This window comes from Chionomys nivalis, chromosome 2 (genome assembly GCF_950005125.1).
Source record: "Chionomys nivalis chromosome 2, mChiNiv1.1, whole genome shotgun sequence".
NCBI classification, from domain to species: Eukaryota; Metazoa; Chordata; class Mammalia; order Rodentia; family Cricetidae; genus Chionomys; species Chionomys nivalis.
Genome location: NC_080087.1, coordinates 74,551,357 through 74,689,904, shown reverse-complemented (window position 1 = coordinate 74,689,904; position 138,548 = coordinate 74,551,357). Strand labels below are relative to the sequence as shown.

At 50.3% G+C, this 138,548-nt stretch overlaps 7 protein-coding genes across 21 annotated transcripts; 5 read left to right on the top strand and 2 right to left on the bottom strand.

The window, feature by feature from the left end:
* Nucleotides 1-1,317: 1,317 nt before the first annotated feature.
* Nucleotides 1,318-11,210, bottom strand: Bbc3 (BCL2 binding component 3). 4 transcript variants are annotated; one of them, XM_057762156.1, is made up of 4 exons: nucleotides 11,162-11,210; nucleotides 6,952-7,240; nucleotides 5,510-5,700; nucleotides 1,318-2,312 (listed from the first exon to the last, which is right to left on the bottom strand). In XM_057762156.1, exons 1-4 carry the CDS (start codon nucleotides 11,177-11,179, stop codon nucleotides 2,196-2,198), a joined length of 615 nt encoding a protein of 204 aa, XP_057618139.1. In that variant the 5' UTR covers nucleotides 11,180-11,210; the 3' UTR covers nucleotides 1,318-2,195. The 4 variants fall into 4 exon arrangements, with proteins under 4 accessions (XP_057618139.1, XP_057618140.1, XP_057618138.1 ...); XM_057762157.1 differs by lacking the exon at nucleotides 11,162-11,210 and adding an exon at nucleotides 9,418-9,675; XM_057762155.1 differs by lacking the exon at nucleotides 11,162-11,210 and adding an exon at nucleotides 8,745-8,865.
* A 19,454-nt stretch (nucleotides 11,211-30,664) lies between these two features.
* Nucleotides 30,665-42,387, top strand: Ccdc9 (coiled-coil domain containing 9). Of its 9 annotated transcripts, none has more exons than XM_057763079.1 (15): nucleotides 30,665-30,747; nucleotides 32,736-32,788; nucleotides 32,893-32,997; nucleotides 34,414-34,512; nucleotides 34,655-34,903; nucleotides 35,925-36,008; nucleotides 36,095-36,268; nucleotides 37,017-37,198; nucleotides 38,712-38,758; nucleotides 38,863-38,998; nucleotides 39,206-39,299; nucleotides 39,390-39,765; nucleotides 40,177-40,269; nucleotides 41,091-41,140; nucleotides 41,625-42,387. In XM_057763079.1, the coding sequence occupies exons 2-15, from the start codon at nucleotides 32,786-32,788 to the stop codon at nucleotides 41,640-41,642; spliced, it is 1,710 nt and encodes a 569-aa protein (XP_057619062.1). In that variant the 5' UTR covers nucleotides 30,665-30,747; nucleotides 32,736-32,785; the 3' UTR covers nucleotides 41,643-42,387. The 9 variants fall into 9 exon arrangements, with proteins under 9 accessions (XP_057619062.1, XP_057619060.1, XP_057619059.1 ...); XM_057763077.1 differs by having other exon boundaries at nucleotides 40,177-40,293; XM_057763076.1 differs by lacking the exon at nucleotides 41,625-42,387 and having other exon boundaries at nucleotides 41,091-41,543.
* A 101-nt stretch (nucleotides 42,388-42,488) lies between these two features.
* Inafm1 (InaF motif containing 1) lies at nucleotides 42,489-47,800 on the top strand. Of its 2 annotated transcripts, none has more exons than XM_057762743.1 (2): nucleotides 42,489-43,963; nucleotides 46,633-47,800. In XM_057762743.1, the coding sequence occupies exon 1, from the start codon at nucleotides 42,516-42,518 to the stop codon at nucleotides 42,903-42,905; it is 390 nt and encodes a 129-aa protein (XP_057618726.1). In that variant the 5' UTR covers nucleotides 42,489-42,515; the 3' UTR covers nucleotides 42,906-43,963; nucleotides 46,633-47,800. The 2 variants fall into 2 exon arrangements, with proteins under 2 accessions (XP_057618726.1, XP_057618727.1); XM_057762744.1 differs by lacking the exon at nucleotides 46,633-47,800 and having other exon boundaries at nucleotides 42,489-43,079; nucleotides 43,752-43,777.
* Nucleotides 47,801-59,009: 11,209 nt separating this feature from the next.
* C5ar1 (complement C5a receptor 1) lies at nucleotides 59,010-68,028 on the top strand. Its single transcript, XM_057762306.1, has 2 exons — nucleotides 59,010-59,194; nucleotides 66,163-68,028. The coding sequence occupies exons 1-2, from the start codon at nucleotides 59,192-59,194 to the stop codon at nucleotides 67,213-67,215; spliced, it is 1,056 nt and encodes a 351-aa protein (XP_057618289.1). The 5' UTR covers nucleotides 59,010-59,191; the 3' UTR covers nucleotides 67,216-68,028.
* Nucleotides 68,029-74,701: 6,673 nt separating this feature from the next.
* Nucleotides 74,702-84,038, top strand: C5ar2 (complement C5a receptor 2). The gene is made up of 2 exons (XM_057762284.1): nucleotides 74,702-74,828; nucleotides 82,638-84,038. Exon 2 carries the CDS (start codon nucleotides 82,653-82,655, stop codon nucleotides 83,679-83,681), a length of 1,029 nt encoding a protein of 342 aa, XP_057618267.1. The 5' UTR covers nucleotides 74,702-74,828; nucleotides 82,638-82,652; the 3' UTR covers nucleotides 83,682-84,038.
* A 10,210-nt stretch (nucleotides 84,039-94,248) lies between these two features.
* Dhx34 (DExH-box helicase 34) lies at nucleotides 94,249-118,451 on the top strand. Of its 2 annotated transcripts, XR_009056680.1 has the most exons (19): nucleotides 94,249-94,297; nucleotides 96,157-97,105; nucleotides 97,721-98,032; nucleotides 98,683-98,937; nucleotides 99,749-99,851; nucleotides 101,320-101,537; nucleotides 103,787-103,961; nucleotides 106,783-106,976; nucleotides 107,406-107,507; nucleotides 109,383-109,616; nucleotides 109,819-109,992; nucleotides 110,328-110,445; nucleotides 112,619-112,725; nucleotides 114,288-114,572; nucleotides 115,218-115,394; nucleotides 115,580-115,715; nucleotides 116,056-116,214; nucleotides 116,630-117,082; nucleotides 117,609-118,451. XR_009056680.1 is itself a non-coding variant. In XM_057762043.1 (18 exons), the coding sequence occupies exons 2-17, from the start codon at nucleotides 96,395-96,397 to the stop codon at nucleotides 116,187-116,189; spliced, it is 3,435 nt and encodes a 1,144-aa protein (XP_057618026.1). In that variant the 5' UTR covers nucleotides 94,344-94,449; nucleotides 96,157-96,394; the 3' UTR covers nucleotides 116,190-116,214; nucleotides 116,630-117,214. The 2 variants fall into 2 exon arrangements, 1 of the variants encoding a protein (XP_057618026.1); XM_057762043.1 differs by lacking the exons at nucleotides 94,249-94,297; nucleotides 117,609-118,451 and adding an exon at nucleotides 94,344-94,449 and having other exon boundaries at nucleotides 116,630-117,214.
* A 6,226-nt stretch (nucleotides 118,452-124,677) lies between these two features.
* On the bottom strand, nucleotides 124,678-135,770 carry Meis3 (Meis homeobox 3). Of its 2 annotated transcripts, none has more exons than XM_057762496.1 (13): nucleotides 135,544-135,770; nucleotides 133,553-133,728; nucleotides 133,289-133,448; nucleotides 133,141-133,191; nucleotides 132,329-132,379; nucleotides 132,025-132,174; nucleotides 128,998-129,109; nucleotides 128,679-128,827; nucleotides 127,448-127,524; nucleotides 127,223-127,281; nucleotides 126,581-126,664; nucleotides 125,877-125,946; nucleotides 124,678-125,209 (listed from the first exon to the last, which is right to left on the bottom strand). In XM_057762496.1, the coding sequence occupies exons 1-12, from the start codon at nucleotides 135,553-135,555 to the stop codon at nucleotides 125,897-125,899; spliced, it is 1,131 nt and encodes a 376-aa protein (XP_057618479.1). In that variant the 5' UTR covers nucleotides 135,556-135,770; the 3' UTR covers nucleotides 124,678-125,209; nucleotides 125,877-125,896. The 2 variants fall into 2 exon arrangements, with proteins under 2 accessions (XP_057618479.1, XP_057618480.1); XM_057762497.1 differs by having other exon boundaries at nucleotides 132,025-132,123.
* Between the last annotated feature and the right edge of the window lie 2,778 nt (nucleotides 135,771-138,548).

The window sequence follows — 138,548 nt, the reverse complement described above, 5'->3', positions numbered from 1 at the left end:
CTTCTAACCAACCAATGAGCCTCAGCTCTTGAAACAGAGACTTTTAAATTATAGGCCATTCATCCATTCGTGCAGTAACTCTCAAGACCAACTACATCATTCACCTGGTGGAATAAATAAGGATAGAGCATTAGACCCTTTGCCCGCAAGGACCTTGCCCTATTTTCTGTCATTCTGTTTTTAGTCAGTGTTTCTCTGTGTAGCCCTGGCTGTCCTGTAATTCACTCTGTAGACCAGGCTGGACTTGAACTCAGAGATCCACCTGCCTCTGCCTCCCAGGTGCTAGGATTAAAGGTGTGCGCCACCACCACTGCCCAGCTGGCTGGAGTTTACCCTCTTAAGGCTACAGCAGTGGGTGGCAGCTCTGTAGCTACAGCTTGTTTGGCTCTCAGCCAGCCTTTCTTCTGCTCGGTGCTGGTGATTGAACCCAGGTGTTTGTGCACTGTTGAGTCAGCGCCCCAGCCCCTCACTGGGGATTCTAGGCAGAGGCTCTACCACTGAGCCACACCTCCAGCCTTCCTGCTACTTTCTAAACTATATGTATATGGGTGTTGGGCCTGCAGGTAATGTGCACTATGTGCATACCAGGTATCCGCAGGGCCAGATGTCAAAGCTCTCTTGGAACTTGAGTTACAGATCATGAGCTGCCATGTGGGTGCTGCAAACTGAATGCAGGTCCTCTGGAAGAGCAGCCGGTGCTCTTAACTGCTGATCCATCTCTCCAGCTGCCCCTCCCCTCCCCAGTACTTTTTTTGGTTTTTCAATACAGGGTTTCTCTATTTAACAGTTCTGGTTGTCCTGGAACTCACTCTGTAGACCAGGCTGGCCTCAAACTCAGAGATCCACCTGCCTCTGCCTCCCAAGTGCTGGGATTAAAGGTGTGTGCCACCACCTCCTGACTCCCATTACATTTTTTAAGACTTGATATCTCGGCCGGGCGGTGGTGGCGCACGCCTTTAATCCCAGCACTTGGGAGGCAGAGGCAGGTGGATCTCTGTGAGTTCGAGACCAGCCTGGTCTACAAGAGCTAGTTCCAGGACAGGCTCCAAAACCACAGAGAAACCCTGTCTCGAAAAACTTAAAAAAAAAAAAAAAAAAAAAAAAGACTTGATATCTCTTAGTTGCTCAGGCCTTCTAAGTAGCTACCAGCTTGCTTTTTAGAATGACTACTGCTGAAGAGCTCATGAGTCCCTATCTCTTTTGTATCCTCACAGGTAAGGTTAGCAAAAAAAAGTGTCCACTGTTCAATCTGATTTTATTGAAAAGGAAACATACAAAAATCATGTACAAAAAAAATTAACCAAACATGTACAGAAAATCCATTCCGGTATATCTACAGCAGTGCATGTACAGTATTTTACAGGCTGGGCCGTCCCTCCCCGCTCCCAGACTCCTCCCTCTTCTGAGATTTCCCCCCTCCCTGACTCCCCATCTTCCCCCCCAGCGCTTTGCCCTGGGGACTAAGGCTGAGGTGGCTTCCGCCACTATCTCCCACCCCCCAAATGAATGCCAGTGGTCACGCGTGCTCTCTCTAAACCTATGCGATGGGATGGATGGGGACTGGGGAGGAGGTGGTCCCGGGTAGAGCACAGGATTCACAGTCTGGACCCCTCCTGGACACCCCCTGATGAAGGTGAGGCAGGCATCGTTCACCGCCCGCCGGCGGTTCAGGGAAGATGGCTGGGCACTGGGTTGAGAGGCCGTCACATGCCCCCCATTCTCTGGCTCCAGGAGGCTAGTGGTCAGGTTTGGCTCATATGCTCTTCACAGGCCCCCTCCGCAAGAGGAGGGGGGGAAGCACCAGGGGCCTGAGGCCAGGCCCAAAGTGAAGGCGCACTGGGGACACCCCAAGGGTCCCCCTGCAGCTGGAACGGGCAGCCAGCACCAGCAGCCTTTCCTGAGATGGTGGTGGGCGGCAGAGGCAGGCGGCTCGGTCCCCACCCCCTCGGTCACCATGAGTCCGTCAGCCCTCCCTCCCCTGGCTTTCGGGAGGCCAGGGTCCCCTAAGTCTCCATCAGTGCACCCAGGCTGCCTGGGCTCGAGTGGCTTCCCTTGCACGTCCCTGGGACAAGCAAGGCTGGCAGTCCAGTATGCTACATGGTGCAGAAAAAGTCCCCCGCGCTGGCCAGGGTGTCAGAAGGCGGAGGGGGTCCTGCCCCCCAAGTCCCTGACGTCCCCCGGGCAGGTGTAGGCACCTAGTTGGGCTCCATTTCTGGGGCTCCAGGATCCCTGGGTAAGGGGAGGAGTCCCATGAAGAGATTGTACATGACCCTCCAGGGCGAGGGGCGGTGTCGATGCTGCTCCTCTTGTCTCTGGAGAGAGAGAAGGGGGAATTAGCCTGGACCTGTGGACAGTATGGTGAGGGGGCAAAAGGTGTGGGTTCTGGATCGGTTCCAAGACTGACTGCAACCTTCTTCCCATCTCTCCCAGGACAGCAGCAGAATCATCACAGCATAGAGCCTAGCCCAAAGCAGCCAATGGCTCTGGCTTGCCGGGGCATCCACACCCATACACCTCCTGTTGTTCAGATAAAGTCAATCTGCCAATCACAGGACACTAAGGGGCAGGCTGAATCTCAGCCTGTTCTAGCAGGTGGCTCACGTTCCTAAACCCTAGCACCTTCTTATGAGTCTGGAGGATAACTAAGGTTGTGCTAGATTGCAGGCCCCTTCTGGGGAAAACCAAACCAAAGAAACAAAAGGCTGGTGGGGCACAGAAGGCAGCAATGGGGCCCTTAGCATGTCTAGAACAACCGAGATGAGCGAGGAACAGCCTGCGGTCTTGGCAAGGCTTAGAGCAGGTGCCTCTAGGAGGGCTGGGTTCAGTGAGACCTTGTGGCAGAATAAAAATGTGACCCAGCTTCTAGAATCCTCTGTGATGGCACAGGCCTGTAATCTCAGCTACTCTGGAGGCTGAGACAGGAGGACAGAAAGTTGGGGGCCTGCCTGGGCTACAGCATGAGTTCAAAGCCAGTCTGGACAATTTAGTAAGACTCAGTCTCAAAAGAAAAGAGAAAAGGGCCGGGCGGTGGTGGCGCACGCCTTTAATCCCAGCACTTGGGAGGCAGAGGCAGGTGAATCTCTGTGAGTTCGAGACCAGCCTGGTCTACAAGAGCTAGTTCCAGGACAGGCTCCAAAGCCACAGAAAAACCCTGTCTCGAAAAACCAAAAAAAAAAAAAAAGAAAGAAAGAAAGAAAAGAGAAAAGGAAAGCAAGCTGGGTGTGACGCCTCGCATCTTAAATCCCAGAATTTGGGCGGCAGAGGCAGGCAGACCTCTGAGAGTTTAAGACCAGCTTGGTGGTCTACATAGCGAATTCCAGGACAGCCAAGGCTTCTTAGTGAGACCCTGTCTCAAAAGAAAAGAAAAGAAAAGAAAAGAAAAGAAAAGAAAAGAAAAGAAAAATGGTGCTTTTATTTGGTTCCTCTACTGGGTACATGGCCAAGCAAGTGCACCTGGCTCACCCCCTTGGTTGTAGAGAATACAATCCACTTCACAGATGTCAGATTGATGACCCAGTGGAGTCCATGCCCACAACTAGCTGGGGTGTCCTGAGCCCTCCTCCTCACCCTTGCAGCTGGAAGAGGGTGAAGGTGGTGGATCTCACCTTGTGAGCTCACTAGTGGCTCTATTTAATCATATCTAAGTTAGGGGGAGCTTGGAGCACTCAATGTTCACTCTGGAGATATGAGCACATGGGCCAAGTCAGAGAAGGGAGTCTCTCAGAAAGGACAAAAGTCAATATATTTATGCTAGAAAAGGGCTTCCTGGAAAGAGACTCCTGTCCGTCACTGATGAATTCCAGACACACTTGGGAGGCAGAGGCAGGTGGATCTCTGTGAGTTTGAGGCCAGCCTGGTTCACAGGGTGAAAACTCTGTCTTGAAAAACAAAAACAAAACAAAAATTCCCAAAACTTATTTTTGAGACCTTATCTCATGTAGCTTAGGCTTCTCTGGAACTGTATTATGTAGTTGAGGGTGACCTTGGCCCACAGATACTAAGGCCTCCAACAAAGCTGCCATCATGCTCTGGGCTGCGGAAGGAGCCCACTGCTTAGTGTTTGCTAGGTAAACATGCTACCAACTGAGCTATATCAGCCTCCCATAAACTTTAAAAAAGTTTTATTTAATGTGTGTGTGCCCTTGGAGACCACAAGGAGTCGGATATTCCCCCCAACTAGATTTATAGACAGTTGTGAGCTAGGAGACAAGCCATAGTCCTCTGCAAGAGTGCTCTTAACCACTGAGCGCTTCTTAACACGCACACTAAGTACGTATGCATATACACGTGTGTGTATGTACATATATACACACTTAGTATATATATATATATAATTGTGTGTCGTATGTGTGAACAGCACATGAGAGGTCAAAGAACACTATGCAGGAGTTGACTGTCCTTCCACTATGTGGGTCCTGGGAATTGAACTCAGTTCATCAGTTTGGGTAGCAAGAGCCTTTCTCCTCTGAGCCATCTCAAAGGCTCTTTCCTCTTCATTTTGAGGCAGGGTTTCACTAGGTTGTCCAGTCTGGCTTTGAACTTTCTTTCTCCCTCCCTGAGTAAGTGGGATTACAGGAAGCTGCCACCAGGCCACGCTGCCACCAAGCCAAGCTACTTGACTTCATATGTCCTCAGGGTAACCAATAAAGCGGTTAGAGGACTTTAGAAACCTGCAGTTAGAAGACGCCAAAGCCAGGATGGGAGCTAAAAACAACGCCCCTGACTGTGCAAGTAAGCGGGTGAAAAAAAAATAATGCTGGGAGTGAGCCGCGGCTGGGAGGAGGACCCCTTCACAAGGAGGTTGGGGACAAGAACCAGGAGCAGAGCGAGAGAGGGGTCTGCCTCCATCCAACATCAGTGGGCTCGCGCTCTCTCTCTCTCTCTCTCTCTCTCTCTCTCTCTCTCTCTCTCTCTCTCTCTCTCTCTCTCTCTCTCTCTCTCTCTCTCTCTCTCTCTCTCTCTCTCTCTCTCTCCGCTTTTGCCTTCCTGTTGCAATCAGCAAACAATGCAAGGGCCATGTGCAGAGAGCACAACGCTGGGGATGGGAGGGGGCGAGCGCGGATGACTGGGGGGTTCCATTGGGGACGGGGGGGGGGGCACGGAACAACGAGTGGCGGGCCTGGCCCGGGAGTGCGGGCTCGGAGCAGCCGGCGGGGGGCGCTGCGGGGCGCAGCTCGGCGGGGGCGGGTGGGGCGGGCGCGGCGCGTTGCTGACTCACCGGCTATAAATAGCCTGGGATATAGGAGCCGCCGCGCCGAGCGCCGCCCTCAGTCCCCACGGCCGCGGACTCCGGGCCGCGCCGCAGCTCCGAGCAGCTTTCTCTGACCCGGCCTGGGGCTCCGCTCCCGATCCGGCCCATCCCGGACCCCAGCTTCCATCCGATTCCTCCCACACACACCCCCATCTGCTTGTCCCCGGCGCGACCTCGTGCGCGCTGGGCCAGCAGCTGCGGCACATCTGGTGGGGGCGTGCGGTCCTCCTCCCCACCTGCCCGCCGCCCTGCACTCACCCGCCGCTCGTACTGCGCGTTGAGGTCGTCCGCCATCCGCCGCAGCTGGGCCCCGATCTCCCGGGCCCACTCCTCCTCCTCCCCTCGCACTCCTGGGGCTGCCTGGGTGGGGCCGCCCGCCAGGGCCTCCGGGGCGCTGGGCACGGGCGATTCTAGGTGCTGCTGGGCCGGTGACAGCGAGGGCTGAGGACCTGGGAGAGGGGAAGGGGCGTGGTCATCACCCACCCTGCGGGCCCCTAGGCGTCCAGGAGGCTCCTAGGTAGCTCAGGTCTGCTTTTCTCGCCTTCTCCTCCTCCGACACGCTCTAGAATTCCTTTTTCTTACTCCCTTCCTAAGCCCCAGAAAGGGGTCTTGAGGAAGTGGCTCTGGGGTTACCTGGCTGGCCAGTCCCCTACTAAACCCCATATCAGTGCGGAAGTTCCTCAACTAATCCGACCTGAGTACTCTTCTAAAACGCAGTCAAATCTAGCCTGCTCTATTTGACAGACTGGGAAACTGAGGTCCTACCCAGAGCAGTGGCCAAGGTCACACAGGGACACAGCCACTGACCCCACCCAGTCACTACTCTCAAGTCTCCAGCTCACTCCAGCCCAACCACAGTGAGGCCACACCCCCGGATGTGGCATTGGCCTGGTGACCAGAAGGCCAGACTGGGGCTGCCCAAGAAGACTGGGGGTGGGGTGAGGGTGCCAGGGGTGCTAGATTAAGTCTTTCTGCCCCGCCCCCTCTGGCACTCATCCTTATCTCTCCGTCCGGTCACACCAGGTCCTGGGCCTCGGTTTTCACCATCTCTCAATCTCGTCCTGAAACCCAGGGAAAGTTGTAAAGTTTTTCTCTCTTTAACCCTGGGTTCAGGAGACTGTATGGGGGCGTTGGGGGAGATGGGAAGGGAAACCCAGATGGTCAATCCCCGCAGCCGGGCACCAGAGGGTTAACAGCCCACCAGGCAGGGGACCTTTAACCCTTCCCTCCCTGAGCCTCACCCTCTCCCCGAGGGGGACTTTCCCAACACAATGGCCCCACCCCCTCCCCTTCCTCCCCGGGGACTGCGGGCTAGCCCTGTGAGTGCCAAAGAGACTCAAATAAAAGGGAAAGGCCTTTGAGCCCTCCCCAAGTCCTGAGGTGACGGTCCTCCCACTGGCCACACTCCTTCCTACTGCAATCCTCGCAGGGGGTGGGGGGCGCCCAGGGACCCGGGATGGGGGAGGGGAGCTGAGAAACAGCTGTTGCCCGAGGCCCTGGAAGGGACGTGGGCTACAACTCGGAGAACTGCAGTCAGATTCCAAGAGGGACTTCCCACTCGACCTGGCCCTTCCATCCCTGTCTTCCACTCAGTCTTCCTGCTTCTTGCTACACAAAGACCACACTGGCCACACCCTCCCGGTGGCCCCACTCAGCTCGACTCCCGCTTCAGCTTCCCCGGGTGCGGGGTGGGCACTCACCGTCCGGCCGTGGGCCTCGGGGCCGGCTGCGAGGACCCCCAGACCAGCGGGGGCCCCCCAGGGCGGCGGTGACGGCAGGCGGGGCGGTGGGAGCGCAGAGGTAGGCGGCCGGCAGCAGGGCGGGGGCAGCTGAGGCGGCAGGCAGGCCGGGCTCGCAGAGGCCGCAGGACACGGCGGAGGGTACCAGGCGGCCGAGCGGGAAGGGGCGCGGACCGTCGCGGGCCAGGCCCTCTACGGGCTCCGGAGAGCTGCCCTCCTGACGTGCGCGGGCCATGGCGCTCCCTGGAGCCTGCGGGGCACAGCGGGGAGGTCAGCGGGGCGACTGCAGGGGGGCTGCAGGACCCCACCCTGCAGACACCCCGCCTGGAGGTCACTCACGCCCACGAGGGGGTGACCCCAGGGGCAGCCTGGCCGGAACACATGGTGATGGACGCATGGGGGGGCACAGACTGCGTCTGGAGCTAGAGGCAAGCCCTCCAAGCAAACTGCCTAGGACTCTCAGGGTTTGGGCCAGGGAGAACTTTCCCAACAGAGGGGAGCGCAGCAGGGATGCTGGGGCTCCCTGGACACACAGGACTGACACAGGATCCGTGTGTGTGCCTGTGCGTGTATGTGTGATGGGAACACAACTCAGACATCAGAGAACTCACAGAAGTGTCTAACTTGACCTCCACCCCACCAGACCCAGTGAGGTGGTCCACTCAAAAACACAAGGGGACACTTAGCCATGCACGCACAGACAACCAGAGCCCTCCTCCTGTCTTAGACATATTTACATCAGTCTCACACTGACCCAGTGCTGACAAGCCCGCACTCACCCATCCACAATGCAGCCGTCACACACAGAAACAAAACAGAAGTCTTCAACGTGCTTCTTATGCATACACACAGACACCCCTACTACACCTTAGCGCACACACCCATCATCCCAAAACACACCTGAATGTGCAACCCCCACCCCCACCCCCAACTCTGAGCTCCCGGGATACAACAGTTATACACAGACACATGTCATCACAACCGGATACATCATCCCCCGCCCCCCACCTCGCATGCGGAGCAGCAACACGGGGAGGACCAGACTCAGCTGGGAGAAGCCATCAGTCCAGCCTCTTCTCTCAGCCCCAAAACACCATAGCCAACTGTCAGTCCCAGAACACACGCACACAGACATACACACTCACGCACACACACCAGCAGCACACACCTAAAGCAGAGACAGAAAACACTGGCCTCACGTGACTGGTATAAACACTACAGAGAGAGGGAGAGAAGCCACATGACACATATGAGCCACGGATCACAGTGACAAGCCCCTCAGACCCAACACACACACACCATGCAGAGAGGCTGCCACTGCGCTGACTAAATTATCCCCCAGAGCCATCCATCCTCAGCGAGGAGATAGCCTTGTGCCTCCTTGACACTCAGAAGTCACCCAGGGAGCGATCAAGCACTGGGTGGCACCCTATCCCAAATGCTGGGTGCAGCAGATGAATGTCTTGGAGACATCCAGAGACAACACGCGCGCGCACACACACACACACGCAACACACACTCGGAAGAGTCCCCTGCACACCAACACAGCTCACTCAAGCGACACACAAACACAGCTCAAGTGCCCCCCCCACATCGCCCGCACCACCATCAAAACGACCAGGCAGGCGACAGCTTTCCCCCTAGTCACCCCTCAAGAGCACACGCACACAACTCTGGTATGTGTGGGGTGGCCACCCACACCCCATAAACGGACAGGTGCACCCCACCCCGCAGACACACGGGCAAGGACTCACGCAGACACCCCTCCGGGTGACAAACGCCAACATCTCGGTGTAGGGACACAAACTCGGGAGCCAGACACGAGCACACACACCCAGGCGAGACACCTGCAGATCCACAGCCCCGCACGCGCGGTCCCCGCCACCCCTCCGCTGTCACAGCCCCCCCCACGCCGCCACGTGCGCCCGCCCCGCCCGCCCAGCGCGCGCGGGGCCAATAACCGGCTGTTGCTGGGGCGCAGCCCCCGCCCGCGGGAGCCGCAGCCTCCGCCGCCCCCTGTCGCCGCCCCCGGCGGGCGCGCGCCCTGGGTGTGGCCGATCATCGGTGCCACCCCCCACCCTGACCCTCCCGTAGCGGGACTCGGGAGACCCGAGCGAGCCCGGGACCACGCTCCTCCCCGACCTCACTGGCCACCAGGGGGCGCGGGCGAGCCCGAACCCCATTGTTTGTAAACAAACCCGCCAGACCGCTGTGGCACCTGTGCGCCCAGACCGGGCGCCCCGAGTCCCAGGTGCTTCCTTCCGGCCCAGCCGACCCAGCCTTGATCCCAGTGACGAAAACTGGGGCACGGGCAGCGGGAATGCAAGAAGACAAGTCGCTCTGCCCTTGCATCCCGCCACCTCCTCCAGGGAGCCCTCCCGGCCTGGTCGCTCGTGAGCAACGTCGGGAATCGGGGTGCGTACTCACCCCGGGGGCATGTACACTCCAGAAGAGGACGGCGATTGGGTGGCGGGCCGCTACCTTCTGGAGGGCGCGCCCGCCGAGTGGCTTGCTACTAAGACTCCTAGCTGCTGCTGCTGCTCTAACTGCAGTGGCTGCTGCTGTTGCTGCTACTGACGCGTCCGCTTCTGCGGCCGGATCACCCTGCTGCTTACTCACTGGTGTCGCCTCCCGGGTGCCCCGCTCGCATGTGGCTCCGCGCCGCGTCTCAGGCCGCCCGGCGATTCCCCGGGCCCCGCTTGCTCGGCGGCAGCCCCGCCCCGCCCCGCCTCTCGCTCGCTCCCACGCCCCGCCCCCGCGTGACGCCAGGGCCCCGCCCGCGGCCGGGGACAAGTCGGGGCTTGCAGGCGGGCGCCGCGCCCCCTACCTCCGCGCGGGGGGTTTCCCTGCAGCCGAGGGGCGGGGCAAGGCCTGGTCAGGGCAGGAGGAGCACCGTGGGGACAGCCCAGACCCTGGGTGGCCAGACACACACTTGACACACTGACACACTGACTGGGACCCACACCCAAGGAGTAAGCTCTCAGACTGACCCACGGGCATACTATGGTGCACCGAGTTACTGCTGACTGAGCCACAGGGACACAAAGTCAGATACCTGGCCACAGGCACAGATGCACACGTGGAGCAAGGGCCTGGACTCACATCTCATCACCCCCGCCCCAGATACCCAGATTAAGCCCCCCCCCCCAGCTCACAGGGACACACAGGGACAGTGACAGCCCCACACCGAGTTTCACAAACAATGCTCCAGCCGGCTCAGACTCACAAACCCTGTCCCGAGGTGCCTATGACATTCACACCACACCTCAGAACAGCTTCCTGCAGGTCCCGCCGGACACACACTCCGATCCCAATGGCACCCCCAAACCGACATCCCGAAAGCACACCCACAAGATTGCTCTAGCTGGTTTGGAAGTGACCCTCCAAAACAGACTAAATCGGACACAGAAGAAACTGACCCCTGACCTGTGACAGGTTCCTGTCCTGTTAAGTGGCCGGATGGTGGGATACGCTCATGAACATGCACACCTGGTCCAGCTTCCCACCAGTCTGGCACTGGACCCGCTGGGAGGAGGCAGCCCTGAGCTCCTGGCACTGACATGCCCGGGCAGCCCCCTGCACCCTATTTCATCTTGTCTGCTGTTTCTGTTCCCTTTCCCCTTTCTGTTTCTAGCTGTCATTCCCCCCCCTCCCCCGCTTTATAAAACAGAGTGACCTCTACCGCTCCCGAGCCCTGGACATCATTCTGTCTGGTACCTGACAGTCTGTCCGGGTCTTGCCCAAATCCAGTCAGCTCACCAAGTATATAAACTCACCTGCAGATGCCCAGCACTGGGGTGACTGAGAAAGAATGCCACAGAGACATGTGAGAAAAGACCCTTGTACAAGCCGGGCGGTGGTGGCGCACACCTTTAATCCAGCAAGCACTCGGGAGGCAGAGGCAGGTGGATCTCTGTGAGTTCGAGACCAGCTTGGTCTACAGAGTGAGTTCCCAGGATAACCAGAGCTGTTACACAGAGAAACCCTGTCCTGAAAATCAAAACAAAACAAACATACAAAAAAAAAAGTGCTTATTGCTCCTCCAGGGAACTTGCATTACATTCCCAGCAGCTGCCACCACCTGCATTTGTGTGCACAAATGTCTGTGCAAACATACACATAACTAAGAATGCAATAACCACAACTGGACAACGTACAGACAGTGAGAGACCTGGGAGCATCCAGTCATGCACGTGCTGTTTTCATCCAAGCCCTCTCCTGAAGGCTCAGAAGGCAGAGAGGAGGTAGAGAGATTCTAAGAGCCAGACGCGATGATGACTCCACAGGAACAGTGTCTTCCAGCCACAGCAGGGCTGGTACCACCCGTGCACGCACGCCGCCCAAAAAGTCCCAGCACTGACAGGAAAGTGGGTGCCGAGTGTCACCTCTGTCCGGTTGATATCTGCTTACCTGCTGGAAGAGGGAAGAGCAGTTTCCTTCAGTTGAGTATCACTGGTCAGCACAAAACAGGCTCTATGGGGGTTTCTTTTGTGTTTTTTTTTTTTTAATTTTTTTTTGGTTTTTCGAGACAAGGTTTCTCTATGGTTTTGGAGCCTGTCCTGGAACTAGCTCTTGTAGACCAGGCTGGTCTCGAACTCAAAGAGATCCACCTGCCTCTGCCTCCCGAGTGCTGGGATTAAAGGCATGTGCCCAGCTCTATGGGTTTTTTGTGTGTGCTTTTTTACTTAGTTTAGTCTAGTTTTGTTTATTTGTTCGTTAGTTTTTGTCTTATTCGTATTTTTGGTTGTTTTTTTTTTGTTTTGTTTTGTTTTGTTTTTTTTTTTTGGTTTGGGTATTTCGAGGCAGGGTTTCCATTAGTTTATGGAGCTAGTCTGGCCTTGAACTCACAGAGATCCGCCTGCCTCTTCCTAGAAAGTGCTGGGATTAAAGGCATTTGCCACTGCCACCTGGTGCAGAAACCACAGGTCCATTCCTCCAGCACCTGCTTTTTGAGACAGAAAGAGCCCAAGGCTGGCCTGAAACTGGCGTGTGCTACCACTGTCTGTTGTCTTACTGGTTTTTTGGTTTGTTTTGATTTTCTGTTTTTGGGTTTTGTTTTGTTTTGCTAAGGCAGAGAGAACGAATATGAAGTTGGGTGAGTAAAAAGGTGGGAGGAATTGGGGGAGGGGAAGGATTGATCAAAGCATCTAGCAAGAAAAAAATAAACACATAGAAATAGCTAGATATGGTGGCACATGCCTTTAATCCCAACACTAGGGGCAGTGGCAGGAGGATCTCTGTGAATTTGAAGTCAGCTTCATCTACATAGCATTTCTAGCCTAGACAGCTATATAAAGAAATCCTGTCTCAGAATAATAACAGCCTGTGTGTGTGTTGGGGGGTGGGGGAGAACAATAGCAAAAAGGAACACAGAGAGAGAAAGAGAGGCCAGGTTCTCAGACATGACCTGCCCCATCACCAGGAACTTAGATCTAACAAAATAAGGGTCAAAATCTCAGGAGAGACCTTACTATTTCAAATATCTGAGACTGTTATTGGCTTCTAGACCCCTTCCTTCATTCCTTCCTGCTTCATCCTTTCTTTCTCCCAGGGTTTTTTATTTTGGTCCTGGGAACTAGTGCAGAGCACAGGGCTTAGGGGGATATCACTCCAATCCTTTATCACCAAACCCCCACCCCAGCCCCCAGCTCACCAACCTGTAGTGCAACTCATTGATAAACATTTACAGGCAATAAAAGACAGCTTTTGGGTACAACAATAAGTTTGATTATACATTTTACTGGGTGTGGTGCCCTGAGCCTATCTCCCAGCCCTGGGGTTGCAGAGGAGGCCTGCCTGGGGCCTGCATGTTTCAAAAACAAAGAGAATACTTGCCTAATAGGCATAAGGTCCTGGGGTCTAATCCTAGCATCACACATATACAAAATAACTAAATTAACAAATTAAACTAACTAATTTAAATTAATAAATTAATTAAAACAAAAATCCCACCCAGCTCAGTTGGAGTACTTGGCAAGCATGCATTAAACCCTGGGTTCCATCCTCAGCACAGCATACGACCAGACATGGCATGGTGGTGCAATCCCAGCCCATGCAAGGCTGAGTCAGGATAAGGCCATTAACAGCTGCACAGCGAATTTGAGTCGTGCCTAGGATATATGAGATCCACACCCAACAAACCAGCAAACCATAGTGAAGATGGCTGCATTTCTTTGTTTTCTATTTATTTATTTAAATTTATTTTATGTGCATTGGTGTAAAGGTGTCAGGGCACTCAGTGTTTTTAATTGCTGAACCACCATCTCTCTAACTCCCTCCCCTGTCCTTTTTTTTTTTTTTTGGTTTTTTGAGACAGGGTTTCTCTGTGGTTTTGGAGCCTGTCCTGGAACTAGCTCTTGTAGACCAGGCTGGCCTCGAACTCACAGAGATCCGCCTGCCTCTGCCTCCCGAGTGCTGGGATTAAAGGCAGGCGCCACCACCGCCGGGGCCCCTGTCCTTTTTTTGAGACAGGTTTTCTTTATATTTCCCTGACTGTCCTGGAACTCGCTCTGTAGACCAGGTTGGCCTTGAACTCAGAGATCCGCCTGCCTCTGCCTCCAGAGTGCTGGGATTAAAGGCGTGCGCCACCCGTGTCAGCTGCAGAGGTGGATTTCTCACAGTAGGTCAGGCTTAGAGGCACCAGCACAGCCCTGCTTTCAGCTTATTAAATGAGATGTTCCTCGGAAGTCATTAAACACAGCGAATGACACGAAGGCCTAATCAGTATTTGCTGTTGTCATTAGTGGGACTAATTAGGAACAGTGTTTGCTCTGGGCCTCTCAGTGAAGTAACTGGGAAGGGGACAGGCTCTTGTCTTCTGCCTGTTGTGCAGCTTGGGTCACATCCAGTGACCTCAGGCTACCAACACACGACCCAGCAGCAACCAGCCGGGCTGGAATTAAGTATGAAAGGGATGGGAATCTGTGGGTGGAGATGCTGTGTAGAGCCAGGCTTCAGCATCTCTCAAAGGCACCTCTAAAGTCAACCCTCCTGTCACCCCAAACCCGAAGGTCAAGAGCCATTATTAAATAAAGGATAGTAGTAAAGGTTAGCCTACTGGTCCAGGCCTGACATCCCAACTACTCTGGAGGGTGAAGCAGGAGAATGGAAAAATCAGCGGCTTAGCTTACTGATTAAGTCACAAAATTAAAAAGTGAAATGAGGGGCTAGAGAGATGGCTCTGCAGTTAAGAGCCCTGGCTGCTCTTCCCTAGGACCTGGGTTCAATTCCCTAGGACCAGGGCAGTCCACAACTACAACTGTCTGCAACTCCAACTCCAAGGGATCCAACACCCCCACACAGAATACAATAAAATAAAAATAATGAAATTTAACCATTTAACCAAAAAAGTAAAATGAGGGCTAGAGATTAAAACTCAGCTGGGACCATCAAGATGGATTCTCAGAGGTGGGTGGTGATGACGGATGCCTTTAAGTTTTTTTTGTTTTTTTATTGAGACAGGGGTTCTCTTAGTAGCACTGGATGTCCTGGAATTCACTTTGTGGACCAGGCTGGCCTTGAACTCACAGAGAGCTAGGATTAAAGTGTGCACAACCACCACCAGGCATCATCACCTTATTTTTTAAAGCAAGGTCTCTCTCACACTGAACCTGAAGCTCAGGCATTGGCTATGCTAGCTGGTTAGTGAGCCTGGGTCCTCTTGTCTCTGCCTCTCAACGCCTGAGTTCAGACCCACACCACAAAGGCAAAGGCATTGGCTACGCTAGCTGGTTAGTGAGTCTGGGGTCCTCTTGTCTCTGCCTCTCAACGCCTGAGTTACAGACCCACACCAAAATGCCTAGCTTTATTCAGGTGCTGAGACTGAACTTGGGTCGTCAACCTCATGTGGCAAAGACTTTACCCACTGAACCATCTCCCCAGCTAGGAAGGGCTGTGTTTTGAGACCCCTTTAATCTAGGGCAGTGACTGTGAATTGCAACCCCTTTGGGGGTTGAATGACCCTTTCACAGGGGTTACCTAAGACCATCAGAAAACACAAATGTTTACATTACGATTCATAACAGTATCAAAATTGGATTATGGGTTTTTTTTGGTTTGTTTTTTTTTTTTTTTTGAGCAGGGTTTCTTTGTAGCTTTGGAGCCTGTCTTGTAGACTAGGCTGGCCTCGAACTCACAAAGATCCGCCTGCCTCTGCTTCCCAAGTGCTGGGATTAAAGATGTGCGCCACCACTGCCTGGCATCAAAATTGCATTATAAAGTATCAATAAAGATCATTTTATGGTTGGGAGTTACCGCAATATGAGAAACTGCATAGATGCGTCACAGCAGTGGGAAGGTTGAGAGCCACTGCTCTAGGGCAACAGAGATTGTATAGACTCCACCTTCATTTTCATGTTGATATTGTCTTCAGACATTCTGGCAGGACTCCCTGCCTAAGCTCCTGAAACCATCTTTGGGGAGGCTCTGAAGCTTGAAGGAGTCACAGATGAGAGATAGAGGTGAGGTGCCCACGTAGCCGACTGATAGTCCAACATCATGGAAGTGGAGGGAACCCAAGAGGCCAAATGGGAAGAAATGAGGGGTGGGGATAGTTTGGTCATGAGGGGTGGGGATAGAGTGGCCATGAGGGGTGGGGATAGAGTGGCCATGAGGGGTGGGGATAGAGTGGCCATGAAGGGTGGGGATAAAGTGGTCGAGCAGAGAGTCATTCTAGACCCAGATTTCTTCTCCTCAGCTCCATGGACATTTAGGCCTAAATAAGTTTTGTTGTTGGCCATTTTAGCATACTGAGTAACTTCTGATCTCTTTGCCCACAGGATGCCACAGTACCTTTCCAAACAAGGCAGAATGTTCCCTGGAGTGAGTGGAGGTGTGGCTCAGTGGTAGAGCCCCTACCAGAAATCCCCAGTGAGGGGCTGGGGTGTGGCTCAGTGGTAGAGCCCCTGCCTAGAATCCCCAGTGAGTTAAACTGAAAGGCTACTGTAGCCTCTGTAATTCCAACGCTATGGAGGCTGAGGCAGGAAGCTCAGATGTTAGGCTGACCTCCCTTTTTGTTCCATTGGGGACTGAACTTAGGGCTGTGGGTAGACTAGTCTAGACAGACATTGTTTTGCTCAGTTATACCCCCAGTCTTTATTAAAACTTTTTATTCATTAGGTTTTCATTTTCTGAGACAGGGTCTCACTTTGGATTCTCAGGACTGGAGTTACAGACAGTTGTGAGGTGAGCTGCAAAGTGGGTACAAGGAATTGAACCTGCTCCTCTGGAAGAGCATCCAAGTGCTTTTTTAATTTATTTTTTAATGTGACAGGGTTTTTCTGTATGACAACCCTGGCTGTCCTGGAACTTGCTTTGTAGGCCTGTAGATCAGGCTGGCTTCGAACTGATAGAGATCTGTAGGCATAGTTTTCCTGTGCCGTAGCCATTCTCAAATAATCACTCAGAGACTTAATATGAATTATAAATGCTCAGCTGATAGCTCAGGCTTGTTACTAGCTAACTCTTATATTTAAATAACCCATATTTCTCATCTATGCTTTGCCACGAGGCTCATGCCTTGTTACCCCATTTTCTCCTCGGTCTCCTCCTATCTCCTTTGACTCCGCCCTTTTCCCATCACTCTCTTAGTTTGGTTGTCCTGCCTGCCTACCGGCCAATCAGCCTTTTCTCAGAGATTCTCCAGCCTCTGCCTCCTGAGTGCTGGGACAAGGGTGTTCACCGCCACAGCTGGCATGCAGTACTCTTAACTGCTAAACTTAGCTCCAGCTTCCCATGCATAGATTTTTATTTTTTATTTTATTTATTTTTTTATTATTATTATTATTATTATTATTTTTTTTTTTTTGGTTTTTTCGAGACAGGGTTTCTCTGTGGTTTTGGAGCCTGTCCTGGAACTAGCTCTTGTAGACCAGGCTGGTCTCGAACTCACAGAGATCCGCCTGTCTCTGCCTCCCGAGTGCTGGGATTAAAGGCGTGCGCCACCACCGCCCGGCTATTTTTTTTTTTTTTTTTTTTTTTGGTTTTTCGAGACAGGGTTTCTCTGTGGCTTTGGAGCCTGTCCTGGAACTAGCTCTGTAGACTAGGCTGGTCTCGAACTCACAGAGATCCACCTGCCTCTGCCTCCCAAGTGCTGGGATTAAAGGCGTGCGCCACCACTGCCCGGCAGATTTTTAAATTTATTTATTTTTTTCTTTGAGAAAGAGTCTTACTGTGTAGTCCAGGCTGGCCAGGAACTCGAGACCTCTTTCTACCCCAATCTCCCAAATGCTATGTTTCCAACTGTGTTCCACCACACCCGCCGTGTTTCTCATTCTGAATGTTAAAGCTCCTTCAAGGGCCTTCTGCATAGTGCAGTGGATAAGGCCCCAGACTGTGAAGTCAGCTTCCCAAAACACTCAATGAAGTATTTCTGCCTCTCTTTGTCTCTCTTTCCCCATCTGTCCCAAAACTGAACAAAGGTCTGGGTGGACTTTGGAGTGCTTGCAACATGTTGAGACTGAGGATTGTTCCAGGAGTCACACTTTCCCAGTGAGATGCTGGCTCCAAAATTCAGATGTCAGTGCTGAGGACCCAACTCTGTTGTCGTGTCTACTAAGCATTTACGAGGCACTGAGTTCAGTCTCAAGTACCCTGTATGACTGGATGTGGTGGTGCCGGCCTGTAGTCCCAGAACCTGGAAACAGAGGAAGGAGGGTCAGAAGTTCAAGGTCATCTGGGATTATGTAGCAAGTCTTAGACAACTCTGTCTCAAGAAAAAAAAATATTTTAAATGAAATAAATAAACAGATGTCAGCCCCGTGTGGCGGTTCATCCCTGTCATCCCAGCACTCGAGAGGCTGAGACAGGAGAATTGCTGTAAGTTAGAGGCCAGCCTTGGGTTACATGAGACCGTTTCAAGAATAAAGTTAAACAAGTCGGACGTGATGATGAAGGTGTTTAATCCCAACACTCAGGGGGCAGAGGTGGGCAGATCTCTGTGCGTTAAAGGGCAACCTGGTTTACATAGTGAGGTTCAGGTCTGGCAGGAGTATATTGTGAGCCTGTCTCACAAAAACTATATATATATATATATATATATATATATATATATATATATATATATATATATATATATGAATAAAATAAGCAGTTGTTAGCTCAGTGTGGTGCACACTTGTCATCCCAGTACTTGAAAGACTACAGCTGGAGGATTGTTGTGAGTTGGAGGCGAGCCTGGGCTCCATAGTAAGAGCTTGTCTAAAATATAAGGGTGGAAAAAAAATTAAAGCAGGAAACTGCAGCTCAGGAGTTGGGAAGGACTTAACTTTCCACCTAAGGACCCTGGTCCGGATGGGGAGTGACATCCTGGGTCCCCAAGTGGGGCCAGGATGCAGGGGGCGGCGGGGCGTCCCAGCGTCCGCAGGGTCCGAGCTGTGCGTGTGAAGGTTACAGCTCAGCGCGGGGCGGGGGCCGCGCTGTTGCTGGGGTCTGCGGGGCCTGCCTGCCTGTGCCCTGCCTCCATCTCGGCCAGCCAGTGAGCGGTACCCGCCGCCGTTGCCAGGGGAAACTCGCCGCCCCGTTACCCAGCAACAAGCCTGGCCCAACCAGGCGCGAGGAGCCCCCAGGCCCCGCCCGCCGCTGCCCATCGCGTGCCCAATGCCAGGCGGGCAGAGCCGACCCGGCTCCCGGAGACGGCGAGAGCGCTCATTGGTCGCCGCCAAAGTCCTCCCGGATCTGGGGGAGCCCTCGGTGCTGGGTAGGAGTGTGGGGGAGCCGGGCCCCGGGGAGCTGCGGGCTGCTCGGGGCCGGTTGGGGTGAGTCTTCTGCTCTCCATGCTGTCCTGCACCTTTACAGAGCAAGGATGTGCAGTTAAGATGGAGTGGGGACGGCAGATGTGCAAAGTTACTCCCCCCCAAAACTGCTGGAGAGTCCCATGGAGTTGGTCTTAGGAAAACAGTCACCAAGTATGCCCCTTCCATAAAGAGACCTTTGCGTGGTGACCCCACGGAGGCAGGGAGTGACTCAACCCATGCTCTTAAGAGAATTCAGAGTCCAGGCCATGGAAAATAAGTTGGAAGATTTTCCAGAAAAGAAACCCATTTGTGGCCTCACACAAACACTGGTACACAAGGTATGGTAATGCTGGCCTGTCATCCCAGCACTCCAGAGGCTGAGGCAGGAGGATTGCCAGGAGTTTGAGGCCACCCTGGAACACATAACAAAACTCTTTCTCAAAAACAGGCAAGAACACTCTCCCCCCAAACACACACAATGAACTCAGCTATGTCCATAAAAACAGGACATTGACCTGCGGTGTGGTGGTGCATACTTTTATTCCAACCCTCGGCAAGATGAGGCAGAGGCAGGAGGAGTCTCTGTACGTTCAAAGCCAGCATGGTCTGCATTGAGAGTTACAGGATGGCCTGAGCTGCATATTGAGATCCCTTCTCAAAACCCAAAACAAACAAGACAGAAAAAAAAAAAAGCAAGGACACGAGCCAGAAATGGTGGTGCACCCCTTTATCCCAGCTTATCCTGGTATCTGGAAGGAGGGGGCAGGAGGATCAGAGATTTAAGGCCAGCATGGGTTAAGTGGGAAGTTTAAGCATACCTTGGGCTACAAAACAAGTATACAATCCTTTCTTCCCAGGGAGTACTAGCTCCAGGAAACAAGGCCTTGAGTCCCCTCGAAAAGGCTGCCAGGCTGGGGATGAGGTTCAGTTTGTAAAGAGCTTGCCAGGTGTCCATGAAGTCCTGTGGTCCATCCACAGCACCCTGTAAAGTGGAGGATAGTGGTCCATCCCTGCAATACCAAATATAGGGAGGTAGAGACAGCACAGTCATGAGTTCAAGGCTACATAATAAGTTTTAGGGGCCAGCCTGGACTACATGAGACCCTGTCAGGAAAAATTAGAGCAGGGTGAGGGGGAGCCAGGTATGTCTGAACGATCCTTTGAAAATAAGGACCCATGTCTCACTCTACAGGACATAGAGACTCAGGCGGTTGCGAAGCAGACCCTATGATGCCAGTTAGCTCACATGGTATCTAGTTCCATCCATTTGATCACGTGCCCATCCTCAAAGTCTGCCTTTTTGCTCTCTCCCATGAGCACTTGTTCCAAGGGTCCATCTTGTTGATCTCCCAGAAGCAGGGTTTCTGCCCTCACAGCTTTGTATATTCCTTAGCACCCAATCCATCCTGACCTAGGGTTCCAGACCTCAGAACATCACACACCCTGAGCAGGCTCTACCCCCAAACATGGGTGAGAGAGAGCAAATCCAACCCTTAAAGTGGATGTGGGGAGTATCTTGGCGTAATCAAGACCTTAGAACTGAACAGATGTGATGGCTCATGCCTGCCGTTCCAATATCCAGGAGGCTGAGGCAGGAGGATTGCTAAGAGTGCCAGGTCACATTGGTCTACAGAGTAAGACTCTATTTTCTTTCTTATTTATTTATTTTTTTGTTTTTCGAGACAGGGTTTCTCTGTAGCTTTGGAGCCTTCCTGGAACTAGCTCTTGTAGTCCAGGCTGGCCTCGAACTCACAGAGATCCGCCTGCCTCTGTCTCCCGAGTGCTGGGTTTAAAGGTGTGCACCACCACCACCCGGCAAGACTCTATTTTCATAAGAACACAAATAAGCAGAACACACGGATACAGGCCTATATTCCCTGCTACTTGGGAAGCTGAGGCAGGAGGATAGAAAGTTTATAGTGTGCATGGACTACAGAATGACTTCAAGGCCAGACTTAGTGACAATTCTATCCTTAGGGGGCAACTGTGTCTCACAAAAAGGGGGGGTGTGGATGTGGATGTAGCTCATTGGTGGATACCTTGCCTAGCATGGGTAAAGCCCCAGCACTGTCAAATAAATAAATAAATGAACAAATAAATACAAAGCAAACCCCACATCAAACACAAAGCAAATGAGTGAGCATTAAGAAAAAGAAGATCCCGGGGTCTGCTAGCCCCGATACAGGGCTGGAAGCCCAGTCTCCAGGGACCCTAATATGCGTTCTTAAGTCACTTTAGAGAGACCCAGATTCCTCAGTCCCCACCCCAGGGACAGCCAAGGCGCCGAGCCTTGAGCTCCGGACCCCAGCTTCGGTCCTCCGCGGAGCCCAGGTGCGGTCCACCCCATCCCTGGTACCTGGGGGGAGGGGGCGGGGACTAGGATTACTCAGCCTCCAGAATGAGGCGATGACATCATCCTGGGGGGGGTGACTAATGGCCTCACTGGGGGGAGGCGGGGAAGTTTACCCGGTAACAGCGGCAGCCGCTTGGCTCCGCCCCCAGGAAGTGCAGGAAGGAGGAGGAACTGCACACAAATACACAAACACACGTCCTCCCTGCATCTCTCTCCCAGCATCCCACGTGCACTTAGCTTCCAGGGACCAGGGCAAGGATGATGTGTGTGTTTGTGTGAGTGACAGTTTCTCTAGGTGTGTGGCCAGTGTGTCAGGAAGTTGTGTAAGGGGGTTAGTGTGTCAGTGTGATGGTTCCTGTCAGCATGCTAAGGATGGAATTTGTCAGGCTGTTGTGACAAAATAGTTGTGAGTCCTTGAGCTACTATGGGATGCCCTCATGTGACAAGTGTGCAGCTATAGCCAGCGGGGCCAGCATATATGTGTCGATATGATGCTACTAGTGTGGGGTTGTGTTTGCGTAACACTGGAATTGTATCCCAGCCACGTGTGTGTGGAAGGTTGTGGACATGTTGTATCCCTGTACCGATGTTAGTGTGGTTGTGTGTCCCTCTGATGGTGTCCATCATGCAAAGCACCAGTAGGACTGTGCGTGTGTGTCATAGTGATGAGGCGTGTTTACGTGCGTGTGTGTCATAGTGATGAGGCGTGTTTACATGCTACACATTACCACCAAGTATATATGTTATCTATACAATGCCACGTGTCATTGATTATGTCACTATGGTTACACCTGAAGGTTGGGGGGTTTGTCCCTGGAACTGTGTACACATTAGTGAGATCGTGTAGATTATTATGTCTCACTCTTGTGTATGGTTGTGATAATGCGGGTGGGGGCTTATGACTGTGTCACTGTTACTTGTGAAAAGGCCATTGTGTGTCAGTGAAGAGGTGTGTATGGACTATGCATTGCTCTACTGACCTCAGAATGCTGTTTAGTGCTGAGTATCCCAGGCCGTGCATGTCTGTGTTTTGGGGATTGTGCATGCCTGTAGTGTGTGTGATTGTGTATATATGCATGTATGGTATATGTTTGTGTATATGAGCATGTGTGCGTTGTGTATGTGCATGTGTATAAGTGAATTGTGTATGCACTTGTGCGTTTATATGCATGTGCATGTTCCTGTGTGTGCATGTTTGTATATGTGTGTATATGCATATCTGTGTTGTCTGTGTGTGCACGTGTGAATGTGTATTTATGTACGAATGCGTATACATGTGCAGTGCATGTTTGTGTGAATGTGCGTGCGTGCATGTGTGTGTGTGTCTGTATGGTCTCCGTGTGTGTGCTACCGTGGAGATGAACACCGCGTGGCCGCGGGACAGTCAGTAGAGGCGCGCGCCACCGAGCCTGTGTCAGCGGCTTCCTGGGTGTGGGAAGGTGCGCGTGTCTCCAGGCCTCCTGCCCGAGAACAGCGGCGCTGCTCGCTGATTGGCTGCGGCCTCGCCAGTCAGAAGCTCCGGAATCCTGCGGTAATTTGGTAACTTGGTAACTGGCCCGCGCCGCCGCGGGGCTGGGGGGCTGGGCGGGCCCACAATGCGCCCCATCCCGCAGGGCCTGGTCCCTCCTGTCTCCAATGTGATAACAGCCCGTCCTGCCTCAGTATCCCTGCCACTCTGTCGGTCCCTGTCGCCGGGGATCTCTCCCTAGTTCTGTCTCCCACGTCCCGCCTTTTTGCTATGTTTGCTTTTCCTTGAGCTTGCCTCTGTCTCCCCGACCTCTACCTCAGTTTCCCTGTCTTTGTCGCTCCCACAAGTCTCTCCCATACGCATCCATCTCTCCTCTCCTCCTTTTCTTCCTTCCCTTCCCTCTTGCTCTCCATCCATCGCTAGGCTCAGAATTCACTTTCTTTTTTATTGTGTAGAGACAGCCAGCGGGTACCTTTTCCCACCTTTCTCCCTCCCCTCCCCGCATGCCCAGGCTTCTGGCAGCAGGTCCTATACAAGGCAGACTTCAGGAAGGACTTCCCGCCCTGGTTCCAAACCAGAGCGTTATCGCTCCGGCCAGGCGGCCCCGTGGCTTCCGGAGGCGCCCGGGCGGGATGAGCTCACTGCAAGTTGGCTAGGATTTCATCAGCTTCCTCTGCCTGAATTGCCCCCCGCGCTGGTCCTGCGCCGCGAATCCATCGTGCGCCTGCTGCCACCTAGCGGCGTACGGTGGAAGCACAAGGGCCTCCTGACCGCGCAGGGGAACCTGAGTCCTCACAACCACCTTGGGACTTAGACTTGGTTCTGCCTGCTGCGTCTAGAACCCAGAACTTCTACCATTGAAATGCACTACTGGCCCTGAATTGACTATGTGGTGTGGTTGAGGTTTTGTGTGTGTGTGTGTATTTAGGACTTCACACATTCATACATCTGGATAAACCCTCATACACTTAGTTATGTCCCCAGCCCATTAAACATAAAAATTTTTTAAAAAGTAAAATTGTAAAGGTTGGAGAGATGGCTCAGTGGGTAAGAGTACTGACTGATCGATCTTTCAGGGTTGGCTTCCTAGGATCCTCAAAGAGGCTCATTTATAACTTTAGTCCTGGGGATCTGACTCCCTCTTCTGGCCTATTCAGGCACTGCACACAAGACATCTGTGCAGGCAAAACCAGACATAAAATAATAAAACGCTTTCTAAAACCTAAAAAAAGTTTTGTGTATGTATGTATGTCTCTGTGCATATGGCCACTTGAGGTAGTTGTATCCCCTGGAACTGGAGGTACAGGCCATGGTGAGCTGCTCTTTGTGGGTGCTGGGAACCACCGTGAACTCACCGCGTAGCTCAGGAGGCCTTGAATTTGCCATCATCCTACCTCAGTTGCTTCCACCTTAGTCCTACATTTATGTGTGTGGTCACACAATCACACTTGTGAATGTTAAGATGTGGGGGGGTCAAGAACAATTTCTAGGTTTTCCACCTCCCACTACATGTGTTCCAGGGCTCCAACTCAAGTCACCAGTCTTGGCGACAAGCACTCATGGAGCAACTTTGCTGGTCCTCTGCCTAACTTTTTCATCAGGGTCTTTTCAAGAATCTAGAGATCACCTCCAGGAACTACCTGTCTTTGCCTTTCTAGTTTGGGGATTAGAGATGTGTGATGTAATATTTGGCTTTTACCAGGGTCCTGGGGTGGGGAGGGGGAAATCCTAACTTTACTGATTGATCCATCTTCTAGGCCCCTAATTTTTGTTTTGGTTTGTTTTTTGAGACAGGGTTTCTATGTGTAACAGCCTTGGCTATCCTGGAACTTGCCTTGAATTTACAGAGATCCACCTGCTTCTGTCTTCAGAGTGCTGTGATTAAAGGTGTGGGCTATCACCACCCAGCCAGACCCACCCCCTTGTTTTTTTTATTTTTATTTACTTATTTTAAGATTTATTTATTGTGTATCTAGCATTCTGCCTGCTTGCATACCCACAGGCCAGAACGGAGCACCAGATCTCATTACAGATGGTTGTGAGCCACCGTGTGGTTGCTGGGAATTGAACTCAGGACCTTTTAGAAAAGCAGGCAAAGCTCTTAACCACTGAGCCATCTCTCCAGCTCTTTTTTCTTTTCTTTTCTTCCTTTCTTATTTATTTATTTATTTATTATGTATACAATATATTCTGTCTGTATGACTGAAGGCCAGAAGAGGGCGCCAGACCTCTTTACAGATGGTTGTGAGCCACCATGTGGTTGCTGGGCATTGAACTCAGGACCTTTGGAAGAGCAGGCAATGCTCTTAACCACTGAGCCATCTCTCCAGCCCTTTTTTCTTTTCTTTTCTTTTCTTTCTTTTTTTTTTTTAAGAGTTAGTGTAGGGATGGCTCTGAGGTTAAAAGCATTGCCTGCTCTACCAAAGGTCCTGAGTTCAATTCCCAGCAACCGCATGGTGGCTCACAACCATCTGTAATGGGGTCTGGTGCCTTCTTCTGTCAAGCAGGCATACATGCAGACAGAATATTGTATAAATAAATAAATAAATAAATATTTAAAAAAAAAGAGTTAGTGTAAGGGGGTGGAGGGAGAGAGTGAAAGAGCAGCGAAAGGCCATGTGAGAGTGGGAATATGAAAGAGGCAGGCAGAGAGACGGGAGAAACAAGGAAGAAAGGTAAGAGCCAGACCCTATGTTTAATTCTAGTGTTTGAGACAGGGTCTCACGTAACTCAGGCTGGCCTTGAACTTGTTACATAGACAAAAGCCTATCTTGAAGCTCAGCACCTCCTGTCTCTGAGCTGGGACCATGCCAGTCTTAATGATTAGCTGAATGAAGGCATCGCCCCCTGGTGGTGAGTGAGAAGCAACACTTGCAAGGTTCTCAAGTTCCCGATACATCTTGTCAACCTGTTGGCAACTCTGTAAACAACTAAGCCTTCCACAAAGAATTCTCTGATTGTTCCAGAACATTTTGTGTGTATGGTGTGTGTGAGTGTGTGTGTCTCTGCAGTATTGGGGATTGAACGTAGGTCATGAACTCTTAGTACTAAGTTACATCTCGGCCCTCTTTTTTACTTTTTTCTTTTCTTTTTTTTAAAATAGCAGGGCATCCTTGAAATTTCAATCCTCCTGGCTCAGCCTCAGTGTCTGGGATCAGAGTACTACCCTGCCCTGCTATACTTTGTGACTTTTTATTTCTTTGTTTGGTTTTTCTAGACAGGGTTTCTCTGTGGTTTTGGAGCCTGTCCTTGGACTAGCTCTTGTACACCAGACTGGCCTCGAACTCACAGAGATCTGCCTGCCTCCCAAGTGCTGGGATTACAGGTGTGCACCACCACCGCCTGGCTTGTTTTTAGTTTTTGAGACAGGACTTCTCTGTATAACAGTCCTAGCAGTCCTGGAACTTAATTTGTAGACCAGGCTGGCCTTGAACTCACAGAGATTTGCCTGCCTCTGCCTCCCTAGTGCTGGGATTAAAGGTGTGCACCACCACTGCCTGGCTGTTTTCATTTTCATTTTCTTTTCTTTTTAAATTTATTTACTTATGTGAGTGCTTTACCTGCACGTGTGCATGCATGACAGAAGAGGGCATCAGATCTCATTATATTGTGAGCCACCATGTGGTTGCTGGGAATTGAACCCCGATCCTCGGAAAGAGTAGTCAGTGCTCTTAACCACTATGCCATCTCTCCAGCCCACTTTGTGACTTTTTTTTTTTTTTTTTTTTTTTTTGGTTTTTCGAGACAGGGTTTCTCTGTGGTTTTGGAGCCTGTCCTGGAACTAGCTCTTGTAGACCAGGCTGGTCTCGAACTCACAGAGATCCACCTGCCTCTGCCTCCCAAGTGCTGGGATTAAAGGCGTGCGCCACCACCGCCCGGCACTTTGTGACTTTTTTATATATAACATTTTCCTTTCCCCTTTTAAATTGGTGTCAATTCCTGGCTCCTGGTAATCTGTCTGGGTCTGTGTTGGGTCATTTTACTGTCAAGTAAATGATCCAGAAATTTGTATGCTTGGAAGTAATAATGGTGTTCACCCATCAAGAATTTGCCTTTGATTTGTTTTTTATCTTTTTTTATTTTTATTTTATTTTATTTTTATTTATTTATTTATTTTTTGGTTATTCGAGACAGGGTTTCTCTGTGGTTTGGAGCCTGTCCTGGAACTAGCTCTGTAGACCAGGCTGGTCTCGAACTCACAGAGATCCGCCTGCCTCTGCCTCCCGAGTGCTGGGATTAAAGGCGTGCGCCACCACCGCCCGGCTATTTTTATTTTTTTATTGAGGCAGGGTCTCACTATGTAGCCCTGGCTGGCCTGAAACTCTCTGTGTAGACCAAGCTGGCCTTGAACTCACAGAAATCTACTTGCTTCTGCCTCCTGTGTGTTGGGATTATAGGTAATTGCCACTAAGCCCTGCCTATTGTGTTCTTTGGAGCAGATTTACAGATCATTTACTGCAAAACATGTGTCTCTAATAAAAACATTGCATTTTTCAGGTATTTAGTAGAGAAAAATGTGAATATTCGTGACACAAAGACAGTGACCCCCATGTTGGTGATACCTTTAATCCCAGAACTCGGAAGGCAGGGGCAGGCAGCTCTCTGAGTTTGAACCCAGCCTGGTCCACAGAGCAAGTTTCAGGACAGACACAGTGAAAGCCTGTCTCAGAAAAATGCTATGTCAGTTACTCTGTTCTGATCATTATACACTGTTTATTAGTATCAAAATATTATAGTTTGCTACAACTGTGCACAACCATGTGTCAACTAAAAAAAAAAAAACAAAAAACCAATCATTCGGCTGGGCATGGTCGCCCCACCCAATAATCCTAGCTAGCCGGGCAGTGGTGGCGTACATGTTTAATCTCAGCACTCCGGAGGCAGAGGCAGGTAGATCTTTGTGAGTTTGAGGCCAGCCTGGTCTGCAGAGTGAGTTCCAGGACAGTCTCCAAAGCTACACAGAGAAACCCTGTCTCGAAAACAAAAACAAAAGCAAAGCAAAACAAAACAACAATAACAAAATCCCAGCATGCAGAAGGCAGAGGCAGGTGAATCTCCCAATAGATTTGAGGACAGCCTGGCTTACAATAGAGAGTTCCAGTTCCACTGACTGTGCTACACTGTGGAGACTACATGTCACAATTAATTAGAATGTTTTATATCCCCTCTTCAAATGACTTGGTGGGTGTCTCCTGGCACCTGTTTAATCCCTATAATTTATGTGGTCGCAGATAACAGCAGATAACAAATTTCTTCTTCTTCTTCTTCTTCTTCTTCTTCTTCTTCTTCTTCTTCTTCTTCTTCTTCTTCTTCTTCTTCTTCTTCTTCTTCTTCTTCTTCTTCTTCTTTTTGAATTTTCGAGACAGGGTTTCTCCATAGCTTTTGGTTCCTGTCCTGGAACTAGCTCTTGTAGACCAGGTTGGCCTCGAACTCACAGAGATCTGCCTGCCTCTGCCTCCCAAGTGCTGGAATTAAAGGCGTGCCGAGTGCTGGAATTAAAGGCGTGCACCACCTCTGCCCGGTTTTGGTTTTTTTTTTTTTTTGAGACAGAGTATCTCTGTAGCTTTGGAGCCTGTCCTGGAACTCACTCTGTAGACCAGGCTGGCCTCAAATTTATAGAGATCCACCTGCCTCTGCCTCTGCCTCCTGAGTGCAGGGATGAAAGGCTGTGCCACCACTGCCCAGCTGAGATAACCAATTTCTGCAGGTTACTCTCTGGGCTCCACATATATGTCACAGCATGCATGTTCCTGTCCCTTCCCAAAACTGGACCAGCAAAAAAGTTGGGCTGGTGGAATAGTTCACAGCTGTAAACCCCAGCATTCATGAGACAGAGCCTGGAGAATCACCTGGGCTTTGGGACAGCTTAGATACACAGGAAGAGCCTGTCTCAAAAAACTTCAAAAAGGGTACATATTAGCTTAGTGGTCAAGAGTGCTTAATACTTTTGCAGAGAGACCAGGTTTAGCTCCCAGCACCTACATAGAGGCTCACAATTGCACGAAATTCCAGTTTTTAGGGACCATCTGCCCTTTGGTCTCTGAAGGCTTCAGGCAGTCATGCCATACACAGGATTACATGCAGGCAAAAACCCCATACACATAAGATACACACACATACACACACACAAAATATATAAATTAATATGTGTTAATTTGAGACAGGGTCTCATAAACGTAGTTATGGCTGTCTTGGAACTTACTGTGTAGACCACACTGACCTTGAACTCCGAGATTGATCTGTGTAGGCCTTTCTGAGTGCTGGGATTAAAGGCATGTGCCACCACTGCCTGAGCTGGCATATTTTTCTTTTGTTTTTTCTTTTTTTTTTTTTTTTTTTTTTTTTGGTTTTTCGAGACAGGGTTTCTCTGTGGTTTTGGAGCCTGTCCTGGAACTAGCTCTTGTAGACCAGGCTGGTCTCGAACTCACAGAGACCCGCCTGCCTCTGCCTCCCGAGTGCTGGGATTAAAGGTGTGCGCCACCACCGCCCGGCTCTTTTGTTTTTTCGAGACAGGGTTTCTCTGTAGCTTTGGAGCCTGTCCTGGAACTAGCTCTTATAGACCAGGCAGGCCTTGAACTCACAGAGATCCATCTGCCTCTGCCTCCTGAGTGCTGGGATCAAAGGCGTGCGCCACCACCGCCCAGTTAGCATATTTTTTCATTTTAAAGCAAACAACAAAGATGTAGCTATGTGACAGAACCTGGGCACAAGCCTGCGTCTTCTACACCACACACACACACACACACACACACACACACACACCTGTCTCTGTGGAAGTTCAGTGAAGCACTGTTGGCAATTCCTGCTAACTGAAACTGAAATAATCCTAGCGTCCATGAGACCCAGTTGGACGAATTGTGGCCATCCCCAGATGGAATACCTCACAGCAGTTTAAGATGGCCAATTTGGTGGTCATAGCCCCTGCAGGTCTGGAATCCTACCTCAGTACTGAAGGGGCTGAAGCAGGAGAACCAGGAGTTTAGAGCCAATCTCACGTGAGATCGTAAAAACAAAAGAAAACACTAGTACTTCAAGTGCCAGCAAGTTGCTTAACAGGTAAAGGAGCTGGTGCACCTGATAGTCCAGGGGTCACACTGAAGTCATCATGATTGGCAGCAAGTGCGTTTTATTAATTAATTAATTAATTAATTAATTTATTGAATTAGGGTCTGCATAGTCCTGGCTGGTCTGGAACTATATATTCCTATATGTATATATATACATATACATATATACATACATACATACATACATACATATATATATATATATATATATATATATATATTTCACTGTTCTTGGCTTTGAGGCAATTCTCCTGCCTCAGCCTCCCAAGTGCTAAAATTAGAGACCTGCCACCATGCCCTGCTTTGGTTATACAGTTGTTTCCTAAAAATTTTAAATATATTTTTATGAATTGGTTACAGTTTCTTTTTTTTTTTTTTTGGTTTTTCGAGACAAGGTTTCTCTGTGGTTTTTTTTTTTTTTTTTTTTTTTTTTTTTTTGGTTTTTCGAGACAGGGTTTCTCTGTGGTTTTGGAGCCTGTCCTGGAACTAGCTCTTGTAGACCAGGCTGGTCTCGAACTCACAGAGATCCGCCTGCCTCTGCCTCCCGAGTGCTGGGATTAAAGGCGTGCGCCACCACCGCCTGGCTTGGTTACAGTTTCTAAAACTAAGGTTTTATTGGCAAGATGTAAATTGGTTTAATTTACGTTTCCAGGGGTTACTGTATGATGTCTGGCTTTTACTTATAAAATAGAGAATCAGTGGCTAAATGGTCTGAGCGAAAAAGGAGGAGTACAGAGATTAAGGGCTACAGGTCCATTTCCTGAGGCGACGGGTAAGTGGTGGCGCACGCCTTTAATCCCAGCACTTGGGAGGCAGAGGCAGGTGGATCTCTGTGAGTTCGAGACCAGCCTGGTCTACAAGAGCTAGTTCCAGGACAGGCTCCAAAACCACAGAGAAACCCTGTCTCGAAAAACCAAAAAAAAAAAAAAAGAAACACGCTCCGGGCACGTTCTGCAGAGCCTGAGGGGGTGCGGCCCCTTTAAGGCATCCGGAAATGGGCTGTCCGGACCGGAAGTGTCCCTCTTTATTTCCTCTTTTCACGTGGAGCGGACCAGAAGTGACGTGTGAGGCCCGGGAGCTGCGGACGAGAAGGCGGACGGAGTCGGAGTCGCAGACGCCGCGGGGTCTCCGGGACAGGTGACCGGGGGAGGGGGCCGGGAGCGCGCCCGGAGAGGGCGGGGCCTGTTCGCCCACGTGAGGAGAGCGGGAGCGCGCGCGGGCGGGGAGGCGAGCGGCCGGCGGGGGCGGGGTCAGGCTACTCTGCGGGGGGCGGGGACATGACTCCCACATGGGTCTCCGGAGGGGCGCTGTGGGGTGGGCCGTGAGCATGTGGGCAGGGCCGGCGGGGCGGGTGCGGGCGGGCCCTGAGCCCGGGTGGCTGCCATGGCAGGGCGGGGCTTCAGACTTGGGTCCGGGCTGGGGCGGGGCCGGAGTCTTGGCTTGAGTACTAGTGGGCGGGCCCGGGACGTTGGGAGGGGATGCTGGGGGCGGGGCAAACTTGTGGGGCGGGGATAAAGGGCGGAATGGTGGGGGGGAGATGCCGGGGGAGATGGGGCGGGGCTAGAGCATTGTCGGGGCCGAAGGGGGTGGGGTTTGGATTGTGGGCGGGAAAACAGGGTCATGACCAAAACGGAACGGGGCGGGATAAAGGAAGGGGGCGGAGCGTCTGGAGGCAGAGTCAGGGTGTTTCAAAGGTCAGGGTCTAGTTTGTTCGGAGTGTCACGGGGGCGTGTCCATGAGAGCTAGGGGCGGAGCCAAGGTTTTGAGGGGCGTGGGGTAAGGGGCAGGGTTTGGGCATTGGTTGGGTGAAGAGGCGGTGACTGAACTGGAGTTTGTCCTGAGTGTGGCTGAGAAGCTGGGGCGGGCCAGAGAGTTGCTCTCCGTAGGGGGCGGGTTTTCGCGTTGATGGTTATGTTAGGGCGTAGTATTTAGGGGGTGGGAACAGGGTTTGGGGCGGAGACGCCCTGGGCAAGCCAGTAAAGTTTCTTGGTTTTGGAAGTCGGTCCTGATCATTGCTCAGAAGCTAGGGGAGGGTCCAACTGCCTTAAACTGGGTAGAGGCGGGACCAAAATGTCAGGGATTTTGCGGGTGGAGTTGGGGTGCTGTGCGGGGTGTGGCGGAGGGGAGGGAAGAACGGTGGGGCTGGAGCCAAAACGTTTTTTCTTATACATAAATACACCCGAAGCTGGAGGATGGGGCGGGACTCAGAGGCGTGGCCAGAATGTTTCCCGGCACGTGAGGAGCAGGGTTAAGTTGGAGGCGGAGCCAGCTTGATTGTATAATTTTTTAAATGGGAGGGGCCAGAAGTCTTGTGGGAAAGGTGAGGCCTGAAGTTTTATCCCGGTCGAGGCGGGACCAGTGAGTTTTGTGGAGGTTAGGGGCGCGGGTGCGCTGGCAGTTTTTTTCTTGTAAGCATCTGTAGAATTTCTGTCTTCTGGATTGAGTATCACTATGGAGGTCAAGTCCGGTCTAGGAAGCCCGCGGAAGTGAATCCTGGGCCTTCTTGCAGAATCTTTCTTGGCTTGGTAGGAGATGACAAGTGCCTTTTCAGAATGCTGGGGCCTGGGCTGCGTCAGTCTTAGGGGAGCCAGGGATCAAAGTTCTCGGAGAGTTGGAACTGTTTTTCATTATGTTTTATTTACTTTGTGCATGTATGTGTGATCACACGGAGGTCAGAGTACAACTGGTGGGAATCTGTGCTCTCCTTCCATTTTATGGGTCCTGGGAATTGACCTCGGGTTCTCAGGCTTGGCGGCAAGCACTTTTTATCCCCCAAGCCATCCCGCTGGCCCTACTAGAAGTTACTTTTGCTGTTTGTAGCCGACCTTCTGAGATCCCGGTCCTGGCTAAAATTATAGGCTATGGAACCTGGACTGACATCTTTGTTTGGAGGAATTAGTATTAGGTACAAGGGTGGAGCCAGACTTTTCCCAAGGTGGGTCTGACTAATTGCATGGGTGGATCTAAAACTGAAGGGCAGGGTTTCTATTTCTTCAGGGAAGAGGCGAGGCTAGTCTTGAGAATTCCCTTGAAGAAGTACAAGTGTATTTTTCTGTGAGTCAGTGTTTTCAGAACCCTCAGTAAAGGAGAGGAGCCAGCGTTTTAGAACTGTTCTCTTCCCCCAGGACCCCCAAGTGGTGCATCCCTTTTCTGTGAGGAGATCACAGCTGATGAGATGGTGAGCTGCAGAATGGAGGAAGGGAGTGGGGAAGGTGGGATCCTGGGTAAAATGCCCTTGGCAGGAAGATCATTCTTTCCCCCTCAACTATCTCCCCACCACAGGCTACCACACTGGATTTGAAGTCAAAGGAGGAGAAAGACGCTGAGTTGGACAAGAGGATCGAGGCTCTGCGTCGCAAGAATGAGGCTCTCATCCGGCGCTACCAGGTGCCCTAGCCCTGCCCTGGGAGACCCCATCCCCTCTCCCCCCGCAGTGAGTTTTTCCCACCTCTCCCTTCAAGCTTTCTCATGTTTCCCCTTCACTCACAGGACAAAAGTCAAAGGCCTTAGTCTGGCCTTCCTTCCTCCATCCCATCATTCATTCATTCATTCATTTATTCACATTCTGTTCATCGAAGTCTCCAGATTTCTAGCTCCATGTGGTGTGGTGCTGGGGATGTATTCCCTAGACCTGCTCTTAGTCCAAGGTAGGGATGGGGGCATTAACCTGAGGACATTAGGGAGAGCTTTCTGCTAGAGGGGATGCTGAGAACTGAAGGATGCCTAGACATTAGCTAATTGGGAAGGAGGTGGGTTATGTTTCTCACAAGACAAACAGCTTGGGCAATTGTTTGCATGTGGAGAGGGCTTGGAAAGTTGGTGGAGAATTGATTTAGGAGTCAATCAGAGGCCACTCATGTAGGTTGGAAAATGCTTAAGAGCATTAGGGAGCCATGGAGGATGTTGAATGGAGTGAGACCTGGTCAGAATAGCTCTTCACATGGTGCTAGATGAGAGGGAAAGGGATTCCAGGTAGTAGGGAAAGCTGGGGCAGGGCCTAGTTGGAGAGGACAGGCCTGGCTCAGGGCTGGGTTTTTTTTTTTTTTTTTTTTTTTTGGTTTTTCAAGACAGGGTTTCTCTGTGGTTTTGGAGCCTGTCCTGGAACTAGCTCTGTAGACCAGGCTGGTCTCGAACTCACAGAGATCCGCCTGCCTCTGCCTCCCAAGTGCTGGGATTAAAGGTGTATGTCACCACCGCCCGGCAGGGCTGGGTTGTTGAAAGACTCTCATTGACCAAGGGCAGTTGGGGCTACAATGGGAGGGGGAGGGAGGGTCCAGAGCAGGGCCCAAGAGGAAGCAGTGGGGCTCTCTTTATGAAGGGACCTGGGAGGAGGGTGGTGCTCATTGACTCATTCTTCATGCATTCATTTATTAAAAAAAATAATTGTTTGATTGTTGGCCAGGCAGCTCTGTAGGCTGGGAAGTGAAGTGTGTGTGTGGGTGCATCAGCGAACAGTCTAACAGATATCCCCATGTTTTACCAAGCAGGGGACAAGAACAGAGAGAGTGGCAAGTAGGTGGTAAGGAGTTCCAGGGTTGCTCTAGTAGAGGAGCAGCTGGTATAGAAAACCTGGGGTCAGAGCCCAGGGCACAACCGAGCCCTGGGGAATAGCAGGAAAACCAGAGTGCGTGCAGGAGAGGGCCCCCATGGTGGGGCGGGATTTGGCTCTTACAGATGGGCTTACAGTGGGGGCTTTTCCGGAGAGAAGCCTGAGTCGGAAGCACAGGAGACTGTAGAAGACTGTGGGAGTCCAGCTGGTGGACAGGACCCTAACACTCCATTGCCCTGGATATTTGCTCCTAGGAGATTGAGGAAGACCGGAAAAAAGCTGAATCGGAGGGTGTGGCAGTGACAGCTCCCCGGAAAAGCCGTTCCATGGAGAAGGAGAATGTGGCGGTGGAGGTGGAGAGTCCAGCATGTCTGAATTCTCAGGATGGGGACGAGGGAGAGGGCTGAGGCCTGGGACCCAGAACTGCCTGCTCTGGACCTGGGTTGCCCCAGTCTACCTTTCCTTTGGCTGATTTCCCCTCCTTCCCCTTTTCAGGAGAAGAGCCTGGGTCCCTCTCGGAGGACTCCTGGGACCCCCCGACCCTCAGGAGCCAACAGAGGAGGCCGGACCCACCCCCAGCAGGGAGGCCGGGCAGGAGTAAGCCGGGCATCCCGAGGCTGGGAGAATGGTGCTGGGGAGCAACTTCGAGGAGGAACTGGAGGCCGGGGCCGGAGAGGCCGGGGCCGGGGATCCCCTCATCTCCTAGGGGTAGGAGACAGCTCAACCTCTGATCGCAAGTCCAAGGTAGGCACCAAGCAGGCCATGAAGCTTGGGCCAAGGTTTCTGTTCCCTGGTTTTCATTCATTCATTTTTCTGGTCTTGGGCCTTGTGTATATTAGATGAGTGCTTTAGCATTGAACTATATCCTCAGCCCCTAGCTTTTACTCCGAGACAGGATCTCATCAACTAGGTTGCTCAGGTTGGCCTTGGACTTGGTGTTGGGAAAACAGACAGGGTTTCTTTGTAGCTTTAGAGCCTATCCTAGAACTAGCTCTGTAGACCAGGCTGGCCTCAAACTCACAGAGATCCGCCTGCCTCTCTGTGTGGATTGTTTCCACAAGGTGAACAGTGGGACACTGACAGAGAAAACACATTTCCTTTCATTTTTGTTGGGAAGCACTTGGCCATCCCATCAGCATGGAGGCTGGAAAACGAGAGTCCTGTCTACTTGGATTTCTTTGTAAACCCTGTTAGTGTTTACATGGGCTGGGTAAAGATGCACCACTTGTATGGTGACTGAGGTATGCCAGGGTCTCCTACATCCAAATAAGTTCCAGGCCAGACACCACTTGTCACCTGCTTGTCCTTGGAGAGTTTGGGCTGCCCTGTGTTTTTGGCACAGCTAGTTATATGGTTCTTTCTGACAGTCATGTCTGCTGTAATGGGGAGCGGGCTGCGTCCCGCTGCCTGGCTAGCTTAACCCCTGACATAACCACATGGAAATTGTATTAATTAAATTACTGCCTGGCCATTAGCTCTAGCCTCTTTTTGACTAACTCTCACATCTTGATTAACCCATTTCCAATAATCTGTATTTCACCATGAGGTCTTGGCTTACCGGGAAAGATTCAGCATGTCCGACCTGGCTGTTGGACCCATGGCGGCTCTCTCTGCCTGCCTTCTTCCCAGCATCCTGTTCTATCTACTCCGCCCACCTAATTTTCTGCCCTATCAAAATGCTAAGGCAGTCTCTTTATTTAACCAATGAAAGTAACACATAGACAGAAGAGCCTCCTACACCACATGTCACATCTTGTCTCCCCAGGAGTGGGAGGAGCGGCGCAGGCAGAACATTGAGAAGATGAATGAGGAGATGGAGAAGATTGCTGAGTACGAGCGCAACCAGCGGGTCAGCACTGGGCAGCCTGGGGGTGGGCTGAGTGGATAGGCACCCGTGCCTCCTTGCCTGCCCACCTGCCCACTCTTCTGCTACAGGAAGGAGTACTGGAGCCCAACCCAGTACGCAACTTCCTGGATGATCCCCGGCGTCGGGGTGGACCCCTGGAGGAGCCTGAGAGGGATCGCCGGGAGGGCAGCCGCCGGCACGGCCGCAACTGGGGAGGTTCTGACTTCGACAGGGTACGCTCTGGTTTGGAACATGAGAGACAGGTAGGTGCTGCTGCAGCTTCTCAAGAATTGTGCTTTGAGCTGGTGGGGAAGGACAGAGCAGGTGCTGTTTTCTGTGTGGAGTTGTTAGCCCTTGCTTGATTTGGGGGCTTTTGACATAGGGACTCGGGCTGGTTTGGATCTCACTATGTAGTTCAAGCATTTGGGTTACCATGCCTTTTTCTCTTTTGGTTTTTCAAGACAGGGTTTCTCTGTGTAGTTTTGGAGCCTGTCCTGGAACTTGCTCTGTAGACCAGGCTGGCCTCAAACTCACAGAGATCTGCCTGCCTCTGCTCCCTAGTGCTGGGATTAAAGGCCTGCGCCACCACCGCCCAGCTTATACTTAGTGTTACAGTGACTTTGGGGCAGTCACCCTGGCCTGAGACCTGGTCTGAAACCAAAAATAAATAGATAGAGCCGGGCGGTGGTGGCGCACGCCTTTAATTCCAGCACTCGGGAGGCAGAGACAGGCGGATCTCTGTGAGTTCGAGGCCAGCCTGGTTTATAAGAGCTAGTTCCAGGACAGGCTCCAAAACCACAGAGAAACCCTGTCTCGAAAAACCAAATAAATAAAATAAATAAATAGATAGATAGATAGGACATAGAGCCTTTCTGAGAAGGCCACCTCAGTCACCCACTTGCTTGCTGCTTGTCAGTTCTGCCCTGTGTGCCCTGAACAGTGGCTCTGTTTGTGTCTGGGGCGAGAGGGTGTGGAGGGGATCTAGGGTCTGATTGCCTGTGATGCCTGCAGGGCCGCAGGTCTGGCCTGGGCTGTGGGGGCGACATGACAATGTCCATGACGGGCCGAGAGCGGTCAGAGTACCTGCGCTGGAAGCAGGAGAGGGAGAAGATTGACCAAGAGCGCCTACAGCGACACCGCAAGCCGACTGGGCAGTGGCGGCGCGAATGGGATGCCGAGAAGACGGATGGCATGTGAGTTGGTCTTCCTGCTGCTGAGTCTCGGTGTATGCGAGCCTGGCTTCCTTTTCTCCCTTTGGTACTGGGGATTGAACCTATGGCCTTTGGCATGTCGGGGCATTCTAGACAGGTGCTGTACCTTAGAGCCACACCCCAGCTCTTCAGTAGTAGATTTTAGAGGTGCTCTACCACTGAGCAACGCCCCCAGCCCTTCACTGGTGGATTCTAGAGGGGCTCTACCACTGAGCCACACTCCCCAGCCCCTCACTAGTGGATTCCTGAGGTGCTCTACCACTGAACTGTCTCCATAGCTCCCATTCCCCACCTTTAAAAAATTTAAAAACATTTATGTGTATTGAGTGTTTTGTCTGCATGTATGTTTGTACAAAATGTGCACGCCTGGTGCCCATGAATGCTAGAGGAGGGTGTCCGATCCCCTGGAACTGGAGTTACAGAGGGTTGTGAGCTACTATGTTGGCATGGGAAATGAACCTGGGTCCTCTGGAAGAGCAGCCAGAGCGGACAGAGCCATCTCTTCTGCCCTTTCACCTTCTTTTTCCTTTTCGAGACAGTGTTACCTGGGGTGCTTTGATCTTTCAGTCTTCCTGCTTGTTGGATCCTGGAGTTACAGACAGTTGTGAACTGCCATGTGGACACTGGGTCCTCTGAGTCTCTCTATATAGAGAGGACAGCTCCTCAGTTCTATCATGTAGGCCTGGGTGTGCAGATCCAATGGTCATGAAATTGAGCCTCACAGAATGCCCAGGAAAAAACTTTTTTTTGGTATAGGAAACACTTTGTCACTTGCTTACAGGCCTCCTGGGCTGTGTTAACCTAAGCTAGCATAGAACTTCCTCAGCCACTCAGGCTCTGTATCTCCCTGCACAGCCAGCAAAGGGGAAGGGATAGGAAAAACCCACAACTGCCGATCCCGAGTGGCTGGGTGACCTGGACTCATTCAGAACCTTCTGCTTACCTATAGATTAGAGTTGTTGGTAATTACAGAGTTTCCTTGTTTACTTTTTGTTTGAGACAAGACCTCATATAACCAAGGCTGATCTTGAATTTCCTATGGAATCAAGGACAGTCTGACCCTGAGTCTTCTGCCTCCATCTCTTCAATACTAGGATCCCAGATATGTGGCACCATGCCTGACCCACAGTTATGTCCTTGCTCTGTATTGAACATGTACTTGAGTGTTCGTTCTGGGGTGCAAACTGAGGGCAGCAACCCCAAGGGACTTGCCTGTCTTGTGCTGCTCCACTTACAAGGTGCCGATGTCAATGGGAGGAGTGAACCATCTCTCTAGCCCCCATGTTTTTATTTCAGAGGCTATATTTGTTTCTTTGTCTGGTTTTGAAACTAGGAAGCTGGGTTTGCCTCTCGTCCCTCATTCTGTCTGATCCCATTCTAACCAGTGGCCCCTTTGGGGTCTCTTTAGTTTGATCTGGCCCTGCCTCCATCTCCCGTTTTCTCTTGCCTCTCCCTAGTCTCCTCAGCTATTGCTTGCTCTGCTCTCTTTTCCTAGGTTCAAGGATGAGCCAGCTCCTACCCGCGAACTGTCCCACCGCTATGGTGAGTAGTGTCTTGGAAGAGGTTAGGGTTAAGCAGTGGGGTTTGAGTGTGGCATGTACTGTGTCCCCATCCCCTAAGTTCTTGGATCTGGGCTTCTATTGTAGATGACCAAACTTGGGCAAGGCCCCCTAAGCCCCCCACTTTTGGAGAGTTCCTTTCTCAGCACAAAGCAGAAGTCAAGAGCCGCAGGAGGAGAAAGAACAGCCGACCCCAGGCCAAGGTGGCCCCTCATGCCTATAGGTGGGGTGCCCCTCCCATGGGAAATTCTTTCTTGTTGTGTTTGGGTGTGTGGAGTCCTTCTCTCTGGCTTGAGTTTGAGGACACACTGATCTGTCTCGGCTGTTTGTGTCTGCTGTCCTCTTTGCCCTCTGTGCAGCAGAACAGATGTTTCTGAGAGAAGTCTGTCCCCTCACCTAGGCCCTAACCCCTGTGCTCTCTCCTCCCCAGTGACCATGATAATCGCTGGGAGACAAAAGAGGAAGCTGTGTCCTCAGCCCCTGAGTCCTCTCAATCCTTGTCCCTGGAGGAGACACCCACACAGGTAAGGCAGAACAGGGAGAAGGTAGGATGTGTGTATGGGCGGGGTGGGGGTTCAGCCCCAAGCCTTTCCCTGATCTGCCTGTGTTCTCAGCAACCTCCGGAGACCCCAGCCCCAGCCCACCGGCCTCCTGAGGAGGATGGTGAGGAAGATGAGGGGGAGGAGGAGGGAGAAGAGGAGAGGGAAGATGATGATGAGGATGAAGAATGGGAGGACGTGAGTGAAGATATCACGGAGGAGGAGGAGGAGGAAGAAGAGGAGTTTGAGGAGGAGGAAGAGTGTCCTAAGGAGCAGGAGGCCCCAGCTGTTCCTGATCACCAGCCTGGAGAGGCTGAGCCAGCTCGGAAGCCCACCTGTGAGCAGGCGGACCCTGCACCTGCCAGGCCCCAGGAGTCATTGTCCCCAGTCCCTGTTGAACCTCCCAGCCCCTTCTCGCCCACTGGGGACCACCAGCCCGTGTCTGACTGGGGTGAGGAGATGGAATTGAATTCTCCCAGCACCGCCCACTCTCCTGGTGCCCACTCTGCTGGTGAGGCCTGGCCTTTTGGGAATGCGTGAAACCAGCTGTGTGTGTGTGTGTGTGTGTTTATGTGCGTGCGCACGTGTGCACATGTGCGTTCATGCTCCTGTGAGCTCACGGGTGTGGCTGTGCTCACACCTCCCTCAAACCCTGTGGCAGGGAAGGGGCAGTTGGTGGTTACTCCATGCCTTAGCCCATTTCCTAGAGCCTGCTCTTGCTGGTTCAGAGCCTCTCTCCAATAAAAAGTTCATTTCCTTAAATGACACACCCCCACTGTGTCCTTGAGCCCCCTCCCTTGTTTCCCTCACGCTGGGAGGTGTTTGGAAAAGGAGGGGCTTGACTGAGCCTCCCCTTCTCCAGGAGGTGACCAGCCAGCCCTTGCCTCCTTGGAGAGTGGGCCAACCTTGACAAGAGCCCCGAAGTCTGAAGAAGAGGGGCCTGAGGCATCTCCAGGTGGGGTGCATGAAGCTGGTGGAGGTGGGTGGTCTGCTTGCATTTCTGGGGGCTGGGAAGGGCTTGGGGACAAAGTGGGTGGGGCCTGTGGGGTGATGGCGGGGGTGCGGGGGACGGACACGGGACAGGTCATGAGGTGTGTCAGGTGCTGTTCCATGCCTAAGTCGGTGCAGAGGGTGGGCTGTAAGGCTCCAGCCGACAGGGCCGGGAAGCTGGAATCGGGAAGCTCATTAAGGTAAAGGATGGAGGCTAGGTTTAGGGAGGGAGTTGAAGGCGGCATTCAAAATCTGAACGTACCCAGAGGGAAGAGGCTGATTCCCTACAATCTTGAGCTTGAGACTACTTTTGTAAAAGCAAAAAGTAGGAACGAACGGGGCCAACTGTTAGACTTACTGAGGTCAGGGTTAGCATTTTGGAGCAGACCTGAGTGGAATTTTGGACCCCGCAGAGTAGAAGCAAGAGTCTGATCTTGGCGCCTTAACGTGGTGGACCAGGTTTCTTGCCTGTGTTCCTCTTCCCCTTCCTCTGCAGCGGGATAGGGTGTGGAGCAGAGCCCAGGAACCGACAGTCAAATGAATGGTGGGGATAGAGACCGAGGGACCGGGCTAGAAAACAGTTTGTGGTCCTAGGAAGATGACGGTTATTTCATTATACCAGCGCTTCCCAGTAGTCGACGGGGTTAGGTTAGAAGGGGCTCTGCTTCGTGGGCTTCCTGAGATTTGAGTACACTGGAGGTCAAGCTACAGACGGGTTTGACTGAGGTGCAGGACAGGGCGGATCGGGCAGGCTGGTCTTCCATTTACCACTTTTTATTTCCTCAGAGGTAGGCCCCGAGGGCCAGGAGACAGCGGAGATCACAGACTTCCAGAGGGTGCGTTTCTGCAAGGTGGTGGCGGCCGCTCCGCCGCCGGGGGCTGCCCGCTGACAGCTCCAGCAAACAGGGGTCTTGGCGCTCTGCACTAACCTTCAGCCACTTCGCTCCTTTGCTTCTGCTACACTACGGCCAGGACAGGGTTAAACGTAGGGGTGGGAGGAGCCAGGTCAACGACGACGGTCGGGATCCGGGGAGTCTGCTAAATTCTCTGAGGACCAGTCTAGGCAACCCGAATGCCTATGATACCTGGCTGGTGGAGGCCACCGAGTCAGCCCTTGTGAGGCTGGCTGTGCAGGACTCTGCAGCTAGGGCCTGAGGCTCTCTGGAGGACTTGAATTAAAGGCGTGCTCTCGCCAACCTTTGAACTGTGCTGCTGGCGGGACAGGCTGGGCTGCTGTGCTTGGCGGGCTTTGCTGTGGCGGAAGAGGCGGGACGAGGGTGTCCTCCGCCATCCTGACACCTCTCCCCTCCCACCCCGCAGGCCATCCCTCAATCCTGAAGACGCTGCTGGGAGGGGCGGCAGCGCAGGTTTGCCTGGCTCCCGAGCTGGCTGCTTTCGTCCCTGCAGCCCACTCTGTGCCCTGCGCCTCTAGGGAGCGGGAGAAGTTACACTGGTGCGGAGTTACTGGGGTAGGGGCCAGCTGGGGCGAGGGCCGGAGCTGGATCCTCCAAACTGGTGCAGGCGGCCCAGTGCTGTGAAGCAGGGAGGGGCGGGGCTCAGGCTCGGTGGGCGGGGCTAGCGCTCTTTAGGCGTCCTTCTCCAACAGACTGGGAACCTGACCTCCGACAGGCGGAGGGTGATTTGTGTGTGGGAGTTGCAATGATGCAAGAAGGGAGGGTTCCTCCGGGCGGTTGTGGCGCACGTCTTTAATCTCAGCACTCGGGAGGCAGAGGCAGGCGGATCTCTGAGTTCGAGGCCAGCCTGGGCTACAGAGCTAGTTCCAGGACAGGCTCCAAAACCACAGAGAAACCCTGTCTCGAAAAACCAAAAAAAGAAAAAAAAAAGCTACAGAGAAACCCTGTCTCGAAAAACCAAAAATAAAAAGAGGGGGAGGTTTCCGACGAGCTGGGAGGAGCCCAGAGTGGGGAAAAGGAGTCTCAGGGTGCTTGGAGAATAAGTGGGTGTGGCTGTGAGGGGTGTGGCTAAGATATTTTCTTGATAGTGGTTGGCCAGAGGCGGTAGGGGCGTGTCTAGGGTGTGGGCAGACTTGATGGGGGCCGGGGTGATTTAGAGCAGGTGGGAAGCTCTTATGGGGGGGTGTGGTCCTGGAAGGGGCGTGGTTTGCGTGATGTGGTCTAGGGCGGGGCCAGTACCTCCGTGGGGCGGTACGGGGGTGGGGGCGGGGCCAGCGCGGGTGGAGTGGGTAGCGAGATGCGGGGCTCGAGCTGTGTGGGCGGCGGTGGCGAGAGCCCGGGTAGCGCCGGGTTGAGCGAGGCTCCTCGCGGCCGATGGCTGCGCCTTGCTCCGGTCTGCGCCTACTTCCTATGTGTGTCCTTGGCCGCCGTGCTGCTTGCGGTGTACTACGGGCTTATCTGGGTACCCACGCGGCCGCCCGCCGGCCCGGCCGACCCCCTGCCCAGTGCGCCTGCCGCTCCTTGTGCCCGTGCAGCGCCACCCGCCCCACCTCCTGCCGCCTCCTGCTTGCTCGGAGCCTCCGGCGGGCCAAGACTGCAGCCGCCGGGACTGCCACGGAGCCGCCGCCACAGCCGCCGCCCAGCGCCCGGAGCGACTTCCGAGACCGTGCACCGAGCGCCTGGATAGCCTGGCCCGCCCCCACTGCGGCCTTCGCCAGCTCCCTCCGCACCACTGGGTCTCGCCTGCGGCCTCATCTCCCCTGGCCGTGGTCCTGATCCAGCCCGACTTCCACCCACCACGTTCCTCCCTGGGACTCACCGTTCATCTGCAATAAACTCCAGCCTCAGCTGCACTTCCCTGGTTTGTGGTCGTCTGCAGCGCGCGCTGGTCCCCTCTCTAACCCTGTAGTCTCGCAGCCTTGGAGGCTTTTCTCTTCATTGCTAACATGTAAATTTTGGGTTGAAGTGGGGGGAAAAAGCTGCTTGCCAGTTTCAGGGCTGTTGAAGGTCAGATACTGTTAAGGCCTTATCAGTTTTTGGTGTGTCAAGGACCTAGGGCCTTGTCAGAGGAGACAATCATGGGAACTGCTGTTGGAATAGTTTGCCGTGGCAGGAATAGAAGCTGTCGCTTGTGCTCTTAGGCCCTGGCCAGTGATGCTGTAGCTTTTTTCCTGGGGTCAGAGAGATGAACCCGGGGTTTGGGCGGTGACAGTACACATTTGCTGCTTTGGGAAGTGTAGAGTATATAACTGAACCAAAAAAATCAGGTGGGTACAGCCTCTGGTCTACACTGCTGCTGGTGCCTTGACTGAGAAGCTGGTATAGCTTCTGATAAAGAAGTCAGGCGATTGAGTCCATTTTCCCTTACCTGTTACTGCAGCCTGGCCTTAGGCAGGTTGGGATACCCTGCTGCAAGAAGGGGTTTTCCTGTATGACCTTCTTTCCCCTTGAGCTGGACAGCATCCCAGGAACTGAGCCTTGTGTCAGCTGGGAGCATGTCATCTGCCCTACTGGTTCCCTTCTGTTCCACCAGCATTCCCCACAGGACGATGTACAGCCATGTACTTAACCTCTCTGGTCTTGTAAGATGAAGATAGCCCAATTTTGCTCAGAGAATTAAACTCGTGATCCACTCTTGAGGACAGTGTTGTGGCTTGCGCCCATCTCCACCTCGTCCTTCAGCCCACTCAGAGTCACCACTTACATTTCCGTGGGTAGCCTGTCAGCCCAAAGTGCCACACACCAGTAAGTCATGAGTTGGGAGGAGAGGCCCTCCTTTTTGTCCCTCTGTGCTTCCTTTTCTGCTTTCCAATTTCTTCTTCCAACTCCATGGTCCTCAGTCTTTCTTCTTATCTCCCTCCACTGTCTTCTCCCTGCTTTTCCTTTTTTTCTGTCTCCAGAGGGTCTCCATTTATTGTCATTGTGCTTTTGTGTCTCGTGACTTAACCCTTGGATGTGAGGCAAGGTCTCACTGCCATAGCTCTGGCTGCCCTTGTGTTCTCAGCAATTCTCCTTTTAAATTCTGGAATTACAGATGTGTGCCACTATGTCCAGCTAGTGGATTTTGAATTCTGACCAGCTCTGATGACTTTAAACATTTTTTTTTGGTGTGTGTGTGTGTGTGTGTGGATGTGGACATGGTGATAAATAACTTGTGCCAAGCTATCAAGCTATTTGTGTTTTTTTTTTTTAAATCCCTTCCTGTGTGTTCATACATTTGCTGCAAAAAGATTACCATGTCTGATGGAGGACATGGACAGTGCCTGCCTCAGGCCCCTCGGGGTTTGCATGTTAGGTGCAGAATGGCCTCTCTAAAATTGGATCAACCTTGAGTTCTGAAATGCATCTGTCCCTGAAGACCTCAGCTAAGGGACTGGTGATGTGCAGTTTGGCACACTGTCAAATCTAGATTTATCTTAATTACTAGTTCAACATTTATTTAATGGTTTTGAAAAAAAAAAAACCTAATTTTCCTTTTTTTCCCTCCTCATACAGCCCAAGTTGTTCTTGAAGTTGCTGTGTAGCAGAGGGGTGACTTAACGAACACATGTCTACTCACCCCAAACAGGGCACTGTCAAGTGAATTTTGGGGGAGGGGCCTCAAGTACAGGAGAGTGTGGGTGACTCAAAGGCAGCTACCCCACTGAAAAGCCCATTCTGGCCAGTGACTGACAGTTCACGGAAGGGGCGTTCTGGAGCTGAGCAGGCCAGTCTCATGTTGCCACTCTTTGAACCCAATTCACATGCTGGTCAAAGTCATTCAGATTTTCCAGAGCTGCTCATGCCTTCAAGGTCATACCATGGGCCTCGGAGAGGCCCTTAGGACCCGTATCTTCCCAAGACCCCCGTGGAATCACCCTCTTGCTATTTATTAGTGATCGTGTGTGCACAACTTGTGGAGGTTAGAGGATGACTTTTAGCAAGTTTTTTTCTCCTGACACTATGGTACCCAGGCATTGAACTCAGGCCCTCGGGTTTATGCCACAGACATCGTGACTCAGCGAGCTATGTCCTGGATCTGTATAAATGCCATGACGTCATGGTCACTCCATGGTGTGGTTGAGGGGAAGGTTTTTTAGATAGGTGGGGGGAGAACGTAGCCAGAGGCCTCTGGAAGAATCCAGAGCAGAGAGAAAGCAGAAGACTGAACATGGCCAGGCCAGAGCAGGGCAAAGAGATGGGGTCGGGGAGGAGAACAGGAGAGGAAGACAGTTCAGACAGGAGAGAGGGAGCATAATCAAAATAGGGCTCTAAGGAGAGTCAGTAGCTGGGGGAAGGAAGCTCAGGAGCAGGAGTTTAGGGTAGGGAGGAGGTGAGAAGATCAGAGTTGGGATGCTAGCATGAACTCTGAAACGTGGAGCAGGCATTTGTGGTAGACCTGGAGACCAACATGTGCTTTGGTATGCCAGTAGGCACCACCGATACCAATTTGTCCCTTTTGCTAGTGATAAGGAAAATGATTTGTTTTGGTAGAGGGAAACCTGCTTCTTAAGTTCCTGAGGAATGCTGGCCTTTGTCTAACCACCAGAATTTAGGGAAGTAGAGTTTCATTTTGAGCTGGCAGGATCATTTTTCTTTCTCTCTTTTATTCTTTCTTTTATTACATTTATTTATTTATTTTATATGCATTGGTGTTTTGCTTGCATGTGTGTCTGTGTGAAGGTGTCAGTTCTGCTGGAACTGGAGTTACAGACAGTTGTGAGCTGTCTTGTGGTTGCTGGGAATTGAATCCGGGACCTCTGGGAGAGCAGCCAGTGCTCTCAACCACTGAGCCACTCTCCAGCCCCAGGCTCATCTTTCTTAAGTCTCCTATAGTTCTCTGGCTGGTGAATTGAGCATCAGATGTTGCTCTTCTCATGCCACGTTCTCTCATCAGTAGCAATCATTCCTCTGTCTCCGATGTCCATGGGGACATGTGTCCCTAATGTCCCATAGCAGCCAGCCTCACAGGGTCTGCTTTCCCTCAAGTCATCTCAGCTTATGCAGCCTTTGTCTTGAAGAGGGATGGATAGCTCCTCCATTGCTCAGTTTTTTTTTTCTGCCTCCTCAGCAGCCAGACTGAGTCCATACGCCCCCACGTCTCACAGTCTCACAAGCTAGCGGTGACGGGCTCTCATTGCATGTTTAAAAGTCTTTGCCAGTTTGAGCAGTTTGGGTGCAGAGTGTTCCCTGCCTGTTGTCCCCTTGGATCGTCCATCCTTGTGTGTTGAATCCCAGATTCTGTTTCTCTTTATTAAACGTCGGACTCGGGCCAGCTCCTGTTACTCCCCCTGCCCTCTTCCCCATTCTTGTTTCTTTCTATGGGTTCCCAGTTCCAGCAGCCCTAAGCACCCATCTCACCTGTACACTTTTGCCTCTCTAGCCAGAAAACATGGCAACCCAGCTCCTTCATCTCATCCTGTCTCTTGTATCAGGTTTACTCTGAAGTATCAGAGGCTAGCCCACCTGACAAGTCAGAGGCTAACGTGGAGGATGCTGGGTGCATCACACAGGAATGGTCACACAATGGCCAAGCCTGTCCTACGTATGCTACTCTTGGGAACTGCAGGGTGTTTCAAGTTCCTTCAGCCACGTTCAGTGACTTCATCCTGAGACAGTGGACCCCACTCATCCGGTCAGGACTCCACTTCATACCACGTTACGAAAACAGCCACCATGGGATTTTCCGCCTTGGTTCCGTAGTAGCCTGTCAACCATCTGGAATCAGAAGACCACCACTCGGCAAGGAGACACACCGCCACCCCATGCTGTAAAGAATGGGAGCTATGTCTAGGTGGAGAAGTGAGTGGCCTTGTCTCATCCTGTGCGGGTTAATCCGATGGGCAGGACAGACTGACTTACAGAGGAGACTTTGTCTGGAAAGCAAAGGCAAACAACAAAGCAGGGCTGCCATAACTTGGTGCTCGCCTAGCATGCACACAGCACACAGCCACAGTGTTCATTTCCGTCCTCAACTTGATGAGATCTGGAGTTGCCTAAGAGACAAGCCTCTGGGCATATATGTGGGGGATCATCTAGATGACCTGAGGTGGGAAGACCCTCACACTGTAGGTGACACCATCCCATGGCATGGGATCCTGGACTGAATATGAAGGAGAAGGCAAGCTGAACGCCTCATTCATCTCAACAACCTGAACGGGAACAAGGTGTGATCAGCTGCCTCAACTCCTGCTGCCCCATGGGCTGTTCTCTAGTTAACCCTTCCTTCTTTAAGTTGCCCAAGTGCTGGGATTAAAGGCATGACCACGCCCGACTTTGTCCTTGTTTTTTGAGACAGGGTTTCTCTGTGAAGCCCTGGCTGTCCTGGAGCTAGCTCTGTAGACTGTAAAGATTTGTCACTCATTTTTGTTTAATAAAATGCTGATTGGCCAGTACCCAGGCAGGAAGTATAGGTGTGGCAACCAGGCTAAGAGGATTCTGGGAAGAGGAAAGGCAGAGAGTTGTTTACTAGACAGATATAGAGGAAGCAAGATGAGAAAGCCTTACTGAGAAAAGGTACCATGCCACATAGCTAAATAAAGATAAGAATTACGGAATTTAAGTTGTAAGAGTTACTTAATAATAAACCTGAACTAATAGGTCAAACAGTTTATAATTAATATAAGCCTCTGTGTGTTTCTTTGGGACTGAATGGCCATGGGACCAGGCGGGACAGAAACTTCTGTCTACAGTAGACCAGGCTGTGCCTCGAACTCACAGAGATCTACCCACCTCTGCCTCTGTAGTGCTGGGATCAAAGGCATGTGCCACCACCATCCAGCATACACTGCTGAGTTTTGAGACCATCTTAGATTATGTAAGACCCTGTCTCAAAACTCAGACCAAGACAGAACAAAATTACAGTCTTTCAACTTCTGCATTGTTGAAGTTGTTCACCAGAGATGTTTATAAACCACTTGAATAATTTAAAAAAGGGAAAAATGCCATCTTAATTGCTAGACATTCTGTCTCATCTTAATTGCAATAAGTAAACATGAAAATGATACCAGAAAAATCTTCCTCCTGCAAAGAGGACGCTATTTAAGGCTAGCAGAATCTTTCTGGGAAAGGCTGTAGCCGTGCTGCTTAAATCTGGATTGGAAAACTGGGTGCCAGTGGCGCACACCTTTAATCCCAGCACTCTATAAGCAGAGACAGGCAGATCTCTGGTCTATAGAGTGAGTTCCAGGACAGCCGGAGCCACACAGATCAGCCCTGTGTTGGGGGGGAATAAAACCTCATTGGGAGCCTCCAGGGTATGAACATTTATCTCCTCCAAAATGGTGTCCAGAAGCTAGTTATGGCAGCAGACGCCCGTGGCCCTACTTGCAAGGCAGGTACATCAGAATCCCTGTAAGTTCAAGGCCATCTTGGGCTGTATAGTGAAACTCCACATGGCCCATCCTAGTTTGCTTTCTATTGCTGTGACAAACACCACAAATTCAATCAACTTGAGGAAGAAAAGGTTTCTTTGATTTATGAGTCCCAATCACAGTTCCCTCACTGAGGGAAGTCAATCAATTCAGGTGACTCACAATTGCCTGTAGTTCCAGTTCCAGGAGATCTGGCGCCCTCTTCTGGCTTCTGTGGGCACTGCACAACTTGTCATATACACACAAGGAGAGGCGTACATAAATATACATAACTGAAAAATAAATACTTAAAAATATTTTTTTTGAAGAGAGGGTTTCTCTTTGTAGCCCTGTCTGTCCTGGAACTCTCTGTAGACCAGGCTTGCCTCAAACTCACAGAGATTCACCTGTCTCTGCCTCCCAAGTACTGGGATTAAAGGTGTGCACCACCACTACCCAGCCATAAATCTGTTATTAAAAAGTTACCCACATGATGGAAGGAGAGAACTGACAATCTTCAGTGTCCTCTATGCATGGTGTGGCATGTGTGTAGTTATATGCACACAAACACACATGCTAAATAAATGTGGAAAAATATTTTCATACCTTCAAAGGTTGGCCATGCTGGGTCCTGCATGTAATAGAGGTACCTAGGAGGCTGATATAAAATGATCATTAGTTTGAACTACACACTGAGTTCCAGGACAACTTGGACTACATAGCAACGCATGTCTCAAAAAAATCCAATTATTAAAAATTGTTTTGTTTTGTTTAAGACAGGGTCTTACTATGTAACCCTGGAATTCAATATGTTGACCAGGCTGGCCTCAAACTCAGAGATCTGCCTGCCTTTGCCTTCTGAGTGATGGGTTTAAAGGTTTGTGCCTCCAAGCCTGACAAAAAAATTATAATGGTAAAGTTTATGTAGTATATATTTTATGATGACTTTAAGAATAAATCCCAGCACTCAGGAGGTGGAGGCAGGTGGATCTCTGTAAGGTCAATCTGGGCTACAGAGCAAGTCCAGAACAAGCAGGGCTACACAGAGAAACCCTGCCTTGAAAACCGACTCCATGGGAGGCCTTACCCTTTCTGTGTGGTGATGGAAGAGGAGTGGATGGGGGACAGGGTGGAAGGAAGGTGGGGGAGGGAACAGGAGGAGAGGAAGGAGGGGAAACTGGGTGGTATGTAAAATAAATAAAAAGTTTAATAAAAAGGACTTTGTGTAGAGAGACCCTGTCTCAAAACAAACAAACAAAAACACAAAAATCCATAAAGTATTCTGTGAGTTGAGGGAAATAGCTGAGTTTGTAGCATTTGGGCCTAGCAAGTGCAAGAGCCTGTGTTTGAGTCACAGAATAAAGCCACATAAAAAACAAGGTGTGGTGGCACATGCAGGGAGGCAGAGGCAGAGGCAGAGGGATGCCTGTGGTCTGTGCTAGCCAGTCTAGGTGAGTCAGTGAGCCCCTGACTAGGTGGAAGCCTACAAAACAACAACATGCGATCAGCTCCTGAGGAATGACAGCTCAGGTTGTGTCTGGCCTTTATAAACACCAGCCTGCTCTACAAGAGCGAGTTCCAGGACCGCCAGGGCTATACAGAGAAATCCTGTCTTGAAAAAAAATCACATTAAAATCATGCATCTATGTGGAAAATGCTCCTGCACACTTGCATGCATGTGCGTGCACACACACAGAATTTCTTGGCGAGATAAAGGTGGTGCCCCCTCTCTCTATAGTGGGATGACAGAGATTCGACCTCAGACCCTGGTTAAAATGATCAGAGTGTCTCCACGCCTGAGGATGCACATACCCCTGCTTGTGTGCCCTCACACACACGTCCTCCTCCACAGCAGGCGTGGAAACAAAGTCTGAGAAATCAGACATAAATGAGTTCGTGAGGATACCAGCTTTCCCATGTGTGCTCTGGGAGCCTGTATGAATATTAATAACCCAACCAGCTTGTTCTAGAAGGAATGTATCTTGGAATTATCCTCAGAGCGAAAGGTTCTAGAAGCCTCGAGGGGATTGCGAAACCAGTGCCATGCCCCAGGACCGTGTCCTTCCAAGAGGAGCCCGCTACTCCATCTGTCCGTCTCCCAGGGCCGTGCGTTGCTTTGGTGTTCTCACTGAAGGCCCCACTGTGTATTCACCATTTTCTGTTGCCTTAGCAATAGGATGCCCTCCTGAGGATGAGAAAACAGATGAATGCAGCGAATTAAACCCTGGTGGGCCAGCCAGCCAAAGTAGTCCACACCATTAATCCCAAGTGTCTCTGTACACGGGCCTGCAGAGGCCACATAGTGAGACCCTGCCTGAAAAAAAAAATCAGCTGGGTGTGGTAACCCCCTGGTCTACAGAGTGAGTTCCAGGACAGCCAAGGATCCTGTTACACAGAGAAACCTTGTCTCAAAAAACCAAATAAAATAAAAATAATTTGCAAGCCGGGCGGTGGTGGCGCACGCCTTTAATCCCAGCACTCGGGAGGCAGAGGCAGGCGGATCTCTGTGAGTTCGAGACCAGCCTGGTCTACAAGAGCTAGTTCCAGGACAGGCTCCAAAAACCACAGAGAAACCCTGTCTCGAAAAACCAAAAAAAAAAAAAAAAAAAAAAAAAAAAAAAAATTTGCATTTACTTTCCAATTCTAAGAAAAAGAAAAGAAAAAAGGAGGGAGTTCACAGAAAATAAATCTTTTTAAACGTTTTAAATTATCAAACACCCGGGCGGTGGTGGTACAATGCCTTTAATCCCAGCACTCAGGAGGCAGAGGCAGGCTGATCTATATGAGTTTGAGGCCAGCCTGGTCTACAAGAGCTAGTTCCAGGACAGGCTCCAAAGCCACAGAGAAACCCTGTCTCCAAAACAAAACAAAATTTGTTAACGGGCTGGAGAGATGGCTCAGCGGTTAAGAGCACTGACTCCTCTTCCAGAGGTCCTGAGTTCAATTCCCAACAACCACATGGTTACTCACCACCACCTTTAATGAGATCTGGCGCCCTCTTCTGGCCTGCACACATACATGCAGAGAGAACACTATATAATAAATAAATATTAAAAAAATAAATTATCAAACATCAAGTTTGTTGTTTAAAAAGACAAAAGTGATCTGGAGAGATGATTTACTGGTTAGGAGCTCTAGCTACCTTTCCAGAGCACTTGGGTTCAATTCCCAGCACCCCCACAACTGTCTGTGGTTCCAGTTCCAGGGGATCTGGTGCCCTCTTCTGGTCTTCACTGGCACTGCATGAATGTGGTCCGCACACCTACATGCAGGCAAAATGCTGATACACATAATAAATATAGTTTTAAAAACAAACAGTGAGTCAATATATGAAACTTAAAATTTCTTCATCTTAGCCAGGCGGTGGTGGCACACACCTTTAATCCCAGCACTTGGGAGGCAGAGGCAGGCGGATCTTTGTGAGTTCAAGGCCAGCCTGGTCTACAAGAGCTAGTTCCAGGACAGGCTCCAAAGCAACAGAGAAACCCTGTCTCGAAAAAAAAAAACAAAAACAAAAACAAAAAAATTTCTTTATCTCTTTTTGGTGGGGGGTTTGAGACAGGGTCTCGTGTAGCTCTGGCTGTCCTTGAACTCACTATGTAGCTTTGGCTTTTTTTACATTTTTTAAAAAATTTATTATGTATACACATGCCAGAAGAGGGCACTCATTACAGATGGTTGTGAGCCACCATGTAGCTGCCGGGAATTGAACTCAGGACCTCTGAAAGAGCAGTCAGTGCTCTTAACCTCTGAGCCATCTCTCCAGCCACACACCCCCATTTTTTTTTTTTTTTTGAGACAGTGTTTCTCTGCATAGCAGCCCTAGCTGTCCTGGACCTTGCTCTGTAGACCAGGCTGGCCTCCAACTCACAGAGATCCGCCTGCCTCTGTCTCCCGAGTGCTGGAATTGAAGGTGTACACTACCACCATCTGGCCGAACATATTGGTTTTTATCATTTGGTTCCTCCCAACCCCAGACCTCTTTATCTTCTTGGGTGTGTGTTAAACAGCTCTAGTGAGGGTGAGAGACTAGGGGCTTGTGGTGTGGAGCAGTTGCTTAGCATACAGGAAGCCCAGGGCTCCATGTCTCTCTGGCACCACAGAAACCTGATATTGTAGCCGACTTCTGTAACTCAGGGAGAGGCAGAAGGATGGAAGTTCAAGGCTATCCTCAGCTATATGGGGATTTTGAGGCTGAAAGCACAAATTAGGGAATATAAATTCCTTCTTTCTGAAGACAAGCTCTCGGCCTCTGTTGCAGATTTTCGGCAGAATGCAAACCTAGCCTCAATGAGGTGCGGCTGTAGGCAAACAGTAGAGTGCTTGTCTAGCATGCCTAAGGTAGGAGCTGGGGTTTGCTTCTCAGTGCCACAACACACACACACACACACACACACACACACAAAGCACAAAGGGTGCTGGAGACTTGGCTGGACAGGTTAAGAGCCCTGAAGATTGGGTTTAAATCCTATTTCCCATATGGAGGCTCACAACTGTCTGTAACTCCAGTTCTATGAGATTCGACAATGTCTTCTTATCTCCTTTGGTTGTAGGCATGCATGTATTATATAGAGATAGGTGCGGGCAAAGAACTCACACACACAATAAAAATATATATAAATATAAATATTATATATAAATATATATATTGGTTTTTCGAGACAGGGTTTCTCTATAGCTTTGGAGCCTGTCCTGGAACTAGCTCTTGTAGACCAGGCTGGCCTCGAACTCACAGAGATCCGCCTGCCTCTGCCTCCCGAGGGCAAGGATTGGAGGTGTGCACCCTCTTCCAATCCTAGCCCTTGAGAGGTAGAAGCAGGGGCAGAGGCAGGTGGATCTCTGTGAGTTCAAGGCCAGCCTGGTCTTCAGAGTGAGTCCCAGGACAACCAGACTGGTTACACAGAGAAATCCTTTATCTGAAAAACAAAAACAAAAAATTAAATATTTAAATGTATAGATATTTAAAGCAAAACCCCAAATCATTAACTTGGGTGAGCGCTGAAGCCGTGTGATGTAGTATGCAGCCACAAGAGGGCGCGAGCTGCACATTGAGAATCAGAGGAACGTTTTTAACCAGGTCGCCTAGCTGGAGTCTTAGCCTTCCCCAGCTGAAATCAGTGCGCTGCCCTGCAGGTGCTTTGAGTTTTTGCCTTTAGGTTTCTTCTTACTGTCTCTGAGACATGCTATCAAGCGAAAGCTGCGAAAGCTGGACGACCTAAGATGACCTAGGATCCATTTACCCTGCTCAGGTTAGGTGCGTCAGAGTCCAGGATTTTCTGGCGACAATAACAAGAACATGCCTTGGAATGGCCCCTCCACTTTGGAGAACAGTTTGGTCCATGGAATGGCTTGAATCGGTAACTCCCTGCCCACCAAAAAAGACCTCACCCCAAACTACCTATAAGGTGTGGATGTATTGTTATTTGAAAAGGGGGGCTTTGTTGGTAAAAGTCCGTAGAAGAGACAGGAGGGCACTTGGGAGGAGAAGGCTTTGTGGGGCTGGAGGCAGAAGTTGGAGTGGTGTAGCCAGTGGCCACCAGAAACTGGAAGAGGTCTAGAAAGACCCTTCTAGGAGGGTAGAAGGGGAGGAGGAGAGGAGAAGGGGAGGGGTGAGGAGAACTTGAGGGAATGGGATAGTTGAGATGGAGGAAGGACAGAGTTGAGAACAAGGAAAGAAATATCATGATTGAGGGAGCCATTACAGAGTTAGCAGAAACCTGGCTCTAGAGAAATCCCCAGGAATCTACAAGGATGACCCCACATAAGACCCTAAGCAATAAAGGAGAGGGTGCCTGAACTGGCCCTGCCCTGTAGTCAGACTGATGAATATCTCAAATTTCACCATGGAACCTTCATCCAGCAACTGATGGAAACAGAGGCAGAGACCCGCATCGAAGCACTCTACCGAGCTCCCAAAGTCCAGTTGAAGAGTGGGAGGTGTGAGAATATGAACAAAGAGGTCAAGACCATGAAGGGTTCACCCACTGAAACAGTCTACCTGAGCTAATGGGAGCTCACCAACTCCAGCTGGACTGGGAAGGAACAAGTCCCAGGATCAAACTAGTCCCTCTGAATGTGGGTGACACATTCAGTTGCATGGCTGGGGCAGACTGAGGGGCCACTGGTAGTGGCACCAGGATTTATCTCTACTGCTTTTACTGGCTTTTTTGGAACCTATTTTCTTTGAATGGATACCTTGCTCAGCCTAGATATAGTAGGGAGGAGGACCTTGGACCTTTCCCAAAGCAATGTGCCTTACCCTCTCTGAGAAGTGGGTGGGGGGTGAGAGGGGGTTGTGGAGGAAATAGGAGGAGGGTAGGGAGTGGGAACTTGGATTAGTATGTATAATGAAGAAAAGATAGTTTGTTTTCTTTTTAAAAAATAGGAAAAAAGAAAGAAGACCCTTCTAGAATATTCTGCAGAGCTGTTCTGGGTCACTATGACTTTCAAACATGGATTCTGGAAGAATGATACTGTAACTTTTTTCTTTTTTCTAAATATTTATTTATGAACATGGGTGCTCTGGTTGCAAGTATGCCTGTGTGACAGAAGAGAGAATCAGACACAAGGTGTCGCCAGATCCCATGTGGTTGCCGGGAACTGAATTGGCTGGAAGAGCTACCAGTGCTCTTTTTGTTGTTGTTGTTGTTTTTTGAGACAGGGTTTCTCTGTGGTTTTGGAGCCTGTCCTGGAACTAGCTCTTGTAGACCAGGCTGGCTTCGAACTCACAGAGATCCACCTGCCTCTGCCTCCCGAGTGCTGGGATTAAAGGTGTGCGCCACCACCTCCTAGCCCAGTGCTACTAGCTGCTGAGCCATCTCTCCAGCCCTGAGACTATAACTTTTCAAGTCTCATAAACCATAAGCCTCTGATTGGTGGCTATAGCCAATACAGGAAGCTAATACAGTCCACTTTTATTTAATTGGTTACTTTTATTGGTTAATTTTTTTAAGGTTACATTTTGTTTTTGAGGCAGCATTTCTCTGTATAGAGCTGGCTCTTCTGGAACTTGCTCTATATATAGACCAGGCTGGCCTCAAACTCACTCCACCTGCCTCTGCTGGGATTAAAGGCATGTGCCACCATCACCCAGCGAGCCTCCTGTTTCTTTAGATATCACATATACAGTGTTTCTGCCTCTGCTGGAATTAAAGGCATGTGACACCATCAACCATCCTTTCTCTCTCTCTCTCTCTCTCTCTCTCTCTCTCTCTCTCTCTCTCTCTCCTTCTCTTTTTCTCTCTCTCTCCCTCTCTCTGTAAATCACATATACAGTGCATGTCAGAAGAGGGCACCAGATCTCATTATAGATGGTTGTGAGACACCATGGAGTTGCTAGGAATTGGAGTCAGGACCTGGAAGAGCAGGCAGCACTCTCAACCCCTGAGCCATCTCTCCAGCCTCCTGTTTTTAGGCAGAGCAGACACAAGAACCTCTTGCAAGCCCACCAGACCGGCGGCGGAAGGCCACCTGTGTCTCAGCACTGCCCCAGAAGCCACCATGGCCACAGCCTGGAACCTCACTCAGCGAAGAATGATGGCTGCTACCCTACGATGGGCTTTCAGTTTCCAGCAGCTGCGGACAAGCTGGTGGTTGGGTTCAGCTGCTTCTCTTGGAGAACTGGGGCCACAGCTACCTGCTCAGCTCACGCACTTCTGCAGGGGACGGGCTTTCCAGGGAGGGCACTGGGAGCCATAGATGAGAGAAAGCTCACCCTTCCCACACCATTGGGTCACAAGTCTCTTCAGCTTCTCTGGTTTTCATCATGTAAACTGAAAGTCCTCAGCCCTACCCAAGAAAAAGGGGTCAACGAGATGGTTCTGTGGGTGAAGTGCTTGCCCTTAAACCTGTTGCCCTGAGCTCAATTCCTGTGACCAACCAGGTAGAAGGAAAGGATTGCACTTTTCCCTCTGACCTACACACACACACACATACACACACACACACACACATACACACACACACACACGTACAAAACAAATCAATAAATTTACCGCATGTGTGTTTGTTTGTTTATTTATTTTATTTTATTTTTCGAGACAGGGTTTTTCGTAGTAGCCTGGGCTGTTCTGGGACTTGCTCTGTAGACCAAGCTGGCCTCTAACTCACAGAGATCCACCTGCCTCTGCCTCCCGAGTGCTAGGATTAAAGACGTGTACCATCACTTGACTGTCTTATTTTTTTTTTTTTTTTATTTTTTTGGATGCTGCCTCATGTTCGGATTTGCTTCAAACTGTCTGTATCAGGATGAACTTGAGCTATGGAGTCTCTTGTGCCCTCCTCCCAAGTGCTGAGATTATAAACGCAGCTTATAGACATAGCCCCACCTCGAACTGCTTCCCTTCGTCTCTGAGATCCACAGAGTGTGCGCCTCCTGTAGTCCATCTCCCTGACACCCACGGGAGTTCCAGGGCCCAGTGCTCTCTCATGGCCGATGTCTCAGGTCCACAGGGCGGGGTGTGGGAGGAGAAGAGAGATGATTTCAGATTTCAAGCAAATAGAAAACAAAACAACACAGCATTAGTTAAGGCAGTAAAATGTGCTGGGCAGTGGTGCTCAAGCTTTTAATCCCAGAACTTGGGAGGCAGAGGCAGGTGGATCTCTGTGAGTTCGAGGCCAGCCTGGTCTACAAGAGCTAGTTCCAGGACACCTAGGACTGTTACACAGAGAAAGCTTATCTCAAACAAACAAGCAACAACAACAACAAAACAAAAAACAAGAAAAAAAGAAAATGGACAGTAAGATGTTTCTTCTCTTTTGCTTTATTTTTAATTTAATTTAATTTTTTTTTTATTTCCAGACAGGCTCTCATTTTGTAGCCCTTTATAGACCTTGAACTCAGGATTGATCGGATTAATGGCGTGTACCACACCTGTGACATTAGTTTGGTTTGTGTGTGTCCTTGCCATGCAGTTCAGGTGCCCTGGAATCTTTGATCCTCCTGCTTCAGGCTAAATTCAGTCTAAATGGCAGGATTATAGGAGTGAGTGTAAAGCAGGGGTTCTCAACCTGTGGGTCACTGCTCCTTCGGGGGTCACGTAACAGACGCATATCAGATATTTACATTATGATTCATAACAGTAGAAAATTACAGTTATGAAGTAGCAATGAAAATATTTTATGGTTGGGGGGTCACCACACCATGGGGACTGTATTACAGGGTCTCAGGACTGGGAAGGTCGAGAACCCCTGCTCTACCGGGCCTCCTGAAGTCTAGTCTGGCCTGGAACTTACTACACAGTGAAGATGACCTTGACCTTCACACTCTCTCTCCTTGGCCTGCTGAGTGCTGAGGTAGAATGATCCACTGCATCAGATTTGATGTGGTGCTGGGAGTGGAACCCAGGGCCTCATGCATGCTAGGCAAGCATTTCACCAGCCGAGCTGTGATCCTGGCGTCCCGTGCTTTGGTTCTTAATATTTGAGATGAGGTCTTATTCTGCAGCCCAGGGTGATTTTCTGTTGCAGCCTCCTCCTGAGTGCTAGGGCTACGTTGTGTGTTAGACCCACCTCCCTCACAAGAACTGGGTCTTCACTACAGCCCTGTGTGCGCTTTAGTTATAAAGGCTAGCCGGGCGGTGGTGGCGCACGCCTTTAATCCCAGCACTCGGGAGGCAGAGACAGGTGGATCTCTGTGAGTTCGAGGCCAGCCTGGTCTACAAGAGCTAGTTCCAGGACAGGAACCAAAAAAGCTACAGAGAAACCCTGTCTCGAAAAAAAAAAAAAAAGGCTAACCTAGTTGGGAGCTGAGGACCTGAGTTTATTTGTTCATTTTTAAAAATAATTATTTATTTATTTATTTATTTATTTTGTTTGTTTCTTGAGACAGGGTTTCTCTGTAGCTTTGGAGCCTGTCCTGTAGATCAGGCTGGCCTCGAACTCACAGAGATCTGCCAGCCTCTGCCTCCCGAGTTCTGGGATTAAAGGCGTGTGCCACCCTCACCCAGCTATTTTGTTTATTTTTATTTTATGTGCATTGGTGTTTTTCCTGCATGTGTGTCCGACCTTGGAATTACAGACAGTTGTGAAGAGCAGTCTGTGCTCTTAAACACTAAATGATCTCTCCAGCCCCAAGGATCTGAGTTCAATTCCCAGCACACACGGTGGCTCACAACCATCTATAGTGGGATCTGATGTCCTCTTCTGGCATAAAGGTGTATATGCAGATAGAGCATTCATAAATAAAAATTTTTTTTTTCAAAGAGGCTGGAGCTGTGGTTCCCATCCCTATTTTCTGGAAACCCCAGGAACCCCAAGATTTCCTTTAGTTGAAGTAAAGCTCTCCTCAGATGGGGGAACCAAGGCCAGTAAAGGCAGCTGCGTCCACAAAGGAGAAGAGGCCCTGGAAATTGCCTTTCCCCCTTCCGGGGCCAGAGACTTCCTCCTTTTTCCATGCCAGACTTTTCTCCTCTGCTTGGGTGGCCCTGGGTGGTGCTGAGAGTTTTCTGGGTGAGCACCGGTGGAGGGAGCCCCAACTAGAATGGCCAGTGTGTGACCAATGAGCACCTCAGAGGGACAAGACAGTCATTTCCTCTCAGCTGCCGGCATCTCTTCTTGAGGCTTTAAAAGGCACAGCCCAGGCGACAGGAGGGACCTTCAGGCAGCCATCGTGGTCACCACAGAACGCGGGAGGAGCCGGGACATGGTGAGTGGGTTCCTCCCCCCTCACTCTCCCTGTCTAACTCTGTCTGCCTTTGCTTGTCAAGCTCTCTTCATCTACCCTCTCCCAACTGCATCCCAAGCTCTTATGCTGAGGATGGGATACTGCCAGGGACTAAGGACTTAAGAGCATCACCGCAGCCTCACTGGGCTGTAGACCCGAGAAGGTTCTTCAGGACAGAAAACCCTGGCATCGGCTCTCCTAAATGAAGGGTTCTAGGAGTTGGGCGTGGTAGCTTGCACCTGTAATCTGAGCCCTCAAGAGGCTGAGGCAGGGCGCTGCAGTTCGAGCCCAGCCTGGGCTACATAGCGAGTTCAGGCTCCAGTAGCTACACTGTGAGATACTGTGTTAAAAGACAAACAGGTAGGAGATAACAGTTTAGGGGTACGAGCGCTTGGTGGAGTGCTGCCAGGCCTGGGTCTCCTTACCGGCACCCTGTAAAGCTGGGTGTGGTGGCACCCTTTGCTCTCGGGAGGTGGATGCATAGGAGTTGGAAGTTCAGTCTTACATAGTAATTTTGAGGTTAGTCTGGGCTACATGAGACTCCCGTCTCAGAAAAGCAACAACAAAAATACAGTTTTACAAACCACCCATTGTGGTGGTGCACACCTGCTATCCCAGCACTCAGGAGACAGGGGCAGGTGAAGCTCTCTGAGTTCGAGGCCAGCCTGGTCTACAGAGTGAGTTCCAGGACACCCAGGGCTACAGAATGAGAGAAACAAAAAGCCAAGTCTTAACAGAAGTTTGTTGTTTTTTTTTTTTTGTTTGTTTGTTTTTCGAGACAGGGTTTCTCTGTGGTTTTGGAGCCTGTCCTGGAACTAGCTCTTGTAGACCAGGCTGGTCTCGAACTCACAGAGATCCACCTGCCTCTGCCTCCCGAGTGCTGGGATTAAAGGCACGCACCACCACTGCCCGGCTTAACAGAAGTTTGGAAGAAAGGTCACGACTGGAGATGTTAGAAGGGACTGACATCTAGAGTCCATGGCCCTCTAAGCGGGTCCCTTTTGTATGCCTGGGTCCTGAGGTTGGGGTATGGTGCTAGAAGAGTTGCGATTTGGCACCTCTGTAACAGAGGATATGACCTTGCTTCATCCACACAAAAGAGGAAGTGCAAAACTCGATGACCAGGGAAGTTGCGAGCTTTCTTCATCCCTGAGTCCCCAGGTCATCCTCTGGTTCTGCCTGAGCAACTGGGGTTTCCAGAACAGGAAGGGCTATGACTTACTGGTTTTTTCCTTTCTACACGATGTTCCAGAGCACAAAATTGCTCTATTGATTCTTGACCAGTAAAGTCCCTGATTTAAGCTAGGGTGTTGCTCTGGATTCTTAGGCCAGTGTTCTAAGGCTAAGCCACACCCAAGGTCCTCACTGGGGGATTCTAGGCAGGGGCTCTTCCACTGAGCCACACCCCAGCCCCTCATTGAGGGATTCTAGGCAGGAGCTCTACCTCTGAGCCACACCCCCAGTCCTTCACTGGGGATTCTAGGCAGGGGCTCTACCCTGGAGTTGGATTTCAGTCCTTAATCTGTTAAGACAAGATGTCACTAGCTCAAGACAGTCTCAATCACATCATTTTCCTTCCTCAGCCTTCCCAGTGCTGGGATTATAGGCATGTACCACCACGCTCCCTCCTATACATAATTTTTCTTGCTTCTTTTGAATGAATAATTTTTAATTAGGCATTTATTGAGGGTTTACTGCATGCCAGTCATTTTTCTAGCACTGCTGATTTATTACATAAGTAAACAATCACTATGGGGAGAGATACATAATATCCATGTATTTTGAGAGCACCACAATCTTTTTTATCAGGCATGTGCTATCACATTGGAAATGTCATTCCCTCTCAACAGAGATTTAGGCTCTTTTTTGTGTTTTTGTTTCTCTTTCTGTTTTTGTTTTTGTTTTTTTTTTTTATCTTTTTCAGAAAGAGTCTCACTACATAACCTTGGCTGTCCTGGAACTCTCTATGTAGATGAGGCTAGACTCAAATTCCCAGATGCTTGGGTTAAAGGTGTGCACCACCACACCAGTGCCCCATTCTTTAGGTAATACAGCCTTTCAAAGGAAGGCTTTTGGGATTCCTCCCCTATCTCTGCTTTTGCTAATAGAGATGATTTGGGAGGTTTCCTAGCTTATCTAGAGCCTCATGTTTCTTCATCTGTGGAGTAAGAATGGCCACAGTAGTGGATGCTGGTCAGTGGCACATAGCCTGTGATCCTAGCACTTGGGAGATAGAGGCAGGCGAATGAGGAAATCAAGAACAGCCTGGGCTATACGAGGCCTTGTCTCAAAAAGAAAAAGAAAAGAAAAAAGGAAAAAAACTGTTTAAACTTAGGACCGAGAATCATAAATGCTGTGCCCCCATGTTGATGAGTCGCCCATTGTTTCCAGTAACTAAGCTCATATACCCAAACAGTTCCCAGTGCTCACACTCAGGCCCCCTAGATGCTCAGTGCCGACCCACGCAGCAGCCATCAGCCAACGCTTCCTCTCTAAGTTCAATTAAAATCACATTGAAGAGATCAGTTCCTCTGCTATTCCTGCGCCTTCTCCAAAGCTCAGTGCCCACACGTAGTGGTGGCTGACATCTTGAATCTCACAGACAAGAGCATCTCCATCTCGTGGAAACACTTCTCAGAGAGGGAGCCCATCTTCTTCTGGATGTTTTCTGGACTACTCTTAAATGTTCCCTTCCCATCCTGCCGCCAGCTCGCATCACAGTTTGTTGCTCTCTTTCTGCATGGAGAGGGGATGTTTCCTGAGGCAAGAGCAGGTATAACTGGCTGATTAAAACCTGCTTGAAAAAGAACTAGTCTTGTTAGCTTCCCAAGAATTGCAGATTGGTTAGCACACATCTCTTCTTAGGCTGCCAGTAAACCCCCAAATAACTCCAATTCAGGGAGACTTGAGTCCCTTAAGCAAAATAGAGTATTTGCATAGGACTTACACAATCCTCTACCCCCATCTTCTCCAGACCCTTACTAATACCTTTGTGACCTAGATTTGTGAAAATCGTCCCTTAAGAAACAGAACAAGAAAAAAGTCTGCACACGCATATTACAAACGCCTCTCTTTCCTCACAGGATGTTTTTTGTTTATGCACACACACACACACACATACATATATAAGTATGAATGTATATATATAATGTATGTATGCATGCATGTGTGTGTATATCTATTACACACACACGCACACACACACACATATATTGGTGGGTGACACTAGAGCTTGAACCTGGGTCTTGTACATGCTAGACAAATATACTACCACTAAGCTACATCCCTAACTCTGTGCTATTATTACTCATTATTGTTAGTTTGAAACAGACTCTCCTATAGCCCAGGCTGAACCTAGAACTCACTATGCAGGCAAGGATGGCTTTGCCTTCCTGTCCTCTGCCCCACCTTCCTCCTCTGGAATATCCATGTGTAGACTTTGTCTTGTCGTATTCCTTAAGCAACTATTTTTATATCATTTATTTTTTCATTTTTATAAGATTTGTTTTTATTTACGTGTACACTGGTATGTGTTTGCGGCACATGCGAGGGTGCTCTCAGAGGGCAGGAGATGGTGTTTGACCCCTGGAGCAGGAGTTACAGCAGTTGTGAGAGTTCCTGTGAGACCCCGGCAGGTGCTGGGAAGTGAAATCAGGGCCTCTGCAAAAACATCCAATGCTCCTCATTGCTGAACCATCTTTCCCTACCCTTCTTTTTCTTTTTTCTCCCAATTAGTTTTCTCTGTTTTTTTTTCAAATATTGTTGACCTTATGATTAGCTGTGTCCACAGACATGGGACGCTGTATGGAGAGGACACGGGAGCTTGTATAGCACTGTTCTGGAGGAGGCAGAGTGTTCCACCTCCCTGAATCACTTAAGTCACAGGAACAGCTCTCTTATCCCTGAGTGCCAGTTCCTTCCTCAGGGGTAACTATTAAAGTGTGTGAAGCTAGTCTGTGCGTACAGACGCGAGTGAGTGCGCGCGCGTGTGCACACACACACACAGAGTTCATTGTTCTTTTTATAGGTAATATACTTTGTGCATTGCCCACTCTTATTTCTTATTTTTAAAATTTTTCCTTAGATATCAGAGATCTTTCTGTATCAGCTTATTAACAACTTCCTCATTCTTTTTAACAGTGACGTAGTACTTTGTTGCCTAGATGCCATCACTGGCTTGCACAACCCTTTGGTTAAGTACTTTGGATAGTTCCAAACTAACTAACTTCTCTCTCTCTCTCTCTCTCTCTCTCTCTCTCTCTCTCTCTCTCTCTCTCTCTCTCTCTCTGTGTGTCTCTCTCCCATTCTCCCTCCCTCCCTCCCTCCCTCCCTCTCCCTTTCTTTCTTTCTTTCTTTCTTTCTTTCTTTCTTTCTTTCTTTCTTTCTTTCTTTCTTTCTTTCTTTCTTTCCTCTTTTTGTTTGTTTTATGTTTTGAGACAGTATTTGGGTAGCCCAGGCTGGCCTCAAACTCAAGATCCTCTTGCCTGAGCTTCTCAGGTGCTGGGAACATAGGTGTCTGCCACACTCAGCCAGTCTCCCCCTTTGTGGGGACCCTGTCAAGGCCAAAGCTGTCCAGAGATGTTTGTATCTGGAAGCTCCAGGAAACCACAGAGCTTAGATCAGCATCTTTTTCTCTGAGGACAGGGTGAGATCATGCCAGGAAGGGAGGTGGCCAGCCATCAAGTGTGAGAGATGGGGTTTAGAGAGATCCGCATCAGAGGTCTGAGTCGTTGCAGCAAGGATGGCGAGATAATGAGGGACGCCAGGGGATGGCTCCAAAGCCAGTATCCAGAGGACTCATCCTCATCCTCAGCTGGTACAAGCGCTAGTGACTGCTCCTCTCTTATACTAACTAAAATGTTGGACCATCTCTCCCTCCCTCTCTCCCTCACTTCCTTCCTAAGACAGAATCTCACTGGCTCTGGCAGTACGGGAACTCACCATGTAAAACATGCTGGCCTTAAACTCACAGAAATCCATCTGGCTCTGTCTCCTGAGTGCTGAGATTAAAAATAAGTGTCATGCCAGGTAGTGGTGGTGGTGCACTCCCTTAATCCCAGCACTCAGGAGGTAGAGGCAGGTGGATCACTGTGAGTTTGAGGCCAGCCTGGTCTACAGAGTGAGCTCCAGGACAGCCAGACTCAAAGAACAGACCAAAAGCATGTGTCGTCATATCTGGCATCCGTCTATCATTTTAATCAAAGAGAAAATTTCATAAAACTTTTTCTTGAGGCAGTCTCATGTAGCCCAGGCTGGCATTGCCTTACCCACAGTCCCAGGCTCACTCCTCCCCGGTGATATTGGGTTTCATGTAATACGGGCTAGCATTGAATGCTTCCCCATCTTGTGTCCAGGTCCTGAATGCCATGAGCCACCAAGCCTGATTTGAGAGAAGATCTTTTAAAGCTGTGGTCCTCAGCCTTCCTAATGCTGCAATGCTTTTCATTCAGTTCCTCATGTTGTGGTGACTCCAACCATAAAATTATTTTCATTGTTACTCCATAACTGTAATTTTGCTACTGTTATAAATCATAATGTAAATATCTGTGTTTTCCAATGACCTTAGGAGACCCCTGTGAAAGGGTCGTTCAACCCCGGAAGCGATCCGCATGTTGAGAACTCGCTGTTTTAAAGGAAAACCACAAACCCACAAGACATCCATCATTGTTCTCAAAGGCCACATTGTCCAACATACTTACACATCATGGTCACACTGTCACTCTGTGTTAACACTGACACCCTGTAGGAATCCACCCGCTGGGCATGCCAACCACAGAGTGAAGCTTCACTTCCAATAATGAGGTGTTTTGAAATAGATAACATTGTCCTTTCTTTATTTCAACTTTGGATATTGGTCCAAATTCAGGGCACACATCTGTAATCCCAGCACATGGGAGGTGGAGGCAGGAGGATCTGTAGTTTAAGGTTATCTTCAGCTACATAGTGAGTTTAAGTTTTGAAACCAGCCTGGGGTATAGCAGACTCTGTCAAAAAACCAAACAATAAAGGAACAACAACAACAACAGCAACAAAATCATTTGTTTGTGTGTGTTCGTATGAGAGAGATAATGTCTGGCCACATAGTTCATGCTGAGCTTGAATGCATGACAATCCTCACACACATTTTGATTCTTTAAAATATTTCACTGGTTCTGGAGAGATGGCTCAACAGTCAAGAGTAGTTGCCAGAGGACTGGAGTTCAGTCCCCAGCTCCTATTTAGAGTAGCTCACAACTACCTGTATTTCCAGGGGGTCCAATGCCCTCCTCTGACCTCCCAGGGCACCTGCAATAACATGCGTGCACATGGGCGCACGCGCATATGCGCGCACATACACACACACACACTCAAACATATAATTAAAAAAATGACATCAATGGTGAGATGGCTTAGCAGGTAAGCCTGGAGAGCTGACTTCTATCCCGGAACCCGCATAAAGGTTGAGGGAGGGAGCAGGCCCCACAAAGCTGTTGTCTGGCTTCCATGTGTATGCTACCACATGCACATGGACACACACATAGACAATAATAAATTAAAAACATCTCATTGGTCAGGTACAGTGACGTACGCCTTTAATCCCATCTCTTGGGAGGCAGAGGCAGGTGGATCTCTGTGAGTGTGAGGCAAGCCTGGTCTACATAGTGAGGCCCTGTCTCAACTCTGTCTCCACTCCCTCATTATCATATTGAAGTTGGGGTTTGGTATGCCTTTCCTGTACACTCATCACTTGGGCACCTGGCATGATTTCAGCCTAAGCTACAGAGTGCGTTTAAAACCAGCTTGGATAATTGACAGAGACCCTGTGTCAAAATAAAAACTACAAATGGCTGGTTAGATAGACTTTCAGTGTCCTCATGGGAGGGCTGAGACTCAGAAAGACGGGGCAGTGCCCCAGTTCCCGGGGCGTGTGTGCTAACTCACGCACTGTCTACGTCTTTGATTCTTCTTAGGACCCGATGAACAAGAACATCACTGAGGACAACTATGAGTACCCTTGGACCCTGGACCCCAATGAGCCTGTGGACGGCCCTGTGAAGCAGCAGTTGTATTCTGGGGATATTGTAGGCCTGATCATCTACTCGGCTGTGTTCCTGGTGGGAGTTCCTGGGAATACCCTGGTAGTGTGGGTGACGGCCTTCGAAGCCAAACGTACCATCAATGCCATCTGGTTTCTGAATCTGGCGGTGGCCGACCTCCTGTCATGCTTGGCTCTGCCTGTCCTGTTCATTGCCGTTATAAAGTACGGGGACTGGCCCTTCAGCCCCCAGGCCTGCTCAATCCTACCCTCACTCATTCTGCTCAACATGTACGCCAGTATCCTGCTGTTGGCCACCATTAGTGCTGACCGTTTCCTGTTGGTCTTCAACCCCATCTGGTGTCAGAAGGTCCGAGGGCCTGGCCTGGCGTGGATGGCCTGCGGAGTGGCCTGGGTCTTAGCTCTGCTCCTCACCATCCCATCCTTCATATTCCGTCAGGTGTACCAAGACCCCTACTCAACCAAGTTGTTATGTGGTGTCAACTACGGTAAGGGTGGCTTCCACAAGGAGAGGGCTGTGGCCCTGCTGCGGCTGATCGTGGGTTTCGTGTTGCCTCTGCTCACACTCAGTATGTGCTACACGTTCCTTCTTCTACGGACCTGGAGTCGCAGGGCCACGCGCTCCACCAAGACGCTCAAGGTTGTGGTGGCCGTGGTTGCCTGTTTCTTTGTCTTCTGGCTGCCCTACCAAGTAACAGGGATCATGATAGCTTGGCTGCACCCATCCTCGCCCACCTTCAGGAATGTGGAGAAGCTGAACGCCCTGTGCGTATCCTTGGCCTACATCAACTGCTGCGTCAACCCTATCATCTATGTTGTGGCTGGCCGGGGCTTCCAGGGGCGGCTTCGCAGGTCACTTCCCAGTATCATCCGCAATGCGCTCTCGGAGGACTCTGTAGCCAGGGACAGCAAGTCTTTCACTCGGTCCACGATGGATACCTCAACCCAGAAGAGTCAGGCAGTGTAGAGTAGATGCCGCCACTACCCCTGCTGTTCCTTCTCCAGCCCTTCTCTCTCTTGTTTCCTCCTCCTTTTTATCTTCTGCTTCCTTCTCTTTTTCCTTTTCCTCCTCCCCCTTACTCTCCCCCTTTTCCATTTTATGAGACTCTCTCTAAGTTGCCCTGGCTAGCCTTAAACTCAGGATCTTCCTGGATGCTGGGATTATAAGCATAAATTCCTTTAAAGAAAAATATCATACTGATTAAGGTATTACTTGGCTTTCATTTTTTTTCCCCTCCAACATAGGGTTTCTCTGTAGTTTAGGAGCCTATCCTGGAACTCACTCTGTAGATCAGGCTGGCCTCAAACTCACAGAGATCCGCCTTTCTCTGCCTCCCAAGTGCTGGGATTAAGGGTGTGTACCTCCAATACCTGGTCATGTTATTTATTATTATTCTTTTTTTTATGATCCTGGGGATTAAAGTCGGGGCTCACAAATGCCACTCAAGTAAATTACCACTGAGCTATATAGCCCTAGACTCCAAGGAACCAGTAACCACCACCTACCCTCCCTTCCTTCCTTCCTTCCTTCCTTCCTTCCTTCCTTCCTTCTTTCTTTCTTTCTTTCTTTCTTTCTTTCTTTCTTTCTTTCTTTCTTCTTTTCTTTGATACAAGGTCTCATGTCGCCAGGTGTTGTGATTCTAGGCCTGTGTTACTGTGTCCAAGCCATCCCTTATCTCTACAGTGTTGTCTCTTCACCAATGGTGTTAGGTGGAAGCCAAGCTTTGTAAAGACAGCTGTGTGTGTCTTGCATGATAAAGACTTTGAAAAAGGTATTAAAAATGTGTTATTTAATCGTTTGAAGCATTTATTTATTTATTTATTTAATAGGGGGTGGTCCTGGGCACATGCCACGTCTTATAATTTATTTAAATTGGTGGGAAGAAGGAATGCCATACAACAGGGTTCACATGGGAGGTTTATTGGAAGAGGAGAGAGAAGGGGCAGAAAAGGAACTTGCTCTCACTGGCTGCAGTTGAGGATGTATCCTGTCAGGACCCCAAGGGCAGGCCAGTTCAATGCCTGAATATTAACACCGTGTCGTATGTGTGGAGGTCAGAGGACAAGGTGTTTGAATTGGTTCTCTCATTTCAACCATGATTGTCCCGGGAATTGAACCCAGGTCATTAGATTTGTGAGCAAGTGCTTTTTGCTGCAGAGTTACATGGTCAGCCGTAAATGTACTCTTTTATAACGTGTAATCTCTGTTTAGATTACAAGTGCGCTTGAGTGTGTGTGTGTGTTGGTTAGAACGAGGCAATTGGGTGAATGGTTTTGAATTATCTGGTCAGCACACTAAAAAAGAGAAAAAGAGAGAGTCAATAAGAGAAAACCTGGGTGTGGGGGTGCAAGTCTCATGAGCCAGAACTGGCTGTGAGAAACCAGCCTGGATGACCCAGGGAGACTTGTCTCACCAAGTCCACACAAGCAATAAATAATGAAAAATTCTGGAGTTTGGCTCTGCTAGGTCATCCTTCTTCCTGGTGGAAATGACCGCTGGTTTCTACCCATGTGCTGGTGACACTTTCTATATGGTGACAGAGATGTCACCAGGACTTTTTTTTTTTTTTTTGAGGCAGGGTTTTCTGTGTAGCTGGCCTGGAACTCAGGGATCCACCTGTCTCTGTCTCCCGAGTGCTGGGATTAAAGGCATGAGCCACCACATCCGACTTTATTCTATTTTTTGGATGGCCACTGTGGGTTGAAACTTGTTTTTGAGACAGGCTCTCATTCAGGCTGGTCTCAGGCTGGCTATATAGCTGAGTCTGGTCTTTTTCTTTTTTTTTTTTTTTTTGCTTTTTTAGAGACAGGGTTTCTCTGTGGTTTTGGAGCCTGTCCTGGAACTAGCTCTTGTAGCCCAGGCTGGTCTCGAACTCACAGAGATTCACCTGCCTTTGCCTCTGAGTCTGGTCTTGAACTTGTGATCCTCCTGCCTCCACCTGCCACAGGGCGGGATTAAAGGTGTGTCCCCAACCCCACAAGACTTGTCTCACTCTTGTGATTTTCTCACTCCTGACCTCTCCACCTGCTCACCCCTGTCCCAGTTGTCTTTCTACAAACCTCTTCCTCTCCAGCTTCTCCATTCCAGGAAAAGACACACTGGCCACCTGCTCACCCACGCCCTTTTGGCCTACCCAGTGGAGACCCAAACTTTCCTCCTACCACACACCCGGTTGCTCCAGGTCCTCTGTCTTCTCCCTCTTGGGTCCACGGCTCACCTCTCCCCTGGTCTCCTCTTTTCAGGGAGTCCCCTGTGACCACTCCCACTCTGCTTCCCACCCCCAGTCTTCATTCCTGGACACTTTTGAGCTTCCTGGTTTAGAGCATAAGTAGTAGTGGCTCAGCTCCTTCCCAGTTCCATCCAGAAGATGCTGTTTTAAGAGCTGTGCCTGCGCAAGGGTGGGGGCCTAGGAAGATGGATCAGCAATTAAGAGCACGCATTTCTTTAGAGCAGTGATTCTCAACCTATAGGTCATGACCCCTCTTACAAACCTCTATCTCCAAAAATATTTTTAATTTATTTATTTTTACTTTATGTGCATTGGTGTTTTGCCATAGGTGTTAAGTCGCTTGGAATTGGAGTTGCAGACAGTTGTGAGCTGACATGTGGGTGCTGGGAATTGAACCCAGGACTTCTGGAGGACCAGTCAGTGTTCTTAACCATTGAGCCATCTTCCTAGTCCCCTCCAAAAATATTTACACCATAGTTCATAACACTAAAAAATTAGTTATGAACTGGGCAGTGGTGGCATATGCATTCAGTCCTAGCACTTGGGAGGCAGAGGCAGGTGGATTTCTGTGAGTTCGAGGCCAGCCTGATCTACAAGAGCTAGTTCTAGGACAGGCACCAAAACTACAGAGAAACCTTGTCTTGAAAAACCAAAAAAATTTACAGTTATGAAGTAGCAATAAGAATAATTTTATGTTTGGGAGTCACCACAACAAGGGACTGTATTAAAAGGTCACAGCATTCATTAAGAAGTTCCCAGTATCACATAGTGTCTCCTAATGGTCTGTAATGGCCTCCATGCACACCAAGCACATGTGTGGTGTACAATCATACGTGGAGCCAAAACGCCCATACATATAACATAAAAATAAATACTTAAAAAGAGAGCTGGATCCAGGGCAGGATGTATTTCACCAGGCAGAATGCTTGCCTAGCATGCATGGAGCCTGGGGCTCAGTTGCCAACACTGAATAATCCCTTCCCCCACTGAATGGTGGCAGGGCGTGGTGGTACACACCTTTAATTCCAGCACACCAGCCACAGAGGCAGGCAGATTTCTGGGAGTCTGTGGCCAACCTGGTCTCATAGTGAGTTGCAGGTCAACTAGGGATACATAGGTCTCAAAACAAAACAACAGGGCCGGGCGGTGGTGGCGCACGCCTTTAATCCCAGCACTCGGGAGGCAGAGGCAGGCGGATCTCTGTGAGTTCGAGACCAGCCTGGTCTACAAGAGCTAGTTCCAGGACAGGCTCCAAAACCACAGAGAAACCCTGTCTCGAAAAACCAAAAAAAAAAAAAAAAAAAAAAAAAACCAACACACACACACCTGCATGATGGCGCACACCAGTAATCTGAATACTTAGAAGGTAGAAACTGGAGGCTCAGTTGTTCAAGGTCTTTCTCTACTACACAGTGAGTTTGTGGCTAGCCTCGGTTACATGAGACCCTCCTGTCTGTCTCAAATGAAAACCAAAAAAAAAAAAAAAAAAAAAGCCCAGCCAGGCATGGTGACACACAGGCATGGTGACACACAGGCGTTTTAATCAGAGCACTTGGAAGACAGAGACTGGTGGATTTCCGTGAGTTTTATTTTCAAAAACAAAATAAAACAAAAAGAAGGGCTGGAGAGATGGGTCAGTGCTTCAAGAGCACTGGCTGCTCTTCCAGGGACCCCAAGTTAGGTTCCCAGCACCCACGTGGTGGCTCACAACTGTTTTAACTCCAGTTCCAGGGGATTTGATGCCCTTTTCTGGCTTCCACAGGCATGCATGTAGTTTACAGATATATACATAGACAAAACGCTCATGAACCATAGGGTAAAAATAAATTAATCTAAAAAACCCCTCCCAAAAGGTCTAGACACACAACAGGTCATGGTCACAGAGGGAATCCAGGTGGTAACCCCAGGCAACTGGGGGTTAACCATCCCTGACCCAAACAGAAGTTGGCAGAGTGTCCAGGGGATTGCCAAACATGTGGTCTGTGGAATCTGCTCTGTCAACAGGGCTTGGAAGAGGAAGTGACCAGGAAAGGAAGTGGGCTGAGAGCTTGGTGGACTCTATTGTATATTCTCTCCTCCCCCAGTCCCATCCTTCTGCACACTTCGGTTCTGCATACCCATCTGTTCTTCAGATGCAGGGCTGCAAAGTCTGGGGCCTTCCCTTGTTCTGGTGACCTCTGGGAGCCTCAGAGGAAGCCATTGCCCTGTATTAGAGTCTTCTGGGATGAAACATGAGGCACCGGGAGAGGGCACAGTGAGCAAAGTGCTTGCCGTTCAAGGACATGAGTTCCAGCCCCAGAGTCTGAGTACAAAGGTAGGCACAGGTGTGCACTTGTAGCCTCGGCACAGGGGAGGTGGAGCTCTAGGGCTTGCAGCTGGCCTAGGCTGATCCCATGGAGAGCCCCTGTCTCAAAAGCCAAGGTGGGAAGAAAGGAGGGGCCTAGAAAGGTCGTTCAAAGGTGTGTGCCACCATACCCAGTAGCAAGCGCTCTAAACAGCTGTAGCTCCGCCTTCTGTGTATATATTTTATTAATCTATCTAAGATAACATTTTGATATGTGATCAGCATAAAAATATCCTTGAGGGGCTGGAGAAATGGCTCAGAGGGTAAGGCTCTTCCAGAGGTCCTGAGTTCAAGTCCCAGTAACCACATGGTGGCTCACAACCATCTCTAATGAGATCTTGTGGCTTTGTTCTAGTATTTGTGCAGGTATACTGTATACATAATAAAGAAAATCTTTAAAAAAAAATCCTTGAGTCTGAGGGCATGGCTCTGTGTAGAGCACCTGCCTAGAATCCCCCAGTGAGGGCTGAAGTGTGGCTCAGTGGTAGAGCTCCTGCCTAGAATCCCCCAGTGTATTGATTACTTTCCTAGGCTGTAATAATATCATGACCAAAAGCAATTTATGGAAGAAAGGGTTAATTTGCCTGGTGGTTCTAGAGGGTTAATCAATAAAACGAGAAGCCATGGTAGCCAGCAGCTGGAGCAGTAAGCTGGTGATCACATTTTCACCCTCAGAATATAGAGAAAGGATTCAGAAAGTGAGGTAAGAATATAAAAACCCCCAGAGCCCACCCTCAGTGACCCACTTCCTCTGTGAGGCTCCACTTTCTAAAGTTCCATAACCTACTCAAGCAGCACCAACAACTGGTCAAAGCTTATGTGTAACTTTCCTTATTCAGTTAATAACAGGCAGTAAGGAGCTTGGGGTTCAGTGGTAGAGACAAAGAATTTGAGGACCTAGTGGAGGAAATATATATAGATATATATGAAACCACCAAGTGTTTTCAGTTATACCCTTAAAATCCAGGACCTCAACTTATTATGGAGGGGCTCTACCACTGAGCCACACCCCAGCCCCTCACTGGGGGATTCTAAGCAAATGCCCTAACGTTGAGCCAGACTTCAAGACTTCTATCATCTTGGCACATTTATTGACCAGGTAAGTTCCCGTGAAATTCTACTGGAGGTGTAGGGAACACAGTGGCCTTTCAGGATGAGAGAGGCCTCGATCAGATCACAGAGTTTGCAGCTCTTGACCCAGAAGCAGCTTCCTCTAGCAACATGACTTAACATTCCAAAAACCAACAGAAGAATTCATGACCACATCCCCTTAAGGCCTTAAGCATGGCTAGGAGAGAAATATGACCATCGAAAACTGCTGAGTGAAGAGATTCCAACGTTAGGGTTGAGGCCATTTCTTTTTTTTTTGTTGTTTTTGTTTTTTTCAAGATAGAATTTCCCTGTGTAGCCTTGGCTGTCCTGGAACTTGCTCTGTAGACCAGGTTGACCTTGAACTCACAGATCCAACACGGATCCTCTGCCTCCCGAATGGTGGACCTAAAGACCTGAGCCACTACCGCGTGGTGAGGCTTAGCCTCTTAAGCCTGTATCATGTGTGTGGGTGTGTCTTTAAAGATAGGGGAAGTCGAGGCAGGCAAATCTATAAGTTTGAGGTCATCACAGATCCTGTCTCAAAACAAGACAAAACCAAAAACAGCCACTAGGGTCAACTTTTTTTTTTTGTTACTGCTTTTTTCTTTTTTAAGTCTGCATGCACACAGGCCTGAGAATTACAGTTTGCATATGAAGGTCAGAGAACAGCCTAATCCTAGACCTTCAACTTCTGCTTTGTTTGGGACAGTCTCTTGTTGCTTGCAGTGGCAGAGGTCAGGCTAGCTAGCTAGGCCCACATGTTTCCAGGGATTCTCCTGTCTCCCCTGACTATCTCTCTCTATGAATGCTGGAGTTACATGCATGTAATCCTGCACTTGACTTTTATGTGGGTTAGAAATTCAACCTTAGAGCCGGGCGGTGGTGGAGCACCCCTTTAATCCCAGCACTTGGGAGGCAGAGGCAGGCGGATCTCTGTGAGTTCGAGATCAGCCTGGTCTATAAGAGCTAGTTCCAGGACAGGCTCCAAAACCACAGAGAAACCCTGTCTCGAAAAAGCAAAAAAAAAAAAAAAAAAAAAAAAAAAAAAATTCAACCTTAGGTCCACATGCGTGTGTGACAAGCATGTTCCCACCCACCCATCTCTGGCTCTGTCTGTGTTCTGCAACAGCGCCTTGTTGTGTACACTAGACTGGTCTCCAGCTTGAGATTTTCCTTGCCTCTGCATCCAGAGTGCTGGAATGACAAGTGTGTTCTCTCACATCTGCTATGTCTGCATACCTACAGGTGAAAACCCGAGGCCCAGAGAGGGACAGGACTTGCAATTTTAGGTTTCATGGAAGCTTCAGGGCCTGGGCTTGACTTCTTGATCTTTCTGAGTAGGGTTAACACTGGGCTATCTTCCTCAGAACGTTTGAGGAAGGAAAAATCTTTAAGAGTCTGTAGCTCAGGCAGGAGAGGCAGAGAGGACAGCAGGATGTCAGGAGAGGGTCAGCTGGCAGCTAGTGTTTACTGTGGAACCTTAGGGGACCTTCAGGGCAGAGGGTGGGTGAGAGGTAGTTTCAAAGATAGCCCTCTAGGCCTTGTGGTTCACAGTCCACACAGATCTGGCTTCCAGGAAACTGGTGACGGTGAGACTAAGGGAGGAGACACTGTCCAGCTCTCCATACTTTAAGCTTTTCCAACCTTTCCGTCTGTGGTTTAATCTGTGACTCACTGGAGGAAGAAGAGACAAATATTCCCCTGAGGCTGAGAGGAGGCCACGCCCATTTTTCCTGGTTTAGGTTTAATAGGGCCCAGGGAAACGGGTAGGAGTGCTGAGACTCACCAGCTACCGCTGAGACCGGCCAGCTCCTGTCCCTGGTGGAGAGACCCTGGGCCTCCCAGCAGCTGCTGTGGTCTGACATTGCGCTTGTAAGCTGCATTTGGCTAATTTGAGACCAGTTGGAAGAGAAGGTAAGGAAGGAGGCATGAGGGAGGGTGAGAGAGGTGGAGAGTTTCATGATTTTGGCTTCCTAGAAGCATTCACTTTAAAACCTTGATCAGAATTAGAATTCCAGATGAATATTTGATTTTTTTCTGAGACACGCTCTCATGTTGCGCAGGCTGACCTCAGACTCACTCGTGTGACTGAGGATGATCTTGAAGGCGCGATTGTCCTGCCTCACCTGAGTGTCAGGAGAGCAGGCGTGCGCTGTGGTACTCAGTTGATGCGGGGCTTGGGTTGGTACAGCAGCGTTCTACCACACCCTCAGCCCTCCAGATAGGAATTATCCTCGCGGCTCGGGAAAACACGTCAGGGCCCCAGATACGTGCTGCTAGCTAGGTCAGCACAGTAAAAGATAGGTAACTGTGCCGTCCCGTTCTGCAGTGCCGGATACCCTGACCTTCAGGGATCCCCAGGTTGGAGCCAGTCCTCCTAAAGTCAGTGTGCCTGGCGAGCAAGCCCTCGCCATACTCCCTGTTCCTGCTTCCTTGGACAGCAAGGGTCACTTTTGGCCAAAGATGAATTTACACAGGTACACGTGGAGGTGTGCACAGGTGGTAACTAGACAGCTCGGGGCTTCTGGTAAACTGAGCACATTCCGTAAGAGTGTTACCTGAGTCCGTTTCCAGCGCCAGAATATTGCCAGTCTGATTCTTATTTCTAACACAGAGGCACTCTCCTCACATTTTTGTATTATTTTTTTCTTTATAAGTATTTTATTGTTGGGCGGTGGTGGCGCACGCCTTTAATCCCAGCACTCGGGAGGCAGAGGCAGGCGGATCTCTGTGAGTTCGAGGCCAGCCTGGTCTACAAGAGCTAGTTCCAGGACAGGCTCCCAAGCTACAGAGAAACCCTGTCTCGAAAAACCAAAAAAAAAGTTATTTTTATGATTTTTATTGTATTATTTTTTCTTTAAAATTATTGTAGGATTCTCAGATATTTTCTTTAAAATTTTTAAATAATGATTTGTTCGTGTGTAGCCAGGTGGGTCTCTGTAAGTCTGAGACCAGCCTGGTCTACAGAGTGAGTTCCAGGGCAGCCAGGGGGTACACAAAGAAACCCTGTCTTGGAAAAAAAAAAGTTTGCGTGTATAGCAGCTCAAGTGTGTGCCTTCCTTTCTTTCCGAATTGCACTTATTTATTCACTGCATTGCACATGGTCATGTGTGCCACAACCAGCATATAGAGCCAGAGGACAGCCTACAGAACTCAGCTGCGGCCTTCTGCCACGTGTGCCCCAGGAATCGAACTCAGGCTCTTTATCCACTCAGCCGTCTCTCTCACCCTAAGCTGCTCCTTTACCTCGTTAATTTATTCTTTCACTCACCAAATACCATATGAACTCTAGGAGTTTTCTAGATGCCAGAAACACACTGGAGCAAGCCTACTCTGGGTGGAGCTCACACTGGGTGGAGCCCAGGTTCTGGGAAATTGGGATAATTATAATGCCCATGTCTAAGATGGTCAGGACAGTCATTTCTGAAACATAATACATGCACAGTGAACATCAGCACTCTCTTTCTCTTTTCTGGATACAGGATCTCCTGTGACCCAGTTGGCCTCAAACTCAAATGCTGTGGTTATGGGAATATGCCATCCAGTCCAGTTTATGTGGTGCCGGGAAACACTCTTCCAGCTGACTCGTGCCCTTAGCCTTACTTTCTGATTTCCAGAAACAGGGTCTCATGGTATAACCTAAGCTGGCGTGGAACTTTGTATGTAGACCAGACTGGCCTCACACTCATGGTAATCCTCCTGCCTCAGTCTTCTAAGTGCTGAGATTTCAGGAAAGCATCCCATACCCAGGTTTTCCCATTTTATTGCATTTTTGCATATAAAATAACATGTTACATTATTACATTATATATATTATATATATATATATATATATATATATATATATATATATATATATATATTTGCTCAGATTCACCCCCACTGACCTCTCTTATCAGCTCCAGGGAATCTGACTCCCTCTTCTGGTGCCCACAGGTGTCATATACTTAAACAGACACACGCGGTATTCATGAATAAAAATTAAAAACATAAGTCATGTGTGGTAGACAAGCTTTTAACCCCAGAACTCAGGAAGCCAAGGTAGGTAGATCTCTGTCAGTTTGAGGTCAGTCAGTTTACATAGTAAATTCCAGGCCAGTCAGAGGTACACAGTAAGGCCTTGTCTCAAAAACAAAAAAAACAAAAAACAAAAAATCAACAAAGTAGCAATTTGTGGGTCAAGATGACTCAGTAGGTAAACGTACTGGCTGCGAAGCCTACCAACCCGTGTTTGATTCTAGGACTCCACTTGGTGAGTGGAGAATCCTGACTCGCTCAAAGTGTCTTCTGACCTTCACTGTGAGCTGTACCACGCAAGCATGCTTGTGCAAGCTTGTGTACACACAAAAGCACACACACAAATAAGTAAATACATGTTACTTATGTAAAAGCCATGGTAATACTATTTTATGTATAGTGTATGGAATCAAACATACAGCTGATTTATTGTAAAAGACAACAATATAGTTGGGCAGTGGTGCACACCCTTAATCCCAGCACTTGAGAGGCAGAGGTAGGCAGATCTCTGTGAGTTCAAGGCCACCCTGGTCTACAGAGCTAAGGAGGCTACAATGAGAAACTCTGTCTCAAAACAAAATAAAACAAGACAGCAATGCCACTGGGTACAGAGCGCCCGTTTGTAATCTGAGCATCAGAGGGCGGATACCAAGGTCTCTTGTGCTTCCTGGCCCATTTGTTGATCCAGTCGACAAACTTGAGGCTCAGCAAGACACTCTGTCTCAGGAAAGTGGAAGGGCTGAGAAGACAGCTCTGTCTTGTCAGTGGCAGAGCACTGAGTGAGGTGAGAGAGAGAGAGAGGGAGAGAGAGAGAGAGAGAGAGAAGGAGAGAGAGAGAGTGAGAGAGTCCTGGGAATCATCCGTTTCTGTTTACAGACTAAATTCCACAGGCTGATAGTATCTGAGTACTGAAACTGTCCTGGAATGTTATCAGTAATGGCTGTGCTAGGTGGAGCCACAGAAGGGAAGAGAGGCTGTGTATGTACGTGATGACAGCAGCCTATGCACGTAGACACAGACACACGCACAAACACGGATACACACGCACAGACACATGCAGACACAGACAGATAGACAAAACAGACAGACACAGACACACACACGCAGACACAGATACGCACAGACACACGCACAAACACAGACACACGCAGACACAGACACACAAACAGATACACACATAGAAACACACACATACAAACAGATACACACACAAACACAGACACACAAACAGGCACACAGATAGACACACACAGACAGAGACACAAACACAGACACACACACACAGAAAGACACACACAGACAGAGAGACACAAACACAGACACACACACACACTTGATGCTTGCTGTGGACCAGCACTGTGGCAGTCATTTCCTCCAGAGCAGATCTATTGAGTACATTGAATATTCCCAGCGCTCTGTAAGGTGGGTTATTTGATTATTCCCTTTTACAGACTGAAGCACAGAGAGGTTAGGCTACCTGCTGAAGGTCTCAGAGCTGTTGAACCTTTGAGTGTTTTGTTCTTTTGTTATGTTTTTGTATTGCTTACTTTGTTTTGTTTTTTTGAGACAGGGTCTGACCTTATAGCACACACAGGTTAGCCTTAAACATGGCATTCCTCCTGCCTCAGCCTCTAGTGCTGGGTGGCAGGTGAGTTTTTAAAAGTTAGGTACAGTTTGCTTTGAAGAATGGAAAAATACTCAGAAAAATGGCTTGGCCTCATAAGCTGCCTGGGTACCTGGCCAAACTGGAAGTGTCCCAACTTCCGCTGTGTCTTTCCTGTTTTGACAGTGTTGGTTGAGGTTCTGGGCAGTGCCAGACAATCCATAATAGTGAGCTGGGCGCTTCAGGTTCTGGCCACTCTGAATGGGGTTCAGTGGCCCCTCCCACCTAGGCCTTGTCTTCCCCAGTGCACTCTGTAACATTTCTGTGTTTCTTTTTCTTTTTTTCTCTTTTTTTCTTTCTTTCTTTCTTTTTTCTTTTTTTTTTCTCTATGAGACAGGGTTTCTCTGTGTAGCCCTGGCTGTCCTGGAACCCACTCTGTAGACCACACTGGACTTGAACTCACTGAGATCCACCTGCCTCTGCCTCCTGAGTGCTGGGATTAAAGGTGTGCGCCACCACCACCCGGCTGCGTCTGTGTTTCTGCATTAATGCTGAGATCCTTCCAAACTGGTGACGTGGGTCCCAGAGGAGGATATAGACAGAACCAGTCGTGGCTGCTATCCAAAGTCATATAGTTGGTTCAGGGCCTCAGAGTGTATGTGGCCACCTAGTTTCATATGTGGAGACAGTAATATTTTGGGACTTGGGCTTAGGGCCTCAGTCAACTGTAGATCAGTTTAAGAAGACCATCTCAGACGGAGATACAATGTTGAAAGAGGTTTGGGCTTATGCCTGGAACATACACAAAATGCTCAGTGAATGGCGCCTTCTGATGAGCTAAACTATTGTTGTTGGGCCTGGTCATTTTGTTGCTGTTTTTGAATTTTAATATGATTTTTAACTTTTTATTTTGTGTGTGTGTGTCTGTGCACCTGAGTTCATGTACCCACAGAGTCCTGGAAAGGGTGTCAGCCCCTGGAACTAGAGCTACAGATAACTGTGAGCTTGCTGCTCTTGCAGAAGACCCTAGATTTGGTTCTCAGCAAACCTCGTGGTGGCTCACAACTGTCTGGAACTGTCTAGGGGATCCAATGTCTTCTTTTGACCTCCTTGGACACCAGGCATGCATGTGGTGCACATACACACGTAGAAAAACACTGATGCACATCAAATAAATAAATCTAAAAACTCAAACAAACGACAATAAACCGCCGGGCGGTGGTGTCGCACACCTTTAATCCCAGCACTTGGGAGGCAGAGGCAGGTGGATCTCTGTGAGTCCGAGGCCAGCCTGGTCTACAAGAGCTAGTTCCAGGACAGGTTCCAAAGCCACAGAGAAACCCTGTCTCGAAAAACAAAAACAAAACAAAACAAAACAAAACAAAAATTAAAATGGGGGGTTAGGATAGGAGCTGGAGAGATTTGTGAGCTGCTACAGAACCTGGTTCCTCTACAATAGCAACAAATGCTCTTAACCGTGGAGCCATCTCTCCAGCTCCTCCCACTTTAACACAGCGACTCATTAGAATGTCGGCTAGGGTGGCTTTGAACTGCCTGCACCTCCCAAGAGCTACAGAAAGGCAAGACTAACAGTGCTCTACTGAGATAGCATTTTGTTATGTGAACCCTAATTGGCCTAATAATCGTTGTGTAGCCAAGTCGGCTTGGAACGCATGGCAATCCTCCTGCCTCGCACCCTGCGTGCTGAGATTACAGATGCATGTCATCATGCTTGACTTGTTCTCACTTCTCCCTTTTCTTTCTCGCCGACTCCGCTCCAGCCTCACAACCTTGCTATTCCTTGAACACAGCCGTCATGCTTTCTTTCATTCTATGTCCTCATCATCTCCCTCAATCCTTTTAGTTTCTGCGTAAATGCTGCCTTCCTTTACCACTGGAGCCTCCTTCTCTGGGATTGTTTTCTCCCCACAGCAAGGTTTTTTTTTTTTTTTTTTAAAGGCAGGGTCTTGTGAAGCCCAGGCTAGTTTGTAACCATACAGTCAAGGCTGGCCTTGATATGTCCTCCTCATTCAACTATTATCTCTTGGAAAATACTGCAAATTTCTTGTTTGCGTCCTGACTCCTTGGTTTTCCCCATTGGAATATCAGCTGCAAGGAGACAGATTTTGGCCTGTGCCTCAGTCCTTGGACAGACACCCAGAACAACAACAAAAATGCTTGGGAGTTGGGTGTAGTAGTGCACCCTTAAAATCTAAGCACTCAGGAATTAGAAGCAGAAGGACCAGGAGTTCATAGTCATCTTTGGCTACCCAGCATATGTGGAACTAGCCTGAGCTACATCAAAAACAAAGCAAAACAGAAAGTACCCATTCTGTTCTTCCTAAGTGTTCCCAATGTTAATATCATTGAAATAATTGCTCCAGATGGATTTTGTTGTTATTTTAAAGAATTTATTACTGGCTTTATTCACTGAGCTCATAAGCATGCTATCACGCCTTGCTCGCTCTTTCTTTTTTTCTTCCTTTTTCCTTCCCTCCTTCCTTCTTTCCTTTCTTTTTTGAGACAGGGTTTCTCTGTGTAGCCCTGGCTGGAACTCATTTTGTAGACCAGGTTGGCCTTGCATTCACTGAGATTCATCTGCCTCTGCCTCCCAAGTGCTGGGATTAAAGGCACATGCTGCCACTGCCTTGCTGCTGCTTCTTCTTCTTCTTCTTCTTCTTCTTCTTCTTCTTCTTCTTCTTCTTCTTCTTCTTCTTCTTCTTCTTCTTCTTCTTCTTTTTCTTCTTCTGTTTTTCTTGCTGAGTTTTAATTTTTGAATTCTAAGAGCTTGGTGTTCTAAGGCATTAGCATTCAGGATCTATATGTTCTAATCTGCCATGGGATTCTAAAACTGCACCTTAGCCTCCAAGACAGGCATGAACTAGGATTCTAGTATTTCAAGGAACCGTTTAGGTTTCCATCAATCACATGCCTGGTGAGGGGCTGGAGGTGTATCTCAGTGGTAGAGCCCCTGCCTGGCACCTGTGTGGGACCTGGCTTCAATCCCAGCACTTTGTGGTGTATAAAAGGTTATGTACTGGAATTTCAAGGTGTATACAAGTCTCAGCATTTTTGGAATTCTAGTTCTCTTACTTGCTGGAATCTCAGTTTGCTGTTCTCATATTCTGAAATCTTACATGCTAATGAGATAATTCTTTCTCTCTTAATAGTTTCTTTTCCTGCGATAAAATAATTCACAGCTGGATGTGGTGGCACACTTTTTTTTTTTATCCCAGTCCTTGGGAAGACAGTTGGAGTTCTGTGAGTTTGGGGCTATTCTGGTCTACATAAAATACTATGCAAAGGCTACTTAAAGGAGAAGGTATTTATTCTGACTCACAGTGTCAATATCTGGTCCACTCTGGAGGGAAAGTCAAGGCAACAGGAGCTTGAAGTAGCTGACCACATCAAAACCAGTCAAGAAGCACCAGTGAGCTAGGCTGTGCCGGAGGTGCACGCCTTTAATTCCAGTACTTGGGAGGCAGAGGCAGGCGGATCTCTGTGAGTTCGAGACCAACCTGGTCTACAGAGCAAGTTCCAGAACAGCCAGAGCTATACAGAGAAACCCTGTCTCAAACAAAACAAAAGAAAAAAGAAACACTTGAGAAGAATGTGTGCCACTTCCCAGAACACTTTTCCCTTTCATTTAAAAATCCCTATTTTTTTTTTTTGTGTGTGTGTACATGTATGTGGAGGTTAGACGATAACCTGGAGAGTCAGTTCTCCTCTTTCACCATGTGGGTCTCAGGGACTGAACTCAGGTCATCAGGCTTGGTGGCAGCACCTTCTCTCGCTGAACCATCTTTCTGGCCCCCTTTCTCCATTTATACAGTCCAGGATCCCAGGTGGTCCTTTCCACAATTAACATGGTCTTCCCATATCAGTTAGCACAACAAAGACTGACCCCATCTCCTAGATGCTTCCAGAATCTGTCGGGTTGCCAGTTGATAGTAAGTATCACAGAATGCAGGCACCCTGGAGTTCAGGGACCCTAACATCACAGTACTGGACTCTCTAGTATGGTGTCGCTGGGCCAGCCCGGCCCAGAACAGCAAGGCTCTTGAAGTTTTCCTACTGACTTGTTGCCTGTCTGTCTCCTGCAGGTATCTGGAGCCAGGATGATGAACCATACCACCAGCTACCAATATGATTATGAATATGATTACGATCTTTACCACGACCTTCCGGACGTTCCCGTAGACTGCCCAGACGGCGAATGCTTATCTAGTGATGTCTACCTCATAGCCTTGGTTCTTCTGTATGCAGCCATCTTCCTGGTGGGTGTGCCAGGCAACATCTTGGTGGCTTGGGTGACCTGGAAAGAATCCTGCCACAGGCTTGGGGCCTCTTGGTTCCTGCACCTGGCCGTGGCTGACTTGCTTTGCTGTGTGTCTCTGCCCTTCCTGGCTGTGCCCATCTCCCAAAAGGGTCACTGGCCATATGGGTCAGCAGGCTGCTGGCTGTTGCCCTCGGTCACCGTCCTGTCTATGTACGCCAGTGTGCTGCTTCTGACTGCCCTCAGTGCTGACCTCTTCCTACTGGCTTTCAGGCCCTTCTGGAAGACTGCTGATCACCGGACACTCGGGGTGCGGGTGGCCCAGGTCTCTTCCTGGATGCTGGCCCTGGTGCTAACGGTGCCCTCTGCTGTTTACCGTAGGCTGCATCAGGAGCATTTCCCTCCACGGCTTCTGTGCGGCATAGACTATGGGCACTCTGTCGCTGCAGAGGCTACCATCACCGCTGTTCGATTTCTCTTTGGCTTCTTGGGACCATTGGTGTTCATGGCCAGTTGCCACGGCATCCTCCAATGGCAACTGACCCGACGTCACTGGCCACTGGGCACAGCTGTTGTGGTTGGCTTTTTCATCTGCTGGACCCCTTACCACATCCTGAAGGTCATAATTGCAGTGACTGCGCCGTTCTCCTTGCTCCTTGCCCGGGTCTTGGAGGCTGAGCCTCTGGTTTCAGGCCTGGCCCTTGCTCACAGTGCTCTCAATCCCATAATGTTTTTGTATTTTGGAAGGAAACAACTCCGCCAGTCACTCCAGGCTGCATGCCACTGGGCCCTGAGGGATCCACAGGATGAGGAAAGTGTGGCGAGCAAGGTATCCACCAGCCATGAGGTGATGTCTGAGATGGCCGTGTAGGCAAGAGGAATTTGAATTTCCTAGGCCGTTTCACAATCGTGCAGCTTCAGGCACAGCTGGATCCAGGAGCTCCGCGACAGCTTTTGTTCTTTATTTAATAAACATTCACTGTGCACTGGCTTGTGCCAAGCCCTGATCTACAGGTGCTGGGTGTGGCAGTGGCCTGAACCAATTCTTGCCTCCAGGAACCAGCACTTTGTAGAGGAAGACAGACAGGAAGAAGCAGAAGGCTGTGGAATATGTCAAGGGTGAGATGTTTCATAGACCCTAAGGAGGGCCCCAGCACCTACACAAAAGTTGGGTATGGCAGCATGCCTATAAACCCAGCACTGAGGGCATAGACGGTTCCTGGGGGGGGGGGGGTCCTCTGCCCAGCCTGTCTAGGCCAACGAGAAGCTCCAGTGAGAGATCCGTCTCAAGAAATAGAGTGAAGCAGGCATGGTGGTGATACCTTTAATGATAACGTTTGGGGGGCAGAGGCAGGTGGATCTCTGTGAGTTTTAGGCTACCCTGATCTACATAGTGAGTTCCAGGTGAGGATATCCAACCTTGACTGTAGGCTAACTCCCCATACACACAAGGTGGGGCAGCCTAGGTCAGCACGGCTAGCACCTTGAGAAAAAGGTTATGACTGAGCCAAAATCTGAATAATGGAGAGAAGATCCACGTTTAAATCTGGGTAGCTATTCCAAGCAGGCAGAGCAAGTGCAAAAGCCTTGCCCCTGGGTGCCTCCTCCAAGAAGCCTTCCCTGACTTGCATCCTGCCCAGGGACAAGGGCTCCTCCTATCTTACAGTCTCTTTTAAGACAAATGCCCATATTAATTATAAATTCCCCAAAGGTGAGAGCTGGACTTACTCCATCTTTTAAATTGTTGTCTTATGTTTAGTTGTTTACTATGTGTCAGGAACGGGTGGGGTAATGTGGTTGGAGGACGACTCCTTCCATCACGTTGGTACTGAGGATTGAACTCAGGTCGTCAGGCTTGGCTGCAAGCACCTTCAGCTGCTGAGCCATCTCACTAACCCCAACCTCCTCAGTCTTATCTCATCCCATGATTTAGAAATTATTGGATTTTCTCTGTCTCAATTCTAATTTTCTCAACTAGTTTGTGGGCTCCTTGATGTTGCCAGTGCCTTTTTGTGTTAGTTTGTTTTGAAGATCTTTAAGCAATTTTATTTTAAAAATGTCATAGAGACATATATTGTACATTGAACAGATCCCCACCCTTACCCAAGGTTTGCAGGATTTTAACACCTATGGTATACTGTATCCACAAACTCTCCTCCACAAATCCTTGGGTTTTGCCTTTGGTTATCTTTTTTTTAAATTTTTTTTTTTGAGATAGGGTCTCATATAGCCCAGGTTGGCTTTGAACTTGATATGTAGCTAAGGATGACCTTCAACATTTCCTGAGTGCTGGGATTACAGTCCTGCACCATCACACCTGATTTATGTGGTACTGAGGATCAAACCCAGGGCTTCATGCATGCTAGGCAAGTACTCTACCAACTGAGCCACATCCTTGGTTTCGCACCGGAGATTCCAGGCAGATGCCCCAGTATTCAGCCATGCTTCCAACACGCTTCCCCTTCACTGGAAGATTCTAGGCAGACGTCCTTGTACTGAGCTCCACCCCCAGACCTCCTTGAACAATATAGACAGCTGTCTGCAAAGTTCAAAGAATTTCTGGTTAATTTACTGGGACAGGGGAGCCTTTTCAGCAGGACTTTTCCATTTTTTATAAGACACACTTATATTCTTTGGTCTTAAGAAATGAAGGAGAACTTTCGTGACAGCTTCCAAATGTATTTCTGTGCATTTATACATAAAATCTCTTGATGTTAAAGATACTGGCTGTTGCTTATTGTAAATTTTCTCTAGTCCAGACTGTTACGTAATAATTTCTCCAAATTGAAACAAGAAATAATCCTTAAGAGTCAGGGAATAAACAACTCACAAGTCTCAGGGTGTTCCTGAAACTGAGTACACATACCAGGTCCCATTTTTTCCAAGTTTTCTAGTCTTCTTGCTACTGTGATAAAGCACTCTGGCCAAAAGCAATTCAGAGGTGGAAAAGTTTATATGGATTACACTTTCAGAACATAATCCATGATTGACAGAGGTCAGGGCAGGAATTTGAATACAAGAACCACGGAGAAAGATTATCTGTTTGCTAGCTGTTTGGTCGTGCTCAGACGGCTTTCTGATACAGCCCAGGGTCAACTGCCCAAGGATAGACTACAGTGGACTCAGCTCTCTCACATTGATCAAGACCATCTCTCGCAGACACGCCACGGACCAATCTGAAGGAGGCAATTCTTCAGCTGAGGTTCCCTGTAGGCCGATGAACTAGGACAACAACTTATATAAACAGTGAGGGCTGCTGAGAAGAGATCTCTCTGACCTGGGTCTCTGCCTGTGAGCTGTGCAGAAGGCCTCAGGGCTCTTGCCTTCACAAACCATCACTCATGCTTGGCCGTCCTCCTGTGATGCAGGTTCACCGAGTTGGACTTTAGTGGTGCCCTTACTTTGGGCTGTCGTCAGTTCCCCATCTGGAGTGAGATGTTTGCTCATGTCTCCTCAGCTATAGTGCCACACCATATGATTTCTGTTTATGTGTATGGACGTGTTGGTGTGTAAAGTCTTCGTGCAGGCACAGGTGTGTACAGAGGAGGGCGGAGGTTCACAGTGGGTGTCCTCCTCTAGCGTCCTTTACCTTACAAATAAAAAATAAATCTTGGGGTTGGGGATTTAGCTCTGTGGTAGAGTGCTTGCCTATTTGGTCCTCAACTCCAGAAAAAAAATACAAAATAACAAATGAAAAAATATTTTAAAAATTTTATTTTATGTACATTGGTGTTATATATATGAGGGTGTCAGATCTCCTGGAGTTACAGACAGTTGTGAGCTGCTATGAGGGTGCTGGAAATTGAACCTGGGTGTTTTGGAAGGGCAATGGGTGCTTTTAACTATTGAGCCATCTCTCCACCGCCCCCCCAAATAATTTTTTATGTTTATTTATCAGTGTGTGTGTGTGTGTGATATTGCCACCCACACTGTAGTATGTAAAGGACAACTTCCAGGAGCTGGTTCTTTTCTGCCATTCTGTGGGTCTCAGGAACTGAACTCAGGTCATCAGGTTTACCTGAAGTTCTTGAGAGCCATCTTGCCAGCGCTCTGTCTTATTTTTTGACCATCTCTCCATGAACTTGGGGCTCACTGATTCAGCTAGATTGTTTGAAAGCCAAGCTCTGGGAATCCTGTCTGCCTTCTCAGTGCTGGATCTGCAGATGTGTGAGATGGTGCCTGGTTTCTCACATGCGTGTTGGAGACATGTCCTGTTTGTGTGGCAAATATCTTAGCCCAGAACCGTCTTGTAGCCCCTATTTGTGTGTTTTGTAAATCTGTTTTCTGAGACACTGCTGCTGTCTCTCTAGCCAAGACTGGCCTGCAGGCTCCTAGCAGGCCTCCTTCCCCAACCTCTCACATAAGTATAGGTGTCAATGTTCACACCTGTCACATCCTGCTTCTGCTAATTTCTTTTTTTTTTTTTTTGAAGATTTTAAAGGTACTTTATTTTTTCTTCAATATGCCATATTTTGGTGAATACATGATTCTTTGACTTGGGATCACTTATAGGTTGGTTTTGAAACAATTCCTTGACTATTGCACCAGTTGACATGACTACTGATCTCTCCATTCCTTAGGGGTGACTCTGCCAACAGGTGACAGGTTCCATTCTACTCCAGTTTGCGTTGCTGTATATGTCCATGCAGAAATACAGAAGAGGCCTCCAGCTGCTAATATAGCATTTCCATATTTGTCATGGAAACTAGGTGTCTGCTTCTGGTGGCTGTAAGAACAATGATTTCCTTTCCAGTGAAATCACAACTCGGTGACTTTCCAACAACTGCTTGTCATGAGCAGGTGCTGGCAGTGGGTGGGGGCTTCCTACTTAGCTACAGGTTTGCCATTGAGTTCCTTTAATTTTCTTTTTTAAAAAAAATGTAGCTTGCTGGGTGGTGGTGGTACATGTCTTTAAACCCAGCTCCTGGAAGAAGGAGACAGGTGAAATCCTGTGAGTTCTAGGTCAGACTGGTCTACGGAGTGAGTTCCAGGACAGCCAGGGCTACACAAAGAAAGGATTTCTCAAAACAAAACAAAACAAAACAAAACAAAAAAATAGTTCTTTGTAAGACTAAAAAAATGCTTAGTTTTTTATGTTTTCTTTTGATGATTATGTTGATTTGGCTCCTGTAATGGAAAAATTAAAAATGCTGCAGGATCCCTGGAGGCAGCAGGCAGCGGAAATTCTGCAGGTCCCCAAGTGGTGGCAACGGCCTGTGTGGCCACAGGTAGCAGGCTCTGAGAGCAGCCAGTCCCAGGCAGGGATGGCTGCAGGTCCCCGAGTAGTGGCTGGTTCAGGGCAGGGAGACATGCGGCGGTGGGCAAGAGACAGAGACATGGATAGGCACGCCATGCCGAGTGAGGTTGGATATTTATTTAGTGGGTTCTAGAGGGGGAAGGGAGAAGGGGAGAAGAGGAGAGAGAGAAGAGAAAGAAGGAGAGAAGAGAGAGAGAAGGGAGAGACAGAAAGGGGAAGGGGAGAAGTGGGGAGAGGCAGAAGATGTCTCTTTGAAAGGGAGACAGAAAAGAGAGAGAACTCAGGCCAGAATCTGAAGATCAGCCTGCCTCAGCAGACAGGGGAGGGAGTGAGAGTGGCTTGTCTCTTAAAGAGACAACAGATCGTTACAGCTCCTATATGAGTTGTTTTCCTTTTTTTTTTTTTTTTTTTTTTTTTTTTTTTTTTTTTTACTTTGTGGTGTGTGTGTGTGTGTGTGTGCCCTTGGAAACCAGAAGAGAGTGTCAATCTCCTGGAGCTGGAATTACAGGTGGTTATAAACTGCCTGATGTGGACACTGGCCTCCTGTTTTCCAAATGTTTGATACTAATATCTAAATTCTCTAAATTCTCTCTCAACATTCACCCCCATCTGGTCTGGTAGTTTGAAAGATATGTGCCCCACAGGCACATGTACCTGAACACCTGATCCCCAGTTGATGATGCTGTTTGGGGAGTCTTGCTGGAGGAAGTCCATCAGTGGCAGCAGCTTGAGAGTCCATAGACTTGCTCCACTTCCAGTTAGCTCTATTTGCCGCTGAAAGTGTGACCTCCCTGCTCTGGCTGCCTGCTGCCATGCCTCTCCCGCCATCATGGACACCTTGTTAGAAACTGAAGCTAAAATGAACTCTTCCATAGTTGCTTTGGGTTGTGGTGTTTTTCTCACAGCAACAGAAAGTCACAAATACAGTACTTTACATGGAAATACAAAACCCAAGATGCTCCAAAATCCAAAACTTTTTTGTTTTTTTGAAACAAGGCCTCATGTAGACCAGGGTGTCCTAAAACTTGATATGGAACTGAAGGCAACCTTGAATTTCTAACGCTTTGTTTCCACCTCCCACGTGTTGAGATTACAGGAGTAAGCTGTCATGTCCATTGCCTTTTTTTTTTTTTTTTTTGTGGGTTCCTCTGTGTAGCCTCTGCTGTCCTGGAACTCTCACTGTAGAGTAGGCTGGCCTCGAACTCACAGAGATCCACCTGCTTCTGCCTCCCAAGGGCTGGGACTAAAGGTGTGTACCACCACAGCCTCATTTGTCCATTGTCTTAATTATTTCTTTTGCTGGGAAGAGACACCATGACAAGGCAACTCTTACAAAAGAAAGATTTAGTTGTGGGCTTGCTTACAGTTTTTAAAGGGTTAGCTCGTAATCAAGGCAGAAAGCAGGCAGGCATGGTGTTGGAGTAGTGGATGAGAGCTTTACATCCTGATTGACAGGCAGCAGGGAGAGAGACAGACAGACAGACTAGGAGGCTTGGTGTGGGTTTTTAAAAGGTCAAGTCCTACCCCCAGTGGCTTACCTCCTCCAACAAAGTCATACCTTCTAATCCTTCCCAAACAGTTTTGCTGTGGAATAATCCTTTTGTACACTATGATGATATGTTGCTCTCACTGTTAATAAAAAATTGATTGGCCAATAGCTAGGCAGGATTTTGGGGGCAGAGAGAATACTGGGAAGGAGGAGGGTGGAGTCAGAGGAGTTGAGAGCCAGACATGGAAGAAGCAACATGGGAAATTCATAGATGAGGTAACAGAGCCTTGGGGTAGCAATAGATTAATAGAAATTGGTTAATGTAAATTGTAAGATCTGGCTGGGGGCAAGCCTAAGCTAACAACTGAACATTAATAATTAATATTAAGCTTCTGTGTGGTTATTTGGGGAGCAGCTGGCTGGACAGAATTGAGCGGTAATCTAGATAGAATACTCCAACTATAGAGTTTCAAGCAGATATCTGGCATTATAGGGATCCCAGTGGATTGATTGTCAGTCAGTCCACCATACCTAGTTTATGCAGTGCTGGAGTTGGAAGCCAGAGCCTTGTGCAGTAGCTACCAACTGAGCTGCACCCTCAGGTCCTGAACCTGTTTGAATGCATACTAGAAGAACAAATGAAAAACCCCACAACAGACCTCTTATGACAGGTCTCAAATACAGACTTGAGGGTGTGTGGTGACTCATGCCTACGATTAGAACACTCAAGAGGTAGATGCAGGAGGATCAAAAATTCAAGGTCATCTTCAGCTACTTAGTGAGTTTGTGCCCCCAAAACAAAACCTGAAACTAGCAAGATGGCTCTCCAGTTTGCACTGGCTCTTCTTCCCGAGGAACTGGGTTTAATTCCCAGCACCCACAGAGTAACTTCAGTATCAGGAGATACAATGCCCTCCTCTGGCCCCCTTGGGCACTGCACACATATGGTGCACATGGGCAAACACTCATACTTTTTTTTTTTTTTTTTAATATTTGTGTGTATGTCTGCAGGCCAGAAGAGGGCACCAGACCTCATTATAGATGGTTGTGAGCCACCATGTGGTTGCCGGGAATTGAACTCAGGACCTTTGGAAGAGCAGGCAATGCTCTTAAGCACTGAGCCATCTCTCCAGCCCCCAACACTCATACTTGTAAAATAAATCTTTCAAACAAACCCCAAATCTAAACCAAAAGCAAACCAACGAAACAGCAACAAAACCCATAGCCCCCTCAAACTATGGTGTAAAAGTTACCTTTAAGCTTGTGGTGGTTTGAATGAAAATAGCCTGCATAGGCTCATATATTTGAACACTTGGTCCATGGGTGGTGAAACTGTTCGGGAAGAATTAGGTGTGGTTTTATTGGAGGAGGTGTGCTGCTGGGGATGGATTTGAGGTTTCAACAGCCTACACTATCCCCAGTTAGTTCTCTCTCTCTCTCTCTCTCTCTCTCTCTCTCTCTCTCTCTCTCTCTCTCTCTCTCGTGCTCTCTCTCTCTTGTGCTCTCTCTCTCTCCCTCCTGCTTTCAAATCAGATGTAAGCTCTCAGCTACTGCTCCAGTGCCATGCCCTCCTGCCTGCTGCCATGCTTCCTGCCATGATGTCTATGGACTCGCCCTCTGAACCTGTAAGTGAGTCCCTGATTAAAGGCTTTCTTTTATAAGTTGCCCCGGTCATAGTATCTCATCATGGCAAAAGAAAAATAACTAAATAACTAGGATCTACATATAAAATGGTGAATTCTGTGTTTAGTCCTGCGTCATATCTCTAAGGTATCTCAGTATCTTATTCTATCTATCTGTCTATCTATCTGTCTATCTATCTGTCTATCTATCTGTCTATCTATCTATCTATCTATCTATCTATCTATCTATCTATCTATCTATCTATCTATCTGTAATGTAAGATTTCAGAATTTGAAAGAAATCTGAAATACTTCTGATCCCAAGCATTTTGGAGCAAGGATACGCAACAGCTATGGAGCCGTGTTTCCCATCTTTTTCATCTCAGGGGTCACACTTCCAGTTGCTCAGGCTCAAATCTCTACCATCTCCTCTCCCATCTCACTGGCCCAGCTGACATCACATCTCACTGCTCTGGGGTCCCTACCCTGGTGTTCTTTTTCTCATCTTGGTTTCTGGGATAGCTGTTCTTGATTGTCAACTTAGCTACATCTGAGTAAACTATAATCTAGAAACGGAAGGCATACCTGTGAGATAATACTTTGATTGGTTTGAAGTGGGTGGATCCACTTCTGGTCTACCTTCAAGGTAGGAAGACACATGCCTTTACTCTAGATCTTTCTTTCTTTCTTTCTATCTATCTGTCTGTCTGTCTGTCTGTCTGTCTGTCTGTCTATCCATCCATTATCTATCTATCTGTCTGTCTGTCTGTCTGTCTATCTATCCATCCATTATCTATCTATCTGTCTGTCTGTCTGTCTGTCTGTCTGTCTGTCTATCTATCCATCCATTATCTATCTATCTATCTACCTATCTATCTATTGTTTTTATAGACAGTGTTTCTTTATGCAGCTCTGGCTCTCCTGGAACATGCTCTGTATACCAGTCTGGCCTCAGACTCTGAGATCTGCCTACCTCTGCCTCCTGAGTCCTGGGATTAAAGGTGTGCACACCACAGCCCAGCCTCGATTTGGATCTTGAAGAGGGAAGACTCATACCTTTAATCTGGATTCTGAGGCAGGAAGACACACCATTAATCTGGACAATACCTTCTCTTGGAAGAAGGAAGCTTTTGATCTTTGCCTCTTTATTCTAGTCTTGCTCGCAAGTCCATTCCTTCACTGGCATTAGAGCCTACTTCTTCAGGATTCCAGAATCTACTGAAGACCAGCTGAGACATCCAGCCTTGTGACCTGAGAAGCTTCTGGATTCTTGGACTTTCCAATCATAGGCAGCCATTGTTGGATTAGCTAAACCCTAGCCTGTATGCCATTGTAATAAATCCCCTTCTATATACTATAGAGAGATTCAAAAAACAAAGAAACAAACAAACAAAAAAAAAAGCAAGAGATTCATCCTATAAGTTCTCCTACTCTAGAGAACCCCAGTACAGTTCCCTACTGTCTGTTTCTCATATGGGCGCAAGATCCTATCCAAAGTCCTTTCTCTGCTCAGACTCCTTCCATGGCTCCCCTCCCCCTCACTTCACAAGTCCTTGCCATGGTTTCTACAGCCCTTCCTCCCCCTTTCCCTGTCTCACTGCCAGCTTGTTTCCTCTCCTCCATCCGGTCACAGGAGCCTCCCTCTTCAGTGCCCCTTGTTTGTTTGCCTGGTTTACAAGAGTCCTTGGAATCTGTCCTCAGCACCAAATAGAACCGCAAGTACAAGTCTGGATGACCAGAATTTAGGAGGTGGAGGCAGGAGGTCATCTTCAGCTACATAGGGAAGGCTAGCTTAGACTACATGAGAACCTGTCTCAAAAAATACATAAACTTTCTTTTTCACTGCTTGCTCAGTAAATGGTAGATCTTTACTTATATACTTTCAGATTTTCCTTCTTTATCCTTAGGCTAGCACTACCCTTGGGAGCACAAAAGTCTTAGGGTATGGGGTTGCTTCTATGCATGGTGGAGAAAAATACTAAGCAAAATTGTCTGCTATTTGGAGAAACACAGACAGGTTCAGAGGGTGTGAAGGGATGCTGCTTATAGAAGCAAGGTCAGACAGAGGCAATCGCTTCAGTAAAATAATATTTGAACGGAAAAAGTGAGCTGCATGGAGAAGCCTGAAGGGGAAGTATTAGCAGAAAAGGAAGCAGAAAATGCAAAAACTGAGCTATACCCCAGCTGGGTTTATATTTATATAGTTTTTCCAAACAGGGTTTCTCTGTGTAGCCCTGACTGTCTGGGAATTCACTCTATAGACCAGGCTGCCCTTGAACTTAGAGATTCACTTGTCTCTGCCTCCTGGGTGCTGGGTTTAAAGCTGTGGACCACCACAGCCTTTCTAGGTTTATATATATATATACTTTCCAGTGGGTTTTTTTTTTTTTGGCAATAAGTTTGAAAGAACAGATTATTCTTAAGTTATGAATGGGGAAACTGAGGTTCAGTTCCCCAGTAACTGGTACTGAGTAGTTTTTCTGGAGTCTTTCCTCACCCATTTAGTCATTAATTCAACATTTGTGGCTCTGTAACAGGCTTTGATGAACACAAAGTTGGCCCCTGACTTTAGGGTGCTAGGGTCAGATCTGACTACTTATTAGTGAGTTATATTTGTAGAGTGATCACATGAATGTCTTATTAACTTAATTTTTGAGACAGTCTCAGTATGTGGTCCTGGATGACCTGGAACCTGCTATGTAGTCCAGGCTTGCCTTCAGCTCACAGTGATCCTCCTGCCTTTGCCTCCCAAGTGCTGGCACTAAAGGAGTGCACCACCACGCTCCGCCACAGGACTGTTTTAATAGTGCATAAACTCCCTTGCTAGTCCCAAACTTTGGCTTTCCCGAAATCCTGGGGTGCAGGCAGCTGTTGGGAGGGCAGGACCAGGACCAGGCACTTACCTGTAGCCCCTTTTTCGGCCTCTAGAGGGCGCCAAATCGCCCAAGAAGCGGCTCGAAGGGGGCATGAGCGCGTTGTACGCAGGCGCAGCATGTATTGGCCCGCCCCCTACTCCGTATTGGCTCCTTTGTTCAGAGGGGCAAGCTCGCGCTGCAGCGATCTGCGCAGGCGCAGACCACTCGGGACCGGAAGTTGAGGAGTCCGCTGCTGTTTCTGAGGTAAGGGGCGGGGCATGCGCGCGGGGCAACTGCGTGGCGGCGGTGCCTTGTGCGGGTCTTGTGTAGGGCTGGTTCCGAGCGAGTCGATGTAAGAGACGCCCCGGTATAATGAAGGAATATGCCAGGAAGCCGGGGCCCAGGGAGCTCTGACGGTGCGCGGTCCTGAGTGAGAAGCTGGAGAACTGAGAGGCCCGGAACTGGGAGGAGCTGGGGCACAGATAGACCAAAAGTCTGGGAACTGGAGAGGAAAAGGGGCCCAGGGTGATGGGGTGCCTCGGAGAGCCGCGCGGCTCTGAAGGGCGCCGGGGACAGATTGGGAGGAACGACTGGGTGGTGATGAGAACCACACTTAGGGAAAAACGGAGTTTGAACAACCCTCCCAAGTTAAGAGAGTCGTTCTGAAAAATGACGAAAAGGAAGAAATGAACCCCAAATTCACATTTCTCTTGATGCTTATTTATCTTAGTAAAATAGAGTGGGGCGGGGCGGTGGTGGCGCACGCCTTTAGTTCCAGCACTCGGGAGGCAGAGTCAGGCGGATCTCTGTGAGTTCGAGGCCAGCCTTGGTCTAAGAGCTAATTCCAGGACAGACTCTAAGAACTACAGAGAAACCCTGTCTCAAAAAAGAAAAAAAAAAAAAAAAAGGAAAGAAGAAAAAAAGAAGAATGCACCCGCTGTGGTATTGCTGGCCTCTAATCCTAACAGTCAGGAGGCAGAGGCAGTTGAATCTCAGAGTTCAAGGCCAGCCTTGTCTCCAAGGCAAGTTCCAGGGCAATTGCACAGACAGCCATATAGCTTTACTATGATATTTTTTCAGCTGAGAGAAAACAAGATCCCGACTTTAAACAGAATGGCATTTTGTGGGATGCTGGTGTAACTCAGCAGTAGAGCACTTGCCTAGTATGTGTGAGGCTTTGGATTCCGTCTCAGCACCGAGGCAAGAAGTGGAGGGCTGACAGGAGCTAACTCTGAAATACTAATGTTACCTGGTATCTGCCAGCCCCTCTTACAGTGGCCATCCGTGTATGCCCATTGTGTCTGTATGTAGGTTATTGTCTAAGGTACATGTCTGGGAAAGACTGACGCCCTGAGCTACTCTGAATGGGTTCAGGTGTATCCCAACTTGTCTAGGTAGAACAGATTAAAAAAGGAGAGGTTCTTTCTCTTAGCAACCAAGTGTAAATTCCAGAGCAGGGACCTGAAAGGGTCACGTGCCCATTCTGACAATCACTGATTAAAGGGGGAGAAAGAGTGCCATGGCTGGCCAGGCCTTTGTGATTTGCCCAACCCACCAGAGACGTGTGGATGTGATGGGGCTGTTCTCTGAAGGAAGTTGAAAACTTACCAGACAAAAGATGGCATTGTGCCAGGCAGGCAAAATCAATCCCTAGCACTATAGACACGTACTTTCAATTTCAAATTCAGTTTCAATTCAAGAAATTCAATTTTGAAGGACTTCATTCAGTATTGTGAAGCCCAACGGACACCAGATGAAAAGCCTGTTCCCTATTTTCATTATTTCTGTTATTCCTTCTTACAAGATTCTCTTATTGATTGACCATGTGACCTACATGTAGCGGCATTCATAACCTCCCCTTCTTAGTCCAGTGCTTTAAGAGAAGCAGGCTTTTAATTGATGTTCCTTTTCCTTTTTTTTTCTCTTGAGTTTTCAAGACAGGACTTTTATGTAACAGTCCCGGCTATCCTGGAACTAGCTCTGTAGACAAGGCTGGCATCGGACTCACGAGATCCACCTGCCTCTGCCTCCCGAGTGCAGGGATTAAAGGTGCTCACTACCACTGCCCAGCATTTAGTTGATGTTCTAAAAATGAATGGATGTCTTCTCTTTTCTTCACTAAGCATCTAGGACCTCGAAGTCCAAGATGAACCCTTGTCCCCTTCAGAGATCATTGCAGAAGTCATGAGGTGCCTTGTGTGTCCCCAGCTCCTCCAGGCCCCTGGCTACCCACCCTGCCATCCACTTTGCTCCTGTACAAGGAAAAGGGAGTTTACTTTTTGAGAGAAGCAGTTCCTGCTTGCTGGAGATGGAACATGGGGTGTAGGTGAGACTGCTTGTGACAGCACTGTGATAGGGACCATGCCTCCTCCCAGGAGAACGGACGAGAGGGATCGCCAGGACCGACACCACCATCGAGCTCCCAGGGAAGAAGAAGCCCTGGAGAAATGGGACTGGAACTGTCCTGAGACTCGCCGCCTCTTGGAAGACATATTCTTCTGTGATGAGGATTACATCCGTCGTGGTTCTGAGGAATGCCAGAAATTCTGGGCTTTCTTTGAACGGCTGCAGAGATTCCAGCACCTCAAGGCCTCCAGGAAAGAGGAGAAGGACCCTGGCCGTCCCACACATGGCATCCCTGCTCTAGTTGACCTACCTCGCACTTATGACCCACGCTACCGCATCAACCTCTCCATCCTTGGCCCAGACACTCGGCGTTGTCAGGGGCTGGGCAGGTTGCTCCCCCCCGAGAGAGTGTCTGAGTTCCGTCGGGCACTGCTTCACTACCTGGACTTCGTGCAGAAGCAGGCTTTTGGGCGACTTGCCAAACTGCAGCGTGAGCGGGCAGCTCTTCCCATTGCCCAATATGGGAACCGCATCCTGCAGACACTCAAGGAAAACCAGGTGGTGGTGGTGGCCGGTGACACGGGCTGTGGCAAATCTACTCAGGTCCCCCAGTACTTACTAGCTGCTGGCTTCAGCCATGTAGCATGCACTCAGCCTCGGAGAATTGCCTGTATCTCACTGGCCAAGCGGGTTGGCTTCGAGAGCCTCAGTCAGTATGGCTCCCAGGTGAGAGACACAGCAGGGTCCCAGTTTTTCCCTTGAGACACTGGGGAATGATTTGATAGTCATCATGGCGATGTACATTAAAGTTATCACTTAGGCACTGACCCAGAGATCTTCTAACTTCAGCCCAGTTTGTACAGTGTCCAAATGACAGAGGTGCTAGCATTCATTACCTGGTCTAGCATCTTAACAGCCAGACAGATGGAAGCATCTTATTTCCTAGCAGCCATTAGAAAATTCTGATTAAAGACAGTTGGGGTTTTGTTTTGCCTTTTTTGTGGGAGTGCTGGGGGTTGAACTAGGGTCTCCTTCATGTCAAACAGTTGTTCTGTCTCTGGGCTGCCTCCCTAGCCTGTAACTCTCCATTATCAGGAAGTGCACCACACACTGCATGAGCATAACCACACACAGTCTCCTGCATCCAGGGGGAGGAAATCTGGTCTCTAGGGTGGCCCTGTGTGCCTAGGTCAGTGTCCTCATAGCAGAACTGTCATTCCACCCCAAGCCCACAGACATGGCTTGGTCTCGGACTGCCATGTGGAGCAGGGAGGAGCTCTGGTGCCCTAACTCTCTGTTGTGTCCTCTCCTGACCTCACACCCTCCTCCCTCCCACCCCAGGTTGGCTACCAGATCCGCTTTGAAAGCACACGCTCGGCAGCCACCAAGATCGTGTTCCTGACGGTGGGGCTGCTCCTACGCCAGATCCAGCGGGAGCCCACCCTGCCCCAGTACCAGGTCCTGATCGTGGACGAGGTCCATGAGCGGCACCTGCACAATGACTTCTTGCTGGGCGTCCTGCGTGGCCTGCTGCCCAGGCGGCCTGACCTCAAGGTCATTCTCATGTCGGCCACCATCAACATCTCTCTCTTCTCTAGCTACTTCAGCCGTGCTCCGGTGGTGCAGGTGCCTGGGAGACTCTTCCCCATCACGGTGAGCCCTGGCTTCCCTGCCTCTGCTTCCCACTACCCTGTGCCATCTCTGCAGCCGACAGACCCCCTCGTTAAAGCATCTGGTCCCCGAGCGTTCCGACCTGCTGAGGTCTGCTATGGGAGAAGCATATTTTGTCTTGTAGGACATCCAGCCCTTCCAGGTGGAAGAGCGCTCTGCTCCGTGTGGTCCTTCAGGCACTCAAGTTCCTCCTTTCTTTCTTGCGGCAGGGACTGTCATCATAGAACCTTTAACTGCATCCCTCCCTCCATGTATGTGTCAGATGTGTTCCCTTCCCCCTGTTGGTGCAGCAGATGTTGCCATTGCGTAGTCAAGCCCTCGGGCAGGACTTCGTTGTTGCTGGGAGTTCGTGGATCTGCATGCCACTGAGGATGCTTCCTCATGTGCTGGGTGGGGTCCTCACAGGCCCAACTCTTTTTCTTGTTCAGGATATGGTTCTGTAAGAGCATATGTGCTGTTCAGTTAATACACCTTTGTGATCAGCACCTCGCTGCTCTTTGATCTCACCATCTCCTACAAAAATTACCCCCCTGGAGTGTGCCACCTGCCAACCTGTGTCCCCCTGTGAGCCTGTGGTCCCTTCCCCGTTGCTGCTCTAGAATGATTGCATATTCCTGTCCTGACTCTCATAGGTAGTGTACCAGCCGCAGGAGGCAGAGCAGACAGCGTCCAAGTCAGAGAAGCTGGACCCACGGCCTTTCCTGAGAGTGCTGGAGGCCATCGACAATAAGTATCCCCCTGAGGAGAGGGGGGACCTCCTTGTCTTCCTCAGCGGCATGGCAGAGATCAGCACAGTGCTGGATGCTGCCCAGGCCTATGCCAGCCTCACTCAGCGCTGGGTGGTGCTGCCCCTGCACAGTGCTCTCTCTGTGGCCGACCAGGACAAGGTACTACATGTAGCCTGCAAGACAGGGCTGCCAGGAATCTCTAGGCCAGGAACCAAGTGTGGCTATGCATAGCACTGGCTATATCCCCGGCCCCAGGTCAGTGGGCTTATATGGGGTTACAGCCATCAAATGGCCGAACAGCCTGTAAATCCAGGATATTTGGCTCTGGAGATCTTAACCAGGAGTCAGCAGGTTTTCTATGAAAGGCCAGAGGATTTTGCTTTCAGGTTTGTAGGCCATAGGCTCTCTCTTTGAGTTACAAAGATATGTGGCAGGCTGGATGTGGCCATGGCTGTTGCTCTTAGCCGTTATGCCTAGCACCAAGAGAAGGGCTTCTGCAAAAGGGACTTGGGTGACAGCCTGAAGAAGTCAGGAGAGATGGGACTGACAGGTGTTGGGGGGATGGACCACCAGGCCCTTGAAGACTCAGTGTGGTGCCCAGACTTTGTCACAAGTACACTGGGTAGCCATAGGAAAGTTTTGAACAATGTGCGTGTGTGGGTGTGGGTGGGGGGGTAGCTAGAGTGTGTTTGACTGGAGGCCAGAGAGCAGCTCTGTGGGCTGAGGGTGGAGATGGAGAGGCCTGAACTAAAGGAAAGGGCCAGGGCTTAGGGATGGAGAAGGAAAGTTTAAGATGTTCAGGGTCTGCGGAGCTGAGGGAGGGAGGCCTCGGATGGCTCAGGCGAAGTGTAGAGGCACCAGGGAGGGTGCTGAGGCTGTTTTAGGCTGGGGTAAAGTATTCCTGGAATACCCAGAAGGCCATTGAGCAAGCAGGTCCATCAGGGCTGAGTTAGTTCCTCCCTTGCCCCAGGTGTTTGACGTGGCCCCAGCTGGAGTACGGAAGTGCATCCTGTCCACCAACATTGCTGAGACCTCGGTCACCATCGACGGGATCCGCTTTGTGGTGGATTCTGGTAAGGAAAGTGCTCAGTGCCCATGTACCACCACCATGAGGACCCGGGAGAAACGTAGGCATAGTGAGAGAGGCACAGATGTGGCCACAGAGCCCCAGACCACTGCAGGGCAGAGGTGGTGTTGAGCTGTGGGGCCCAGGCAACACCTCAGTGTCCCTCGGACATTCCAAGCTTACATCTGTCTGCCCCAGGGCCTTTGTACTTGCTGCTCTCCCTGCTGAGATCTGTCTCTCTCCTCTTGTTTCATGGCTTGCACAAATGTTCACACCTAGTAATCTCCCCTTCTTCCATTGTTGTGGGGACCAGAACTCTATTTTAAACCTGTGACTCTGTTTATATATGTCCTCCCACTGGGATGTCACTGGAAAGTCAGACTGGCATAGTTGCTAAGAAATGACAGAGCTGACCATTGGGTTCTTAGCGTTGACCCTTCTGTAAGATGGAAATAGTAATGACTCCATCCTTAGGTTGCAAGGGGGAGTGAGTTGGTCCTCTTTGGTGTGTGGGCACCTGGTGCACTGTGAATGTCCAGGAGCCTTAGCAGTTGGTGGTGGCATGGTAGGTAAAACATCCCATAATGTCATGTGCCATGAAGATATTGTTTAAATGTCGTCAGTTTAAAATTTATTTATTGATTGATTGTGTATACAATATTCTGTCTGCGTATATGCTTGCAGGCCAGAAAAGGGCACCAGATCTCATTACAGATGGTTGTGAGCCACCATGTGGTTGCTGGGAGTTGAACTCAGGACCTTTGGAAGAGCAGGCAATGCTCTTAACCATTGAGCCATCTCTCCAGCCCAAATGTCGTCAGTTTAGACATGGTATGTTCTTGATTTTGAGGCCATAGAATGTGGGAAAATCAGCGGATGCTGTGTAGCAGTGCACTTGGTCCTGGGAGACCAGGGCTTTTGTTTGCTTGCGACTGTCTCCCCAGAACCTGTGAGGGTGCTTGTGCCTGTGCATAGTAGGTGCTTACTTAATCAGGGTGTGTGGGATGACTGACCATCCGGAGGAGCAAAGATCAGAGAGAAAAGGTAAAAAGGGGCGTGTGTGTTAGCCACCCTTCTACCTAACAGACCCTGCCTCATGGCTTCTGCAGAGATGTGCCCTGGCTCATGGCTTCTGTCGATGGTCTGGTAACCCTGCTACTTTGGGCCTGTGATAGACACAGCAAGACAGCTCGCTCAGGGCCAGGAAGCAAATCCCCTTCACATCGCAGTGACCCGAAGCACATGTCCTTCAGTCCCACCTCTCGAAAGGCTAGGGATCGGTGTGTGCCGGGCACACTCTGTCCACCCGCTAGCAGGGCATAGATGAGGAAATGAACGCATAAGTGAACAGAATATTCTCTCAGGCCTGTGGTGGGGTGGCATGTGTGGATTGAGCGGGTGTCTAGCACTTCTCTGTACTGTTGTGCACACTCAAGTGTCCTCCTCAGCACCACTTTTACCCCCTCTTCACCCAGGGAAGGTGAAGGAGATGAGCTATGACCCTCAGGCCAAACTGCAGCGGCTGCAGGAATTCTGGATCAGCCAGGCCAGCGCCGAGCAGCGCAAGGGCCGAGCGGGCCGCACAGGCCCAGGTGTCTGCTACCGCCTCTATGCCGAGTCTGACTACGATGCCTTCGCTCCATACCCAGTCCCGGAAATTCGCAGAGTGGCCCTGGACGCACTGGTGCTTCAGGTGAGGCCTCCTGACCTCGGCTGCCAGGGAGGAGTTGGGAGAGTTTTGACCCAGTCAGGGTTGGAGAATTGCTCCTCAGATCCAAGGGCACAGATAGGGCTTTGACTGGAAGCAGAACTCAGTGCAGAGTGGCTTTTGACAGCACTTTTTAACTCACGACCTTTTGTTTCATAGGGTAGCTTTGGTTTAGTTTCTGGACAGGGACCCTTATGGGATGGCTAACAGGCCTCTCTTATTTTTGCTCTCTTGGTGGATCTCTGCACTCCTGGCTGGTCTGGAATTTGCTATGTAGCCCAGGCTTTTCTTTCTTTTTTCTTTCCTTCTTTTTCTTTTCTTTTTTTTCCTTAGTGGGGTGTGTGTGGCATGAGGCAGGGTTTCTCTCTTCTGTAACCCTGACTGTCCTAGAACTCAGTACTTAGACCAGGCTGGCCTTTACTCACAGAGATCTGCCTGCCACTGCCTCACAAGTACTGGGATTAAAGGCGTGCGCCACCACCATCTGGCCCAGTGCTAGGTTTTATATCAAGATCCGATGTCTAGCTGTTCTCACTCCAGGGTCCTCTCCTGTGAAAGACCCGGTGAAGATGAGTGGTGGCCTGTCATTCCAACATTCGGGAGACAAAGGCAAGAGGACAGCTGCAATTTAAAGGCCAGCCTAGAAGAGCTGGGTGTGGCCACACACACCTTTAATCCCAGCAGATCTCTGTGAGTTTGAGGTCAGCCTGGTCTACAAAGTGAGTTCCAGTATAGCCAGGGCTACATGGTGAAAATCTGTGCTGAAAAACCAAAACTAAAACAACAACAACAAAATCCAGCACTGCTCAGTCACCTGCCAGTCACTTTGGGAAGGCCGGGAAGCAGAGTCTGTGTGCCTGTCACCCCAGCACGGCGGACACTGAGCAGGAGGGTGCAGAGTGGCAGCAGGACCGAGGCTCAGCTCGGCTGGACAGCACCTGCCTGGCATGAGCAGACCCAGCATGGGGACCGCACCTGTCCCCCAGCACTCTGGAGGTGGAGGCGGAAGAGGGTCGTCAGGTTCATCTTAGGCTACATAGTGAGTTCAAGCCAGGCTGATCTAAGATGTAAGTTCCTGTCATGAAATGAAACGTGGAGAGAGCTGGCCCTTGAGCCCAGACATAGAACACATTCTAGCCCGTGTGAGGCCCTGGGTTCACTGTTGAAGATTGAACGAAAAAGAGGAAAGAGAGCAAGTGACGCAGCCGCACATGTCTGCCTTGGTTCCCATGCTGCCCGGGTGTGTCAGGAAGTGGCACAAGCTGTGCCCTTCCTACTGGCGTACACTCTGGCATCCTCTGTTCTGACTCAGGTTTTAAAGGGATTTTGATTGTGACACAACTCAGATCCCTTGGCCCACTGGTGACTTATCCACTGCCAGCTAAAGTGACAGCGGCTTGCCAGGGACGATGGTACATGCCTGGAGTCCCAGCATCCGGAGGCTGGATTAGGAGGCCATACAAGGAGACCCTGTCTCAAAATCAAAAACACAACCTCAAAAGCACTGACCTGAGCAGTGTGGGAAATCTAAAGCAAAAGGCACACTCCTCACTTTTGGTTGCTTTTTAAATTTCAGTTTTTCAGTGTGTGTATGTTTTGAGGTAGGGTCTCACTCGCTAGCATAGGCTGGCCTTGAACTCAGAACCCTGCTGCCTCAGCCTCTTGAGTACTGGATGACACTGTCGTGTTTACTCATTAGATGATCTTCTCGACGGCACCGGGCCATGGTGGGAGGAAGATGGGCTGGTAGGTGAGCAGGTGGACGGCAGAATCTCCAAGGCCCAGATGGTCCAGGCAGGCGCTCCAAACCTTGTCACACGGCCTTTCGTCTGCTTGTACGCCAGGATGCGCCTGGTGATGGTGTGTTTGGTTACATTCTCCCACACTGCTGCAGGTGTGTCACTGTCCCTCAGAGCCACTGCCCAGCTGAGGAGTCCAGTAGCCTGGTAGCTCGAGTCTGCCCAGCTTCCCTCACCCGGAGGGTGTGGAGGGTGCTCCAGCTGCAGGGTGCCTTGTCCCAGGGACTTTTTCAGATGGGCTCAGTGTAGTCACGTGCTCACTGGAAGTTAGTTGCTCGCTCTCAGGGGCTGAGGGTTGCGGTTCCTTCTGTGTAGATTTGCAAGGGAGATAGGCCTCAGCATTAGACATTCTGGAGTTTGAGGAGTTTGACACCCTGTAGTCCCTGAGCCACAGTGGCCCCTGGGTCCCCCAAGGATATTTGCTTCTCATTTCAGATGAAGAGTATGAGTGTGGGGGATCCACGGACCTTCCCCTTCATTGAGCCCCCTCCACCTGCCAGCCTGGAAACCGCTATCCTGTATCTCCGAGACCAGGGGGCGCTGGACAGCTCAGAGGCCCTCACCCCCATTGGGTCTCTGCTGGCCCAGCTGCCTGTAGATGTTGTGATTGGTAAGGACCCCTCCAGCAGAGCTCACGGATCTGCTCCTTTCAGTGACCATAGGAAGTACAGGCCTTCCCTGGGCACTCCCTCCCAGCAGTGTGCACAGGGACCTGTCACTCAAGGGAGACTGACAGTGGGTGGAGATGTGGAGGTGAGAGTGTGAGTGGTGTGGCTGGAAAGGGCAGTGCATTCCCAGCGTCAGCCAGAAGTAGCGCGTGTAACCTCAGACTCGGCAAAGGCAGATGGGAGAATCCATTTTCGATAATTCATTTTGCTTAAACAAGCACGCCCAAAACATGCTTACAACATGTAATTGGTATAAAATTATCACAGTATTTATGTTGTTTCTTCCTGTAAATCTTGGAAATCCAATGTGCATTTCTTATTCCAGCACACGTGTTTGGATAAGCCACATCTCAAGTGCTTAGTAGCCACATGTGGCCAGTGGCAGCCATATTGAACAGATGTGCAGAGGCCCTGTGGTGGGAACCTTCGGGTGTGATGGAGGAAGCCTGTGTGGCTAGCAGGGAAAGAGTGGAGATGAGAATCAGGGAGGAGAGGCCTTAGAAGGCTAAGAAAAGGAAAACAGTGTCCAGTCCAGGTGTGTGTACGCTGGCAAGTACTGACCACAGCTCTGCAGCCCCCTTCCTTCCCCTCCATTCTCAGTCCAGTCGTCCCTGCCTTGTAGTTTAAAACAATTGAAAGGTATGTAGCAGAGAAACAAAAAATGCATGAAACCCCAGCTTTGTGGTGTTGGAGGCCTTTAGCCTTTGAGTGTCATTCCACTAGAGGCCCGCTGGCCGGTATGACACAGTAAACTGCTCCCCGGCTTTCAACAGCTGGGGTGTCCCTGCCACAGTGTTAGCCCCATGGTTAAATGCCATGAGCCAGGAGTATTGTAGAAGCCGGTGGAGGACAGGTCTGCTCTTGAGGGGACACAGCAGCACTGCCTGGGAGGGCACCAGGTAGCTGTGGCAGGCAGGGACAGTGGATGGTGCTGTGTCTGGCCTGGGGTCACGAGAGGCTGGGTGAAGGGAGAACTGGTTGGTGGGGCGGGAAGTGAGTCAGAAGGGCTCGGTCTGGGGGCCCCTGCAGCCGTGTCACCTCCAGTTCCACATTGTTGAAGTCTTCAGTGACCTGGAGCAGATACAGCGAGCCTGTTTCTACCCGTTACCAAGTAGGGGCCTTTGCCCTGAGGGATCAGGCTCATGAACTCTGTCTGACCAGTGACACGCGTGTTAGTATGTGCTGTCTTAGGGCAGTTAACCCGTGGCAGGTGCTCATGCTGGGGGTGTCTGATTGAGCAAGTGCTGCTGAAAAGGTAGGCCTTTTGCCCCGCTCATCCTGAGGCGGGTCCCTCTTGTTTGTACAGCCTACCCCTGCTCTGTCCTGGCGGCCCTGTTTTATCACAGGATGTGCCAAGGAGGCTGTCTCTTCCTCTTGCGCATTCTGAGTCATTCCAGTACCTCAGTTCTCCTGACTCACCATATTCTCTTTCCACCACAGCCCATATTTTGCCACCTCATCAGGGCTACCCACTCACCACTGCCCAAATCTGTGGCCGAGGCGAACTTTCACATCCCCAGCAGAGCAGCCCTGAGAGGCTGGGTGCTGTGATCTCTGAGGCCTCCGGTGCCTAAGCAGATGGCTAGTGTCTGTCTAGAGGGAGTCAGACTAGAGTAAAGGAATCAGAGCTGAGGGATAAAGGGTGTTCCTGGGGCTTTTGCCATGCCAGGGGAGCTCCCAGCTCTCCCCCATTTCCTCTGATCTTCTTTAGGATAGGTGAGGAAGCAGGCTCAGTTGGGGAACCGACATGGTGCCCCAGGGTGTAGAACAGCTGCCATCAGGGAAGCTGTGGAGCTTGGCTTCATGTTCCACATCGTCTCCTAAAGTGATACCTGGGGGAAAGCAAGCCTGCGCAGAGCCGAGGGCGTGAGGCCCAGGTGACCCACAACAAACTGGTTCTAAGTATCCACAGTGAAAGACAGATGGTCTCGGTCCCTAGAAACCCAGTGTTGATTCACAGACACGAAACAGGTGAATGATAGAGACCTCGTGCAGGCCCGGGCCCTGCCTAGCTAGCTACAGCCTTGCTTCAGTGCCTCTCATTCCTCGTTCCGTGGGGCCAGTGACAGATATTGGAGGACAGTGAGGCTGAGTAGGCATTTGTTGGGGCAGGCGGTCAGAGCCTGAGCTCTACACAGGTCTTCAGAGGCAGGGGATTCCCTGCTCCTCCTGATGGGCCTGGATTACAGGCATGGGTTTCTACAGTGCTCCCACCACACTGAGTTCCGTGCCCATCGCTTTTCTCCCCATGGCCTTCCCTGCTCTCCTTCAACCCCCCATTCTTCCTCTACTTCTGACTTCTTTCTCCTCTTTGTCCTTGAGCTAAATGATGATGGCAGTCAGTTTTATTCTGCTATAGGCACAGTTGGTACCAGAGCAGACCAGAGCAGACAGGGCAGGCCACATGCAGTTCTCACTCAGGGAGGAGAGTTGTGGCCATAGAGAGCTAAGGACAAGCCAGGGAGGGCTGGTGGAAGTACACAGGTGGCTCAGAGTTGTGGCCAGCACTCAACAGGGCCCCGTGGGCCTAAGGAGGTAGAAACACTGGTCACCTCCAGCAGAGAGATGGGGCGATGGAGGCTCTTGCCCAAGGTTACATGATCAAAGATCTCAGCTTGTGCGTTTGAATCTGTCCATCTGGGTCCTGAGGCTCTTTGTGAGCAAGGGGAAAGGAGGTTCAGTCAGGGCCCCAGAATCTCCCCAGAGTAGAAAGGTTGCTTTCTTAGGGTCTGGGAGGTTTAGCTCTGCCCCTGCCACCCACAGGGAAGATGTTGATCCTGGGTTCCATGTTCAGCCTGGCAGAGCCTGTGCTGACCATTGCTGCTGCCCTCAGCGTCCAGTCACCATTCACCCGCAGTGCCCAGAGCAGCCTGGACTGTGCCACAGCCCGGCGGCCACTGGAGAGTGACCAGGGTGACCCCTTCACGCTCTTCAATGTCTTCAATGCCTGGGTGCAGGTGAGGCTGGCCTGGGTGGGCTGGGTGCGTCTGTCATTCTACACAGCTCATGTATCTGAGCCCTGGATCTACCTAAGGAATTCCTTGTCCCTGCCATTCATGTCTTGGGGCCAAGGGACAGTCAGGGTCCAGCCCAGGATCAATGGGGAGCTTGGAATTGCCAAAGCCTGTCTGGGGAAAAAAAACCAGCCTTGCTGGGGGACGTTGTGTATCCTGCCCACCATTCCTGAGCTCTCATCAGTGGCAGTTCAGAGTCATGACTCGGGGCACCTAACCCAGCATGCTGTCTGGGTGCTCTTCTGGGGGTATAGTGCTGAGGCTGAGTCCTGGGGGAGGCTCCTAGCCTGTCCTTACTTTAGGGCCTCCCGTACTGGGGCTCCCTCTCAAGCTAACCAGGCCCTGACTCTGAGGTGTTTGCCCCTCAACCAGGTGAAGTCTGAGCGGAGTGGGGACTCTCGCAAGTGGTGCCGCCGCCGGGGTGTGGAGGAGCATCGGCTGTATGAGATGGCCAACCTGCGGCGCCAGTTCAAGGTGAGGACCAGACTCCTCTTGGTGACCAGGGCCTCACAACGTCACTGTCCAAGCAGACAAGCAGGACGGTGGAAAAATGTGAACCTTGAAGAAGGTTCCTTGGGAAGGTGCATGGATCACCGTGTGTGGCATCCTGATGGGGAAGCCCCCCTTGGCCCCAGGGAGCACCTTCAGCTCAGGCTGAGTGCTGGGGACTGTAACGTGACAGGACGGCCAGTGTGTCTGGAGCTCAACATCATGCAGCGTGTCCCAGCTCTGCCACATTCTGACAGTGTGGCTGCAGGCATGCTGTCCCTTGGGTGGGCCTTAGCTTCCCATGGAAACTGGAACGTGAAAGTAGTGACAATCTTGCAACCTCCATGAATCCCAGTGAGCAAATATACATAGCTCACTAGATGGCTGCCTGACAGGCATGCGGGTGGCTGTGTGGACAGGGTGTCACTGTGGTCCCTGGAGATGAGTAAAGACAGAGCAAGTGCTCTCCATCATGAACTTGGACCCCATGTGGCTTCTGTCTCTCCATTGCTGGCAGGAAACTCAGATACACTGGGCTTTGCCGTGGTCCGGCGGCATCTGTAGAGTAGACATAACAGGCGATCCTGGGGTCGTCTATGACCCTGACTGCAGGGCGCCAGTTGGGGCTCAGAAACCTTTCCAGAATCCCCATGTTGGGCCCAGTCATTCCCTCCCCATGTCTGCAGCTTTTGGAGCTGTGATTCTACCCTTGTTACCCCCAGGCACTGTGAGAGGCCGATGTGATGTGTGTCAGGACATAGGCACACTTGCATGTGCACATACAGCATCCATGTTCTCAGACACAGTGGGGAGCAGGCCTGTGAGATGGCATCCTTTGAGGACTGTTGATGAAACTGTCGCCAGCGTGTGGGCGAAGGGAGACTCAGGTCTTTCCAGCTCCCACTGAATTCTGGAGTAATAAGGTCCAGGTTGATGGGATTTTTTCCCCCCAGGCAGGATTTCACCATGTAACAGCCCTGGCTGTCCTGGCCTCAAACTCACAGAGATCCACTTGCCTCTGCTTCCCAAGTGCTGGTATTGAAGGTGTGTGCCACCACTGTCTGGCTCTTTTTTTTTTCTTTTTGTATTTTTGTGGTGTTAAATCTTGAACCCAGGGTCTTGTTCATGCTAGGTAAGTACTCTATTACTGAACAGAAACTCCAATCCCACTTTTCTTCATAGGGCCTTGTTATGTAGCCTTGACTGGCCTTAAAGTCATGATCCTTCTGCCTCAGCCTCTTGAGTGCTGGTATTATAGGTATGCATGGCCATGATCCTTCTGCCTCAGCCTCTTGAGTGCTGGTATTTCAGGTTTGCATGGCCATGTCTGGCTTGAGATTTGGTATTCCTGACAGTTTCCTCAGGTACAACTTGGCTCTGAGAGGAATCTTCTGGGGTCAGAGGATGTATGGCCCACTCTAGACCTCAAGTGAACCTGGAGGCAGCTCTGGGAGCAGCTGCTATGACCCTACTGTGAACTACCTGTGCCCAACCAGGTGTCCCAGCGGACCACCTGTGCCCGACCAGGTGTCCCAGCGGACCACCTGTGCCCGACCAGGTGTCCCAGTGGACCATCTGTGCCCGAACAGGTGTCCCAGTGGACCACTTGTGCCCGAACAGGTGTCCCAGTGAACCACCCGTGCTTGCGCAGTTTTTGGGCTGTGTTACCAGTTCTAAGGTAACTAGTAACAGCTGTTTCCAGGGCACAGAACTCAAGACTTGGGCAAAAGATTCCCATCCATCTCTTCAGGGAAACTGGGGCACCCTCATTTTGCAGTGGGAAAACACTGACTCTATGAGCCTATGTCAGCCCAGAGCTCACTAATTGTGCCCATTCTCCTGTGCCCTTCCTGTCCACAGGAGCTGTTGGAGGATCATGGGTTGCTAAGTGGGGCCAAGGTAGTGGCCCCAGGGGACAGCTACAGTCGGCTGCAGCAGCGCAGAGAGCGCCGGGCCCTGCACCAACTGAAGCGGCAGCATGAGGAGGGTGGAGGACGGAGGCGCAAGGTCCTGCGGCTGCAGGAAGATGGCTGCTCCAGTGATGAGGACAATGAGGGCTCTGCTTCCCAGAGGGCTGACAGCGTTGACATTCAGGTGAGACAGTTAGGTACTTGGTCAGGGGCATAAAGGGGTGTATAACACAGGAGAAACAGCCACCCCCAAGGGATTAAAGAGTCTACCTTGCTCTCACCCCATAGGATTTCCATAGCCCCTTCCAACCCGTGCATCCTAGCACAGAACCTTCCTGTGTGTGTGTGTGTGTCACCAGGGCCACCACCAATCCTTGTCTCTACAGGATGTAAAATTCAAGCTTCGGCACAACCTGGAGCAGCTGCAGGCAGCAGCCAGCTCAGCCCAGGACCTGACCCGCGACCAGCTGGCTTTACTCAAGCTGGTGCTGGGACGGGGCCTCTACCCACAGCTGGCTGTGCCCGATGCATTCAACAGTGGCCGCAAGGACTCGGACCAGGTGTGGTCTCTTTTCCCTTCTGTCCTGAGTCTGCCACTTAGCATTTCCTGAGCACCTCTGTATTCCAAGAGCTTTGTGTGACAGAAGGACCCTGGGCTTTTTCCTTGGGCTGCTAGCTGCTCTGCACGCTAGCCAGAGGGGGCAGGGCTGGAGGAGGGCAAGACAGTGGGTCAGACCCAGCTGATGCAGGGGTCTGGAGGACGTCATAGATGAGGAGGTGTCTGAGTACAGTCATGGAGCGGGGACCTTGACCCAGGGGAGGAGAAAAAGGGACTGGGCACTGAATGGAGCAGGTCTGTGGCCTCTGTTCCAATGCTTGTCTTTGGCCTTTTCAGATTTTCCATACCCAGGCCAAGCAGGGCACTGTGCTGCACCCCACCTGTGTCTTCGCCAACAGCCCTGAGGTATTGCACACACAGGGGCAGGAGACCTCAGGCCGTGAAGGGAGTCAAGGTACAGTGGCCCTGGTGGCACATGAGGGATGGTGACATGGCAAGCTCAGGTTGCTCACTTGGATGTTCTCCAGGGCACCTGACACAGTCTGTGCTGTGAGGTGGGAGGGGAGAAGCCTTGCCAGGTAGCTGTGGGCAGCATGCAGTGCTGAACTTCCGTGCTGCTGCCTGAATCCAGCCCATGGCACCTCGGTTGGCCCTGTGCTGGTCAGTCTGCCACAGCCTCAGCTTGGTCCTAAGGAGGGAAGCTCCCCAGCTTTTGTGCAGACATGCAGGCAGAGCCCCAGGAGCCCAGCCCCAGGCTGGCACTGTGTCCCCTGATGTTGTGGGGAGGCTACCCAGACACGAAATAATCACACAGAACTGTATTATTTAAATCTCTGCTTTGTCAATCACTCAAGCGTATTGCTAGCTAGCTCTTAAATCTTTTGTTAACCCATTTCTAATAATCTGTGTATCACCATGTGGCTATGACTTACCAGCAAGGTTCTAGTGTGTCTGTCTCTGGTGGAGGATACATGGCTTCTCTTTGACTCCGCCTTCTTTCTCTCAGCATTCGGTTTAGTTTTCCCCGCCTAGCTCTATTCTGTTTTGTGCAGGCCCAAAGCAGTGGTAATAAAACATAACAGCATACAGAGGGGAATCCCACATCACCCTGAAGCCTGACTGCAAACTCAGGAGCCAGCTCACCCTCCTTGGGTGACAAGGTTTAGGAGTGTTGGGGTGTAGAGTAGAATCAACTTTGTTGACCACCATGACCAGGTTGCAGCCCCCTCTGCCAGTTCCACTTCCTTCCTGCCTTCCTTTTTGTTGTTTTGTGGTACTAGATATTGTAACAGGCTTTTTTTTTTTTTTTGAGCCACCAGCCAGATCCCAAATCATGACACAGAGACATCTCATTAGTTATGAATGCTCACAGCCTTAGCTTCGCTCTTATTTTAATTTGTTTTTCTTTATCCACTTTTTGCCTTGGGACTTTTATCTTTTCCTTCCTTCCTTCCTTCCTTCCTTCCTTCCTTCCTTCCTTCCTTCCTTCCTTCCTTCCTTCCTTCCTTCCTTCCTTCCTTCCTTCCTTCCTTCCTTCCTTCCTGTACATCTTACTTTCCTGCTGTTTCTGGCTGGCTAACTGGCAGCTGCCTGGCTCTGGCCCTGGGCACATCCCGCTCCTTCTCCCTCATTCTCACCTCCTCTTTTCTCTTTCCACTCTCCACTCAAGCCTCGATTTCTTCTCCTAATTAATTTTTTCTGTCTACCAGTCTCATCTGTTCCTCTTCTGCCTAGCTATTGGCCATTCAGCTTCTTATTAGACTAATCAGGTTCCTTAGGCAGGCAAGGTGAAACAGCAACACATTTTTTTTCATAATGAAATGCAGCATAAAAGTAACACATTCTTACATCAATGCATCAGAAGCAAATGAAACACACCTTTTCACAGCGAAAGTCATATTCCACAGCGTAAACAAATGTAACATACCTTTACACAGCTAGTCATATTCCGTAGCATAAACAATGCAACACACTTTTGCATAGTTAAATAGTCCACAACAAGATATTGAGCCCATAGCCTCAAATAAGTGAGCCAAGTGCCCTACCCAGCTACATCCTTAGCTTCTTCCCTCTTTTTCATTTTGAAAATTTCCAGTCATACAAGGTAAGGATGAGCCCTGGGTGCTCTCAGGCAGCCTCAACAACTGTCACCTTCTGTCAGCCTTGTTTCTTCTGTGCACCCCCCTTGTTACCTTCCTACTGGAGCATCGTGTTTGTTTTTTCTTTTTAGTTGTTGGAGAATTGTATTTTTACAAGTAATGTTTTTGCATTTCTTTACTTTGTGTGTTTCAGGGCACACATGTTACTACATGCATGCAGAGTTTGTGGGAGCCAGTTCTCCTTCTACCATATATGTCCTGGGAATAGAATTCGGGTTGTCAGGCTTGGCAGCAAGCAGCTATACCACCTAGAGCATTTGAAAGCACATGCCAGACTTCATGTTGTTTAGTAGCAAGGACTGTTTGTGTCAGGACAGTGCTGATGACCTTATCCAGGTGGATAGCATTTCCTTAGTGTCAGGCAGCCCAGAGCTCACAGACTGTGGCAGAGTTTACAATAACCCGAAAGCCACCCTGGCCCAAGCTTGGGAGTCAGGTGGGCTTGAGCTGGCTGCTTTCACCTTTCAGATGGCAAGGACCAAATGAACTGCAAGCACCAGCTCCTGGCCTTTGTCTCCCTGCTGGAGACCAACAAACCATACCTGGTGAACTGCGTCCGCATCCCCGCCCTCCAGGTAGGCCTCCTGCCTGACTTGGGTTGAATGTTGCTTGGAGGAGCTGCCCTTTGCCCTTGCTGGCTGCTGGCATGGGCTGTGGCTGTGGGTCATTATTTGTGACTCTATGCCATGGTAACTTGTTGAGTGTCTGCTGGTGCCAAGCACTGTTTCCAGCACCCAGTGGCATATTGAGGGCTCAGGCCCTCTTCTGCCCTCTTGGGCCCGCAGGTCAGGGAAGCCTATGTCATGTCTTCAAGGGAACATGGAAATGCAGGCAAATGCCTGTAACCCTAGTAGGACACTCATGAGTTTGAAGCCAGCCTGGGCTGTTTGAAATTTGTGTGTGTGTGTGTGTGTGTGTTTTAAATCACCAAGAAAAATAGAGATGGGGAGGGGTGGTAGGAGCTGATGAGGCATGCTGACTGGCCACAGTCCTGAAGAGACCATGTCACACTCTGAGGCCAAGGCCCCAAGGCAGGTGTGTGCTGCTGTGTACGGCTGGAGACAGGGACAGGTTTTGATATAGTGGCTGTGGGAAGCCAAGCTAGTCCAGTCCTGCTCACAGTCACCTCCATGGTCTAGGCATTCACTTCACACATAGGAAGCTGAGGTCGCATCACCACCTGGGCCACACACAGAGGGAGTAGCAACCACAAATCTAGGGTCATAAGCTACCCCAGCAGATCTCCCTGTCAATTGGATGTCCCCACTATTCGGACCCCTCTCGTTTTGTTTCCGGAGACAGGAAAGAAACTGTGCAGGGCCTTCAGGAGGCTGCGGCCCGTGACCTCCACTGAGGACTTTCCCTCAAGCCGTGGGTGCCAACCAGATGGGGCTCACGTGCAATGGGAGACAGTGCAGCCAGGGCTCCTGTCTACTATGGAGAAAAGGGTGGCATGGTGGCCGGTGGGATGGTGGGAATGAGACATTTGCCATTTAGGGTGATATCTGAACCCCAGTCCTTTTACTGCTTGTTTAGGATGTGGAATGTCAAATGGGCATCACCCACTGAGCCCTTTGGTACCATCACCAGCCTCCAGCCCACCCACCCATGGCCAGTCCTGCCTTTCCTGTGGGTTGTTCCCAAAATATCACCACCGAACCCTGCACAGGTGGTTCTGGTTCTGCCTTGGTGTCAGAGAACCACGTGCCTGTGTCTGGGGTCTTTCTAGCTTCCATCCTCCTGCCTCAGCCTCCCAAGCACTGGGATTAAAGCAGGTGTCATCAGTATACTGCTTCCTTTGATCACTTCCACTCCCTTCCCCGCTAAGATTCCATGACTCTTAGATTCCCAGGACATTCTACTCTGATTTTGTCTTTGTCTCTCCAAGTTGAATGTTGGCTGGTGGTGGGGTCGGCCTTGTGCTGTGCATTGGGTCTGCAGCACCAGAGCATGCAGAGGAGCCTGCAGGATTGTTGGGTGGTTAATACTGAGTAGACAGGTGGGGGATGGGCAGATAGGGAAAGAACAGGATGGGTTGTGAATGATGGGTAGGCAGAAAGATAACCAGGTAGACACTCTGAGGTGCCATCCCGAGCTGCACTGCAGTTTTCTGGCTCCTGACTCTTGTCTCTTTCAGTCCCTCCTGCTGTTCAGCCGGTCCATTGACACCAACGGTGACTGTTCCCGCCTGGTGGCTGACAGTTGGTTGGAGCTGCAACTCACAGATAGTGAGAGTGCCGTCCGGCTCCTGGCAACATCCCTGCGGCTCCGTGCCCACTGGGAAAGTGCCTTGGACCGGCAACTGGCCCACCAGGCCCAGCGGCAGAGGCTGGAGCAGGAGGAAGAGGTGGAGTCGCCAGCGGTCAGCCCCAAGGAGGTAGCTGCTCTGAGCCGGCAGCTGCTGCAGTTCATGGCGACCAAGGTGCTGTGTGGCCAGAGGGCTGTCACTTAGTGGGGGTTCATTTAAGGGTTTTCAATTTAAAGAGGCTAAGTGGTACCCGAGGTCACAGGGCTAAAGGGAGGAACTAGTAGTTGGCTCCAGAGGCCATGCTAGACACCACCTGCGTCACTCACTGAACAAATGATAGGCACCTTCTGCATGCACCGTGCGAGCTAAGGACGTGTGGAGTGTGTGGTCTCAGGTGCCCCTGGTGAGGACAGAAAGGGAGACGTGGGTTGGGTGGACTGAAACCACACTCTTAGGTGGGAACGGACAGCTGCTTCTGATCCTGTCCCGTGGGAGTCCATGGGGAGGGTTGACTCCAGGCTGACTTCCTGGAGGTGAGGACAGGCCTAGGCAGTTGGAAAAAGGGGAACCAGCCTGAGATACCTTACAGAAGGGGCACGGTAACTCAGGGTTGGCTGCGGTTCCATCAGCAAGAAGGAGCAGAGGAGAGCCTGGGGAGGGTAGTTGGATGGGCCACTGGGGTCACAAAGGCCTGAAAGCAAGTCATGAGTAGCCTAGGCCTGGTGGTTCCATGCCCACAGAGTCCAAGGGAGGGCCTTAGGCAGAGCTGACTCAGGGGGCGCCTACCCCATTGTCTCTGTCTCTGGTCTCCTTTTGTAGGTCCCCTACAGCCTCCGACGGCTCACTGGCCTAGAAGCCCAGAACCTCTATGTGGGACCCCAAACCATCACAGCCACCCCTAATCTGCCTGGTCTCTTTGGAAACTCTACCCTGTCCCCCCACCCCACCAAGGGGGGCTATGCTGTCTCCGAGTTTCTCACCTATAACTGCCTCACGGTGAGTGTGGTCACTTGCCTCCTGAAGCCTCCTGCTCCAGAGGTGGGTGGTTAGAAGCTCCAGGTGCCCGACTGTCACAGTCCCTCTTAGGCTAGATTTCGGGATGGGTTTTAGCCCTGAAGGGTCTGGGGCTCCCAGCTGGTGAGGCAGGGGTCCTGACGCCTCGCTCTGCTGCTGTGCTGTAGAGCGACACCGACCTGTACAGTGACTGTCTGCGCTCCTTCTGGACCTGCCCGCACTGCGGCCTGCACATGCCCTTCACGCCCCTGGAGCGCATCGCTCACGAGAACACCTGCCCCAAGACCCCGAAGGATGATCCAGGCAAGTCTGGGGAGGAGATGGGGATGTAGGGGTACGAGGATCCTGTGTCGAGATGCTGTCCTTAGCCACTATCCATCACGTATTGCTGCCTGTGTCTGGATTGTGGATCCTGGGGACCAGCAGCCCAATACCCTGACCCTAGCCTGACCCTCCCTTTACCTGTCCTCTGCTTTTCTCTTCAGTGGCTGTCATGGTTTCTTTGTTGCACAGCCACCTCTGCCTCTCAGCTTGCTGCTGTCACATCTGCCACAGTACCAGTCCATGGGGAGACTGGGGCTGGGTGCCCCAAATGTTGGCACCAGGGTTGGGTGGGACCCATAGCCACCCTTTTCCTCCACAGGATCTGAGGAGGCTGCTCCTGCCCCACCGCAGAAGACCTCAGCCCTGCAGAGGCCCTACCACTGCCAGGTGTGCGGGGAGGACTTCCTCTTCACCCCCACCGAGGTGCTGCGACACCGCAGGCAGCACCTGTGATCCAGAGCTCCAGGGAGCACCCCAGGTGGGGGACAGTGGGGTGTCTGTGTGAATAAAGCTGACTTTGCATCTGAACCTTTGCCTCCCAGTGGGGAGATCCATAGCTGTGGTCCAGGGAGAGCTTCTGTCCCCTGCATTCACATCCCTGAGGGGCTCTGGGCAGGTTAGGCTCCAGAGTCCCTGTGGGAATTTCAGAGTCTAGCAGCTCTCGCAAGGCCCCTCAGTCTGCTGCCCTAGGTTCGTCATTCCACTCTCTGGGGTAGAGATGTGGCGGAGGGTGTCAATGTTCATGTGGGACCACGGGCTGCGCCTGGACACCCCCCTGCTGGGTATAGTTCCCGGGGCCTCTGCTGGACTTCTAGTCACACGTCTCTTTATGGAAACTTGCACAGGTGGTGCACAGGGCTCTTCCCTGCCCTGAGTCCCTCTTCATCCCTTAGGGAGCTCATCCAGGCCCTGCTTCAGGAACCTCCACCCCACCTCCAGCCACTTGTGACAAATGCAGCCTCAGGAGTCTGAGGTGGAACCCAGCTGTGCAGTTGCTTCTGCATTGCCATGACCTCAGTCCCAGACAGAAGCTGCTTAAGGGATGGGGGATTTTATCTCATCGCTGCAGACTAGGAAGCAAAACAATGGACAGAAGTGAGAGACTAACCTGTGAAGACCTGTACCCAGAAACTTCTGTCGGCCAGGTCCTACCCTTAAAGGTCCATAACTTCCCACAACAATGGCATGGAGTCTGGAAGTCACCTCAGTTGGAAAAGTGCCTGCTGCTCAGGCAGGAGAATCTGCCTTTGGATCCCCAGAACCCACGGGAAAGCTGAGCATAGCCACGGGAAAGCTGAGCATAGCCACAGGCGTCTGCAACTCCAAAGCTGGGGCTAGGGCTGAAGGTAGGTTGATTCCCAGAGCTCATTGGCTGGCCAAAAACCTTGTCTTAAAACAGTGGAGAGTAATCAAGAAAGATACCTGATACCAGCCACTGAGCTTGCACGCGCTCCCTCCCTCCCTCCCTCCCTCCCTCCCTCCCTCCCTCCCTCCCTCCCTCCCTCCCTCTCTCTCTCTCTCTCTCTCTCACACACACACACACACACACACACACACACACGAGTGCAGAGTGCAGTCAGCTGGAATGGAGCAGATAAAAGAAGTAAGATGCTGAATTTGAAGGAACAATAAAGCTAAGAGGGAAACAGGCCTAGGAATGGAAGCAGCCAGTGCTGCAGGCCCTGTAGTCAGGTTCTGGACCCGCGTCCCAGAGCAGATACAGTCAGCTCAGCTCAGGAGGGCACTTTGTTCAAAGACACAGTCTACCAAAACTCACTGTTGGTTGCTTTTCTCATCTATCTGAAAGAAACAAGGGAGGAAGGGTTTCTGGAAGCAGTCTTGTGTACTTTGTTGTAAGGAGTTTCCCTGTAGGCTGGAAAGAGATTGCAGGGCTGTCTCCCCTGCTCTGGACCCTGCACGCTCATGATCGTGGATCATAGCAGCTGACTCAGGGAGGTCAGCGCATCCACACTTCACTGTCTTCTTGTGGTACTGAGGGTGAACTCAGAGCCCTGCACATTCTAGGAAGTCCTCCCCAACTGAGCCACACCCCAGTTCCTGAAGCCAACCAGATCCACCAGGCCTCTTCCTCCCTCCGAGGAAACAACAAAGAGTCTCTCTCGGACCAGCCGAGCCTTCTGGAAGAGGTTTAGACCAACTGAGGCCCCTGGATAGGACACTCGCCAACATGCTGAGCTGGCTGCAGGTTCCCAGAACTGACACCCGTGCTGGGGTGGACTTTGGTGATGCAGCTGCCGTTGAGTCATTTCTTCTCCTATTAGTGACCTCAGTAATACTCACTGGTTCACCAGTGTGGACTCTGGTGGTATCCGTACTGTCATGGGCTCCCATCTGGGGTGAGTAAACCGTGTCACACCTCCCCAGGAAAAGTTTGTTACACAACGTCCACAGAGATGTTTAGGATGGTTAAAACCCACTACCTTAAGATGGCATGTTGTAAGTCTGTAATTAGTCAGCACTTGGGAGACAGAGAAGGGAGAATCTGGAGTTCAAGACCAGCCTGGACAATTCACTGAGACCACATCTCAAAACAAAAGCAAACCCAAACAAACAAAAGGTTGTGATAATATCAAACTTGATTGTGCGAGCCACACCCATTGATTAAGCCCAGTGGCTCACAAACAACAAACTAAATCAAAACAGACGTCTGCAAATAGAAGGGACTCGTTGAGAATAAAAAGGGGTCCAGCAGGAGGGGGGGTGAGACGGGAATGGGGGATGAAAAGCATCCAGATTCATTATATATGTGCATAAAATTTTCAATAAAAGTAAACATTAAAGTTTGTTAGTGATGGATATGTAGCTTAATGATATGCTAAAGTTGAATGATACAGTTATACCTCAGTGAAGCTGTTGCCCAGCAACATCCATGATGGGTATTCTGTAAAAGGCATTTGCTGCCAAGCCTGAGACCTGAGTTTGGTTCCGAGACTCTCCTAGTGGAAGGCAAGAACCCAGTCTCTTGAGGGCTTGTCGTCTGTCCTCCACACACATTCCACCCAATAACTAAAGAAATAAATGGGGGGGGGGGCAGGTGTAGTGGTACCTGACTTTAATCCCAGCACTTGGGAGGCAGAGACAGATAGATCTCTGAGTTTGACGCTAACCTGTTCTACATAGTTCTACCAGGACTATACAGTAAAACCATCAAAATGGGAGAAAAAATTAAAAACTTCATGGCTCCTCAGTGCCCCCTTGTGGGAACCTGGCTCACTGCTGCTCCGTGGTCCTTGTGTTGATGGCCTCCAAGGGAAGCTGACCCTGACTCCTAGCTGGCAAATGGCCTCTGCTCTGGCTATGAAGGATGAGTCCCAGGAAAACTGAGGTACTCTAGATTTCAGTGACAGAGACTCCTAGTGCCCACATCTAGGGGGAGGGGGGCTGATGACATCACCAGTGCTCATCGTAGCAACTGTGCCCTGCCAGGGAGCTAGGTGCACAAGAGACTTGGAGATAGTCATGGCTGGGTTTGGAGCCAGGCTGCTGTGAAGTACTGCAAATTAAACCCCAAGGATGACCTGACTCCATCAGCTCCTGCTTTGACAGGAGGCCCCCCAGTGAAATTTCTAGTCTCCCTAGATGGGGGTTCAGTCCCCAAATTTGGAGTACATTCTTTTATCCAGTGCATAGTGGTTCAGGGATGAAGCCACAGTCCCTTTTGTGGGGGTGGGGATGAGAGAAAGATCATTGATGCCTATTTCTAGTATTCGTTGTTGTTTAAATGCTGAGAATCGAGAGCCTCACAGAATGCTAGGCAGGGGCTCTACCACTGAGCCACACCCCAGCCCCTCACTGGGGGATTCTAGGCAGGGGCTCTACCACTGAGCCACACCCCAGCCCCTCACTGGGGGATTCTAGGCAGGGGCTCTACCACTGAGCCACACCCCAGCCCCTCACTGGGGGATTTTAGGCAGGTGCTCTACCACTGAGCCACATCCCGGCCCTCACTGGGGGATTCTAGGCAGGGGCTCTACCACTGAGCCACATCCCGGCCCTCACTGGGGGATTCTAGGCAGGGCTCTACCACTGAGCCACACCCTAACCCCCCACGAGGGGATTCTAGGTAAGTACTCTATTACAAAACCATCAGGTCTCCAGGTTCATTTTACTTCATTGTTTTGGTTTTATTTTACTTTATGTATATGAAAGATTTTCCTGCGTGCATGTGTACCATGTGCATGCCTGTTGGGTTCACTGGTGCTGGAGTTAAGGATGGTTGTGAGCTACCACATGGTTCTAGGAATCGAACCTAGGTACTCTGTAAGAGAAACAAGTGCTCCTAACTACTGACCCATCTCTCCAGCCCTGGTTAGTGTGTTTCTTTGTTTACTTGTTTTTGTTTTCTTGAAACAGGTGTTCTCTGTGTAGCCTTGACTGTTCTAGAACTTGCTCAATAGATCAAGTTGGCCGTGAACTCACAGGGGTCTGCCACCTGTGTCCTGATTAAAAAGCGTGAGCCACTACCACCAGGCCCGGTTTTTGTTTTTGGTTTTTTTTTTTTGTATTTAGTTTGTGTGTGGGCACATGCATGTCATGGTGTGCATATGGAGGTCAGAGGACAACATATGGGTCTAGGGATCGAATTCATGTCATCAGGGTTGTGAACATACACTTTTCCCAGTTCATCTGTCTCACAGCCCCTCTCATCCTGAGGCAGGCCTTACTAAATTGCAAGGCTGATCAGGGTCTTAAGATCCTCCTGCCTTAGTCTTCCTTGTACCTAGGCTTGCAAGCAGCTTTCCATGCCTGGCACCTTCTCTTCCTCCACACCCTGCTTCCTGCAAAGGGCTATGGGACTTGGAAGTGGCTCCATCTTGTAAATGGGCTGAGAAGCTTGTGTCTCTGCTTAGGATTCCTCCACTGGCTTTTTTAATATATACCCTTAGGCCTCACTTAATGTTGGAGGCTGTCTCAGGGTTTCCTTGCTGCGAATAGACACCATGACCATGACAAGTCTTATAAAGGAAAACATTTAATTGGTTCTGACTATGGTTTCAGAGGTTTAGTTCGTTATCATCATGACAAGAAGGCAGACATGGTGCTGAGAGTTCTACATCTGGATCTGCAGGCAGCAGGAGACTATGTAACACACTTGTAGCTTGAGCATATGACTTCAAAGCCCACCGCCACAGTCACACTCTTCCACACTGCCTGATAGTGAGGCTAAGCATTCGCACACAAGAGTCTGTGGGGCCATACCTATTTAAACCACCACAGTGAAGGATTGTAAAGATGGTGCAGCAGTTTAGAGCATTGGCTGCTCTTACAGAAGACCCGGGTTCCGTTCCCAGTACCAACATAGTGCCTCACAGCTGCCTGTAATTCCAGTTCGAAGGGATTTAACATCTTCCCCATTTTGATTTCAGTGGTCACTGCATACACATGGTTCATGAACATACATGGAGGCAAAAACATTTATATTAAAAACAATTGGTGAATACAGGCTGGAAGTAGTCCAAGCTGTAACCCTCTGGCATGCCCTTGGTGACCTGCCAACCTTTGCATACCAAAGGTGTCACAATGCCAGGAAACATTGCTGCCTGTTTGAGTGTCTGGGGGACTCACTACACCCAAACCACAGCACACCATCAACGTAATGCCACATAGCCACATGCAGAGGGCAAGGGGGAAGACTCACTGGGTGAACATGGAAACTGCCTGGTCGTCTCACCCAGCTCCACACATAGAGATGTCACGGACACCTAGGACACAGACCCCTCTTTCCAAACATTCCAGTATGTCATTAGGATACACAGACTCATATTTCTGGATGGGAACTCACACAGGGCAAACAGCCTGGGACACATCTCTTCCTGGTGGTACATTGTATTGCGTCTGACCAGGGTCACACCCACAGTGGCTCTAGTTGCATCGATCCCTCCAAATAACGGAAGGATCAGCTTGTCACCACATGCTGTCTTCAGACAGCTGACTTCACCCCTGAGAACCAAATCTGACTTCTCCACCCTCACTTTGATTCAACTACCTGCCCCTCTGGGCACTGCCACTCATACCTTAAGGGTGTGCTGATTTCTTCCCCCAGGAAGAGGTATTTTTAGGTGCAATTAACCTTCCACCCTGTTTTCCTCCTTCTGGGTGGCCCATCAGACCCTGCTAATTAGGGAGAATTAAGTGGGAGTCATTTCCAGTCACTGAGAAGATGGGGGTTGGTAAAGCAGCTCCACCCACCTTTTCCCTACAACTAGCTAGAGTCTAGCCAGAATCCCACAGTCCCCCGCCCAGCTGCTGAGGACCTTGCCTGTGTCAGGCCGAGGAAGTTAGTCTCACTGTTGGCAGAACTCAGATTTAGTAATCTCCCTTCTCCTGGATCCAACAGTGAGTGGCATGGAGGGTCAGGATGGTAGTCCTTCCAGCTGCCCATCCATCATCATCCCACTGCAGAGTTCTGGGGATTCTGGGGAGAAATAAACTCAACCAGTCACAAGACCAATGTCACACCTGTGAAGCAGTTCGTGTTAGTTAATTGTAAATAATTTATTCTTGTTTATTCTTGTTAATTTTTCTTCTGTGTATGTGTGCATGTCTCTGGGTGAATGCTATGTGTGTGTGTGTGTGTGTGTGTGTGTGTGTGTGCAGGTTTCTGTGGGGCCAGAGAGAGTGCTGCGTCCCCTGGAGCTGGGGTAGGGAAGGCTGTGAGCTACCTGGTGTGGGTGCTGGGACACAAACTGTGCAGCACTACTTTAGAGATTCTCATTTAGGTCTTCCTCCATAGCCAGGCTGGGTCAGAGCTCACAAGCCCTCCTCTGGCTCCAGAGTGATGGCGTTGCTGGCATGCCCCACCAAACCTGGCTCTATGTTACCTTTTTAAAATATCCAAGAATTTTATATTTTTATAAATATATTTTATATAAATATAAAATATAAATACTTTTATATTTTAGTTTTACGTGGTTATTTTGCATGTATGTGTTTTGTGATGGCTGTTCTTGATTGTCAGCTTGACAATCTCTGGAATGAACTACACTCCAGTAATGGAGGGCACACTTGTGATCGGATCTTGAGGCAGGAAGACACACATTTAGTCTGGCTACACCTTCTGCTGGAAGCCTCTGTCAGGACCATGGCAGAAGAAAAGGTGGTCTGGTCTTTCTTCACTGCTTACCCTCGCCTTGTCAGCCCGTCCATTTCTTCTCTGGCATTGGGTCTGCTTCGGGACACCCAGCCTCGTGGGACTGAGCAACCACTCAATTCTTAGGCTTTCTATTCACAGCTAGCTGTTGTTGGGTAGCTGAACTATAGCCTGTAAGTCATTCTAATAAATTCCCTTCACACACACACATACACACACACATATTTATGTGTGTATATATGTATATGTGTATATATATATACATTCTATAAGTTCTGTGACTCTAGATAATCTTGACTAGCACAGGTATTTTGCATGTATGTCACATATGTATACCACATATGTGCAGCACCTATGGAGGCCAGTAGAGGGTGTCAGATTTCCCAGAACTCGAGTTACAGATTGTGGTGAGCCACCATGTAGGTACTGGGAATGGAACTCAGGTTCTCTGGAAGAACGGCCAATGCACTTAGGCGCTGAGCCATCAGTCAAACTCCTATTTTATTTTTTAATAATGTATTTAATTATTGTGTGTGTGTTCTTACAAGTTTGAGTTGCACACTGCAAGTGTGGAGGTCAGAAGATAATTTGTGGAAGTCAGCTCTCTCCTTCTGCCATGCAGGTGTCAGGGAGTAAACTCAGGTTGTTAGGTTTGGTGGCAAGCTCCTCCATCCACTGAGCCGTCTCACTGGCCCTTTGTTTAGTTCTAATCTCTGGGTGCTACCCACCTCTCCACCACAGGAAGTTATAGAAGTCAAAAGACAGCCTCTCCCTGGGGGATTCCAGGCAGGGCTCCAGCACAGAGCCGCTCCCCCAGCCCCTCACTAGGGGTTCTGGACACCAGTTCTAGTATTGATACTGTCCCTGCTCTAGACTCTTCCTCCTCATGAAATAGCAGCATAGCAGCGGTCTGGTGGACAGAGACTCGTGTCGTACAGCGCATCCACAGCTCTATGCACCTGCTGGGCTATTTTCTGTGAGGGGCTTGAGCTGGATGAAGCTGGTCACTTTCCGTAGGCAGGCACTCAGATCTGAGCACCCTGGTTCCGCACACAGTTTCATGGTGTCTCGGGAGCAAATATCAGACTGGCCCTGGGGTTTGTAGGCTTCGGTGTTGGGCTCCAAGCTGACATGTCTGTGCACTGCCGAGTCTGAGGGGCTGCTGGAACTGGCCACCCATGCAGAGACTCGAAATGTTTCTAAGGTCTGTATGCTTCCTTCTGAGAACCTCTTTGGCATTTATTTTGCAGGGAGAGCTCCCATTGGTGTCATGGCAAGCATGTGGAAGTTAGGGGCTGCTTTTAAGAGCTGATTCTCTCCTTCCACTGTGTGGATCTTGTGTATTGAAGCTGTTGTGTATTCAGACTTGGTGGTCAGGTGATGGGACTTTAACCCCTGAATCTTCTCAGCAGCAGTTCTGGTCTTTATGCTCCTCTCTACAGGAAGCTGTCTCTCTCCTCTCTCCTCTCTCTCTCTCTCTCTCTCTCTCTCTCTCTCTCTCTCTCTCTCTCTCTCTCTGTGTGTGTGTGTGTGTGTGTGTGTTGTTAGGGAGCAACTGGGAAGAGTATGTTCTTTCCTCCCACCATGTGGGTCCTGGGGCTCACACTCAAGTCACCAGGCTTGACTACGAGCACCTTTACCCAATGAGCTATTTTGCTGACCCCTGTGACCACTTTTAAAGTCTAGCTGTGCCTTGTATAAGAGGGCACACAGAAGAAGCATGATAACCCCAACAATAGTAAATACTTTGAGCCACAGAATTTGGGAGCAGTTTGTTACACAGCAGCATCTAACTGATGCATGTGGTATTTCAGAGCAGGGATCGGGAGAAAGACCCAGTGACTGTTAGTGTTTGTGATTCTTCAGTTTCAAATTACCAAGGACTTGAAATCTTAGAGGACAAATGAGAATTTTGATTTAGATTTTTTAAGACTTTATCATTAAAAAAAGAAAAGTAGAAGAATGTCAGAGAAGGGAGGTGGGGAAGCAGAGGGCAGGAGGATGGAGGAAACTCTCCTAAACTTTGAATGCAGGTGACCCTCTTTCCGTGACCACCCTTGCCAAACCCCAAACCCTTCTCTGTCCTAGATTGGGGCCCCAGCCACCATCTTCTGCAGACCCTGGCCCAGTTCTCAGCTCAGGTCCTGGGCAAAGAGAAGGACAGAAGGGTGCAGGACCTGGAGGTTCTGTCTTTGCCCTTGAGAGGCCCTCAAGTGGGCTCTTGGGTCCCCAAGCCTCTGGGGGCCCCAGGGAGGTAGGCGTTGAATGGGAGTGGGAACTTTGGAGGCAAAGTCCTGAAGCCCAAGGACCAGCAGGAACCAATTAAGTACAAGGCTGGTGGTCACAGTCCAGAGGCTGAGGCCTGTGGGAGGGAAGATAGGCCAAGTCAGGAGGTCCTGCCTTGGTCCTTATGCTACATGAGTAGATGGGTAGATGGATCCTGGATGAGTGGATGGATGGATGGGTAGATGGATGGATGGATGGATGGATGGGCAGACAGGTGAATGAATGGGTAGATGGTGAGATGGGTGGATGGATGGATGGATGGATGGGCAGACAGGTGAATGAATGGGTAGATGGTGAGATGGGTGGATGGATGGATGGATGGACGGACAGACAGGTGAGTGAATGGGTAGATGGTGAGATGGGTGGATGGATGGATGGATGGATGGGCAGACAGGTGAGTGAATGGGTAGATGGTGAGATGGGTGGATGGATGGATGGATGGATGGGCAGACAGGTGAGTGAATGGGTAGATGGTGAGATGGGTGGATGGATGGATGGATGGATGGGCAGACAGGTGAGTGAATGGGTAGATGGTGAGATGGGTGGATGGGTGGATGGATGGATGGATGGGCAGACAGGTGAGTGAATGAGTAGATGGTGAGATGGATGGAGCATTTTCCCACCAAACTTGGAAAACTCTCATTTCAGGGACCCAGACTAGTACTGCTCTAGCTGGGTCCACTGCCGGAGTTAACAGAGTCTGTTAAAGTTTGACTGCCAATCTCTAGACTTTGGACACTCACCCTCCTTTTGACCCCAACCTCTATAGGTAATGCCACTCTCCTTCTAAGTTCAGGTTCATCCCCATTGATCCTGAAAAGCAAAGAGAGGGTCAGTGAGCCTTTCTGCCCACAGATGCCCTAAGACCTCCTCTCCCCTTCTGTTACCCAGGGTCTGTCACCAGGATCAGATGAGTCAAGTGTTTAAAAAGGTTCTGAGTCAGGTGGTAGGGGCACATGGCTTTAATCCCAGCACTCGGGAGGCAGAGGCAGGCTCTCTGTGAGTTTGAGCCCACCCTGGTCTATAGAGCGAGTTCTAGGACAACCATTGCTACACAGAGAAACCCTGTCTCTAAAAACCAGAGGAGAAAGAAGAAGAGGTAGAGTAGGAAGAAAGGAAGTGGGAGAGGAGGAGGGGGTGGAGGAGGAAGAAGGGGAGGTGGAGAGGAATAAGGAAGAGGAGGGGGGCAGAGGAAGAGGAGGAAGTGGAGGAGGAGGAAAAGAAGGAAGAGGAGGAGAGGTAGAGGAGGTGATGATAGTTCTGGGCTTTTAAGAAAAACTAGTTTTGGATTCGGTTGAGCTGGAGGAACTGGAGCAGGCCTGTGGTGTTATCTTCTGCGCCCTGTGTACAGGTGAGTCATGAGGTATTCATGAGCTGGGTCTAGCAGGTGTGTTGTGAGAGGTGGAGCCTGGTACAGAGAGTGGTTTAGCATAGATAGGGAACTTACCTGGTGTTCTAACTGTCACTTGTGGCTGGGTCTCTGTGTAGCCTGTCATGGGCTGGCCCTCAGGGTTGAAAGATGCACCCTGCCCTAGGAAAGGGGATGGGGTATAGGGTGAACCCCAGGAGGTCTACAAAAGTGTTGGCATGAAGACAAAGTTCAGAAGTCCTGTGAAAGGGGCTGAGGCTGAGGTCTGGAAGCTCCTCAGAGTGGGTTGGGGTACAGGCAGAGGCCCAGGGGCCCTTCAGAGAGAGTTTCAGTGAGATAGACCCCCTGGAAGTCACAAGAATAGGGTTGGAGCTGGATGAGGAGATAAATGCCTTTAACCCTAGCATTTGAGAGGCAGAGGCAGGCAGATCTTTGTGCATTCAAGGCTGGCCTGGTCTAAGAGTGAGTTCCAGGCGAGTTAGAGTTCCACAGTGAGACCCAGTCTCAAAATAAAATAAAAAGTTGCCAATACTTATAGGAAAGAGCCCCAGGAGTCTAGAGAAGGGAGTTGGGGCTCAGGTGGAATTACAGAAGCGCCAAGAGGGGACCAAGGGTACAAGATACATTTTAGGAAGCCTCCAAAGATGTTAGAGCACAGACTGAGGCACAATAGGTGTGGTCCCACCTGGGACTGGAGGAACCTCCTGCCCTTTGGTGTACCTGTGCGGTTGGACTGGTCAATCATGGGTTGCACGATCCGTCTCCGGGCATTAATAAACCTGGGAAGTGTCAGGGGCAAGAAAAAAAAGTGCGAGTAAGTATCCGTGGGGTCAGATAGTCACCAGAAGAAGGGACAGCAGAAGCAATCCGCATCTGGGCTGTGAAGCTCAAGGCGTGGGAAATGGAGTTTCAGGACCATGGACAGCTCCCCGCCCAACCACTCACCAGTTGTTCACCTGCAGGATGGTGAGCCCCGTGTCCTGGGCCAGCTGTTTCTTTTGCTCTTCTGAGGGGTACGGGTGCTGCAGCCACCAACAAGAGTCATTCTGCCTGCCCCACTGCTGTCAGCTCCCTAAGGTCTAGTCTGGTCCCCAAGGCAGGAGGAGGGTAGGAGAGCCACTCTCCCTCCCTGGTCAAGGAGGCCAAGCCCCAACCAAGTCTTGGCGATTTATTCCCATCCCCACCTTTCACAGCAATCAGAGGCAATTTGGCAGGAGGGGACTCACAGGCAGAGGTGGCAAACAGTTCCACCCATCCAGACCTGCTCAAGGAGTCCCACGGAGTCCCTTCTCCCCCTTCCACTATATATTCTCAGCTGTACCTTCCACAACCAGGTTTTTTTTCTGTAGCCCTGGCTGGCCTCAAACTCACCTTATTGCTGAGGATGACCTTGCCTCCCAAGTGCTGGGGTTACAGGTGTGGCTCACCACATCCTGTTTATGCAGCACTGGGTGGAATCTGAGACTTCCTCATTCTAGGCCAGCAACCCACCCAGTTTAACCATAGCTCAACACCCCCTTTAAAACTGCAATTATATTCTCATTCTGTGTGTGTGCATGCGGGGTCAGAGGACAACTATGAGAGCCGGTCCTCTCCTTTCACCAAATGCGTTTCAGGAACCAGACTTGGGCTCTGCAGGATCTTTATCCACTGAGCCATCTCACCAGACAAGCTCTTGTGTGGTTTGAACAGGGAGGAATCCTACCTCGCCCAGGTTGTCTTCAAACTCAGAATCCTCCTGCCTCGGCCTCCTGAGTGCTGGGATTGCAGGCTGAGCTGCCATTTCCCATTCCAAGTTTCCATTTTCTCTGTCCCTCTTCTTCTGTCCTCAGACCATCACTACCTTCCTCGCACCAGGCCCTCCCCATATCTGTTTTTAGCCTCTCCCTGTCTGCTTATCGGTCTCCATCCACAAGGCAGTATGGTGGATGGAGTTAAGGCTAGACTGCTTGCACTCGAACCTGTGTCTGGCTGAGTGACCTCAGCAACAGGACATCCTGATGGAGTATCCTGCGGTGGGTGGTGGTAGATGATTGATGGGTAGTTGCATAGATGGATGGCGAGGAGGGACTGCTAGGAAGGTTCATCTCTGGGTGGCTCTTGGTTGGGGCTTAGCTTCTGGGATAGTGACTTCCCTCTCTCCATGCCGGCTTCCACCCAGTCTAAAGGCTCTCACCGAGAGATGCTGGAACAACCAGGCCCTCATGATGTTGGTGGCCACTTTGGGGAAGATTCCCCTCTTCTTATTCCGTCCACGTTCCAGGTCCAGCTCCTCATCCTCGCCTGCAGAACTCGGAGAGGCCACGCTGGTGTCCAGCCCATCTCCTGGGGAGGGGGACATGCCCAGTTGATGGTGGGAAGCAACAGCGGACTGTGGTACCCTCACCCAAGACACCGGGCTGCAGCTGTTCCCCTGGAAATCCTATAGGAAGTCTAACCTTAATCCTCAGAGACACTCCCAAACTTCCTCTGTCTTAGACTCCTAAGTTCCTCACCTTTGTCACTTGAGTTGTCCCCACTCTGGGAGGCCAGGCCTCCACTGGATGGACCCGGGGTCCCCAAATGTGCAGACCCACTGTCTTCATGGTCTCTGATCCATGTATTGTTCTGGGAAACAAGAACAGGATGTCAGTGAGAAAGCCCAGGGAGGCCAGTCCCTGTAGGTCACACCTGTCCCTTCCTGAATGTGATCTAAGGTGAGTCACTTCGCCTTTCTGTGCCATTTTCAGCTGGGAGATGGAAGACAATAGCAGCCCTGTTGTTGGTGCAAGAAGTGTGTGATGAGCTCATTTGTGTGAAGGTGTACCATGACTGTCAGGTGAGCTCATTTGTGTGAAGGTGTACCATGACTGTCAGGTAGGTTAGCACACTCTACAGCACACCCACGTCTGATACCCTCGAGACCAGAGATACTTGAGATTTCAGACCTCACACTGAAAGCCAGGCATGGTGATGCCCATTAGACCCAGTGTTCAGAGGGCTGAGGTAGGATTGCCGTGAGTCCCAAGGCAGCCTGGCTTACAAGGTTGGACCCTGCCTCGAAAGATCAATGAATGAACAAAACAAACAAGCAAAATCTTTCTCATTCTGAGCCAGGATAATGGGGGAGTGGGTTTCCTACTCACCCCCAGCAGGAGCAGGGTTCTGCCTTAGCATCAACCCCATTAACATGCCCGGCAAATCACATGAATATTAACTAAGTGGAAAAATACAGGCTATAAATAGCCACTCATTAGTTCAGGTTGGATTTTTTTTTTTTTTTTTTGCCAAGGAATTTGCACTAAACTTGTGAAGAAAAATTCTTGTTTCCAAATGTGTTGTGTTTTTCTCAGTGCTGAGAACAGATCACGAAGTATTCTGCATCCTAGGCAGGGGCTCTACCACTGAGCCACACCCCCAGCCCTCACTGGGGATTCTAGGCAGGTGCTCTACCACTGAGCCACACCCCAGCCCTCACTGGGGGATTCTAGGCAGGGGCTCTATTTCTGAACCATGCCCCCAGTTTGCTTTTAGAACTTCATATAAGGGGGTGCAGGTACTATTTTTTTTGTGGGTCTTTTTTTTGTCTTTGAGATGGTGTCAGTCTGTAGATCAATCTGGCCTGAAAACTCACTGTGTAGTTCAAGATGGCCTCAAGCTCACAGTGCCGCTCCTGCCCCAGTCCTCAGGATTCCAGACTTACAGGCCTATGCCACCATGCCATGCTTTGTCCTGAAACTCTCGTGTATGATGTAACGGAACATAATCTCCCTGAGTGTGAGTGCTGTTCCTCCAGTCTTCCCAGGTGGCAGCAGACAGGGTGTCACTGTGAGAGGCTGTTCTGGGGTACTGTAGGGTGACTGTGCTGGCCAGTATCAGGCTCATATGGCTGAAACTGATTGTGGTGATTACAGCCCTTTTTCCCTCTAGTTTGTGACACAATTCGAGAGTTGTGTTGTCTGTTTTTAAAAATACATTCATCTATGTATTTAGTGTGTATGGGCATGTGTGTGGAGGTCAGAGGGCAACTAGAAGGGGTTCATTCTTTCCCTCCATCATATGGGTCAGGGGGCTCAAACCCAGCTTGTCAGGCTTAGCATCAAGAGGCATTGCTCACTGAGCCTTCTCACTGGTCACTGGATTGCCTTCCAGGCTGTGGGTGAGGCTAGTGTGGATATGTGTGTATGTGTGTGTGACTCTGTGGGGACATGTGTGTGTGTATGTGTGTGTGTGAGACTCTGTGGGGACATGTGTGTGTGTATGTGTGTGTGTGAGACTCTGTGGGGACATGTGTGTGTGTGTATGTGTGTGTGTGAGACTCTGTGGGGACATGTATGTGTGTGTGTGTGTGTGTGTGTGTGTGAGAGAGAGAGAGAGAGAGAGAGAGAGAGAGAGAGAGAGAGACCTGTCCTTCAAGCATATGGAGACGTGTAAAAGTCTGAGCAGGGACCTCCCTGGGAGGACTACCCAGTCCTCTCATGCAAGTTTCCCTGAGCACATTCATGTAGCAAGTCTGGGGTCAAAGAGGCTGTATGTGTGTGCATGTGTGCACTTATGTATGTATCCCCATGTGTGCACATGTGTGTTGAAGGTCTGGAGTCTTGCTTAAATTCTCTCTACCTAATGTACTGAGACAAGGTCTCTTAATAAACCCAGCGCTCACCCATCCAGCTAGTTTAGTCTGCCAGCTTGCTCCGTGTACCTGCCTCTGCCTTCCAAGTGCTGGGATTGTGAGTCAGGCTATCAGACTCACCCAGCATCCTCGTGGGTGCTCTGGATCCAGACCCAGGTCCTTGGGCTTGCACTGTTTACTTATTGAACCAAGGGTTCATGGGACTCTCCTGTGTGGTAGTGTGTGTGTGTACCCCAGGCTCTGGAGTTGTCCAGTGTGCCTGTCTCTGGGTTGTGCCATTGCTGGATGTGTTAGAGCATGTGGGTGTGACTGTCACATGACTTTTTCCAGTTGAGGTGACTTGGGATCCACACAGCTGCTACATATGTAGCTGTTATCTGGTGTTCTGAGCCAATGGCACTTTATTTACCTATATTTTTAAGTCCACACAGACGAATATGAGCCCATGTGGTTGGTTCCTGGGCAACATGGCATGTGTGCACATGCCTGCAGCCCCGATCGTTAAGTGTGATCAGTCTGTGTCCAAGTGTGACCAGATCTGAGTTTGTCCAGCAGTGCCTAGAGCTGTTTGGTTGGCTCATCAGAATTAGCTGTGTGGCAGTGTGTGCTGTGGTTACCCTGAGAATGGGAGTGTGTGAATGACTGTCGGGTCTGTGCCACTGTCTCGTGGTTGGGGCTTGTTTCAGGAGGCTGAGTAGGACTGTCTGTGCCTAACTTAAGCTGGTTGTATAGGAAGTGCCTGTGCTGTGGTCCAGCTGCATCTGTGTGTTGTTGTGACATGGGAGTGCGAGTGTGATGCACACTCCACAGCAGACACTACCAAGGTGTTCTGGTATGAAACGTGCCTTCCTGCTGTGTCCATGCCCACCTGTGGTTGCCAGGAAGTGCCTGGTGGCCTGTTGATGCCCACCTGGTCTGGCAGACTGGGGCAGGAGCCCGCGTAGTCCTCAAGATCCTCCCTGCAGCCACCATCCCGATCCTCGATCACCAGGTCTATGGGCATCTTCCCCTTGAGGCAGGTGATGTAGCGATGACAGAAGTTGTCGCACAGGTCGTGGACCTGGGAGGGCAGCGGGGTACTGGGGGGGCCACCCGGGGGAGCTAGGGCTGGGGTGAGCAGCGTGAGGGAGCATTCTGCTTCCACTCCAGTGGGGAGTAGGGGGAGGGGGTTAAGAGGGGAAGGGGTAAAGCAGGTGCAAGTGAGACACCCTCACCTTCTCCAGCTCCAGCAGGTGGAACCGGAGTACCTGGATGGCCTGGACCATCTGCAAACAGAGGAGGAAGAAAGAAGAGCAGCTAGGTGTGGATGCACGCACATGGGATCCCGGCATCTGAAGGGGCTGAGGCAGGAGTATTGCCAACAACGCACAAGGACAAGGCAAGTCTGAGCTACATAGTGGGTTCCTGATCAATAGGTGAGACACTGTCTCAAAGAAAAAAAAAAGATAGAAATATCCTTGAGACAACAGCAAGAAAAGAACAGGGACAGAGAAGCAGAGAGCACCAACTATGCTGAAGGAGAAAAAGTCAGGTGTAGTGGCTCAACATTAGGAAGAGTTTGGCTGAGGTAGAAAGAGAAGCAACAGGGAGAGAGCCCATCATTACGGAGCTGACCAGCCTTCTGCTCTGTTCCCACCTCCACCTTGTGAGCTACATGTCCTAGAGCCCTTTGCCCGAGTATGTACTGGGGTGCCAAGAAAGTATATTTCTCACTAGCTCTCCTTCTCCCGTTTCTCCCCTGCACTTTACGGATAGAAGCGTCGGGAGGTAGCACCACTTGCCGTGGCTCCCTGGTTCATGGATCTAGAGTTGCAGAGCCAGGATTCAAGCTCTAACCACTGGGAGTTCTCACACTGGGCAGCACTCCTGGGTTTGGGAACGTGGGTCAGTGATTTCCTGTCCTCTCCCCTCAGTCAACCCCAGGAACACACAGGCGGGGAAAGACAGGGATGGAAGACTGGCTACTGAGGGCACGCAGGGTGTGCGGGGTGCGCGAGATGGCAAGGGGGGAAGGCCTGGGCCTCACCAGGTTGTCCAGCTCCGGGTTGGAAGAGAACAGCGGCCTCTCGGAGCGGATCTGGGAGGGAGAAGAGAGGCCAAGCAAGGCGGTCTGCCTCCCGCCCACCCTTCCCTTCCTACTGCCTCCCCTGGTGCCTCGTTCTGGGGCTGCCCACCTGCTTAGCAAAGGCAGCAATGTCCTCATTGAAGGAATCGGAGGAGCAGACATCGCCACCTGGGGATGAGCCCAGTCCAGCCGAGGCCCCATCGCGGGGTGAGCATGTGGCCAGCTCACACTTCTCAAAGACCAGGGCCAAGAGAGGGAAGAGGGGGTGTCTGGGGGGACAGGCAAGTGAGCATGCATGAGAGGAAGTATGGAGTGATCAGAGATAGACACAAAGGATACTGGGCAGCCCCTGCCTGTCCCTAGACTCACTCACCCATAGATGTCATCCTTCTCTCTCTTCAAGCTGTCGCTGTCCAAGCCTGGGGCTTGGGGCTGGGGAGGTCGGTGTGGGCCATAGGGCCCAGGGGCTCGGGGTACTGAAGGTGTTGCCTCTGAGAAGCTGGCCAGGGTGTGCTCTGCAATGCCGGGGTAGTGGCGCAGCTCATCATACTACGGGAGAAGAAACAAACTGGGAGTCTGCATCCTCAGGGCTCAGCCTCCTTACCCCAGACCACACAAGGAGCACTCCGGTCTCCAAGGATCCCAGCTGCTGTCCTCTCAAGTTCCAAGTGTCTCACAGAACTGTCCAAGTGGGTATGAGAATCCACTCAGGACCCAAAAGAAGGCACCCAGGTCATCAGATGTCTAGGAAGGAACTGATGGCTGGTAACCCGGGGAGAGAAAAGGGCAAAGAGGTATAGAGCCAGAGCTGTAGGGGGAGCCAGCCAGGGAGGGAGAGCATGGAGGGGAGGGCAGGGCCTGACAGGAAGCACAACCCAGAAAATTCACAAAATTCACCTGCATATGTACAGCCTTTTTCTGGTCATTTCACAAATGTGACAATACACTTTTATTTAAGGAGTACTGGGCTCCATTGCCCGCTGCATCCTAGGCAGGGGCTGTATCACTGAGCCATGCCCCCAGCCCCTCACTGGGGGATTCTAAGCAGGGGCTCTACCACTGAGTCACATCCCAGCCCCTCACTGGGGGATTCTAGGCAGGGGCTCTACCACTGAGTCACATCCCAGCCCCTCACTGGGGGATTCTAGGCAGGAGCTCTACCACTGAGCCACACTCCCAGCCCCTAACTGGGGGATTCTAGGCAGAGTCTCTACACTGAATCACCCCCTCAGCTCCTCACTGAGGGAGTCTAGGCCAGTGCTCTCCTAGCCTTGTTTGTTTTTTGAGATAGTGTCTTACTTTGTAGCCCATGCTGGCCTGGAACTCAGAGGAATCCTCCTGCTTTAGCCTTTGGAGTGCTGAGATTACAGATGTGAGTCACCACACAGCTAACTACACACCTCAGAATGTCTTGACAATTTATCACAACCAACATGTAAATCACCATACCCATATGCACACACAGTTGGTACACACTCATGTGACATACGTGCACATATACCCTATAGGGTATGTCCTCCACAGCATGCAGGCTTAGAGCACCATGCCCCCAGTTGCCAGAAATAACCCTATACACACAGACAGACAGACAGACACACCAAGTAGGAATTGGATGAATAGGAAATGGAAGACAGTTGGCACAGTCTGACAAGAGTCAATAAATACATTTGGGGAAAGGCTAACCCCATTCCACCATGCAAACAGTTCCAACCAGAAATAAGTAAGAGTATGGGGGCTAGAATTCTGGGTTCTCTTGTCACAGAATCACCAGCGGGGCAGCAGGACCTTTGATCTCCAGGTCAAAGATTGTCCTAAGTCGTGGAGAGACCCGGTCTCCAAGAGGCGAAAGGCTGGCTGGTATGAGGTCCTGTGTGCTCCAACCAACCCGGGTGCACGGGACCACCTGTGTGGCCCTCACTCCTCTTTTGCTTCCTGGTGAACTTCTCTAGCACCCTGAAGTGAATTCACCTGCTCCCTGTTGCTCATCAAGAACCCAGAAGATGGGGTCCTCACCTCCTGCCAGGTCTGTCTCCAACCTTCCCTGCCCTCCGGGCTCCAGTCTCTCCCCTCTCTAGGACCAAAGGAGAGTCCCTTGTCTAGTAGTCCACTAAGATGTCCCACCCCTAACCCTAGGGTGGGTCGGAGACAACGGAAGCCTTGGGGAAGGCAGAGGGAAAAGGATGGAGTGGAGGGAGTCGGGGTGGAGAAGACCCAAGAGACAGAGAGTCGGGGTGGGGGGTCAGTGACGGGGAGAGAGAGCAACAGAGAGGAATAGAAGGAGGGGCAGAAGGGACTCTGAGGGGGCAAAAAGGGACATTTAGGGGTAGAGAGGGGCTTGGGGGCAGGACGGGCGCGGCCACCTACCCTCCGGGCCATGGGCCGGCGCCGCCTGTTCTGGACTCGGGCGGTCACGGCCGGGGGCTCATCGCGGCCGGAGGTCCCCGAGGTCCCCGCCGGGTACCGGGGTCTCCGAGCGGCCGAGACCCGCTGATCGCGGCCGAGGACGGCGGCGGCTCCTCCGCTCGCGCGGGCCGGGCCTGTGTCACATCCGGAAGTTCACGCGGAGACGCTTAACCCGCTGTCCGCCGGAGCTGGGCCTCCTCCCGAGCGTCCCCTCCCCTGTCTTGTCCCTCCCTTCTCCTTTGAGTTCCCTCCTACCTCTCCTCCCCTGCTCCCCCTTTTCTTCCCCTGTGCTGCCCCCTCTCTTCTCTCCCCCTTTTGGGTTCCAGGCCTCCCCCAACCCACCTTTGTATGTCAGATTCGCGGGGTCCTGCGTCTGGAGCTTCCCCGGGTCCCCACCCTCCCTTCCTCTTGGTCCTCTCTGTTCCTCCTTGCTCTCTCCCTGCCTGGCCGCCAGGGGTCTGCTGTAGCTTTCTGCCCCTCCTTCTCCCTTGTCATCCTCGGTCTGTCTCCCTTCTGTGAGACAGGATTCGAGCAAATGAGGTTCAGGGAAGAACTAAACTTAGATTTTAGTTTGTCTTTTTGCTCTGGTTCAGTCCCTTGCCTCCCCTGGGACGACAAGGGTGCTGTCGGCTGAGGCACCAGTGTGTGTCTCTGTGCCCCGAAGTGGCAAAGAATTGGGTTGGTGGAGCATCCCTCAGGGACAAGTGTTGCCGTCCTTCTGAACACTGCCCTCAGGAAGGTCCTTATCCTAAATGAAGCCCCTCAGCTGCTGCTCTCGGGGAATGGGTAGGATCGCCAAGCTTGGGTGTGTGTGTGTGGTGGGGTGTGAATCGTGGGTCTGGCCCCTAATGAGCTGCTATCCAAACTGCAAGACAAGCTTTGAGTGGGGTTCTGCTGACCAAAAGTAATCGTGCCCGGGCTGTGTGGCAGGAGGCTCACAGGCTGGATACAAGGCTGGCTGTGTAAGAAGATTCTTTCTCCAAAACCAGAGTTCAGAAAGAGGCGGATGAGGGTTGGGGGGAGGAAGAGGGGGAAAGGGAAGAAAGGGAGGTGGGAACCTGAAAAAAGAGACGTGGGGACTGAATCCCAGAGAAATGTCCCAGAGAGTAGAGGCAGCTGAGAGCCTCTTCCCTCGCAGTAGGTGGTGTGAGCCCTGCTGGGCTGACTGGAGGTACGGTTTATGACTCCCATAAACAGCCCAGGCACTCCTTCATCTTCTCTGCTGGAAATAAAACAAAAACAGGGCAGGGGTGACAGGTGGGCTGGGCCTGAGGCTCGAGGGATGGAATGATGAGGGATGGGGACTGGGATGGGGAGAGGATGGCAGGCTGCGGAGGGAGGACCAACAGGGACAGGTCTCTGGTTCTTCTCCAGGGCACAGTTTCTTAGCCTCCCAGAGTCTGCTCCTCCGTTTCCTGACTGCTCTCTGTCACCCCAGACACCCCCAGGCCCTGATGAATGCCTATGTTCTGGAGTTCAGACCTTCCTCAAAGATGCCTTTTTCTTTCTGCAACAAGCCAGGGCTTCTGGTTTCAGGGGACCTTGCCTGAGTGTGGGCTTTTCACAACCAATGGGGTCCCCCCTTCAGCTTTCTCCACTTTGGCCCTTTAAGGTTGTGACCGGGGGAAGGGGTCTGGTCATACATACCCACCCCCGACATAGGTATAGTGGGTAGAAAATTAAATAACTTTCAATTAAATGTGTAAATTTATCCCCTCTGCTCTGCTCTCGCCATGACGCTCCCCTCCCCCACTATCCTTAGTGGGGGTTTATGGAGTAGGACCCGGCGGCCGGGGCCACAGCTGTGATCTGTGTCTTGGTGGGATCACTTCTGTCCTCACGGGAGCTGATTTTGGGTGAGGACAATGATGACAGGGCGACGTTACAAAGACTGACCTTTAGTTCGACACAGCGGAGGATGACCTTGAGGCGTAATCCTCCTGCCTCAGACTCTTTGAGGTCACAAGCAGGAAACACCACATTTGGTTTGATTCTTCTGTTTCCCATCCCCACCTCCATCTTTTGAGACAAGGTCTTTGAAGTTCAAGCTGTCCTCAAAGCCATGATCCTCCTGCCTCAGCTTCCCAAATGCTGGAGTGACCAGCATGCATTGCTATGCCTGGTTCAGAAGCTGAGCCTGAGCCAAGGTGAAGCCTCACTCAGTCCAAGGTGGAGGGAGGGAAGGAGTGGACAGAAAATGGCAGGGAGGGGGTGGTGACAGAAATAAGAGGGTGTGAGTCCACAGAAACTCCAGAGCCGGCTGCTGTTCCTCCGCGTACAGACGGATCGCTCAGTTCTGAGCAAAAAGCAGCGGCTGGGGCTCGTGGGTATAAATCTTTTTAATTAATGAAAGGGACTAGATGTTGGGAAAAGAAAGAATGAGGGTGTCTAGGTGATAAATTGGGGGAGAGGTGGGGAGGTGGGTGGTGCGGGAAGAGCGCTCACATGCCCCCAGTCTGTCTGACACACATGTGTGCAAGCACACACATGCACACCTGTCCTCCCCTGAGCTCTGGCCAACTTGATATGGCTGCCTCCCTCCCATGAGGTTGGGACCCTGTCTCTGGGCCCGGCTCATCTGGTAGCAGCCAGTGTTGTGTGGCTGCTGTCCCCTCTGGGAGAGTAGTGTCTGGACAAGTGAGCACGCATCTGGATGGAGCTCGGGATCTGTGCTGGCCTCTGCTTGGGACTGTGTGATTCCACTTCACCTGGGGGAGTCCCACACTGCATCCATTGCCAGCCCTCCCCGGGTGCATGGGACTTCGCAGATCTTCCCAGCTCAGCCTCTCTGACCTGGGCTGTGACTATGGAACAACCACAACCCCCAAGGATTCTCAGGGGTCCTAGCTCTCTCTCTCTGTCTCTGTCTGTCTCTCTTGGTCTCTATCTCTCCCTATGTGTGTTTCTCCCTCTATCTCTGAGATCTGTCATCTGCCTCTCTGATTCTTTCCACACTCCATGTCCTC

Bases quoted from the DNA above. Each gene is read 5' to 3' on its own strand.
- Bbc3 (XM_057762155.1), bottom strand. From the start codon at position 8,777: ATGTTGGCGTTTGTCACCCGGAGGGGTGTCTGC. The intron at 7,241-8,744 runs GTGAGTCCTTGC...TGTGCCCCGCAG, and splicing joins TCACCCGGAGGGGTGTCTGC to GCTCCAGGGAGCGCCATGGC. The intron at 2,313-5,509 runs GTGAGTGCAGGG...CTCTCTCTCCAG, and splicing joins ACGCGCAGTACGAGCGGCGG to AGACAAGAGGAGCAGCATCG.
- Ccdc9 (XM_057763080.1), top strand. The intron at 32,998-34,413 runs GTGCCCTAGCCC...ATTTGCTCCTAG, and splicing joins CTCTCATCCGGCGCTACCAG to GAGATTGAGGAAGACCGGAA. The intron at 38,759-38,862 runs GTGAGTAGTGTC...CTTCTATTGTAG, and splicing joins CGAACTGTCCCACCGCTATG to ATGACCAAACTTGGGCAAGG.
- Inafm1 (XM_057762743.1), top strand. From the start codon at position 42,516: ATGCGGGGCTCGAGCTGTGTGGGCGGCGGTGGCGAGAGCCCGGGTAGC.
- C5ar2 (XM_057762284.1), top strand. From the start codon at position 82,653: ATGATGAACCATACCACCAGCTACCAATATGATTATGAATATGATTAC.
- Dhx34 (XM_057762043.1), top strand. From the start codon at position 96,395: ATGCCTCCTCCCAGGAGAACGGACGAGAGGGATCGCCAGGACCGACAC. The intron at 97,106-97,720 runs GTGAGAGACACA...CTCCCACCCCAG, and splicing joins TCAGTCAGTATGGCTCCCAG to GTTGGCTACCAGATCCGCTT. The intron at 109,617-109,818 runs GTGAGACAGTTA...TTGTCTCTACAG, and splicing joins CTGACAGCGTTGACATTCAG to GATGTAAAATTCAAGCTTCG.
- Meis3 (XM_057762496.1), bottom strand. The intron at 132,175-132,328 runs GTGAGGGTGTCT...CTGCCCTCCCAG, and splicing joins ACCTGCTGGAGCTGGAGAAG to GTCCACGACCTGTGCGACAA. The intron at 125,947-126,580 runs GTAAGTTCCCTA...TTTGCTTTTCAG, and splicing joins AGTGACAGTTAGAACACCAG to GATCAATGGGGATGAACCTG.